Raw genomic sequence first — 135,304 nt, 5'->3', positions numbered from 1 at the left:
CTCATTTTCACATCTTCAGGACCCCATAAAACTTGTGGTATATAATATATATATGTAGTGAGTAACTACTATACAAAAATGGGGAATTCAAAGTGAAAGTACTGCACCTTCCCTCCAGAAAGTAGGGGGGAAATGCCTAAACAAAAAAGGACCCTCATTACCTTCTTTCCTAATTCAGCTAATCTAATAGTCAAGTTGAATTAACTGAAAGGATACCAAACAATCCTTTCTCCACAACTTTTATCATCATAGTGCCTGAAATTCCACTTAGGTAAAAGTTACCTTTTTTTTTTTTTTTAATGTAAATAGCTTCAGTGACTACCTCTCCACCCTTTCCCACCTTTATCAGTAAGTCACACCTTAGACTGCATTAGACTAACCAGATGGTTATCCTCCTAATACCTGTTCCCACGCAGGCTAGGCAGTTTCAGAAAGGAAGGAGAAATAAGGGAAATGGAAACCCTCAGGGGAGGACAAACTAATCTTGGATGTGGCTGGAGGGTACTAGGGAGCAACTTCAGAGCACAGGATAGCTGGGGGAGGGGAGAAAGCTGCAGAGAGGAAGAGGGCAGCACAACCAAGATCCAAATTCTATAATGGAAACTTTGGTAGGTACTGGTTCTTCTCCTCCTCCACAGAGCTGGGGAAACACTCAGCAAAACAGCCCCACCTCTGCACACAGGCTTGGCTCTTTGGGGGAAGAGCTCACCTTCCATTGTTACTTAACACCTGCTAACTCTTTGTAAACTACCTATTGTTCCCACCCACTGCCCCATTATCCTGCCTTTCATCTAGTGAGGAGGTGAGGAAGAGGGGGGTGAGCAGGCCTGCAGTCCCAAGACACAGGCTGCCACAGAGAATTAGATCCCACCTGAGATGTTCTGTTTCTCTCTACCTTACCTGTATTGTGGAACGAACGCGAGTGAACGACCACTGGAGTCCAGACCAAATTAAAATTTAGGGAGCCTTTAATAGCCGGCTGGCAACTGCTCTCTCTCCACGCAGGGAGTCCAGAGAGCAGCCCCAACCCTTTGTGAAGGACAGTTTTTAAACACATTCACTACATCCTGTTTTTGCAGAGCAAACAATTTAAAACAAAGTAGTTTTTCTTAAGTAATGTCAGCATGTTATTTACAGGGTCCTGGCACCTGGTGGAGTAAGTAACTGCATCCTGTTCTCAGGAAAGTTGACAGTGATCTATCCTGTAAGGCTTACTGGCATCCTGTTCTCATGATCTATCTTCTAAGGCTTACTGCATCCTGTTCTCAAGAAAGCTGACAGTGATCTATGAAAGAAGGCCTACGTGCTGGGAAGGGGCCATGAGACCGTATCTCAAGGCCTGGCCTGGTGTCAGCACTGACAACTCTATCTGGGGCATAGTCCACGGTCTCTCTGGAATGGGCAAAAATTCCCTCTCCAACACCTCAGGGGTCAGCAGGATTTCTGATGGGAAAACTAGAAGGAAGAAGCCCAGAAAGTTTCTATACAGTGATTATTGCATGTATCCCGAGATGCTTGCTGTCCTGTGAAACTTGTATCAAACCTTGAAGAAACTGAAGCCAAAGGCTGTCCATAAGGATGCCTCACTAGTACTGAATGCATGCCTTTAGCTATGGTTTCTGCAAACTAGCCCTCCAGGTCCTGCCTATCTTCCAAGCCCTGTTCTCCTGCCTTTCTTTGATTCTAGAAGCCATTGCTATTCTCCCAGTAAATTCCTTTATTTAATGGCATAAACCAGTCTGTTTCTGACTGTTTACTTAGCTACTCTGCGAAGGCTACCTGGATCTTCCTGGAACAGTTGCTCAACTCCATCCTTCATTTCCCTTCCCTTTACCATTCCACTGATAGGCACCTGCTCATACCTAGCATTAAGTGTCAAGAAAGAAACATGAATAATGCTAGTCTCAACCCTTGAAGATCTTACACTTTAATAAGCATTTATTAACTGTTATTTCATGGCATTGCAATCATTCATTTTCCTATTAACCTCCTGGAGGGTAAGGACTTTACACAAGCCTACTGCACAATATAATATGAGCTGGAAATGACAGGCACATTCAAATTAGGAAAAATTAGTTTAATAAAAGGATTATTTACAAAGGTGGGGCATGGTGTAGGGAAACAACCAGGGATGGCCATTATTACCCCATGCCCAAAGAGATAAAGGAATGTGACTAAGAAAGCGAAAGTCATAGAGAGAGCCATTGTAATGGGAACTGTGGAATAAGCACCCCAAACTCACTCCCTTCCCTCTAATTTCCTGATTGGGTCCCCACTGGCAAACACAATGAAAGCCAGAGGTCAAGGTTATCATCCGGAGCAGAAAACAGGATGGAGAAAGATAGAAAGTGGATCTGGAAGGGCAAATGGCTTTGTAGGGGCAGCACTCAATGCAGGTGTGTTAAATTAGAGTACTAATACATGCATATAGATAACGGATTTCTAGTTTCCCTTTTCTCATGTGGTTAGTTTTCAAGTAGCTATATTAGTGTTTTCATTGACAGCTTTCCTGATCCATGCAAGTTTTATTCTCTTCTTCCTCTCTGAATTTTACATTTATATATATATTTTAAAGACAATTGTCCTAAATCTAATTATAATCAGTGTGGACATTAATAATCAGTGTCTACTCTTGAAACCCTGATGAAAAATTACTTTCCTATCTTCCCATGCATTTTCATCCCCTCCATCCTGTGCACCTAAGTGTAACAAAATCATGGGCCCTTGGAGTCATGGGAAGCTGACATAGAAAAGGCAGAACTACCCCAGGCTATGGAGATGGTGTGCAGTATACTGAAGTGGTGATCATGGCACAAGGGAATTTTGGAAAAGGAAACATTGATGGTCAAGTTCAAGACTATAGCAAATATTGCACCACTATCGACGACCTTAAGACTCAGGTAAGTTGTCTTACATGAAAAAAACAAAACAAAATACTTTTTCCCTGGGTAACATATATTATATCATATAAATTAATGCATTTAATTAAAAAGAAAAATATCTGATGTGCATAAAAAGTAACATAAAATGGCTTGGCACTCATTTGAAAGAGGAGCATTTGACTTATTTCTCTATATTTCAGAAGTTCTAAAAGAAAATATATTGAGCTAAAAGGTACCATAACAATTGCAGAAATATTTGAATTTATGGTTTATCTAGTTTATACAAATTAAATTATGGTTGTCAAACACTTATAATTATTGAATCTATAAAGGATATAATCTGGACCTAATAAAACCTAATATATTTTGTTGAATGATATGGTTCCTTTTCCTCTCTCAAAGTTCAACACAAATGTTACTTTAAAAAACATTAGAGAGAAACCAAGATGGCGGCATAGGTGAAACACCTAACCTGCAGCCGGGCACAACAATTTCAAAGGCACAACTAGAGATCAGAACGGACATCGTCCAGAACCACAGGAGAGCTGGCGGACTGAAATGCCCACAGCTGGGGGGAAGGAGAGGGCCACGGGGACAATCGGGGGAGCCGTAAAAGCCTGAGGTATGGAGAAACTGGCGGAGACACGAGCGCGCGCGCCTGCGGGGAAGATGGAGCCGGAGAGGAGGGGGCGGCTGACGGCCTGGCCGGCGTTCACTAGCAGGAAGGAGATAAAGGCTCCGGAGTGCGCTAAGCGCCGGCTCCGACTGCACTGAGCGCCAGTTCCGGGCGAAACCCTGGGAAGCCAGGCGCAGGCTGGGGGAATGAATCTGGGCTGTGGGGCGCAGGCACAGAGGAGCGGGGGAAGGCAGAGCTCCAGAGGCGCGCACGGGAAGGGGCGCAAAGGACTGACTGTTGCCTGCGCCACTGAACTGCCCTAGCGGGAAGGAGACATAAGCTCAGGACCGTGCTGAACCCCAGTTCCGACTGCACTGAACCCCAGTTCCGACTGCACTGAACCCCAGTTCCGGGCGAAACCCTGGGAAGCCAGGCGCACGCTGGGGGAATGAATCTGGGCTGTGGTGGCGGAGGCACAGAGGAGCGGGGGAAGGCAGAGCTCCAGAGGCGCGCACAGGAAGGGGCGCAAAGGACTGACTGTTGCCTGCGCCACTGAACTGCCCTAGCGGGAAGGAGACATAAGCTCAGGACTGTGCTGAACCCCAGTTCCGACTGCACTGAACCCCAGTTCCGGGCGAAACCCTGGGAAGCCAGGCGCACGCTGGGGGAATGAATTTGGGCTGTGGTGGCGGAGGCACAGAGAAGCGGCGGCTCCAGACGCGCGCACTGGAAGGTGCGCAGAGGACGGACTTTTGCCTGCGCCACTGGGTGGCCCTGCTGGGAAGGAGACAGGGACGCCAGACTGCGCTGAGACCCAGTTCCAACTGCACTGAAACCCAGTTCCAGGCGAGAATCTGGGAGTCCAGATTCATTAGGGGAGGGACTGGACTGTTTGGCAGTGGGCGAAATTCCAGGGCGCGTTTCTCTCAGAGGTGTTTGCAAGGAATACAGAGGGACACAGACACAGGAGCCTCATAGGGCGGGGCTGACAGGAAGCCAAGGTTGTAGGCTCCACCCTGTAGCTCCGCCCCAGCCAAGCTGAGCAGAAGCTTTTTCCTGCTGAGTGCCTCAGGTAGTGGCTGACCCACACTGCATTGGAGACCCAGAAACGAGGGCATCTAGTGGTTGGTGGGAGATGACACCAGATTTCAATCACTTGCATAAGGGAGGCATTCTAGAGGCAGACTCAGTGAGCGCCAAGGCATTGCTGCATCAAGACCCGGCCCACAAACATGTCTCCTGCACAGCAACTCTTCCTATAAGGACAAAGAGGGTCCTCACGGCCAATTGGCCTGGACGACAATTCCTCCCAGTGACACCAACAACAATCAAGACTTAACTGTACAAAGGAGGACCAAGATGGAGACATAGGGCGGCAGCCTGATCGTTGCCTACCACAACAATATTGAGACTACGACGGGAGAGCAGAGCAGACACCAGCCAGAAAGACCGGGGGGCTGGCTGAGCAGATGCTCTACAACTAGAATAAAAGAGAGGGGTACGCAGGATGATGCTGATGCCGGTGACCCAAAGTCCACACTTTAAGAACTATGGCTCAGGCGACACAATGGTGGCCTGGAACGTGCTCGGCGCAGTTCCCCCGGCGGTCTCCGGCTGAGGGGACGGCTCCACTCGCTGCCGAGCACGGACAGACGAGCCCCTGGGAGACATGGGGTGGGAGACTCCGTGCTTGCTGACCTCCGAGTCCTTCAAGAATCTCAATGCCCCGAAGTGGCCAGGTGCGCACGCTCAGCGACAGGCCACCGTTGCAGACCCAAGGGCCGACGCAGCGACACCGGACCAGCCCACCGCCGGGCACCGGGCACACCGGAGCCTTGCCGAGCCCGCCGCCCAACGAGTTCTGCGGCAGCCGCCATGGAGCTCTGAGAAAATGACCGAAGGAATTGCTGAGAGGGAATTGACCAACAGGAATTGGGATCAAGAAGACGAAACCCCGCTGAGACCCGAGTCCAGGCGAGCCTGCGAGCCTCTGGGCTCAGATGTGGTCACACGCCTCTGGGTCTAGGTGAGGCCTCACGCCCCTGGGTTTGGGTGAGGCCACACGCCCCTGGGTCCAGGTGAAGCTGGATTCCAGGTTCGGGTGAGGCCATGTGCCCCTGGGTCCGGGCGAATCTGAACCCTGGGTCCGGGTGAGGCCGTGGGCCCCTGGATCCGGGTAAGGCTGGGTCCCGAGTACGGGTGAGGCCGTGAGCCCCTGGATAGGGGGAGACCACGCGACCAGGGGTCTGAGAGAGGTAACGCGCCCCTGGGTCCGGGTGGCTTCGTGCACCTAGGTCCAGGTGAGGCCACGTGCCCCTGGGTCTGAGAGAGGCCACGCACCCCTAGGTCCGGGCGAGACCATGTGTCCCTGGATCCGGGTGGGGCCTCGTGCACCTAGGCCCGGGTGAGGCCACATGCCCCTGGGTCTGGGAGAGGCCAAGCGTCCCTGGGTCCGGGTGAGACCATGTGTCCCTGGATCCGGGTGAGGCCTCGTGCACCTAGGCCTGGGTGAGCCCAAGTGGCCCTGGGTCTGGGAGAGGCCAAGCGTCCCTGGGTCCGGGTGCGACCATGTGTCCCTGGATCCGGATGAGGCCTCGTGCACCTAGGCCCGGGTGAGCCCAAGTGGCCCTGGGTCTGGGAGAGGCCAAGCGTCCCTGGGTCCGGGTGAGACCATGTGTCCCTGGATCCGGGTGAGGCCTCGTGCACCTAGGCCCGGGTGAGCCCAGGTGGCCCTGGGTCTGGGAGAGGCCAAGCGTCCCTGGGTCCGGGTGAGACCATGTGTCCCTGGATCCGGGTGAGGCCTCATGCACCTAGGCCCGGGTGAGCCCAAGTGGCCCTGGGTCTGGGAGAGGCCAAGCATCCCTGGGTCCGGGTGAGACCATGTGTCCCTGGATCCGGGTGAGGCCGCGTGCACCTAGGCCCGGGTGAGCCCAAGTGGCCCTGGGTCTGGGAGAGGCCAAGCGTCCCTGGGTCCGGGTGCGACCATGTGTCCCTGGATCCGGATGAGGCCTCGTGCACCTAGGCCCGGGTGAGCCCAAGTGGCCCTGGGTCTGGGAGAGGTCAAGCGTCCCTCGGTCCGGGTGAGACCATGTGTCCCTGGATCCGGGTGAGGCCTCGTGCACCTAGGCCCGGGTGAGCCCAAGTGGCCCTGGGTCTGGGAGAGGCCAAGCGTTCCTGGGTCCGGTTGAGACCATGTGTCCCTGGATCCGGGTGAGGCCTCGTGCACCTAGGCCCGGGTGAGCCCAAGTGGCCCTGGGTCTGGGAGAGGCCAAGCGTCCCTGGGTCCGGGTGAGACCATGTGTCCCTGGATCCAGGTGAGGCCGCGTGCACCTAGGCCCGGGTGAGCCCAAGTGGCCCTGGGTCTGGGAGAGGCCAAGCGTCCCTGGGTCCGGGTGCGACCATGTGTCCCTGGATCCGGATGAGGCCTCGTGCACCTAGGCCCGGGTGAGCCCAAGTGGCCCTGGGTCTGGGAGAGGCCAAGCGTCCCTGGGTCCGGGTGAGACCATGTGTCCCTGGATCCGGGTGAGGCCTCGTGCACCTAGGCCCGGGTGAGCCCAAGTGGCCCTGGGTCTGGGAGAGGCCAAGCGTCCCTGGGTCCGGGTGCGACCATGTGTCCCTGGATCCGGGTGAGGCCTCGTGCACCTAGGCCCGGGTGAGCCCAAGTGGCCCTGGGTCTGGGAGAGGCCAAGCGTCCCTGGGTCCGGGTGAGACCATGTGTCCCTGGATCCGGGTGAGGCCTCGTGAACCTAGGCCCGGGTGAGCCCAAGTGGCCCTGGGTCTGGGAGAGGCCAAGCGTCCCTGGGTCCGGGTGAGACCATGTGTCCCTGGATCCGGGTGAGGCCTCGTGCACCTAGGCCCGGGTGAGCCCAAGTGGCCCTGGGTCTGGGAGAGGCCAAGCGTCCCTGGGTCCGGGTGAGACCATGTGTCCCTGGATCCGGGTGAGGCCTCGTGCACCTAGGCCCGGGTGAGCCCAAGTGGCCCTGGGTCTGGGAGAGGCCAAGCGTCCCTGGGTCCGGGTGAGACCATGTGTCCCTGGATCCGGGTGAGGCCGCGTGCACCTAGGCCCGGGTGAGCCCAAGTGGCCCTGGGTCTGGGAGAGGCCAAGCGTCCCTGGGTCCGGGTGCGACCATGTGTCCCTGGATCCGGATGAGGCCTCGTGCACCTAGGCCCGGGTGAGCCCAAGTGGCCCTGGGTCTGGGAGAGGCCAAGCGTCCCTGGGTCCGGGTTAGACCATGTGTCCCTGGATCCGGGTGAGGCCTCGTGCACCTAGGCCCGGGTGAGCCCAAGTGGCCCTGGGTCTGGGAGAGGCCAAGCGTCCCTGGGTCCGGGTGCGACCATGTGTCCCTGTATCCGGGTGAGGCCTCGTGCACCTAGGCCCGGGTGAGCCCAAGTGGCCCTGGGTCTGGAAGAGGCCAAGCGTCCCTGGGTCCGGGTGAGACCATGTGTCCCTGGATCCGGGTGAGGCCTCGTGCACCTAGGCCCGGGTGAGCCCAAGTGGCCCTGGATCTGGGAGAGGCCAAGCGTCCCTGGGTCCGGGTGAGACCATGTGTCCCTGGATCCGGGTGAGGCCGCGTGCACCTAGGCCCGGGTGAGCCCAAGTGGCCCTGGGTCTGGGAGAGGCCAAGCGTCCCTGGGTCCGGGTGCGACCATGTGTCCCTGGATCCGGATGAGGCCTCGTGCACCTAGGCCCGGGTGAGCCCAAGTGGCCCTGGTCTGGGAGAGGCCAAGCGTCCCTGGGTCCGGGTGAGACCATGTGTCCCTGGATCCGGGTGAGGCCGCGTGCACCTAGGCCCGGGTGAGCCCAAGTGGCCCTGGGTCTGGGAGAGGCCAAGCGTCCCTGGGTCCGGGTGCGACCATGTGTCCCTGGATCCGGGTGAGGCCTCGTGCACCTAGGCCCGGGTGAGCCCAAGTGGCCCTGGGTCTGGGAGAGGCCAAGCGTCCCTGGGTCCGGGTGAGACCATGTGTCCCTGGATCCGGGTGAGGCCTCGTGAACCTAGGCCCGGGTGAGCCCAAGTGGCCCTGGGTCTGGGAGAGGCCAAGCGTCCCTGGGTCCGGGTGCGACCATGTGTCCCTGGATCCGGGTGAGGCCTCGTGCACCTAGGCCCGGGTGAGCCCAAGTGGCCCTGGGTCTGGGAGAGGCCAAGCGTCCCTGGGTCCGGGTGAGACCATGTGTCCCTGGATCCGGGTGAGGCCTCGTGCACCTAGGCCCGGGTGAGCCCAAGTGGCCCTGGGTCTGGGAGAGGCCAAGCGTCCCTGGGTCCGGGTGAGACCATGTGTCCCTGGATCCGGGTGAGGCCGCGTGCACCTAGGCCCGGGTGAGCCCAAGTGGCCCTGGGTCTGGGAGAGGCCAAGCGTCCCTGGGTCCGGGTGCGACCATGTGTCCCTGGATCCGGATGAGGCCTCGTGCACCTAGGCCCGGGTGAGCCCAAGTGGCCCTGGGTCTGGGAGAGGCCAAGCGTCCCTGGGTCTGGGTGAGACCATGTGTCCCTGGATCCGGGTGAGGCCTCGTACACCTAGGCCCGGGTGAGCCCAAGTGGTCCTGGGTCTGGGAGAGGCCAAACGTCCCTGGGTCCGGGTGCGACCATGTGTCCCTGGATCCGGATGAGGCCTCGTGCACCTAGGCCCGGGTGAGGCCACGTGCCCCTGGGTCTGGGAGAGGCCAAGCGTCCCTGGGTACGGCTGAAGCCAGATCCTGGGTCCGGGTGAGGCCGTGCGCCCCTGGATCCATCCGGGTGAGGCTGGGTCCCATGCCCGGGTGAGACCACGCGCCTCTTGGGTATGGGTGAGGCCACGTGCCCCTTAGTCCGGGTGACGCCGTGCCCCTGGGTTCGGCCGAGACCAAACCAGAGGGAGTCGGACCTCCATTACCACCATTTGTCCACCATCCAGAGCTGAGGGGTCAGTGCTGACATGTACACATAGGGAACTACTGGACAGTGAAATTGGGTCTCAAGAGAACTGTTGGTCCAGGGGGAAGCTCGCTACAGATTGATTCATTTGCCTGTCAGCATAACTATTATTGCTCGTCTCACATTCAGTTCTTATTAGTATATATCTAGTGACATATGATCTCGCTCATCTAGGGGAAATGATGAACAACATAGACTGAGGAACAAGAACAGAACCAGAAGCAAGGAGGCATCGATCGGACTATCGGGCCTCAGAGGGAGGATAGGGGAGGGTAGGGGGAGGGTGGGGGGGAGGGGGAGAGTTCAACCAAAGGACCTGTATGCATGCATATAAGCCTATCCAACGGTTAAGTTCAACAGGGGATTGGGGCATGCGTGGGGAGAGGGGTGGGATGGGAATGGGGGGATGAGGACAAATATGTGACACCTTAATCAATAAAGAAATTAAAAAAAAAAAAAAAAAAAAAAAAAAAACATTAATACTCTGCTTGAGTTCAACATTTCCAGGCTCATTGTGGATGACTTCAAGCTCACAAAATACATAAAGGTTTAACTGTCAAGATAATACAGGGTGGGGTAAAATTAGGTTTACAGTTGTGAGTATAAGAAACAGATAATTTATTTTTGTATTCTTATTTATTAATTACTAGAGGCCCAATGCATGAAGATTCGTGCAAAAATGGGCCTTCCTTCCCCTGGCTGCCAGCACCACCTTCGCTCCAGCCGGAGCCATCTTTCTGCCTTCACTCCACCCAGAGCCGCCTTTCTGCCTTCCCACGTTGCCCAGAGGGCCAGAGCGGCTGGGGCGGTGCAGAATACCTGCATCCCACCCCTGGCCACTCAGCCCCTGTGTATGCAAATTAACCCACCAGCTTTGTTGGGTTAATTTGCATACTCACTCCTGATTGGCTGGTGGTCAATTTGCATCTTTCTCTTTTATTAGTGTAGACTGTATTATTTTCCATACGAACAACTGTAAACCTAATTTTCCAGTGCTGAACTAACCCAAAAAGCCTTGGATGAATTCATGCTTTGATGAGTTGCTACTTTCTGAGTCTAAATATTTTGCTAATTAAAAAATAACAACTCCCCTTTCTCCACCTCCCAGCAAAACTTACTTCTCAGGGTGACAGTAAAGATCAAATGAATCACTTATATTAAAACACTTTGTAAAATGTAAAAATAAACATATTATCTTATATTGGTCCTAAATATTTTTTGCAATAGGTTTGCCAAGTAAAATACATGACACCCAGTTAAATTGGAATGTCAGATAAACAATGAATAATATTTTAGTAGAAATATACCCCCAAATATTGCATGGGATATACTGTTCATCTAAAATTCAAATTTACTTGGGGGTTCTGTATTTTTATTTTATTTTAGAGAGAGAGAGAGGAAGGGAGAGGGATAGAGAGCTAGAAACACCAATGATAGAAAAACATCATTGACTGGCTGCCTCCTGCACAGCCCCCACTGAGGATCAAGCCCACAACCCCAGCATGTGCCTGGGACTGGGAATAGAACCGGTGACCTCTTGGTTCCTGGGTTGATGCTCAACTGCTGAGACACACCGGCTGGGCAAGTTCTGTATTTTTATTTGCTAAATCTAATAAAACTATTTTGTATCTCCTAGAAATGTTTTAAAATCTTTAAAATGATTTCTAAAATCTATATTTCTAGTTTTAGCTTTTTAAATTCTTTTTTAATATATATGTATATTAATTTCAGAGAGGAATGAAGAAGGATAGATAAAAACATCAATGATGAGAGAGAATCATTGATTAGCTGCCTCTTGCACACCCCACCCTGGGGAGCAGCCCGAAACCCAGGCATGTGCCCTGAGCGGAATCGAACTGTGACTTCCTGGTTCATAGGTGGATGCTCAACTGCTAAGCCATGCCGGCTGGGCTACACTGCCATTTTTAATGAATTATCTTTTCACTTTTCCTTTCCCTTCCTTCAGAAGCAATCCTTTAAATCTAATTTAACAGAAACTGAAAGTAACTACTGTGCTCAACTTTCACAAATGCAACAGATGATCAGCAATCTGGTTCTCCCTCAGCAATGGAAGTTCAAGTTTAACAAATCAGACCTCAAGCAGAGAGCCAGAACACTGAGTAGGAACAACTCCTGAGATTGAAAAGTACCACAAACTAATGAATAAAAGATCTGGGTAAGTGATAAAATAAATAATCCACCAAAACCCTACCCCTTATTACTCGGTTTTTAAATAGATTGTGTATATTTCTCAAACCTAGAATATCAGGCCAAGTAGCACTTGCCATAAAATAATTTACCATTGTGATTGATTCAACCCTAACCCAGTCAAATCTATTATCCTCAAAACATATCCACATCACAGTGTTTGTAAAACATCTTTGAAAATAATGTTTTAAAATCAGCTAAACAAAAAAGTGACATTCTTCAAATCTACTTACCTTAAAAATTCTTTTTAATTCATTTATAAGTAGGAAATGCAAGCTTATCCTAAATAGATTTGCTGTAATAAAAAGGTTCCATCCTCACCACTGTAATTTCTGGAACAGTCTTGGAAACCACAAAGCACAGTTTACACATCTGTCAGTGAAAGGTAGTGGTTAAGAGTGTGGGATCTAGAGAAGACAGACCTGGTTTCAATTCTGGCTCATCTACTAATTTATTAGCTGTATTACCCTGTGCAAGTACAAGATATATAGGGTATCCTCTAAAATGCATACAAGTTTGAATAATTATTAATTCCAATGGATTAAATTTATTCATAAAGAAAGAAATACCAATTGAGCTTTCAGCCATAAAGTGTATATACATTTTTTGGGATACCCTATATAACGACTCTAAGTTTCAGTTTCCTCCTTTGTAAAACTGGTCTAATAATAGTACCTGCCTTAAAGGGTTGCTAAGTGAGTTACAGGAGAAAATGTACATATAGCCCTTAACACAGTATATGGCACAAAGTTAATTACTCTTAATGTTCTTACACTTAGAGCAACTTGATAGCTGTGTGATGGATTGTTACAACAGTTATCCCGGTATAGATTGTGGAGGCCTCATCCTTGGATAGTTGGTTTAAAAAAAAACCAATTCCGCTAGATTATATTTAGATCATAGCATTTATATTCTAGATGTCAAGAAAAATAAAATTGACATCTCACAGTTCTGTAAATATCCACTCATTTCTAGCTTTAGGACTAGAAATTTCTAACCATAGCATCCCATTTTAACCAAAATGGCCAATATGGAAAATATTTTTAAGAGACACCTGTAGTAGTGTCAATTAAAAAAATAAAGTTAAAAAAAAAGACACCAGAAAGTTTGATGGCTTTTGAGTTACGGAAAATGGAAAATCCCAAGTACCCAGATCCCATTAATGTCATAGTTTATTATGAAATTAATTCAGACATATATCATGTGTTCAAGACTTAAAAACCTGATGAGAAGCAGTTAATCTCCATAATGGGTGTTAGCTCCATCTGGGAAAGGCAGCATTATAAAAGGATTAGCACTGCAATTATGCTTGTGGCTAACTGATCTGATTAGTTATTTTAATGACTGATCTGAAGCTGGCCAATCCTGCCAAAGAGAAAATTCCAGAAATCCAAGCAGGAGGGACCCTCAAAAAGTTAGGACAGAGTCTAGCCTGGGTACAGACAAGATCTACAAGTCTGACCTCTTCAAGAGCAGGAACTCTTTTCTCATTCTTTTTCTTTTCAAATTAGTCTGTTTGTTTTTTCATTGCAAATGCAATGATAACAAGGAAGGCTTGTCCAGTCTGAGAAAAAAAATAAAATCCCTTATGTTCCTGTTAACTTTCTAAGTCACTAGGTTAGAACATACAATGCCGGGTCAGAGTTTCTTATTATGTTAAAGCAAAAGCTCTGAAGATAAATAGATCTGTGTTCAAATCCCAGCTGAGCCCCTTTATTGGATAATTTTGGGCAAACTACTTAATTTTTTTTTAGTTAAAATAAAAGCTGATGTGACAAAAACTCAGGTCAAGTGCTTAGCACAGGCCTTGGAATATAGAAAAGTCTCAACAAGTTCTATAAGCTCTAATTATCTGAGAACTGACATTGCATGTTGATTTAATGAGTTTAATTGCTTTCATTATATTCTTTAACCTCTATGTCAGTGGTTCTCAACCTTCCTAATGCCGCGACCCTTTAATACAGTACCTCATGTTGTGGTGACCCCCAGCCATAAAATTATTTTCGTTGCTACTTCATAACTGTAATTTTGCTACTGTTATGAATCGTAATGTAAATATCTGATATGCAGGATGTCTTAGGCAACCCCTGTGAAAGGGTCGTTCGACCCCCAAAGGGGTCGCGACCCACAGGTTGAGAACCGCTGCTCTATGTGAACCATTTGTAATCCAAAATTTTCCCTATTTTTTTTTTATCCTCACCCAAGGATATGTTTTTAATTGATTTTAGAGAGATGGAGGGAGGGACAGAGAGAGAGAGAGATTGTTGTGAGAGAGAAACATCGATCAGTTGCCTCCCGTACGTGCCCTGACCGGCCGGGGATCTAACCCAAAACCTGGGTATGGGTCCTGACCAGGAATTCAATCTGCCACCTTTCAGTGTAAGGGACGACACTCCAACCAACTGAGCCACACTGGCCACCACTTCTATTCTTTTCCAGACTCCCTAAGTAAAAATTAACAAGACCTGGTAACGAAGTCATTTTCTCATTACCAGCCATCTTTGAGTTGATCTATTTTGATAGACCATCACAACTGGACCTCAAGGAATTTTCTTGGATTTATGAATGGCGAGGGGGCGGGCCAGTTAGCCACTGAATTTTTTATTGGATTCTGTAGAGGTTGGTTGGTTAGTTGGTTTGGTACTTTCAACTTTACTAATTTTTATAAAAATCAAAAGAGATATTATGTTTCTATTTTCAGTTCCATATCAGAAAGTGAGCAATTGTCTTTCGAAAAATGAAGTTAACTCAATCAATAGGAAAAAATATATAACATACTAATGAAACTTGCTAAGTCGCTGTTACATTTAATCCTTAAATTACACCATGCTAATGGGCTAGCTAACCAGAAGACCAACCAAAATAGTCAATTTTCCTAATTAAAAGACTGAAATTTTGGAAGTACAGGTATATTTTAGCAACTTATAATTATCAAGATAATTCTCAACACATCCAAGACCAAAAAAGGGACCTTTAATGAAGAGGAAAAGGTGAGAGCCAAAATGTTAAAAATATATATATATTCTAAGGTATAAATCTTTACCTATTTTAAGATATCTTAAGTATCCTATGCAGAATCTTAGATTGCTTATCATTTTTATACAACATCCTCATATCTATAAAGCACATGTTATAATTTACTTAAAGAAAAATTAAATTAGTTGTTTTCAACTAGGCTTTATTTAAATTTTGAACTAGTATCATTACCAAAACATATGGAAGAAGAGTTTAGAAAACAAAATAAAGACAAAGAAAATAAAGTGAAAAAAGTCACTGAGGTATATGAAAATGTTCAGAGAACAGTAAGTACCTATCGGGTACAGCAAGAGTATAAGGCATCTCCCTTTTCTAAAGGAACTTAAATGTCTTATCTCATTGGGAACAATAATAATACAGCATATTATAAAATACTACGTTATACACAGGAAATGAAAAGAATATGACAAGATTAACCATGAGAAACCTCATGAAGGAGATGGCATTTAAGCCAGAGCTTGGAGTTGAGGTAGAATGATTTGAATAAACAACAAAATTGAAAAAGAATGTTCCAAACCAGTAGCAACAAAGGCCTTAAAATAGGATAAAGCATAGTATCTCGGCCAAGATTTAAAAGAAAGCCTTGCTTATAATTAAGGGATTTTTTAAGGAAATGCTAACATTTTTTCATTGGATTGGAGATTATTATTATTACAGATCTTTTAACATTTACTATTATTATTCTCCATATTTTACAGGGTAGTAAAATGAAGCACAGAAAGGCTGAGTGTCTTGCCCAAGGCCACATAATTACTTTATGAAGAGACTCCAGCACTCCTTCCACTCCACCACAGGGAGCGTGAGGTTGGACAGATGGAGTAGTGCAAGGTCATTGAAAAGGTTTAATGCATCCACAAGAGAAATCCATTGCAGGTGCTTGAGTAAGCGGATAAAGTGATGACAGTACTTTTTCAAGAACATTAATCTTGCATCAGTGAACACAATAGATCTTAAGTGGCACAGCAGGGAGTCAAGAAAATCACTTCAGGAGCTGGTGATGTAACCCCTGAGAGAAGTGGTGAGAACCTGGATGAGGACAGTTGCAGAGTCAAGACAAACAGTGACAAAATTAGTGACTTGGTGGATGCAGGAGATAAAGAAAAGAATGAAGTTAAAAATGAAAGCGAGAGCACCATTCCCCAAAGCTAAGATTTGGAAACAGCCTAAGTGCCCATCAGCAAATGAGTGGATTAAAAAACTGTGTTACATCTACACAATGGAATACTACACTTGGGTAAAAAAGGAGTTCTTACCATTTGCAACAACATGGATGGAGCTGGAGAGCATTATGCTAAGTGAAATAAGCCAGGCAGAGAAAGATAAATATCACATAATCTCACTCATTTATGGAATATAGTGAACAAAATCAACTGATGAACAAAAACAGATCCAGAGACAGAGAAACATCGATCAGAACATCAAACCTCAGGGAAGGTAGGGGACGGTGCGGGTAAGAGGGAGAGATCAACCAAAGGACTTATATGCATGCATATAAGCCTAATCAATGGACACAGACAACAGGAGGGTAAGGGCATGAATGGAGGGGGGGGGGCGGGTAATCGGGGAATAAGGACACATATGTAATACCTTAATCAATAAAGAATTTTTTTTTTTAAATGAAAGCAAGTATTAGCCAGAGATGGCATGGTTTGTCACATAGTTATCAATAAAACACCATTCCCTGCCCTACCTCCTCCCCAGTCATTCTCTTCCTCACTAGCCATATTCCAACAACCAATCTTATCCTTTCATTCATTCATATTTTGCTGGCCTACTGCAGGTTAGTCAGTGGTTTAGGCTTTGAGAAACTGAGATCACAGTGACAGTAATAGTAATAACAAAAAAACACATTTATTAAACATATATTCTACATGTACCAGGCACTGTCCTAAAGGCTGGGTATTTACTAACTCATTTAACGATAGGATAGGCAAAATTATTATTCCTATTTTAGAGATGAAGCAAAGCAATACAGTAAGTGGTGGAGCCTGCATTGTAGCCCAAGCTGTCTGACTCTAGAGCCCACCCACTTAGATACTCTGCTATACTACACTGAAAGCCTTCATGCAATTTCCATATATTTGTGGCTTCCATTACAGTGTATCCCATAAGTTTTTTAAAAATTGTATAATATGGGCGTGTCTTCATATTTTAGAGCCTTGAATTTTATAAGGTTGCCAATGAGAAGATATGGGCTTTACCTTAGTTGTTCTCATTACTCAGCGATCTGGGAGAAAGATACTAAACCCATCAAACAGTTCTACAACTTTCCTCCTGGCTTTGCCTCCATAGGTAGTAATCACAAAGGCACATCCAGAAATTCATATCTAGTCACACAACATTAAAGTAATGCATGTCTAATTCTCAAACTTTATGCGATAAGCAATAGAAAATGCTAAACATTTAGCTTATCCGCCTTGCCATCTTGAGGCATAACCTGCATTACCAGATTCACCTTTCTGCACCTAACCAAATTACTCATTAAATCTCAGTTACTCAATCAGAGAAAGAACCATGCAAATAGAATTCTCAACTAGAAACTTCAAGAGAGAATTTTACTTGAAGCAAAATAAGGAAGAAATTGGAATGATCCAAATCCCAACAGTAAGGCAAGCAAAACTGCTAACAAAGATGAGACAATGACGTGCTTCAAGAGCCCCAGCCTAATTAACCACACAGGAATAGCACCTATACTTTTCCTAACCATGACCCAAAATCGAGAAGCAATTAAAGAATAAATTGATAAACTGGAGTACATGAAAATAAAATACCATAAGTAAGGTCATCAATTCTAAGATTGAACACATTGTAGACTGCCCCACCACAACTCTTCTAAACCTGCCCTCTGAAAGGATGGCAATGTTCCCACTTGCCAAACCAGCAGTCTCCTTTGACCTTGACCAATATCTCTGGGTTCTCTCCTCTCCTGGTTTCCGTGATCCTTGTTTTCCCTTCCCCCAGTCCTAGGTGCCCTATTATTCCCTAGCTCTTCTTCCCAGCTCCTAACATGGCTGTCCCCAAAAGTTCAGGCGTGGATCTTCTGTTCATTTCTTTCTGAACTCCTTCCCTTAGGGATGTTAACTATCCTGAAGTCTGCTGCTCCAATCTCTCTCCTGAACTATAATCCTATGGCTCTTAACTACTGAAAGATATTTTCATATGAATATCCTGATATTAGTACTTCATATGCACATCTTAAACCAAATTCATCTTTTCCTCGAAACTTGACTTCACTAATCTTTCAGTTGTGGCCTCACACATCACACACACACACACACACACACACACACACCTGTTGGAGCTCCTCTCTGCACTCCCTCAACACCATGTCTATACCTCAAAAAGCCCGGATTACCCTACACACACACACACACACACACACACACACACACACACACACCTGTTGGAGCTCCTCTCTGCACTCCCTCAACACCATGTCTATACCTCAAAAAGCCCGGATTACCCTATTATAATCTCTGGTTCATGGGTATGTTTGTTTGCCTCTCCAAGTAGATTATAAACTCCCTGAGGGGCAGGAATTGTATCTTAATTGCCTATGTATCCCCAGAGACTTTTACAGGTGCTCAATATAATCTGCTAAGAGAAATTCATCAACATGGACCATCTGTTCCAGCCAAACTGGTCCATCTAGAGTGTCCACATGATTGGCATTTTCACAGATCCCACTTCCGAGAGCAGTCCTCTCGCAGCTGCTGCACATATGGAAAAGCACTACCCATCCTTCACAAGACTTAGCTAAAATTTCACCTGCACCATCAAACTTGATCAGATGATCCTTTCCCAAGACTCCTCACTCATCAGTCTTACAGTGGCAGGTCAGTGTCATAAAACAGTATCACCTTTGAAGCTACATAGGCCTGATTTAAAAACAAGCTCTAACATAAACTAGCTGAGTTACTCTGGGCAAAATCCTAAAGCTTTTTAACCCTTTGTACACCATAAGCGTCTATAGATGCTTTAAAAAAATCATTTTTCATGAGAATTTTCTACTCAAAATATTCAAGAACACCCAAATTGTAATGTATTTATTTTATTTTATATTTATAATATTCAGTGAAAATTTATTTTTTAATTAAATTCAAAATATCCTGGCATGTGGGGATGGTTTCCATTTTGGACGAGTGGCAGTTAACTGGTTAAAGCTATAAAATTAGGTAAATAATACCTATCATATAGGATTTGGGGGAGGGGTAAAGAAGAGTAAACATAGTGGATGTTCGGGAAATGTTAACTCCTCCCACCCAACCATCCTCCACTTCATTTACCATTGCTGTAGCCCTTAAGTTAATAATGTATGTCATGTCTCCTCAATTAGATCCCAACGACTTGTAAGATCCTTAAGGGCAGGAGCGGAATCTCATTCATCTTTCTATCTTCCAAGCACCTATCAATGTATCTTACATAGAAACACAATAAAAAGTGAGGAAAATGAAATGACATTTACAGTGGATTATGGCAATCAAGTGTAAACTGTGCCAAGATTAGAACTGACAATTGTACATATTCATCCAATTTAGCTGCAAATTTATTACATGGCACCTCGGTAATTTCACTTATGCCTAAGGCTGATTTCAACAAATGACAGTACAAATAAAGACAAACCTATTTGTAGAGTGTATATATTAATAAGTAACCTTTGATAATGACATGAAAGGTGGTTTAAAATAAATGTTACAGTATTAGAAGACTATACATGTTTTTTCCCATGTGCTTTTATGCAATGGTTTCTTTTCACATATTCTTTGATTTATTATAATTGTAGCAGATCTCTTCATACCACTTGTTAATGAATTGAAACTAGATTGAGATGTTTCTATCTTTCCACCAGGGTACAAAATTAAAGACTAATATTAAAACAAAACTGGTAAGATCAAGATTCAAAACTTGCAATAAATACAGGTAAAAATCTTCCAAATGTTTTAACTAAAATGTCTTCTTTCCAAATTGCTTTCATTAATATCAAGCCTTTAAGATCTTCTCTAAACTTATTGGAATATTTTTTCTCTATCCTGATTTATCATGGCTTTCCTTCATCACATATTATCTTCATCAGGAATCAATTCCCATGGTTGGGTTTCATTTTTTCTTTTAACTATTGCCCCACTTGCATGTGCTAACAGGTTGGAGGAACTGCAACTTTTGCTGCTTAGTAACCTCCACTCCAACAATCAACTCTTCGTTATTCGGCCAACCATATTCCCTTTCCCTACAGAAACTATTTCTAGAGTTTTCATAGACTAGAATGTGCAGCTAAAAATTTAATTTGAAAAAGCAATTAAGAATAGAAGAGTGTATGCCAAATACCCTCCTTTCAAAATGTTCATGCCTCCAAGTTTGTTTTGTTTTGTTTTCCCATGTGGAGAAGTTCATGGCAAGAAATAGTAACCTTCTATTCTATCAGGCCAATCCACCTGAGCACAGAAAACACACACACACACACACACACACACACACACACACACACACACACACACTCGGGTATAATAGGAAAGAGCTAAAAGCCAGGCATCAAAGGACCAAGTTTCTAATGTCAGTTCAACCACCTATTATATCTCTTTAGGCAAAATCATAACCTCTCTCAGCTTCAACTTCCCCTTCTAAAAACTAGAGATAATAACCACCATCCTATTTCAGCAACTTATTTCAGAGATTATAAAAGCACTGTATAATTGCAAAATGTGTGAAAAACAATATATATATGCACATGTACAAACACACACAGCAATGTCATTGTCTACGGCTAAATATAAAATAATTTTATATAATGTATAAAGTTCCAATTAAATACTTCCCTAGACAAACTAATAAACCAAATTCTATATACAATATACCCATGGAAATTTTTTCTTTTTGATAAACAGAATCTAGCTTGGAAACATATGTTTAGTCTAGTTCATAATTTTTGGAGCAAGTATCACTCTCTAATCTAGATTTATATTCTTACAAGCAAATTTTTACTCATAATCATAACATATCTAAATTTTCCCTCTCAACCAATCAAACTTAATGTAAGTAAGTACTGGAGGTTAATTTTTCCTATCCTGTGCTAAGAATGTCTATATAATGGTCTTCACATAAGCTTTAATTAAAATTTATTTAATTATTGTTTTTAATGTTAAAAAACAGTAGCACCATTAAATTAGAAGATTCCTAAATCATTACTCACTTCCAATTTCCTAGGCAAAATAGCAATATACCTTCATTCTCCAAACACACACACACACACACACACACACACACACACTTCCTAAATTGTGCTTTTATAGCTTTAACTTTTTATATGTGGCAACTTTTGAACACTAATTAAATTGTTTGGCATATGTGTTGTTTTTTTTTAGTTGCTTACAGTTTTCTATTACAGCATGCTGTTTGTTGTTCCAATTAACTAATACTGCTTAAAACATGAAATTGAAAAATCTTATTTTAACCATAACTTTGCAGCTTTTCCCAAACTTTGCAAACATTCTGTACAACCTAAATTAGTGCTGAGATCAAACTGGATCTCAACAGTTGCTCAATGTTCTTCTAAAGGTGAAAAAGCATTTGTTTATCTGAACTACACCCATTTTCAATTTCAACACAGCAAACCTCTCATTTGTTCTTAAGGCAAAATTTAAGCCATACATATTGGGATTGGTTATTACTGAAGATAATTTATGCAATCATGAGCCAAAGATGCTAAGTTGGCTACAAGAAAACCATGCAAGTAAGCAAACTCTACCACATGCGGGACACACCTCCTGGGCATATATAAAGGCTTGCCACTGTCCTTAGTTGCAGCAGGAACTCCCTGGGCTAAAGAGCATCACCATGTCTGTTCGATACAGCTCCAGCAAGCAATACTCTTCCTCCCGAAGTGGAGGAGGAGGAGGAGGAGGAGGAGGAGGGTCCCTCAAAGTTTCGAGCAGCAAAAGCTCCCATGGTGGAGGATATAGCTCAGGGGGGGGTTTCAGTGGTGGCTCTTTCAGCCGTGGGAGCTCTGGTGGAGGCTGTGGCTATGGAGGTGGACTAGGAGGTGGGTATGGTGGAGGCAGCTATGGTGGAGGTAGCTTTGGTGGAGGCTACGGAAGCAGCGGCTTTGGTGGGGGCTATGGAGGAGGCGGTTTTGGAGGAGGCAGCTTTGGAGGGGGCAACTTTGGTGGGGGCTTCGGTGGAGGCAGCTATGGAGGAGGCTTTGGTGGTGGATTGGGCGATGGCGGCCTTCTCTCTGGAAATGAAAAAATAACCATGCAAAATCTGAACGACCGCCTGGCTTCCTACTTGGACAAAGTCCGGGCTCTGGAAGAATCAAACTATGAGCTAGAAGGCAAAATCAAAGAGTGGTATGAAAAGTATGGCAACGCAGGCCAGCGAGAGCCTCGTGACTACAGCAAATACTACAAAACCATTGAAGATCTTAAAAATCAGGTAAGGGGCATTTAAAAATCCAACTTTAAGCCTATTTTTCATCCATGTGATTCAGATAGATCAATTTTACATTAACCATGATGTGGCTGTTCATTGTGTTTGCCTATGTTACTTTCTTGCTTCCAAAATCAGGCCTGTCTCATCAAAGGTAAGTATTTGTGAGGATATGGTCATTTCCATCTTCATCCAAAAATGTGTGTTGTATGTCTTATACGATGGTGGATTAATGAAAATGTTTTTGTTTTAATGAGTGTATAATGAGTCCACAGTTAAAATGCCCTAGATCATTTACAAATAGGAAAACAGAAAGAACTGTTACATGAGTCCGAACAAAATATCATTCAGATTGATAACAAACAAAAAAAATACTCATTACTTACATTGCAAGAAACATGAACTCTTCAGTAAGGAAGTGATATATTGTTTGCCTCTACGGATTTGTGAACTGTACCTACCGTGTACCAGCTTGGAGTGTATTCATTTAGAATATATTTTTATAACAAATTAAACCAAATACAGGTATGAGCCAGCATTGGCTGAAATACACAGAAATCACACAGTATAAGAGGAGGACACATATGTTGGAACTCAGCTATATAATTCCAGTTAGTTTTCAGAAAGAGATGATAAATAGAGAAATAGAAGAGTATAGAACCTTTAAGAGAACAAATGACTCAAGTTTAAGTGTCAGGGTAAGCCTGCAATATTTCATATTTAAAATAGAAAATTCCCCCCAAATTTTGTAAGAGAACAACATAAAAAATGTAGTTCATCTCTGCCACTATGAAAGCCATACCTATGTCTTATTTCTTTCCCTCTTCCCACAGATCCTCAATCTAACAACTGATAACGCCAATGTCCTGCTGCAGATCGACAATGCCAGGCTGGCAGCGGATGACTTCAGACTGAAGTAAGCTAAGTGAATGGAGTACAGGACTGTCACGACAAATATATGAGTTGTTTTTAACAATGACTTTGGAAATCCACAATAGCATTTACATTTTCCTGAATTCATCTAAAGTTAAACAGCATTGGAGCCGTCAGAGATATTTTCCGTTTCAATATTACCTTTTTGAGCAATATGAAAAGAAGAAAACGCATTTTAAAGTAACTGCTAAGCTTCTTTGCACTAAACCACTAATATCCCTATGTGAATTAGTACATGATAAATGTCGCCATGATAGGAAGTCAACTCTACATTTGCCTTTTAAATAGTCTCTGCCCAAGCACACCCCCCTTGTTTATGTTATAACCAGCTACTGTACCATGCTCGTTTCAGGTACGAGAACGAGGTGGCCCTCCGCCAGAGCGTGGACGCTGACATCAACGGCCTGCGCCGGGTGCTGGACGAGCTGACCCTGACCAAGGCCGACCTGGAGATGCAGATCGAGAGCCTGACTGAAGAGCTGGCCTACCTGAGGAAGAACCATGAAGAGGTGATGCAAAAAACTATCTGTACTTCTCCCAGCCAAAAGACAGCTCATTTTGGTCACAGTGCAGACGTTCAATTTTTCTGTTCCTCAAACAGGAAATGAAAGACCTTCAAAATGTGTCCACTGGTGATGTGAACGTGGAAATGAATGCTGCCCCAGGTGTTGATCTGACTCAACTTCTGAATAACATGAGAAGCCAGTATGAACAACTTGCTGAACAAAACCGCAAAGACGCTGAGGCCTGGTTCAATGAGAAGGTAACCTGCCTTCCCCTTCATGGTGAAGTCAATGGAGGTTGGTTACCATTTCAGATTTTGCTCATCTTTTCATTTTTCTCATACTCTAGAGCAAAGAGCTGACTACAGAAATCGATAGTAACATTGAACAAATGTCCAGCCAAAAAACTGAGATTACTGAACTGAGACGCACTGTTCAAGGTCTGGAGATCGAACTACAGTCCCAACTAGCCCTGGTATGTTAATAACTCTCTCACACACAGTTTCACGCTCATGCAAGAATATGTCACACACAAAAAAAATGCGGAGTTAGGGTACAAAAGTAGAAATAAAAATTGGAGCTCTTGTTAATGGGAGAAAAGCATCATGGGCATCAAATGTAAAACACAAATTCTATTCATTTTATTTATGCTTCTATATGATGTCTTAAGTTGTTAAATAAATTTCACTGTACTCAACTGAACGAGAGGGTCGCTAAGCCACAATATATTCTCTCCCCTTTTCAGAAACAATCTCTGGAATCCTCCCTGGCAGAAACAGAAGGCCGCTACTGTGTGCAGCTCTCCCAGATTCAGGCCCAGATCTCCACTCTGGAGGAGCAACTGCAACAGATTCGAGCTGAAACCGAGTGCCAGAATTCTGAGTACCAGCAACTCCTGGATATTAAGATTCGACTGGAGAATGAGATTCAAACCTACCGCAGCCTGCTAGAAGGAGAGGGAGGGTAAATTATATCTTTTTTTTTTTTTTAATTAGCCCAGTAGCTTTGATTCACTATTCCAAATCGCCAGGCTTTCCTAAAACCCAAGCAAGTGCCAGAGAATGGGAAATGGGAAAGCAGCGAGGAGGCAGAATTCCAAAAAAAAAAAAAAGGCGCATGGAACCAGCCTCCGTTTCTCACGGATTTGGTTCTGGAATTTGATTCTGAGGGTTGTGTGTATATAAAATTGTGTGTAAGGAATGTGTTTTAAAATTTAAAGTGCATACTTGGCAGGGTGGGTTTTTCCCCCCTTAAAACATGTTTTATTTTCTAAAGTAGCAAAAAGCCGGAAAGCGACCCACCGTCTTCCAATGTTTGAGTTAACTGAATGTGACGTTTACTCCCTGTAGTTCCGGAGGCGGCTACGGCGGCGGGCGCGGCGGCGGGCGCGGCGGCGGCTACGGCGGCGGAAGTTCCGGCGGCGGCTACGGCGGCGGAAGTTCCGGCGGCGGTGGCGGCGGTAGCTACGGCGGCGGAAGTTCCGGCGGCGGCTACGGCGGCGGCAGTTCCGGCGGCGGCTACGGCGGCGGCAGTTCCGGCGGCGGCGGTGGTGGCGGTAGCTACGGCGGCGGAAGTTCCGGCGGTGGCGGTAGCTACGGCGGCGGAAGCTCTGGCGGAGGCCACAAGACCTCTTCCGGGTCCACTGGGGAGTCCTCATCTAAGGGATCAAGGTCAGGAGAACCTGGCTGGGGTAATAAGAATTCATCTTAACTTTCTAAAAAATTAAAATCTTGGGGTTACCACTTGCATTATTTTTTAATAAATTATACTCTTGACACCAACCTTGAAGGAAAACTTGCGTAGCCTAAAATGCTATCGCTCAAACATTGCTCGGATTGTTTAAGCAACTTCAGAAAGTTAAATTTTCTTTTTTAAAGTTGGTGTCTTTTTCTTTTAGAAATGTTGCTTGTTAATTAGTGGGACCCTCCCCCCCAAAAAAATTGCTTTGTCTAAATTCTATTTTCTTTTTCTTGATTCACATACAGACAACAATAAAACCAGAGTGATCAAGACAATTATTGAAGAATTGACACCTGATGGTAGAGTCCTTTCATCTAAGGTTGAATCAGAAACCAAGAAACACTACAAGTAAACTACATCAGGAGGAAAGAGTCGCCCTTCACACAGGCCATTTTGCACAGATGCATGAAAAACAGAACCTCCGAGAAGAACAGAACCGTCAATCTTAATAGTCTATGGAAATAGGTTCCCTCTTTGAAAATAGGGTGTCTAAAAGGTGTTTTGTGGTTTCTGTATTTCTTCTTTTCACTTTACCAGAAAGTGTTCTTTAAAGGAAAAAAAAAATTTCTATCCTCATCTACTAATGAACTCAATAAACTTTCTTACTGATGCAAACAATTTTACTTGGTCAGAATTGTCTTTATTTAAATTAGGTTATATTTTTAACCTTAAACATCTGTCAATGATAGCATTTGAAGGTTGATTTATCCATAAATTTTGAAGAGAAGATTATTGTCATTAGGATTTCTCTGAGTACATTTTTTTAACCTTGTGGGCATGTTGGACCAATGTCAGTAACCTCACTGAGTAAAAAGTTCATGAGTCTCCAATCTTATTTTTTTCTTAACAATACACAATCAGTTCTCTGTCTTTGAATTATAAGCCTGGAAATTCTGAAATCTCTCAACTAAGACCCAAAAATAAAGTTATTAGGAAATTTCACATTTCATGATTACTTGCCTTCTCACATATACCTTCCCATATTTTCTTCCCTTTACTATATTACTTCTCCCCAACTGCCATGCAGCTTAAAAGATGTTTTCCAGTGCTTTCTAGCACAGTGGAAATCATATTACACAAAACTATGTGGTGTCCATCAGATGAACAGGAGAAGCACTGTCAAGCCAGGTGATACCAATTTGGCCAAAAGGACATCTCTATGTTTTTGCCTTGGCCAACCCTGCCCAGTGAGCAATACTAAAAATCTGGTACTTGTAGGGTCAACCCCATCACCACGTCTTTCAGCCAATAAGAACCCAAATTACATTTCTTCATACTCTGCTAGTATAAGGGGTGGGTAAGGGCTGGAGTTATTCTGTGCCCCTAAGACTACCTTATGTTCTCTGATGGGTTTCTGTATTACCCATGTCTACCAAATAGCATTCCTCAATATCCTTCCTGATTTGAGCTCCAATTTTCCCCAGGACATGAGCCCTGGTCCCCAAGCCATTTGCTTGGAACTCCTGTTTGGTAAACCCTACCCTCTGTACCCCAAGTTGGTGACTGAAACCCTATTTCAATGTGAATAAATTTCCCTATAGTAAAGTTTCCATGACCTGCTTGGCACCAAATAATAGCATAGTTCAAAGATTTTCCACTTAATTCCTATGTCCTATTATATATGTACCAGGCACTCTTTTGGGGGACCAGTCTTCTGAGGTTCACTGTTGAAGTCCCAACATGCCACATTGTAAAGCCCTGAAATACATGTTGCTGGGTAAGGACTCTTAGAGCACATACTGTGTAAATATTGACTCCTGTTCAAAAACACTATCTTTTTAAAATATTATCTAACAAAGTTAACCAAGCCCCTGGAGTATCCTATATAATAAAAGGGTAATATGCAAATGGACCTAACAGTGGACCGAATGGTGGAATGACCTGTCACTATGACGTGCAGGGGGCAGATGCTCAACACAGGAGCTGCCCCCTGGTGGTCAGTGCGCTCCCACAGGGGGAGCACCACTCAGCCACAAGGCGGGCTAACGGCTGGAGAGCATAGTAGCCCACCTCTGTGGCAGTGCTAAGGATGTCCGACTGACAGCTTAGTCCTGCTTGGGCCTAAGCCATCAGTCAGACAGCCCCCAAGGGCTCCTGGACTGCAAAAGGGCGCAGGCCAGGCTGAGGGCACCCCCCCCCAGTGCACTAATGTCATGCACCAGGCCTCCCGTTTTTCATAATCTGAGATGACCATTCTCTTCATACTGAAAAGATAAGTGTTTTCATATTCAATAATACCAACTTGAGACAAATACAAATATGTTATTATAAGACTAGAGGCCCGGTGCAAAAATTTGTGCACTGGTAGGGTCCAGCCAGCCTGCCCCGATGAGGGCCATCAGGGGTAGGCTGACTGGGGTGAGGGGCCGTGGGTGGGACCAGCCGGGGGGCAGAGCCGGCCAGGGCGAGGGGCCACAGGCATTCCTGTCGTTCCGCTGTTCAGTCAATTTGCACATTACTCTTTTATCATATAGGATAGTTGTTTGTTATTAAGCTTTGTTTCTTCTTCTACCCATTCATAAGCAAGGATCTCAATGTATCAGAGTTCTTTATCTGATTGTGTGGTGAGCAAAATCTTCATTTCTGAAAGGTCTGAATCATAGTGGTCCTGTTGTCTGACATTTTCAATCTTCCAATATCTCCTTAAACAATTACTTATATTAAATTCTCTCTGATAAGCCCTGGGCAGGTAGCTCAGCTGGTTAGAGCATTATCCTGATATGCCAAGGTTGTGGGTTCGATCTCTGGTCAGGGCACATACAAGAATCAACAGATGAATGAGTGGAACAATGAATTGATGTCTCTTCATCTCTCTATCTTTCTAGCTCTCTTTCTCTCCCTTCTTCTCTCTCTAAAATCAATAAAAAATGTATTTATAAAATATTCACAATCTTTAGAGAAATGCAAGTCAAACATTAGGGTAACTACTATTTAAAAAATAAGACTTGGCTTGGGATGGTGAACACAATATGATATACAGATGTATTATAGATTTGTACCCCTGAAACCTATACAATTTTATTAACCAGTTCAATTTAAAAATAACAAAAAATAGTAAATAGCAAGTGTTGGCAAGGAAGTGGAAAAATCAAAACTTATGCCCTGTTGGTGGGAATGTAAAATGGTACAGCTGCTATGGAAAACAGTATTATGGTTCCTCAAAAATATTAAAACTAGCCCGGCCGGTGTGACTCGATGGTTGAGCGTCGACTTATGAACCAAGAGGTCATGGTTCGATTCCCAGTCAGGGCACATGCCTTTGTTGTGAGCTTGATCCCCAGTAGGGGATGTGCAGGAGGCAGCTGATCAGTGATTCTCTTATCATTGATGTTTCTAACTCTCTCTCCCTTCTCCCTTCCTCTCTGAAATCAATAAAAATATATTTCAATATATGCATATCAAAATTAGAATTACCATATGATTCAACAATAACATCCAAAAGAATTGAAATCAGGGTCATGTTTCCAGCAGCATTATTCACAATAAGAGCTTGAGGCAACTATTTTCTTCCCCTTTGTGTTCCCTGCTGCTAGTGCAGTCCTGGTGCATAGTAGGTGCTCATTGAAATTTCCTTTATGTTGTTATGAGTCTTATTTTTAAAAACATAAGTTGTTATACGAATCATGTGTTTTCTCATCTTAAAATCAGAGGAAAGAAACCTCTCTTCCTGATTCCTTGTAAGGTTCAAACGAGATAATACACAAGAAATCACTTTGGAAGCTGTAAAGCACCATATAAATGTAAGAAAATCTTGTCTTTATATTCATTGTGCTCTGGCATTTTGAAAACATCAATATTAAGGTTGCTTCTGATCAGGGGTTTAGTAATTTCTAGTTGATGCCAAAGCAGAGGTCCAGAAGCTAAGCAATATCCATTTGAAGGTGAACACTGCCCCCTGGTGGAAATAGAAGGGCAGGGGCAAGTGTGGTTAACAATGTGGCATTGCCAAGGATGATACTGACTGCAAAGGAGAAACCACTTACTTAATTTATACTTCTTGCCTTTTTTGTCACAAATGCTCTTTTAGAAGTAGTTTCTTTAGATATGCAGGATGTAGACACATTACATCCATAAGTTGTCTAATTATTATTATTTACAGTTAATAATCAGGCACTGAAGAGATTTATAATTCCTTATATACCTTAATATTCTAATTCTTTAATATTTTGATTCAATAATCCAATAACAATTAAAAGAATAATTTTCACAATTTATACTGCATGTTAACACTATTGATGACAATATGTACAGCAGGTATCTATATTAGCATGGTTCATTTAGAGTATATATAAAATATGCTCATGATGCCATCTCAAGGCCATCTTGAACATATGCCAAGTCTTCCCCTGGCATGTGCCTGGTGATTGAGCAAATTGTTTAACATTTCTGGGTCTCAGTTGACTCATCTCCCATAAAAAGGGACTGAATTAGGTGAAATCTGAGGTTCTCCACAGTAATAAAAAGATCTTACAACTTCGCCAAATTTCATTTAAAGGCCATGCTGATGCTGGTGACAAGTACTGGCTGAGCAGGCTTTGGACTGCTTGTGCCAACACAGTTCCCGAAGACACCCTGACTGTCCTGGTGACAAACTTTATACCTGAACCTGAAACCAGTCAAGTCCAACCAAGTCCCTCCTTACCCCTCCACCTGCTTCACCCCATCCTCCTCACTACTGCTTCAAGAGGAGGCTTCTCAGGTCACTTCTCCTTGCTCACCTCACCTTTCTTCCCAGCTTGACCTCCCCAGACCCTACCACACACACACACACACACACACACACACACACACACACAGTTTGTAACACAATAATAATATTAACAACGTCTGCTCTTCATTGACAGTTTTTCATTTGCCAGACACTGTGCTAAGTGTAATCTCCTTTAGTGTCTCAACAAACTGAGGTGGAAACTCTTTTATCCACATTTTAACAATTATCTGAACGCTTTCTGCAAGCCTCTCTGGGCTCAATTGAAAAGATATGTTTAGGCTGGGGAGGGTGTTAAATAAAGGAATCCGTCAATATTTATGTTATTGTTCAAGGTAATTAGTAGATGTTATGATCCTGGTAAGACCAGAGAAGTTACCAGGATTGTATTTTTTAAAATAACACTTTTTTTTTTGTTCTGGTGGGATAAAATATGTGCTTCTGTTGTTAATGGTTCCTTATATACCTCTCTGGTAATTAAGACTCTGCTGTAGCTGATGGTACCCTATTACAGTCTTACTTAACTTTAAAAATTTTATAATATCCTGTGCCAGATAATGATGGTATATTCTTAGGGTCAAGATGAAAGTAAAGGATTACTCATCCAAAATTAGAAGTTAAAATAATGAACTTAATATAGAATGAACCCTATTATATATAAGATAACAAACACCCTGGAGCAACAGCCAGAGATGGTAGACATTAATTTCTTTAAATCATCCAATTACACATAATTTTATGTTAATCTGAATGATGCCGTTTTTCTCTTGGCATGCATAACTCAAATAGAAACATCCCAAATGTTGTGTATAAAAGCCCAAAGAAACCATGCGTGCACAATATTCTGTTCTCCTTTGAAGCTACAGCTATCCACAGACAAGGAACATTTCTCATACTGCCATGTCTCTCCGATTTTCCAGCGGGTCCAGGCGTACTTGCTTGCGGTCTGGAACTGGATCCGTCAGACCCTCCAGTGGAGGTGTGGGCTTTGCAGGCGGCAATGCCTGTGGCAGCTCTGTTGCTGGAAGTGGACTTTCCTGTGCCTTGGGAGGGAGCCTGGGCAGTGTTTCTGGTGGGAACCAGGCCGGTGGTGCCTTTGGAAATGCAGCGTGTGCCGGCTTTGCTGGAAATGAAGGGGGCCTCCTCTCCGGGAACGAGAAGGTGACCATGCAGAATCTTAACGACCGTTTGGCGTCCTACCTGGATAATGTGCGTGCTCTGGAAGAGGCCAATGCTGAACTGGAGAGAAAAATCAAGAGTTGGTATGAAAAATATGGTCCTGGATCTTGCCGTGGACTTGATCATGACTACAGTAGATATCACCTAACAATCGACGATCTTAAGAATAAGGTGAGAAATCGCAAATTTGGAACTATTCAAACTATTTAAAATGAAGAATTACCTTGCAAAAGACAGAACTACAACAAGAAATGCTTTATAACTGTTATCGTAATTTACATTGCATTTATTTATTTATTTATTTATTTATTTATTTAAATAATTCTTCCTATTAGTCAGAAATAGGCACTTGGATTCAAGAATTTCCATGTAGCTTAAATGTTAATTATTCCACTATTGTTTATTTTGAAGTATGTTCATTGATAAGAAAGTATTGTGTTCTAAAGTTATATGAGTATATGAGAAAAAACATATATATGAGCATAACCATACCTGTAATTTTTAAAAATTAAATTTTCAACATTTTGGTTGTTACCTAAGGAAGTCAGAGTTTTATGCAAAAGCTTCATTGTGTAACATTTCTTATCTCCTGAAATAATAAATTATAAAAGCGACTTATTTGTTGTGTTCTCCCTCTTGATTTCTTCTAGATTATCTCTTCCACCACTGCTAATGCCAATGTCATTCTGCAGATTGACAATGCCAGGCTGGCTGCTGATGATTTCCGGCTAAAGTAGGTGACAGAAAATAATCACACTCTAGAAAAAGTTCCCTATCTATTTACTGTGTTAAATAAGCATTTCCATGTCATCCCACGTAGAACAAAGTACAACCTAAGAGATTAAAGGAAATAATGCATGTTATAATATGATACAAAGCATGTTATAATCTTTTAATCAGCTATACTTAGAATTTATACATACTCATTACATTGCTGTGACAAAATATCACTATATTTCTATGCCTGTCTAGAATAGTGCCAAGAGCAAAGATGTTTGTAAATATTTCTTGACTAAGTAAAAAATATTAACCAAGGTAAAATTACAAAGCGGTATGTTTTATTTAATTGGGATATACCATTGGCATTTGTGTGATTAAATATCTGTAGATTATCCTGCACAGAATTGGGTGAGAGGAGTGAAGAGGGCTTTCTATGTGTACTTGTATAATATTCGGAGTCCTAACTCAATGTCTAACTTTCAATGAAAAGCAATTGAGGCATTCTTGTTCCGTCTCTGGAGGTAGTCTCACTTGTGCTGATGTTCACTTAATGCCTCTCAAGGTATGAAAATGAGCTCGCCCTTCACCAGAACACCGAGGCCGACATCAATGGGCTAAGGCGAGTTCTGGATGAGCTGACGCTCTGCAGGACCGACCAGGAGCTGCAGTACGAATCCCTGAGTGAAGAGATGACGTATCTCAAGAAGAACCATGAAGAGGTAGGAGCAGCTTCACTTCTGGTCAGATCACAATTGCACCCATTTTAAATACTTTCGGGGAACAATTAAATTATAATAGTAATTCACGCTCATCATAACAACTCAAACAATGCCCAGGCGTATACAGAAAGAATTTCATTTCTCTCACTCTGCCCTTCTAATCTCATCCCTCAAGGTAATAAATGTTAGTAATTTGATCTGTATCCTTCCATTTTCTAGACTGATATAATATTCTATTTTTCTGAAACTACGACATTACTTTTGCATTAATGCAACCATCTTTTTTTCAACAACATTATTTCTTTTATTTGCATAGGCTTCTCTTGCAGTCAATCTTCTCACAAAAGACCTCTCAGACTAGGAATAGATGTCAATGTTCTCCCTACTTAATGAGCCTGTGTTTACTATAATATTGAACCCTGCACAATGATAACCCCATTATTTGACGCATAACACCAGGAAACTTCAACAGCCACCCCAAAAAAATTACTACCCCAAAAGTAATTGCAAAAGACTCTAAAATCATAGATGCCAAATTTTCTGAAAACAAACTATGACAAACATACCCCATCATTGGGTAGAAATGGCTAAAACACCAAATCTACTGTCCCCAAAGGGTAAAATTATGGGAGAGGGAGAAAGAGAAGTAGTACTTCAAAAGAAAAAAATTAAAAAAGAGAAACAGGGAGAGGAGAGAGTGTCCCAGAGCAGGGGGTTGGAAGAGTCAGGTCACCGGAGTAAGTATCAGGAGAGTGAAAAGCAGATCCATGCATTGCAGAGAGAGTGACATCAGGAAAAGAAACAATCCCAGAAAAGAAGAAATGGCTACCACAGCAGCCCAGCCAGCTGTGGGCCTTTAGGGTAGGAGCAGGATTCATTGTCCTCCTTAAAGACACTAAACCAAGAGGAGGTACCTCTGAATGCACTGAAGGTGGGAACAAAGCCACTCACATCTCAACATCACCCTGAGAGTGTCAAATTTACCACACTCCCCTCTGATTGGTCACTATTCCCTTGGCCTGGTTACTATAGTAACTCCTGGGCTCAAAGGTTGAACCTCACATGGGACATGTGAGGTTCTTCCCCCCCCCTTCCACCCCCCCCACCCCCCACCCCCCCCCCACCCCCGCCCTCCAGCCTCCACCTCCTTCCTTTTTGTTTTCCTATTCCCTTTGGGCTTTCTTCTCCTTCTGAATGAAGGGCTTCCTTCTCTTTATTCTGTACATATAGACCTTTTGCTGTTCCCAGCTCCCTCATTCTATGGAAATGTAACTGTTGCAGCTTTTCAGCTTCCCTGTTCTATGGAAATGTACCTTCTGCTGCTCTGCAGCCCTTCACTTCCTCCATAGTCCCCTTAATTTCTAAAATTTCCAAAAACCTGTCTTTTTCACCAGTTTGGCACAGTGGATAGAGCATCACCTGCAGACTGAAGGGTCCCAGGTTCGATTCCGGTCAAGGGCATGTACCTTGGTTGTGGGCACATGCCCAGTAGGGGGTGTGCGGGAGGCAGTTGATGGATGTTTCCTCTCATCAATGTTTCTAACTCTCTCTTCTTCTCCCTTCCTCTCTGTAAAAAATCAATAAAATATTTTTTTTATTTTTTTTTTAATCCTGTTTCACTTAGAACAATGCCTGGGAAGCACTCAGTAAATGAAAGCTCGTGTCCCTCCTGTGAGAGTTCCACGTGGGCAGGGATTTTTCTTTCTTTTTTTTCCCTACTGCTTGATTCTGGGCCAGGAGAATGCTCTCTGACATTTAGTCAATAGTCATGTGCCTCATCACTCTCTGGTCTTTGTATCCCCTTCTCATTTAAGAAAACAAAACCCTTCTCTGGGGATGCTGCCTTTTCGCTGCGGTGTTGTTTGTGATTGTTTTCACTAGCGGACAACTAATTCAATAGACGGTGGGCATGACTCTGGGTCGAATGAGTCCATTTGAAAAAATCTTACGCCTTGCATTGAAGCATCCATCTTATATAAAAACTGCTATTTGAAATTTTAACCCTGATATTTGGCTTCTCTAAATGCTTGCTTGCTTAAATAATAAGGAAAATAAGACTACTCCCACTTCAGAGAGGCCATTAAACCTTCCCCGGATGAAATTATCAGTGCTGGCACCAGGCCAAGCCTTTGGTTGAGGTCTCAAGGCCCCAGCACATAGGGGCTCTTTTAAGAACTTGCAAAGGAGGCCGGAAACACCCCATATTTGGGAGACAAAGAAGGTAAAAACATATAAATAGGGAAAATTCCTCCATGTCGGGGCCCAGAATTTGAGAGACATTTTCCTCTGGACCCGCGCGTAATAAAGTGTGACTCCAAACTCTCCGGCATTGTTTGATTATTCCGGTTCTCTGTAACAGCATTATACACTGGAATTTAAACCACAGCCTTTGAGGCATGAAGCAACCCTTTAGGAAGCTCTTCTCGAATTGTTGACTGCGGGGTGAACGTAAATGGCCCCTAAAGTCAGGCTGGCCTTTTCCTCCAGGAAATGAAGGCTCTGCAGTGCGCGGCCGGGGGCAACGTGAGCGTGGAGATGAACGCGGCGCCCGGGGTGGACCTCACGGTTCTGCTGAACAACATGCGGGCCGAGTACGAAGACCTCGCCGAGCAGAACCGCAGGGATGCGGAGGCCTGGTTCAATGAGAAGGTGAGGGCCCCCCAAGCCAGCCCTGCCCTCACCACCCGGAGGGTGCAGGCCCAGTGAACCCCTGTGCACCCTGCCTTCCAGAGTGCCACCCTGCAGCAACAGATCTCCGACGACGCGGGCGCAGCCACCTCGGCCAGGACCGAGCTGACCGAAATGAAGCGCAGCCTGCAGACCGTGGAGATCGAGCTGCAGTCCCTCCTGGCCATGGTAGGTGACAGCGCAGGTCAGCTGGATTTCGTGATCCTAACAAGCCTAACTGAAGCCCTCCCGCTTCCCCTGTTAGAGCTTTTACCTACAAATACCTCCTGGAGACAGCAGGAAAGACAGACGCTGAGACACACTCAGAAAGAGGGACAAGACAGAGCTCCCTTCCTCCCTGAGGTCACTGAGGGTTTCTTTCCTGGCAGGTGATCAGGGCCCATTTCATGAAATAGCTCCTTCCTGGGGTGGCTCGTCTCAGCCCTGCATGGCAAGCAGCAGGCAGTGTGCTCCACCACAAAATTAAGCGCAGGCTGACATCAGGCGCGCACACAGGGCAGAGCGGGTATGGGTGCCCTCAGCATCGCCTAGCATCGATGAAAGCCTATTAAAAGCCACATGGCGCTTTTCCTCGGGCAGAGGAAAAGAGGCTGCATCTCTGATTCTGTGTGAGCCCTGCCAGCCTCCTCATCACCAGGGGGTCCAGGACAACAGTCCCTGGAGACAACCCAGCACTGAAACCAGCTTCCCTCTGGAGTGTGGGCTGGCAGCACCCAGAAGACTGGATTTTGAGAAGGATGGCACACATGGGCCCAGGGGTTCCCTGTTACCGTCAGAGGTTTCAGGCGCCCTGAGGACACCAGGTCAGGACACAAAGAAAGAGCCATTATTATACAAATGAGTGCAGTAAGCCAAGGGGGGAAGAAAAAAAAAAGATACTCAAAACAATAGGATGGTTATTTTTATTTAGCCATCCTAAAAAGGGGTAGTGCTTCCTTATCATATAGCATTTAGATTGGAGACTTATTTTACCACTGATTTTTAATCCCAACTTAACCACCGTGCCCCTCTCTTCACCTTCATCACCACTGTGGCTGGTACCCGAAACCCTCCTGGCCACTTTGAGCTCCTGGAACCCTCCTCTCTTCCCCACCCCCTTCTTTCCTACGACTGGAACCTGAGGACCTGTTCCTGCTGCTGTCCCCTGAATAGGAATCCCTCCTCTCACTTTGGAGCTATGGTGAAGGAAATTAATTACTCAGTTCCCAGATCCGAATTTAAGCATTTTCACACAGAAGCAATGATGTTAGGAAGTAGTTAGATTCTATGCAGCCAGTATAGTACTATAGTTTGGGCTCATGAAATAATCCACAACAACAAAACAAACAAACAAACAAAAACCCTTTTTAACATACAACATAAATGAATTCTAGAATATGGTGGCATAGAACTAACTTCCATACCTCAGGTTATTTTGTCGTAGATGAATTCTAAGCACAATCTCCTGTAATTTCACACACAAATCCTGTGTAAATTGGGAGTTGTCTAAATGGATAAAGGTTTCATATGCTTCCAACTTCCAAGTAGTTCACCAACTTCCAAGTTCATCCTGCCCTCCTTCCACCTCTACGAGCCAACCTTTACAGCAGAAGGCGATGGGATAGAGATGCTGTCCCCTCTGATTTAAGACAGCATTAATAACCTTAAAAAGGAATACCATCATCAAGGAAGTTAAAGTTCTGAACAGCCGATCACACACTTCATTGACCCCTTGAACTTCTTGCCTCCCCCTCCCCATTACCATCCTGGTCACCTTCCACTCCTCTGCCCCTGGAGAGCCCAGTATCACCCATGTAATGCACCCATCAGCCTCTTGTCTGTCTGTCATGACAAATATTTTATAATTTCCTCTTTATAATCTTAAAATGAAGTCAATAGATAATATATTTAACAATTTACACACACAAAAATTTTAAACCAGTGCAATGTCATAACTGCAATAAAAAAGGAGAATTAAATGTATTTTAACATAAAATGCATTTAATATGTAAATACGTGGGCCCAACTACCCTAGAGTATGGAATGAAAGAGACAGAGGCTTACACATTTCTTCGGTAAATAAGTTTTGTTTTAAATAATCAGGAATTGCTCCACACAAGAAGAAAAGGGAAATGAAAGAGTAGATGGGGGTGGACACTTGGATAATAACTAATATCAGGAGAAATAATAAGCACCCAGATATATTTATATATGATAAGGGAAAGAGGAAAATTACTTTAATTAAAGTAGGGATCACATGACAAGACAAATTACAGACTATGGAAGTAGAAATGAGTAGGTATAGTATTCATAAAATAGTGTTGAAATAATGGCCTGGACTGTGTTATTAAATATGCCTCTTGTCTTGAAATTCCACTTCTGTCAAGCTGAAATCTCCACTTCAGCTTAAGAAAAGCCTTTGATTGACATTAGAAAATCGAGGACAGATTAGAAAACAAAAACAGAGCACAGAGGCCTGGGAACAGTGGTGGGGTAGATCTCTGGAAACAGTAGCAGAATAAGCTCGAAAACAATAGGCAACCCAAAAATACATATGTAATTTCAAAATATACGATTTCCAATGTTGATTTTCATTGTGCTACCCCCAGAAAGCGTTTTAATACCTAGGTAGGTCATAATAGGAAATATTACCTAAACATCATGAATGTCCATTGGAAAAGTCTTAGGGCAAAAAGGCCATTTAGCCCATGTTAGGCCATCTAGCATGCCCACCCCTCCCCCATCTCCAGTAAAACCAGTCGCTTCCCCTTCTCCACCTCCCATTTTATTGTGACAAGCCCCACCAATTTCCAAAGCTTGCCTAAGGAGCAGTACTGCCTTTTGCTGGAAAACACTGGCCTACATAGCCCTCCAAATGGCTTCACCCTTTGCCCTGACATCTTTCATGTCCTCAGAAACAGTCCCTGGAGTGCTCCCTGTCTGAGACAGAAAGCAACTACTGTGCGCAGCTGGCCCAGATCCAGGCTCAGATCCGGGCCCTGGAGGAGCAGCTGCACCAGGTCAGAACCGAGACCGAGGGCCAGAAACTCGAGTACGAGCAGCTCCTGGACATCAAGGTCCACCTGGAAAAAGAGATTGAGACCTACTGCCGCCTGCTAGATGGAGATGGAAAGTAAGTGACACCACGCATTGTCTGTTCACCTTCCATGCCTCCATCCTTTTCTTTATTCCCACAGCAGAAAAAGCCTGTTCGTCTCTTGCCTCTGCAGTCATCTCTTCCATATTTTGTGTGCCACAGCCTCTAAACCTGTGGGTTTAAACAAATCAAATCGAGAGAAGGTTGTTTTAGATCCTCTCTTTAGATAACATTTAATTACCTTCATCTCCTGCCCCCCCAAAATCTACTTTTCTTTATAAAAAACTAGGATCTGGTTTTGGCATACAAAGTTCACTTAGTTTATGTTCATCTATCAATTCAAAAGTGATAAAACAGAAATATTAAAAAATAAACTGTTGTTGTTTTTTACAGCTCGTGCTCCAAATCAAAGGGCTTTGGATCAGGAGGCTCAGGGAATTCATCTAAAGGTAATAAAATCTAATTGTATTTCTATTGCAGCAAATATTTTCGCATTAATGGCAACCGTACACCACGGCAACAGTCTGTATTTAAACAATTTAAACCAAAGTGCTTAGCTTGGAACTTAAAATATTATTTTAAATGGATAAAACTGTTCTATAATATGAGGTATCCCCCCAAAAATGTATACACACTTTAACAGCTGATAGCTCAGTTTTGAAAATGAAATGTATTTTAATAAACACTGCCTTTATAATTATTCAACACGTGTGCATACATTTTTGGGACACTCTATATTACTATAAATCTGCTAGAGGCCCAGTGCATGGATTCGTGCAACAGTGGGATCCCTCAGCCTGGCTTGCAGGGATCGGGCTAAAACCGGCTGACATCCCCTGCGGGGTCCCGGATTGTGAGAGGGTGGTTCTTGGGTGATGCACCCCGGAATCGGGCTCCCTCCTCTCTGGTTCCGGGTTCATCACCCGAGAACCGCAGCTGCCAAGCAGCTCAGCAGCTTCTACGTTGAGCATCTGCCCCCTGGTGGTCAGTGCATATCATAGCTACTGGCCGGTCAGCCAGTCAGCTGGTCGGCCATCAGCCAGTCACTTAAGCTTTTATATATATAGATATTTATTCCCTCACCAAAAATGTACATAATATATTATAGCCATCAGTTGAATTCTTTGTCATGCAATCTTTTAGGTTGAATATGTGTATTCATATATGTTTTACTTCTAGATTTATCCAAAACCACGCTGGTAAAGACGGTGGTTGAAGAGATAGATCAACGTGGTAAAGTCCTTTCATCGAGGATTCAGTCCATTGAAGAAAAGACATCTAAAATTACCAATGGCAAGACAGAACAAAGGGTTTCTTTCTAGCTGTCATTTTTGAGAAAAGAATAATTTGCAGAAGGATCCTGCACAACTGCATTATTCTAAATATCAAGGAGATAATAGAAATACTTTCTACCTTAAAGATAAGTTTCTTATGGGGGGGCCTGTTTTCTTAGTTACCTTTTACTGGAAAAGGGGTGTTTATTTTCAAATAAATAAAAACGTTAATGTGCACTCATTTCCATTCACTCATGACTAATAAATAATGATTTGCGATTTATTTTGTCTTGGATTCTAAGCCTTCCCTTTTCTTGTTCATTTTGCCCTCTGGTGGTTTCCTGACAAAGTTTGCAAAAGAGGTAAATTTGTGAGATCTGTCTTGTCTGAAAATATTTTTATTTCACCCTCACTCGTGATGAATTGTCAAAGTAGAGAACTTTAGGTTGGACAGTGTTTTCCGTTAGAATTTTTCGAAGGCACTCTTCACGGGAATGATGGCTTCCAGGGCTGTTGAGACATTCAGAGCCATTCTGATTTCCCCACCAATGGCTCACAACTAGAAAGTGGCGGAACTAGGATACGAATGCTGATATATCTGATTCAAGAGTCCAAGTTTGCTCACCAGTGTGGCTCAGCAGTTGAGCGTCAAACCAGGAAACAAGAGATCGCTGGTTTGATCTCCAGTAAAGCACATACCCAGGGTTTTGGGCTCAGTCCTCAATGTTTCTACCTCTCTATCCCTCTCCCTTCCTCTCTCTCTAAAAAAAAAAATCAATAAAAAAAATTTTTTTAAAACAGTCCAAGTTCTTCCATGAATGGTGGTGTACTTCAGGAATAATAACCTTGGCACCCAGCTGCTTAATGACCTTGATAGAAAGAAAAGATTTGAAACCAGAAATCCAATTAGGGTTCTACTAACTGATTTGAAAGAAAATGATAGTGACAAGGAAAATAGAAAAGAGAAAAATGATCAAGAGACACTGCAAAAGTAGATTCAAGAGGACTTACTGACCTATTGTCTGTGGGCTGGTAGAAAATAGCACTTAGAGATTTCTTAGTAATCTTGAGCATGGCACAGTAATTCCACCAGCAACTAATGAAGAAAGATGCAAAAGATCAAATTTTGATGCCAAGATAATTATATGTTGAGTTGGAAGTCAAGACAGAATATCCAAGTAGAAATGTCTGGAGGGTGTCGTAAGGTGTGGGTCTAGAAGGGGGGAAAGGACGGTGCTAAAGATGTATATTTAGAACACGCACCTGGAGCCAAGAAGGGATGAGATCACCAAGAGAGTGTGTGTGCAAATCAGGAACACCAAGCACAGAATGTCAGGAATGGCGAATTTTAGAGCAAGAAACTATGAACTACGAAGAAAGAAGAGGAGCAGAGATACAGAAGTATTCTCAGAAAGCAATTATTGAAAATTCAGTAAAACTGAATTTAGTATCAAATGTGTCTAAGAGAGTGTAGGAGAAGAAATATGAGAAATGATGACTGGATTAGTGACGTGGGGGTAATCAGCAATCTTTGAGAGATTAATTTCATAAAGTGGCAGGACCAAATTTAGGAGTGAGTAGGAAATGAAAAGTGGAGACAGTGAATGCAGAAAAGTTTTCTAGAAATAATGAAAGAAATGTAAAAATACAAGAAATATAGAAATAGCTCTGGCCAGCCTGGCTCAGTTGATCAAGCATTCTCTAGTATACCGAAAGGTTGCGATTCAATTCCCAGTCAGGGCACATGCCTAGCTTGTGGGCTCCATCCCCAGTAGAGGGCATGCAAGGAGGCAATCAATCAATATTTTGATCTACATCGATGTTCCTTTTCTCTCTCTCTAAAAATCAACAACAACAACAACAACATTTGTTAAATAATAAAATCCACCTATAATGCCACCACACAGAGGCAACCTTATTTACATTTTTAAAAGAAATCTAGAAATAGAAGCGAACATACAGGCCATAGACTAGTCCCTTCCTTTTACAGATGAGGAGACTGAGGTCCAGACAGGTTAACCAATACCTTCACTTAACCTGGTTAGCAAGAGAACTTAGACAGCAAACCAGTAAAGATGAAATGGTAATTCTTCAATTTTCATTTTAAGACCTGGTCACGTTCCTCTGGTACCATAAGCCCAAGGTCTTGAGATTCTTTTCAACTTATCAAAAAGAAAGATCATATTATCCATAGAAAACCATAAATATGATACCTCACTTGCTGGGGGAGAAAAAAAAAAGGAGTGCAGTTGGTTAATCAAGAGAAAGAGAAATTTGTCTATGACACTTTTTTATTCTTATAGGGAGTTTATACTCCTGAAGCCTGGGAGACAGGAAGACTTACTCATCCTAAATTTGAAATGCGTCACTATAATAATCTTGATAATACTCCTTCCTGTCCTATTTCGGAGATAACATATAACCCCAAGGTAACTATCCACCTACAGAAATGGACACAGTAGGGTAAAGACATTCATTAAAAAAAAAAAAAAAAGTCACCCAATTACAAGTAATTCATGATGAGCTGGCAAGCACCATTTTCCTATGGGTTGCAAGGTTCACCCAGAAACACCCTGATCACGTGTATATAAAGACAAACTGAACCGTTTGGGCAGGACACTCGCCAACAGAGCTTCGTTCCAGGCACAAGCTTCGCTCCAGTCTGGACACCATGTCTGTGCGCTTTTCTTCCGCATCCAGACGCCTGGGTTCGTGCGCGGGCGTGGGCTCCGTGCGGCTGTCGAGTGGGGGCGCTGGCTTTGGGGCTGGGAACGCGTGCGGTGGGCCGGGCATCGGAAGTGGCTTCTCTTGCACCTTCGGGAGCAGCTCACCTGCAGGCGGCTACGGCGCAGGGCTGGGCGGCGGGAGTGCCTCCTGTGCTGCCTTCCTTGGGAATGAACACGGCCTCCTCTCCGGCAACGAGAAGGTGACCATGCAGAACCTCAACGACCGCCTGGCCTCCTACCTGGACAACGTGCGCGCCCTGGAGGAGGCCAATGCGGACCTGGAGCAGAAGATCAAAGGGTGGTATGAGAAGTTTGGGCCTGGCTCTTGCCGCGGTCTGGATCATGATTACAGCAGGTACTTCCCAATAATTGACGACCTTAGGAACCAGGTAAGAAACACAATGTCAGGAGGGTTAAGACCCGTAAGAGTATTTAGCTACAGGCACACACTCACAATATATAAGCAACCACACACTGGGAGCAGGGCTTTGCTTTCAGATTCTAATTCTCGGTACTCCGTTATTAATGTTAAAAATAATGTATATTAAAAATAATGTATATTAAAAGTCTAATCTTTGAACATGTCTCACTTAGCACCTGGTATAAAGTGTGCATATTGATGCATTTAATAATATCAAAATATCAAAAACTGCCCAATGTCTCCAGCTATACATTTACAGGCTTTTCTATCGAAAGAATATTTTGTTGTTGTTTTGTTTTATTTTTTTATGGGGGGGAGAGTAAAAGAGGTCAGACTTAAATTTCCCATTTTCAAAAGAATCATCTTATTGTTGGAGACAGGGTGCCAGAAATATTACTATTACTTCACTGGTGACTTTCTTCAAGGAAATTTGAAAATTTTAAAAGGATTTCCTCACTGTTCACTCATTCTCCATTCATCAGATCATTTCGGCAACTACAAGCAATGCCAGTGTTGTCCTGCAAAACGATAATGCAAGACTAACAGCTGATGACTTCAGGCTAAAGTAAGTAGAGCTGAAGAGAATTTTTTTAAAAAGTTATTTAAGCATGTCACTCCTTTATTTAGGCGATTTGAGGTTGGCTCAATTCTTTGTTTCTATTTGTTTGTCAAATGTGTATTATAATAACTAGCCTGAATGATATATTTTGCTTGGGAAATTTGAGGGCTGTCATGATGAATGTGAAGATCACATGAAAGAAAATGTTGGACTATTCTCATTCTCTTGCTTCAGAGAAATGCATGTATTGCGTTATGGCCGATCCAAGGGAAGTTCTGAGTACATTTTAACAGTTTGACCTCAAAGCTTCGAGTTTTACAGTGGCCTAAAAAGTGGTGTGACTGACGTGATCAAACTCCCAAATATTTTCTGAGGTTTGAGAATGAGCAGGCCCTTCACCAGAGCGTGGACGCAGACGTCAGCAGTTTGCGCAGGGTCCTGGACGAGCTGACTCTGTGCCGGACCGACCTGGAGATCCAGCTGGAGGCTCTGAGCGAGGAGCTGGCTTACCTCAAGAAGAATCACGAGGAGGTAGATGCCTCTCTCCCCCGATTCCACAACCCGCCTTCCTCCCAAACTTAAAAAAGTGCATTTCAGATGACAAATGTAATGTCTTAAATCAATTTCAAGAAGGACCTTGTCCATTTCTCCATATGGTTTGATTGTTTAAAATGTTTCTATTCAGCCTTGACCGGTTTGGCTCAGTGGATAGAGCGTTGGCCTGCGGACTCAAGGGTCCCAGGTTCCATTCCGGTCAAGGGCATGTACCTTGGTTGCGGGCACACACCCAGTGGGGAGTGTGTAGGAAGCAGCTGATCGATGTTTCTAGCTCTCTGTCCCTCTCCCTTCCTCCCTGTAAAAAATCAATAAAATATATATATATTTTTAAAGTTGTTAAAAAAATAAAAAATGTTTCTATTCATCCTCCTCTAAAGAAACGAACCCTAAAAAAAAAAAAAAAGTGTCTAACTGTATGGGTCATGCCTGTGTGGCTCCTTTAAAAACATTCAGATCCTAACTAACATGGTTTAACCAATTTGTTCCAGGAAATGAAGGCTCTGCAGTGCGCGGCCGGGGGCAACGTGAACGTGGAGATGAACGCGGCGCCCGGGGTGGACCTCACGGTCCTGCTGAACAACATGCGGGCCGAGTACGAAGACCTCGCGGAGCAGAACCGCCGGGATGCGGAGGCCTGGTTCAACGAGAAGGTGAGCCCTCGCTAGGGCGCGCTTACCTGGCCCTGGGGGGTCAAGCATCACCCTCACATAACTCCCCGCGTTTCAGAGCGCCTCGCTGCAGCAGCAGATCTCCGACGATGCTGGGGCCACCACCTCAGCTCGAAATGAGCTTACTGAGATGAAACGAACTCTTCAAACCCTGGAGATTGAACTTCAGTCCCTCTTAGCAATGGTAAGTACAAAATTACTAAAAATAATAATAATAATAACAAATGTTTGCTTTAGAAGTTAATAAATATTTCAAAGAGAGTTTTCTTCTACATGATACGTATGCATTAATTATTATGCTTGAAATAAGGCACATTTGCACTTTGCACAGTAGAATCCTCTTTGCCTGAAAATTATACCTAGATGCTAATTATTATGAAACATTAGAAATTAGCAACTACAATTATTTTGGGGCACTCGTAAAAAAAAATAGTTTTACCATGAATCTTCTCTCCCAAGTCCAAAGATCAGAAACCAAAAATAGTTTGCAACCCACCTAGCTTCTTCATCTAGCATTCCTTTTGCCCACTTAATTAAGAGCACTTACAAGTTCCTTTTTAAGTGGCACAAACAGGAAGCAAAGGAGAGGCATGAAGGTTGCCTACAAAGCTGAACATGCATGATGATAATAATAACACTATTTATTAAGGGTTTGCCCAGCACTTTCACCCACACGAGTCCCCAATAGCTCTGGGGCTTAGGCAGGAAAGACTTTCTAATTCCTGTCACTATTTCCAAAAGGAGAATCTGAGATCCAAAGAAGTGAAGCCGTTTTCCCAGAGTCCCACAGTTGGATCCAAAGGAACCATAACTTCTCTGCAAATTTTCTAATTCCCAAGTCTATACTTTTTTTCCACAATGGCTAGTAAACCTCCAGATTTACCCACAAAAGAGGCTATAATTGTAAATGAAATTAGGACTTTATAGAAAAATCATTGCAGATGAATGGGTAAGACATTCTCATCTTTATTTCATGTAAAATTACAGCAAGCATCCCTCTATGGGATAAACCCTGTATAAACCCATGTGGACCCACTAGCCAATGAATCAAAGGATTTAAAGATGAAAAGGTCCTTCTTTTCTTTGAGTCATTCTACTTCTGGAAAAGATATGCAGGTCACTACAGGATTATTTTTCCAAAGAAGAGCTACAGTCCTCATGAGACAAGGCTGTCACATGATTAGAAATGAGGTAGCAAAGTTTAGGGGAACTTTTATTCTGGGGGGAAAGTGGCAAATTGTGTCAGACTCCACAAGCACAGACTCTATTGGGAGGGGGGTGGGGTGGGGGCGGGGAATCTATACACTGTGCCCTATGAGGGAACAACTTCATCTTCGCTAACACTCCTGGGTCTATGAGTAACATTCATCAGCAGCTGTGTTATTCTCACAGATAAAAATGGTATGACACATAATAAAGGCAACAATTAATATGCAACAAGTGGAATCTTTTGAGGAAATATTATTTGCATTACATAAAGATAACGCTCCTAAATATCTATGTGCTTTGCCTTACTCTAAAACAACGCCGTGACTTTTTCTACTAAATTGTCTTACTGACCCATAGAAACAGTCCCTGGAGTGCTCCCTGACAGAGACGGAAGGCAACTACTGTGCGCAGCTGGCCCAGATCCAGGCTCAGATCGGGGCCCTGGAGGAGCAGCTGCACCAGGTCAGAACCGAGACCGAGGGCCAGAAACTCGAGTACGAGCAGCTCCTGGACATCAAGGTCCACCTGGAAAAAGAGATTGAGACCTACTGCCGCCTGATAGATGGAGAGGATGGGTAAGGACTGCTTTCACTGAGAAAATAATTTATTTTAAGGTTAACTATTTTTTAAAATCAAGTATAAAGTACCTATGACCTACATCCTGTGTACCTAAACTTCTTCTACTGTCATTTAAGAATCCAATGCTCTCCCATGCTAAATCAATATTTTTCCGTTTCCTTGGCAAAACACAGAGCGAATTGTTAATACCAGCTCCCTATATTTTTACAGCTCTTGCGTTAAATCAAAAGGCTACAAAGGACCAGGAAATCAGATAAAAGGTAAACAAAAGCAGTGTTGAGCATTCAGTGTTTATTCGTGTATGTTCCAAATGACACGTTATTCCCTCTTTATGAATTTGAGAAATCTTAACAATTCATATGTGTCATTTTAGATGCTTCTAAAGGCACCGTGATTAAAACAATCGTTGAAGAAATAGATCCACGTGGCAAAGTTCTCTCGTCCAGAGTTCAAACCCTGGAAGAGAAATCCACCAAAGTCAACAACATGAAGAGTGAACAGAGGGTGCCTTCCTGAGCCCCAAAAGAATGGCCTTAAATTAAAATGTCAAATTGAAGCTAGATTCCTAACTAAGGGCCCTCTTACTTTTCTGCTTTTCTCCCAGTGAATGAAGACAAATCATTTTTAGAGTAGTAACATTTCTTTGGCTTTCTCTGTGGTGGTGTTTCAATAAAAGGTTTTCCTGTTGCAAGTCATCTTCACTGGTTCTGGTCAGTCTTTGCATTGTAAACTTAACCCCCAGTTGGAGATGAATTTTGCTTTAAATTTCTTCTGTTTAATTCAATGACCTTCAGAAATTAGGAGTAATTTTTAACAGTCAAACTAGGTGGAGTCTTTTTCACATTTCTATAAAGTTTCATATTGTCCTTCTTTGTATAAATACTTATTAAGCACACACTAAGTGCTGATAATAAGAATAAAACAACTAACAAAATCTAATCCCTAAGTGCAACATGACAGAGAAGTGGAAGTAAGGAACTGGAGAATCAGAAATATCTTAAAAATGAAAGGAAAAAACACACTAAAAATGGTGATATTTGAAGGTAGAAAGGAAAAGAGAGAAATGTGAGGACTAGATATGGCAAGTGGTCAGTTTCACAATGTTAGGCCACAAAACAAATTTAAGAAGACTGATATCATAACAAGTACCTTTTTTGACCACACTAGTATGAAACTAGAAATCAATAATAACAGGAAAATTGGAACTTTCAGAAATACATATAAATTTAACAAAATACTCCTGAGCAAATAATGGGCCAAAGAAATCAAAGGAGAAATAGAAAAATACAATGAGACAAACGAAAATAAAAATTCAATTTACCAAAACTAATGGGATGCGGCAAAGCAGTACTAAGTAGGAACTTTATAGTGATAACTGCCTACCTTAAGAAAGATGAAAGATTGGGAGATCCATAACCGGTGGCAGCATAGGTGGAAGCTACACTCACCTCCTCCCAGGAATCAAACTGGAATGACAACTAAAATATAGAACAACCAACCTGAATAACCAACTGAAGACTAGCTGAACAGAAGTCTTATAACCAAGAATTTACAAAGGAAGCCACATGAGACGGTAGGAAGGGTGGAAACGCAGAAAGGGCTGGCTTTGTTCCCACAGGTGGCGGCTGAGATCCCAGAGGGATAGCTCAGCTACAAAGGTTCTCCTTGAGGACAGGGGTCTCAACCCCGCACCAGGCTCCCCAGCCCCGAGCACCAGAGCCAGGAAGAGGCGCCCACATAACATCTCACTGTGAAAATCATCAGGGGTTCCATCTGCCAGGGACATAATAAAGTCCACATATGACAATCCCACAGCCAACATCATACTCAGTGGGCTTTTCCCTTAAGATCAGAGCAAGACAGAGATGTATGCTTTCACCCTTCTTATTCAATACTAGAGGCCCAGTGCACAAAATTCGTGCACAGGTGTGGTCCGTAGTCCTGGCCGCCCAATCAAAGCACTAGTGTCTGGTATGGAAGGGCAGGTCACAGCTGATCTCTGGGCCCTGGGAAGCACCTGGGCCCCTGGGCCCCCGTGCACTCCCCTCCGCCTGAGTCACAGTGCCCAAGTCCCCACGAGGAGATGCGGTGAGCACGGCCAGACACCGTGGGCTGGGACACAGCGTGGGCCTCTGGGCTGCCCAGCAGCACTGCACAGAAGCCAGGAGGGCAGCGTGCTCTCTCCCAGCCAGCCTTGCAGACCTGCTCCTGTGCAAACCCACGGGGAGCCCAACCAGCCCCTGTGGTCCCAGTGGCTGCGGCCCAGCTCACCTGGAAGAGGCCGCGCAGGTGCGGGGCAGGGTTCTCGCAGGTGCCTGGCACTAGCTTGCAAGCCCTGGCGTCCTGGGGGAAGGTAGCAGGGGGAGTGAGAGCAAGCTCAGCAGATACCCCACATTCTCACCACACCTCTGTCCCTGTCACCCCCGCCACCAGGTAGCTGGCAAGAGGTCACAGCGTGTCACCAATGTCCACCATGTTCCGTGTCACCCCCGAGTGGTCAGTGCACGTCATAGTAAGTAGTCAAATTCTCGGTCTCCTGGTCAAACGACCACCCAAGGAGACAATTTGCATATTATAGTACTGTAAGTCCAAGCCACAGCTATCAGCAAGAAGAAGAAATAAAAGGCACCCAAATTGGAAAGGAAGAAGTAAAACTGTCACTATTTGCAAATGACATGATACTGTATATATAGAACCCTAAAGATGTCACCAAAAAACTACTAGAACTGATAAATGAATTCAATAAAGTAGCAGGATACAAAATAAATATCTAGAAATCGGTTGCATTTTTATACATCAATAATGAACTATCAGAAAGAGAAATTAAGAAAATAATCCCATTTACAATTGCATCAAAAAATATATATACCTGCCCTAGTCAGTTTGGCTCAGTGGATAGAGCTTTGGCCTGCGGACAGAAGGGTCCCAGGTTCGATTCTGGTCAAGGGTATGTACCTCGGTTGCAGGCTTGATTCCCAGTAGGGGCCATGCAGGAGGCAGCCGATTGATGATTCCTCTCTCCTCAATGTTTCTATCTCTCTATCCCTCTCCCTTCCTCTCTCTCTAAAAATCAATAAAAACATATTTTTAAAAAGCCAACTGTATGAGTTTCCTCAAAAAATTAAAAATGAAACTGCCTGCCGAAACCGGTTTGGCTCAGTGGATAGAGCGTCAGCCTGCGGACTGAAAGGTCCCAGGTTCGATTCCAGTCAAGGGCATGTACCTTGGTTGAGGGCACATCCCTAGTAGGGGGTATGCAGGAGGCAGCTGATGGATGTTTCTCTCTCATCCATGTTTCTAAGTCTCTATCTCTCTCCCTTCCTCTCTGTAAAAAAATCAATAAAATATATATATTTTTTAAAAGAAATGAAACTTCCTTATGACCCAGTGATTCCACTTCTGGGAATATATATATTTAAAAAAAAACACTAATTCAAAAGAGTATATGCACCCTTATGTTCACTACAGCGTCATTTACAATAGCCAACATGTGCAAGCAGCCCAAGGACCCATCAGTAGGTGAGGATAAAAAAGCTGTGGCTCAGAATCGGTGTGCTTAACCACAACATAACACCATGCTAGGGAGAACCTCATGAGCCTACCTTCCTTCTAGAAAGGGATGGGATAAAAACAACTAAGTGCATTCTAACTGCAATTAGTCCGAGATTAAGCAAAGTCATCAGCATCTCCTTCCCCCAACAAACCAGGGAAGCCATTTTGTGGGAGGAGTTAACATACTAGAATCTGATTGGGGGGGGAGGGGGGGGGACTAGAAATCTAGTGACAAAACAAACGTCATTCATGTCCAAGAGAAATACATTTCTAAACCCCGCTAACAAATGTAGAATGTGAATTTCAAACAATGGCTAAAGATAGTGTAGCATGTTTGAAGCTAAACACTAAATTTATCAGGGGCAAAATTAGTGTATGGTCATTAGAATAAGGTGATATAATGAAAAACTTCATCCTGAGATAAGCAGGCATTAACACTGAATAACTTAAAGTTTAATTCAAGTATGGTATGCACATTATATAATGAATGTTCTAATATCTAATAGATTCTGAAAAAAATGATAATGAAACGTGGCTGAATACATGTATCATGAATAAAATATCCACTCTCAGGGAAGAAATACTAGTACTTGGATAGAAATGGCCTAGAGAATTTGTTTAATCTATCTCCCTCTTCCAGAAAGGACTAAAGCTAAATTATTATTTTAGAAGAAATTTATGATTAAGAAAATTCAGGAGCGTTGCTCATATGAATAATAGATGACAATATTTTGAGGAGTTAAGCATCAGACATTCCAGTCTTGCTTTGACATAAAAATGTTTTGTGATCTGTGTGGCCACTTAGCTTCAGAGTCAACTCATCTTCAAAATGGTCCTAATAATATATACTTAACTTATTTCACAAAAGACTGCAAGTTAATTATTGCTTATAAAATACCTAGAGACCAGTAGTTTATGTTAATAATACTTTGCAGTCTCATAATACCTCTTATAATTCAAGAATTATAAACGATTACACTGACAACTACTCTGTTTTTCTTGTTTTATTCCTGGGTGATATGAGCAAAAGATTAAAATTTTGATCAGGTCACAACAACATCAGTAATGAGTCCATGAATATGAGCTGCATCTCTTAACTCATCACACATTCTTCTAAACATGGGCAAGTGGTCTGAATTTCAGTTTTCTATTAATTATCTTAAAATATTTTGATCAGCCCTAACCGGTTTGGCTCAGTGGATAGAGCGTCGGCCTGTGGACTGAAAGGTCCCAGGTTCGATTCTGGTCAAAGGCATGTACCTTGATTGCGGGCATAGGAGGCAGCTGATCGATGTTTCTCTCTCACTGATGTTTCTAACTCTATATACTTCTCCCTTCCTCTCTGTAAAAAATCAATAAAATATTTTTTTTTAAAGAAAGAAATTGTTAAAAAATATATATTTTGGTCAAAAAAAATCCATGCATTCTGGGCCACCCAATATTCCATATCTTTTATGGACAGTAACATTGGAGGTTTTTTCAAACTAGTCAATATCCACAACCTTGAAAAAAATCTCATTCAGAACAAATTACAGTTTTAAAGCTATCCAAACCCATAATTAGTCAACCAATCAATTTGTACCATTATAAATGATAGAGACCTGACCCTTCTGACATGGCCACTTTATTATAATAATTTAAGTAATTAACATTTACAAAATGTTTGTGCCCTGCAGACTGTTTTATAGTCATTAATTATTGGAATAGCTCAACATTCATTTGAGACTGTTCAAAATTATTATTTTCACTTGCCCAATAGGAAAATGAAGCCCAACCAGACAGGTTAACTTCCCATGGAATCAAGGCAAGAGAATGAAAAGTCTTCTTAACTATGACAATTAATCTTCTATTCAGAGTACCAAATCACTGGCTTTCTAGGTAATAATGAAAATGCTCCTCTTCACCTATTTAACTCCCCACTCATTAATATGAACATTGATAATCACTTCCCAAAATAATCCATGATGCCTTAAATACATAAATTTAAACTAAAAGGCAGTAAACAATATTTTTGAGGTAGAGAAATGAACAATGTGGAGACAGAAGTTAGATGAATGGACATTCTGCTCCTGGACTCAACCAAGGAATCTCAATACAATTAACTTTCCGTCAAGGCCACACATTCATTCTTTTTAGTAAAAATGATAAGCAAAGTTCTGCAGGACTTCTGTTATTTCAGTTTTTAAAAAATCAATTAAAGAACTCCCATCACCAAAGGATCACTCTATATTGAGAGTATCTGATTTTAATAAGAAAACACCCAATAAAGCAGGAATAATCATAAAGATACTCCATAAGCATTTACAGAAGAAAAGCAGTAGACATTTCCCACTTGAATTGTTAAATTTTTGTTATATGGAGGGGGAAATGAATCTATCCCAGAGGTCAAAAAGCTGTCTATTTAAGTTTGACCTTTGAAGCTATGACTCAATATTACTCCACCTGGCACCTCTTCATATGGAAAGATGTCCTTGGGCACTTTTCCACCTACAGACTGGACAGTATTGACAATCATCCAGTTAGGAAAAACAACAATTAGAGTATGAGCAACATTTTATTATAAATCGGCATAGTAAAGGCTGAAATGACGTACCGAATCCTATAAAAGGCCCATGGGAGTTAAGTACTAGGGGTGGTGCGCTTTGGCTTTGCTCCGCTCTGAGAAAGGCCTGCTCAGCTGGGCTGTCGCCATGTCCTTTCGACTTCCTAGTGGATCCAGGCGGGTCTGCTCTCAAGCGGGCCCTGGCCGGCTGTCTGGTGGAGGGACAGGCTTCGGGGCTGGGGATGTGTGCAGTGGGTCTGGAGCAGGAAGCAGCTTTGCTTGTACTCTTGGGAGCGTTTCTTCTGGAGGAGGTTTCTACAGCGGTGGTGGAGGGCTGGGAAGTGGTGTCTGTGCTGGTTTTCTTGGAAATGAGCATGGCCTCCTCTCTGGGAATGAAAAGATGACCATGCAGAACCTCAACGACCGCCTGGCGTCCTACCTGGACCACGTGCGAGCTCTGGAGGAAGCAAACGCAGACCTAGAGCAGAAGATCAAGTGCTGGTATGAGAGCTATGGGCCTGGTTCTTGCCGGGGACTGGATCAGGACTACAGTAGATATTCCTCAGTCATTGAAGATCTGAAAAGGCAGGTAAGAAATATGGATTTGCAGACTTTTATTATAGATTTGAGGTGTCCATAACCTAAAAGCAACACAAAATAGCAAATGTGCTTAGCAACTATAAATGATGTATTCCTAGTGGTTGGAGGCTGATAATAAAAATTTATAGAATTAATCAATGAAAAAAAAATAGTTTTAAGACAATAGAAGCATTCTGGTGATCTTATATTTAGCTCATAGTTTTTAATCAAGAGTAATAAAAGTATTCATGGTTATAAAACTTACACTTTGGCTCTGAAGTTCTAGGCATTTATTATCCAAGGAAAATCCAGATTCCTTTTTTTTTTTTTAAATATATTTTATTGATATTTTTGCAGAGAGGAAGGGAGAGGGATAGAGAGTTAGAAACATCGATGAGAGAGAAACATCGATCAGCTGCCTCCTGCACGCCCCCTACTGGGGACGTGCCCGCAACCAAGGTAGATGCCCTTGACCGGAATCGAACCTGGGACCCTTGAGTCTGCAGGCGACGCTCTATCCACTGAGCCACACCGGCCAGGGCCAGATTCCTTTTAATGTAGAAAAAATATTGTACTAAAATAGGTACTTGATGGGTTAAGAAGATAAGAATCACATTAAATCTGAAGTTTTCCTTGACTTTTGGAACTTAACATTTTGCACAATCTACCCTATTTAGATAATTTCTGCGACCACCTGTAATGCCAGCATTGTTCTACAAAATGACAATGCCAGACTGACCGCTGATGACTTCAGGCTGAAGTAGGTAAAAATAAAGTCATTCGTTATAACAAAGGGAAAAAGACTATATTTGGAGTAAAGAACATACCTTTTGCTTTAAAAACCAACAAGTTTCCTTTTATTTAAATTCTTTATTGTTTAAAGTATTACATATGTCTCCTTTTTCCCCCATTGACCTCTCCCGGGCCGCTCCCACCCCCAGCACATGCCCTCACCCCCCTACTTAAACCAACATGTTTTTATAAAGTCAGACTAGATCACTGAAGAAATTAAATGCATTCTTATTAAACAAAAAAAGCCATAGTAAACTTGAAACCATATTTTTATTCAGCTCTTAAGCATATTTGGATGACAAAAATCAACTCTGAAAAACAACTCCTCCAAAATAATATCCATAGATCAGTGGGGATTCCAAAGTGATCCATCACTTTGCCATCACAATCAGCTTCAGCAGTGGGTACAGACATCATGTTTCAGTACAGGAAATGTCTGAAGAAGGTAGGTTCCCTTTGCACCTGCCTGCGATTATGATTCTCATGCTCTTCAATGGCCTTCCAGGTATGAAAATGAGCTTGCGCTGCACCAGAGCGTGGAGGCCGACATCAATGGACTGCACAGGGTGATGGATGAGCTGACCCTGTGCACAGCCGACCTGGAGATACAGAGTGAAGCCCTGACTGAGGAACTGGCTTACCTGAAGAAAAACCATGAGGAGGTCAGGACACTGCGGGCTGGCTCTGTGTCGTATCAGATTTCCTTCCTGGGGTTCACTGTTTATGTCACAGCACTTTTGATTCTCAAAATTCCACCTTGACTATCCACACTGACCCCTTCTCCAGGAAATGGAGGTCCTGCAGTGCGCGGCCGGGGGCAACGTGAATGTGGAGATGAACGCAGCCCCGGGCGTGGACCTAACTGTTCTGCTGAACAACATGAGGGCCGAGTACGAGGACTTGGCCGAGCAGAATCGCAAAGAGGCCGAAGCCTGGTTTAACGAGAAGGTACGTCTGTGGCAAATCACACGCCCAGGTCAAGGGCCTGCTTGTTCAATAGGCCACCAGGCCCGCCACTAACCCTTCTGACAACTATGCTTCAGAGCGCTTCGCTGCAACAGCAGATTTCTGACGATGTGGGAGCAGCCACAGTGGCCAGGAATGAGCTGATGGAACTGAAACGCAACCTGCAAACCCTGGAAATAGAACTTCAGTCCCTCGTGGCCACGGTTTGTAGGAATCACCACTGATTTGAGTATCTGTGTGTGTGTGTGTGTGTGTGTGTGTGTGTGTGTATGTGTGTGTGTAATAAGTAAATACATATATCATATAACAAAATAGGTAACAAAGTATATGTAACCGAAAAGATAAAATATATCAAATATATATTAACATATTAAATGCCTATAAAAATATTAAATATCAAGAATTTTGTCCCTCAGCATTACTTCTGACTCATCAACCCCAAAAAAAATTCTTAAAAGAAACTTTTTTCAATGAAAAACATTTTTTTAACTTTGCTAATGCTGATTTTGATTGAAAGAATTTAGACGCCACACCAATATTTCGTTCCACCTTGAGCGTGTTTAAAAGAGGAACGTGTTGTTGATGGGTGCTACAGGCAAGCCTTGCTTTGTGCTTCTTTCAGAAACATTCCTACGAATGCTCCCTGGCAGAGACCGAAGGCTATTACTGCCTTCAGCTCCAGCAAATCCAGGATCAGGTCGGGGCGCTGGAGGAACAGCTCCAACAGATCCGCACGGAAACCGAAGGCCAGAAGCTGGACTATGAACAGCTTCTAGATATCAAAATATTTTTAGAAAAAGAAATCGAAACGTACTGCATATTAATAGATGGAGACGGAAGGTAAATATTAACTCGTGGAAAACATAATCCAGTTATTAAAAAATTCAACTCACACCAAGCAGGTTTTCTCAGTATACGTGTATACTAATATTGTATCCTAGAATGTCCTACTCTAAAGAGCATACCTGTCTATGGCCTCAGAAAGTTATTATTGCATCCAGTTGAAATGAAAACAGGCAGCAAAATCAAATTTTTTAAGTCTGTAAAATATTTGCAGTCTGTTAATATATAGAACATTTAACTATAGCACGTTGAACAATTCCTCTAATCCAAGTGGCTTTCCGTGATTTAGTGTTGAAGTACATTTCTCATCATAACACATCCTCTTTTATTTTTTTTTTCTTGCCTAGTTACCAGAATGACACCCTTGGGAGAATCTGAGCACATTGCTTAAGCTCTTTCAACCCGTTTCTTTATTGGTAGAACTATGATAACACCAAATTCATACGGTGAAATACAATAGAGCCTCACCATGTAGGGAAAGTGCTGATGACAGTGGCTTGCACACAAAAGGGACTCGGTAATCAGCGGCTGTGACTAACTCCTGCCCAGGGTCTCACCAGGGTCTCTTCCAAGACTAGTGTCAGTCTCCACAGCGCATTCTCTTAAGAACCCCAGCAGTGATGGCTCCCTCCTGCGAACAACGTGCTCATCACACTGTTCATTTTTCACTTCTCTTGCCTTGCATGCCATGTGCTTCCTTTTCTTTTCAACAATGTAAACTGCTTGTATCTTGGCTCCACATTTTCTACAGCACAAAATCTAGTGCCTTCTGTGCAGTAGGCACGCCAGCCGTGTTCATTGGTCAGGTGATGGACTGAAACGTCAGAGTGAGAATTTGGAGTCCCCGTATTGCTAGATGAAAGAGATAATGTCTGATCACTAGGGAATTTTTTATCCATTAATCTAAACATCCACTTAGATTAAACATCCATTTAATCGCTTCTTTTACTGTATTGAAGTCATGAAAAACTTACTAATGTCTGTTAAACATAGGAATTTTAATCTTATTGAACTCCAAAACTTTTATTCCCAATTCATCGTTATTTATGAGCTCCCGAATGAAATAAATGCAATAACTTACTCTTCTCTTCGCAGAAAAAGCAAGTCCACATGTTACAAATCAAAAGGGTGTGAGCCTGTAAATTCTGAAAATCAAGTCAAAGGTATGGGAGGATTTTTACTTGTAAATCTTCTAAACTCCAGCAATTGTATTAAATAAGTCGCTTATATTTGTAAGCTTATGACAGTTCTTAATATTTGTATTTCATATTCTTATAGAATAGATGTGGTCAAATTATGAAATTACTGAAATGGGGAACCCATCCCTCAATATCTTTTTTACTTAGAAACTATTATTTTCACAGTTTCAATGCTTTGATAGCAGAACTACTTTATTTTAAACCACAAAACTAGGGCAAGTTGATGTTTAAAAGAAGACATTAGTTGCTCCGGGCCTGTACTTGCCTAACATTGACATGTTTTAATCCATGTTTCATTTATGCTTTCAAACACCCATTTCTCTAAAAACAGTGGTACATACAAGAAAGAAAGAGATCCCAGGCCTTGCTAAGCATAGACTTCAAACACAGTATTAACATTTCATTTGCCACAAACTTGCAAACACCATTTTTAAAAAGCTTACCCCTCATAACTAAATACCTTTCAACCTGTTAAGAATGAACACTGGCCCTAACCGGTTTGGCTCAGTGGATAGAACACCGGCCTGCGGACTGAAAGGTCCCAGGTTCGATTCCGGTCAAGGCCATGTACCTTGGTTGCGGGCACATCCCAGTAGGAGGTGTGCAGGAGGCAGCTGATCGATGTTTCTCTCCCATCAATGTTTCTGACTCTCTATCCCTCTCCCTTCCTCTGTGTAAAAAAAAAAAAAAAAAATCAATAAAATATTTTTAAAAAGAATGAACACTAAACTTTCATTTGTTTTATTTTAGACTCAAAAGAAGAAACTGTTATTAAAACAATGGTCGAGGAGCTAGATCAACTCAGCAATGTCCTTTCACTGAGGGTCCACTCAGTTGAAGAAAAATCCTCTAAAATAAGCAATATTACAATGGAGCAACGAGTACCTTCTAAGACCCCATAATGAGGGGGAAGGGGGTGTTGTTTTCAAAAGCCTGCCTTTGCAAAATCCCACTGGCTAAGTAACCCAAGGAAATCATTCAGTTCTGTTCTTAACAAATAAAAAGGCTAGACTTTGTTTTTCTTCTCTTCCTTTCTCAAGTTCTTTGCATGTAATCCTTCTTGGGAGTGCATACTATATAATTCCATCTATATGATATTCTGGAATAGACAAGATTATAGGCATCGTAAACTGATCAACATTTTCATGGTGCCAGGGCTGTGGGAGAGGTTGACTGCAAAGGGATATGAGATGATTTGGGGGCAGGGTTAATGAATTGTTCTGTATCTTGATTGTGGTGGGGGTTACATGACTATGTGTTATTAAAACTCATAGAACTGTATGTTTAAGATGAATTTTACTCTACATATATGAATCTTCAATAAATCCAATGAAAAAGAACTGCCAAAAAAATTGAAGGAATCTATCCTAAAGAAAAACATGAATATATTCAGCATTGTTAATAATAGCAACAAAAAAAAATGGAAACAATCTGAAAGTCTCCTAGTAATGGTTAAACAAATTATTTAATATTAGGTTCGGCCCAGAGTAACATAACAAAATGACAGGACTTTACACAGATAGAAATTTATTTCTTTCCCACACACAAATCCAGAGGTAAGGTATTAAGGGCTGGGCTGGTACCTTTGCACCAGAGAATCCCCAGGAACCCAGGCATCACAGCCATTTCAGCAGGATGGAGGAAAGGGGGACGATGGGACAAAGACTTGTGTCAGTTGCGTCTTAGATGAAGTATCTAGAACACACTAGTACATATACTTCTGCTTACATCTCATTGGCTAGCTTAATCACGTGACCACAATTAGTTACAAAGAATGTGGAGAAAGTAATCTTTACTGTGGGTAGCTATTGCCCAGTTAAAATTTTGGGGGACCAACCAACAGTTTCTATCTCATTAGACACCTACCAATTCATGCTCTAAGGCATGTAAGGTAAACAAAGTAAGTTGCAGGGCAATACATATAACACAGATGACTCGCCTAGGCATGTGTGTCTACATGCTATGTATGTATGCATATGCATGGAAAACCATCTGGAAGGGTACAAACATCTGGAATGGTGAACTGTGGTTGCCTGAGAGAGTAAGGAGGAGAGAGAAAGAGGAAGGTGAGAAAGGATTGTAACATTTTACTCTATACTCTTTGATCCTGCTTGATTTGTTTACATCAAAAGAATGTTTTCATGCAGAGAGTAAAATCATGGTTGCCATGTTCATATCAGCATTATTCACAACTAGAGGCCCGATGCACGAAGATTCGTGCAAGAATGGGCCTTCCTTCCCCTGGCTGCCTGCACCGCCTTTGCTCCGGCTGGAGCCACCTTTCCAACTTCCCATGCTGCCCAGAGGCCCGCCCCGGCTGCTCGGTGCCTGCGTATTCAAATTAACCCACCATCTTTGTTGTGTTAATTTGCATACTCATTCCTGATTGGCTGGTGGGTGTTGCGAAGATACGGTCAATTTGCATCTTACTCTTTTATTAGTGTAGATAGCCAAAAGGTGGATGCAACCCAAGTGCCTGCCCACTGTGGAATGGATAAAAAAAATATGGTATATAAATGCAACGGAACATTACTAAACCTTTAAAAAACAAAGAAATTCTGACACATGATACAACTTTGAAGCCAGTCACAAAAGGCGAAATAATGCATTATTCTACTTATCTTGAGTCCCCAGAACATAGTAGGTGTTTTATAAGTACTTGTTAAATGAATGAATGAATGAATGAATCCATATGTTCATAACAGTGTCACATAAATGTTCATGGAAATTTTGTCCATAAGGCAATTTCCAGATTTTTCAAAAAATTCCATAATATTTAGGGTTTTCAATAAGTATATGGGGATCCCCACCCAGTAAATAGTTAATTTGCTGATGACTTTCACCTAAGCTAAACCACAATGAGATAAAAACAGATGAAATATTTGCTTCCAGGTTTGCTTCAAATTTTGCTGGGTCAGGAAATAAGTTAATATCCTTCCAAACTCCCACAACTCATAACAGCAATTAGGGGTGTGTTCCTAATTGCCAAAATGGATAAGAGAAGGCAGCTATGCCTAACTATAAGTAAGTGTCAACAAAACATGATGCTTGTCAGCCAAAATGGAAGTTACTTCCCATCGGAAACAGTGGTGAGTGGGTATGGGGGCGGGACTGGTATTGGAAGGACCAGGATGGGCATATCAGGACCCCAGTTCTGTTCCCTACTTAAGTGGAAAGAATTGTAACAGTAAAATTTGTTTCAAGTCTCAAAAACATCAAAATCTGCCTCGGCATAAAGAGCCCAAAACTATGACGCCAGATGGCTATGGTGTGGTGGACTGATGAGTTTTATCTTCTAAGGAGGGAAATGAAGAATGACTCACTCACAATTTTAAAATGTAATAAGGAACCTGAAATTGCTCCACCCAGACCCATTTCTCAGATAACCACCGACCTGAGGGCAGCTGCCCTCCTCCAGAAATGAGCCCAGCAAAGTCAGTTACTAATTAGGAAAAATCACCCAATTATGCCAACTTGCTGAGGCTGGCAAGCTCCCTTTTCCTCTGTGTAGGCAAAATATCATTCAGAACACACTTGAGAATTGTCTATAAAAAGGCACACAAAACAGGTGATAGGAGAAGGCACTCCATTCTGGGATTCACGAGAACAGCTCTGCAACGCGCTTGCCTGGACACCATGTCTCTCCGACTTCCCAGTGGCTCCAGGCGGGCCTGTCCCCGTCCCACCACGGGATCGCTCCGGCTCTCGGGTGGGGGAGCCAGCTTTGGGGCTGGAAATGCTTGCAGCTTGCCTGGAATTGGAAGTGGCTTCTCCTGTGCCTTCGGGGGCAGCGCACTGGGAGGAAATGCAGGCGGAAGCAATTCCTGTGCTGGCTTTATTGTGAATGAGGGCGGCCTCCTCTCCGGGAATGAGAAGGTGACCATGCAGAACCTCAATGACCGCCTGGCCTCCTACCTGGACAACGTGCGAGCTCTGGAGGAGGCCAACGCAGACCTGGAGCAGAAGATCAAGGGTTGGTATGAGAAATTTGGGCCTGGATCTTGCCGTGGTCTGGATCATGATTACAGCAGATACCTCCCTATAATTGATGATCTCAAAAGTCAGGTAAGAAACTACAACTCCGCAATCATTTTTATGAACTTTCATTTCTAAAGGCTCTTTGCCTTTCCTCACTGAATTCTAAACGCATTTATCATCCCTACTTGCAATTTCCTAAAAGGAATTTCAATTTAGCATTAGAAATAAGCACAAAGTAGATTCATCTGGTTAACCGCATGATTTAAAATGTCACTATCTGGTCACTATATTAATTTTGATTATTTCCATTTTCTAATCTTAAAAAAATAACCACTTTTTTATTGATTGTAATAAATTGCCTTTAAAAAAATTAAACTCCCCATTTCTAGATCATCGCTTCCACCACCAGCAATGCTAATGCTGTTCTACAGATCGATAATGCCAGGCTGACAGCGGATGACTTCAGACTCAAGTAAGTAGACTCTCAGAGTGAAAGAATCCATGGAGGTTAATGGGAAGATTTAACTGAATTTATTTTTTGATTCCTCCATTAAATATTAAAATACTGGGATTTAAAGCAGACAGAATGCTATTACTTTTTTATACTTTTGCCACAAGATATAAAGTATGAACTGCCATAAAAGAAGTGTTCAACGCCCTAGTTCTTTTTCTGTCAAAAGAAATGGATCAAAATAAAGAAAAGAAAATTACCATACAATAGACTTTGAAAATGTCTCTTGTGGCCAAATGTGGCACCTCAAAATTCTATTTGCTCATTGACTGTTGGCTATTTCTCCAACCATGTGACAAATTGGAAAATGTTTAACACCCTTTAAGGTATGAAAATGAGCTGGCTCTTCACCAGAGCGTAGAGAGTGATGTCAATGGGTTGCGCAGAGTCCTGGATGAAATAACCCTGTGCAGAACCGACCTGGAGATCCAGTATGAAACCCTGAGTGAGGAGATGACGTACCTCAAAAAGAACCATAAAGAGGTGAGAGCTGACTGTCTACGCTTTGCCACCCCTCTGCAGACACCACCCACCTGATAGGAGATCACGTAATTGGCTTCTTAAATGAGAAATTGGTCCTGACAAACCAGTATCAGACAGACATGAGGCCTGAGTTGTCTTTAGAAGTGGCGAGGTCTTTGTACAGATTCACCCTTGCTCTCTCATTGTTTCCCACGGGGAAAAAAATAATTATGTTTTCCAGACCAATCAGGGTTAAAGAGCAGTGTTTGGCTAGATAATTACAGCTATAGATAATTAAAATGGTGCGCTTAAAAGATTACATCTAATGAGACAGAAAATGTATACTGTAAGGACTGCCTAAGGAAACTAGATCTAAATTTCTATATCACAGTGGCAGATTTAAAACATTTACTCCATACACACATTAAGTATATATACTTAATATTAATACATATTCTTAATAAGTGTGGCTATAAAAATAATGAGACTGGGGTTAAAGTGTTCCATTAAAATTTACACTTCCAAATAAATAGTGTATGTCCAAAGTGGTCATCGTGGGAAGCTAGATCCTAAATTAGACCATACAGCCACTACTCCAGACATACCTCTGGGATTGCTTTCAGAACCACTGTTTCCTGGTAATATCTTTATTCTTTGAAAAGGAACTTGATATTTTTAAACAGCCAAAAAACTTCTCAAAGTCAAGCCAAGTGCTTAAAGGAGAAAAGCTAAAAATGCAGCTTGCTTAGTCATGCGGCTGTCTTGTAAATTTAAGTATTTGAAGAACAACATTTGCATAAATATATGGGTTCAAGTATGGCTATAGCCCCCTGGTAGCTACTCAACAAATGTTTGATGAATTGAATGCAATTGATTTCATTTTTTTAATGACTCACAGACAAACCCCTGTGCATCTTTTAATCTTTTTCTGTTTGAACTGGGGAAGATTTCCCTAAATCCTCAGAAGTAAAAACCCCACCTGGAGATAGACAAGGCATGGGGACCACCAGGGAGGAACGAATGCTAGAATCACCAGAGGGACTTGGTACATGGAGGAAAGAAAGCCTCATTAGTGTCATTAGGACCGATGCAGGGCCTGGGACATGGGTGGGGAGGAGGGTTCCCGCAGCAGAGGCGTAAGCCGCTCCGTGTTGTTTCGGTGGTACACAGACTTAGTGGTGTCTGCCATCCACAATCTTAGAATGACTCACTGCATCCCAACAGCACACACCTCGGATGAAATAATATGCAAAACTGATTCCAACCTCTCTGATGATGATAATGATCATAATGACTAGCATTTATTTAGTATTTACATGCCAGGCAGTATTGTTGGTCTTATTACTATTTCACATCTTCCAACAACACAGAGAAGGATATTATTTGTTGCCTCAATTTCCAGATAAGAAAATTGGGATCTGAAGTGAAGCCTTGTTCCCAGGTAGCTACTACAGGGCAGAACCAAAATTCACATGGAGATAGGTTTGACACCAAAGTCCATCAAGACACTATAATGGCCTGTGTAAGCTTAATAGCTTAATAGACAACTAAGGATTCTTTAGAAGATGATGTTCTTCCTTTACTAATCATAAATAAGTTTATAATTATAAGCAAGTATAAACATAGAAACATAAATATGTATTTATTCATAGTTATTTCAACTCTTCAAAATTATCCAGACTCAGCCCCTCCACCATGTTCATGCTGAGTTCAGGATATTGCTGAGTGGAGTCTCAAAGTGGAATAATGACCAAGTCCACAGAGGTGGAGACATTTAAGCTATAAATGAACAGAAAACGAAATGACAGATCACTCATTCTATATATTTATTTTTTTTTTAATTTTTTATTGGCTTCAGAGAGGGAGAGAGAGATGGAAACATCAATGCTGAGAGAGCATCACTGATCAGCTGCCTCTTGCATGTCCCCTACCGGGGATCAAGCTGTAAACCCAGCCATGTGCCCTGACCAGGAATCCAGCAGTGACCTCCAGGTTCATAGGTCCACACTCAACCACTGAGCCATACCAGCTGGGTTCATTCTAGATATTTTAAGGTCTTTCATTTGGTAAAGGAATTAAGACTTTTTCTGTGCAGCAGAACTATACCTGACCGATGAATTGGAGTTTATGAGCTGGAATTGGGTTCATCATAGAAAAGACCTCTGCAGCAACTAAAACTCCAAGAAGGAAACAGGCTCTTTCATGAGGCAGTGGGTTCACTGTCGTTGAAAGTTATGTCTGCTGGACAGGATATGTAAAATGTATATAAAATGTAGAGGGAGCTCGTTGCACAGACTGGGAGATGGAAGCAGGGGAACGCTAAGAGCCCTTCCAAAGCTAAGCTCAGCTTCTAGACTTTCTGTGAGATCCCTGCTTCGCTGAGCTGCACACTTTTCTGCCTCCAGGAAATGCAAGTTCTGCAGTGCGCCGCCGGGGGCAACGTGAACGTGGAGATGAACGCGGCGCCTGGCGTGGACCTCACGGTCCTGCTGAACAACATGCGGGCCGAGTACGAAGCACTTGCGGAGCAGAACCGCCGGGATGCGGAGGCCTGGTTCAACGAGAAGGTGAGTCTCTGTCGGAAAACAGGCCTGCTGCATGTTGGTGATGCTCACACCTAAGATTTGCTCCCTCACTTACACCTTCCAGAGCGCTTCGCTGCAACAGCAGATCTCTGAGGATGTGGGCGCCACAACCTCCGCCCGGAACGAGCTGACTGAGATGAAGCGCAATCTGCAAACGCTGGAAATCGAGCTTCAGTCTCTCTTAGCCACGGTAGGAAAGGACAATGTCTTACCATCTCCTAGGTTATCATTTTAATTATGTGCCGGTTGGTTTTAAAGCTCTTAACCATATTGCCTGACCGGCGTGGATCAGTGGTTGAGCATTGATCGATGAACCAGGAGGTCACAGTTCAATTCCTGGTCAGGCCATATGCCTGGGTTGTGCGCTCCACACCCAGTGTGGGGCATGCAGGAGGCAACCGATCAATGATTTTCTCTCATCATTGATGTTTCTATCTCTCTCTCCCTCTCCCTTCCTCTCTGAGATCAATAAAAATATATGTTCCTCTCTGAGATCAATAAAAATATATGTACATAAGAGATTTAAAAATATCTCTTAACCATGTTGAGAATATCTATATATATAAAAGCCTAATATGCAAATTGTCCCCTTGGGAGTTTGACCAGGAGACCCATCACTCACTATGATGTGCGCTGACCACCAGGGGGCAGCGTGGAAAGAAGGGAGGCCCTGGCCGGCAGCCAGAAGACCCCGATGAGCCCTGATCGCTGGCCAGTCCTAGGGACCCTACCTGTGCACAAATTTCATGCACCAAGCCTCTAGTATGCATATATTTTTTTGTGTAATTAACTTAAAACATTAAGAGAGAATAGGATTGTATCTAGAACAGCTAAAGCAGCAACATCAATGTCTTTAGACTTGTTCTACCAAAAAGAAAGACTTGCTCATTTTAAGAATGTCACAGTCTTAACCATGTGTCCACAGGAAATCAACAATTACAGGCAGAGCTAATAAGAGGAGAAAGTCATAGGTCAAAGCTAGTTTGTATATGTGTGTATCCATCTCAGTCTCTTCATTGTTTCCTTACAGAAACAGTCCCTGGAATGCTCCTTGACGGAGACCGAAAGCAACTACTGTGCGCAGCTGGCCCAGATCCAGGCTCAGATCGGGGCCCTGGAGGAGCAGCTGCACCAGGTCAGAACCGAGACCGAGGGCCAGAAACTCGAGTACGAGCAGCTGCTGGACATCAAGGTCCTCCTGGAAAAAGAGATTGAGACCTACTGCCTCCTCATAGGCGGAGATGACGGGTAGGTAAAATAATCTACAGAGAAGTAATATACTGAAATCTGCATGAAACTTAGATCTCTGGAAACTGATATGACCACATTTATTATCATAGTCACTAAATATTAAACATGATACTCTATGCCAAGGTACAAATTAGCCACATCTTACAAAACCAAAATGCAACAAGCCCTGTATTTACGGTATGAAAATGTAAGACTCACCTCTTGATGCTAAAGCAGATGTAACCCACTGAAATGTGCTCACCAGACAGCTAAATAAAACAAATAGTGAATTTAGAATTGAAGGGGTTCTCTCCAACTCATTCTTTTGTGATGTTTTCAATAATATGTGGTTACAGGGCTTGCAAGTCTGGAGGTTACAAGTCTAAAGATTATGGGTCTGGAAACATGGGAAGTCAAGTCAAAGGTAATTAAGTAAATTCATTTTTATGCTATACTACTTCATTTTCAATGCACAGCTTGATTGCCTTTATATTCCCAGAATATATATTACATATTATATGTAAGAGTAGATAAAGATTTGTAGTAGACATCAGTGAGTGCTAGATGTCTGTCTTTAGAGATGTATGCTAATTTTATTTTATTTATTTTATTTTTTAATATTTAAATTTTTTTTCTTTTTTATGCTAATTTTAAACAAAGTAACATGTCGCCATATTTTTAGCTAATCAAAATTCACCAAAAAATGAGTCCAAGTACTTGTGCTTATTGCATAGTTTACCGTATATAAAAATCCTATTATTCCTTTAATTGATATACTTTCTTACTCATTTTTTAAGTTTATTGTGTTAAATTATACTAAACATAAAATTTAGTATCTTAACCATTTTTGTGTGTACAGTTCAGTGGCATGATGTACATTCATATTCTTGTGCAACCATCACCACCATCTATCTCTAGAACTCTTTTCATCTTCCAACACTGAAACTCTATACCCATTAAACAACTCTTCATTCCCCCTCCCCAGCCCCTGGAAACCACCATTCTACTTTCTGTATGAATTTCACTAGTCTAGGTACCTCATATAAGCAGAATCATATAGCACTTGCCTTTTTGTGACTGAGTTATTTCACTTAGCATAATATCCTCAGGATTTGTCCATGTTGTGGCATTTCAGAATTTCCTTCCTTTTTATTTTTTCTATTTTTTACTTTTTATTGATTTCAGAGAGGAAGGGTTAGGGAGGGAGAGAAATAACAATGATGAGAGAGAATCATGGACTGGCTGCCTCCTGCACACCCCCAATTGGGGATCAAGCCTGCAACCCAGGCATGTGCCCTGACTTGGGAATCAAACTGTGACCTCCTGGTTCATAGGTAAACGCTCAGCCACTGAGCCACGATGGCCAGGCGAATTTCCTTCCTTTAGTGCTGAGTCATATTCCCTTGTATGCTTTTACCATATTTTTTTAATCCATTCACCCATTGATGAATTCTTGGGTTGCTTCCACACTTCAGCTATTGGTATCTTATTCATCTTTTCTCAACTCTCTAAAATCTCCTTTTAAATTTTAATTTTTAGATCCTGCCAAAGCCATAGTGGTTAAGAAAGTTCTGGAGGAGGTAGACCAACGCAGCAAAATACTGAGCACCAGGCTCCACTCCCTGGAAGAGAAGTCTCAAAGCAATTAATTTGAGACACAAGAGCTAGCTTATGCCAAGTGCTTTCCGAGAAGAAAACGCATTATATATCTGCCCAGAAAAATGAGCAAGTCTAAAAAAAATATCTGTCCCTTTGTCTTTCTGTTACTGAAATATAACCTCTAGCCATCAATAGTGGTATCTCCCATTCATCTGGAAGAATGTCACATACAAATGTGATGACTCATTTGAATACCTTATAGAAAATGTTGTCAATTCTTTGTGTTCAATAAACCTTCCTTCAGCAAGTTATCACTGATGGTATTGTCTTATATTTAAAATGTCCATGTCTGTAGCCGAGATATATGAACACTTAACAGCTTCTCATTTATATAAAAACTTTTTAAAAATTAACAGATTTTCATGATGCTTTCTCAACAATTCAAAATGAGACAAATTCAGAATGAATAAAAATACTTTCACTTACATTCCCAATTTGCATACTCTGACATAATCACAAGCCTATTCCCTTTCATAATAGCTAAAATGTACACATTTCAGGTTCATATGTAAAATGGGGAAATAATACTTCTCTCAAGTGATTATTATAAAGATTAAATGAATTATTCTAAAGTGTATTTATTGAATAAGCACTCAGTAAATGCTAATTTACTTTTAAATACTTGATATTTATAAGGGTTAATTCTCAAATATCATTTCACTTTGAATATATATTTAAATAATATTCCAAATATAAAGAAGGTTAAAGCACAGTTCTGGTTTAGAATTCAAGTTCTATTAATGGAGTCACATAATTTCCTCAAATCAAATATGACCCCTGGAGACTTAGTTGACCTCTCAATCCTCTATGGATGGATTATCCATATTATAATCCATCCATGAAAATTTGATTTCAAGCTCCATCTGAAAATATTAAGCAGAAAAGACAACTGGGGGTTTTTAAGGGTACTATAATTATTCTTGAATTATTTTTATTGTCTATTTCTAATGCAATCTTAGCCAGGGGCCACTAGAGTCAAAATATCTAATTATGACCCCCATCAGATTATGTGAAACAAAAACAATACAATCTGAGAGAAAATTCTTGAGTTCTCAGAAATGCAGCTTTCTCAATAAATGTGAGCGTAATAGACATTCCTTGCCCAAAAGAAAATACTTTTTTCTTTCATGCCATTTGGGCTATGTGCCACTGTTCTCATTCACTTGATAACAACAACCAAGAATTTTCTCAGGCCCAACCAGTGTGGCTCAGTGGTTGAGCATTGACCTATGAACCAGGAGATCAGGGTTCGATTCTGGGTCAAGGCATTTGCCCAGGTTGTGGGCTCCATCCCCAATGTGGGGTGTGCAGGAGGCAGCCAATCAATGATTCTCTCTCATCATTGATTTTTCTCTCTCTCTTTCCCTCTCCCTTCCTCTCTGAAATCAATAAAGATTTTAAAAAAAAAAAAAGAATTTTCTAGTAATAAGATTCTATTTACTTATTTTTATTTACTACTTAATTTTGAAAGCATTTTTGAAATGTAATGATAATTGTGTCATAGAAGAAGACAACTTTGGGGGGACATTTTCAGAGGTTCAGTTCATACACTGTAGCCAGTGTGTCAACACTGCTCCCTAATGAAATGCTTATCTTCCTTCTGTCACTGTTGCTGCCATCACCACCTCATTCTTGGTTCACTGAAGAGTTTACTCACAGCAACTATGAGAATTTTCAGGTATTTACGTGGCTGTCTTACCAGATACAGTCTTACTTTATGGGGAAACCAAATTGTATCGAATGTAGCTGTCCTTTCTTAGGCTTAAAGTTATATTCACACAGACCTGCAGAGGCAATATGATTGCCCAAATGGTGGATCTATATTCAGTTACAGGAATAATCAAAAGGAAGGAGGGAGACAGTGTTGAAATTAATGTGTAATAGTCTTCACCTAATTTCAATAATTTCCTTGGGCTTTGGGCTGGAAGAACAGTCTCTAGTTGTCTGGTACCTGGCCCTGGGATGATTTAGGGCAGGGGAAGTATGCACTTGATATGTGAGAGTTTAATTTTTATCTGTTCCTTTAAATTAGGCAAAGAGGTAGAACAAGATTCTAGTATTAGCATAATTACTGGAAGGAATGCTGCCCTACCTCCTGACCTATCTCAGCATTGGAATGCTGATAAATATAACATGAAATTGTTGTCAAGTAAATCTATAAGGACGCAAAAGAACAGTTCAATTATTAACATGGCTAGTGAAATATACATTAGGAAGTAAAATGGGAGTATATTTCAGAGCTCTGTCTCACCATGATGCTACAGGCCAGAGTGAGTCATGGCCAGCTCAGTTCTCCACGGAAGCAGCTGACCAAGCCAGAGATGAGATCACAAAACTGAAATGTAGTCTTCACAGCCATGACATGTAACTACAATCCTTAATTGCTAAGGTTTGTGAGAGCAGCTAATTACAGTCTTAAACTTAAATCCAAAAGATATAAATAGGGCCCTGCAAGGTGGCTCAGTTTGTTGGAGCCTTGTTCTATACACCAAAAAGGTTGGGGGTTCAGGGCACATACGTAGGTTGCAGGTTCAATCCCCAGCAGGGCAAGTACCGAAGGCAACAGATCTCTCTCTCTCTCTTTTTCTCATCAATGAAATATATACCCCCAGATGAGGATTGTAAAAATAGATATAGATAGGGTCTACATGTTTTTATAAATAATTATATATAAATTTTTCAAAAATAAAATCCCTTAGTAAAGGTACCAAGGACATCAGACATACATTTTAAAAATGGTGAAGACGATACAGCACTTGAATCGGAGGAAATCAGGCTGATCTTCCAAGTCAGCAGCAGGTGGTCTTATGGAATAAACAATACTGTACAAATGCAAAAAAAAAAAACAACCTAAAAATTATCAAACTATGGTTTGAATATAGAATCACAATTTACAAAGCACTTATAATCCTGTGCCCTAGGTAGGACAGGAATTATTAACCTTAATTTTAGAGGTTAGAAAACTATGGCTCTAAAATTCTCCCTTGAAATAAAGGCAGAGGAACCAGGACAGTGACAGATAATGGCCAAGTGATTTCATCTCAAGTCAACAATGTTTCTGATGTAAAATTCAAACAAAAGCAAGAAAGCAAGATGTAGGCACCTGTGCTCTCGCCCCAAGAAGTAAAGGATAAGTCTGAATAAGTGTGAACAATTTAACAAGCCCGAGGAGATGAAGCTTCAACCATTGCTATACTTTTTTCTGATATTCCACAGAGATTACAGAAATATAAGAAAGCAAACCTTTGTAGACTTCAGATTTTTAAAAAATAAAATATTTATATACTTAGGGAATGATGAAGCCTTTTTAAATCAAACAAAAGCTGAAGGCATGAATGTAAAGATGTATCTGTAGGAAGAAAATAATACACAGTAAAATGCAAAACAAAATTAAAAGAAAACCTTTTAAACCTTAATACAATATGCTAAAAATCTATTCCAACACCGAGGGGAAATCTGTGCAGCTAGCCAGCCAAGCCACTCCAGTTTTCTGATGCACAATTTCAACCTGTCCTAGCTGCAGTTTGGCGCCACCTGCTGGCCGCTGTCTTCCCTGTCTAAAATCAAGAGAGGATTCTGGGAAGAGCTGACTTCCAAGAAAGCCGCAGTTGCAGGAATCTGCAGTCTGTTTAGTTGGCCTGGCTCACCTTCAGCCTCCCATTTCCCAAACTTCCCTTCCCTAACCACCCCGCCCAACACGGCCTGTCCACCTGCCATATCTCCCCTACTCACCGCAGAAGATACGAACTTTAGCCCATCTTCTTTGGGGCTGGACGCAGGCTGTGAGCTAACAGCTCACATTTTATATGTCTGGGTTATTTATGTCTGTGGGTTCTGTGAATAGGAAGCTATTGTCTATTTGGTATGAGGCAAGGTCCCAAGGACCGTTCAAGTCAACATAATCTGTAAACTCTGTGCTTACTTCAATCTACACTGACTCTGGACTCTGAAGGACAGAAGTACCTCTACCCTACAAAGTCACACGCCCATTCTCTTAACTCACCGTAAACCGACTAAACAGTCTTCAGGAAAAGTAAAAAAAAGTAAAAAGAGCTGTTTAAAGAGATTGTAGAGCATTCAAACTCAACAAATACAAAGCTAAGTCATTTTCTCCCAGAACAAAATTTGGCAAAATGGCGTGATCGAGCAGATGCTGGTGGAGAAAAGGAAGCCTTCAAACAGATATGCTTAACTGAAACTAAAAAGAGAAAGACTGGGAAAGAATGACAGGGAAAGAAGATAGGAAAGCGTGAAGGAAGAGAAACAGTCACAGAATTTGGTGCATTTCAGCTCTATTTTTGTAGGTACTTTGTAACTCCTTTGGTGTCTGGCAATAGCACAGGACTGAAATCGATTTATGGATGGTGCCAGATCCACTGGGGGTGGCTTCTCAGGACACATATTACTGCAAAATCTCTTTTCTCTTCCAGGTAGTTGAGCCTGGCAAGGCTCACATGGCCACTACCATGACACTGACCTAAATAATAATTCTCTGCAGGGGAGTCCCCACATGATTCTGGTGTGACCTTCCCTGCCCCCTCTGCAAACAACACCTCCTTTTACTAACAACCCCTCCAACACAGACACACACACACACACACACACACACACACACACACACACACACACCACAAACCCAGAGGTGGAGAATAAAGATTTAAAAGACAGAACACATAATAAAGGACAGAAGCAATCCGTGACCCAGGCTGTTCATGAAGCAAGTCAAGCTGTGTTGTTTTTTGTTAATTCAAGGGCTCTTTATTATCTCTCTACAACACGTTAGGTATTATAAAGAGGCTGTGCACACATTAAACTGGGGCTTTTCCTTTTGCCATACCATCTGCCAACACTCAACAAATACTCTGTGCCCAGTTACTTCCCTTAACTATTCTGGTCTTATGCTTTTATTTGAAAAACATAACAGAATATTCTCTAGAGTGAATAAGAGATAGAATTTCCCGAGTTCATTCTATTTTCAATGCCAAAGGTTCATCAGGGACAAAATGCCATGCTTTTCAGGATTGATTTTCCTGCTAACCTAAAAGCATGCAATATATTAATCTGAAATTTTAAAAATACTAGTAATCTATCTCACAAAAAATGGTAATGGTTACTATTTGAAAATAATTCTGCAATTATTACAGTGGTCATATTCTACAGAGGTCATATTTGATTCTTTACAGGTAAAAATAAACTGCTAATAACAAACTATTCAAAACAATGTATAACTGATGGCAGCATTGAACTGGGAGCCCAGAGATATGAGGTTCAGTCCATTTCTTTTAAACTGTCATATAACTAACGGATGCCAGGCACCAAAGCTGGCATTTCTGGACATTTACCCCCACTGGAACCTAACCAGATTCTTGACGTTTTCATTTTACAGAGGAAAGAAATCCCAATAACTTACTTGTGAACTCTGGCAACTCCTTCTTTCAAATAAAAGAGAGTGGATATTAAATTTGGGGATGTCTCAAAACAATGGAGACCAAAGCTGACTAAAGAATTCTAACACTTCAGACAAGAACAGAATTGTATTTATATATGTGATTAAAATCCCTTAATCCACTAGGCATCAAAGTTGTAGACAGTTTTCAAGTCACAAAATCGAGATTAGTCTGATAGATTCACCACTGAAAAGAAGAGGCACGCAGATACACAGAAAGAAAGCATGAAACTGCACTTCGGGAAATAGTGACAAACAAGAAAATCCTGTGGGTTTACCTGTACATTTGTTTATACACTGCCTCATTAGACACACAGTTTGAGGTGATAATGGCTGTTTTATTTATTAAGTACATGCCCTGCCCAGAAGTCATCTCTGAAGTACAGAGAATCAGAGAAGCATCTCAAATGAACTTGATTTTGAAGCTGAATTTTAAAGAACAGACATATGCCAGCATGAAGGTTATATCAATTTTGCCCTGGCTGGGTAGCTCAGTTGGTTGGAGCATTGTCCCATACACCAAAAAGGTGCAGGTTCAATTCCCAGTCAGGGTACATACCCAGGTTTCGGGTTCATTCTCATGGTGGGGATGTGTACGGGAGGCAACCGATGGATGTTTCTTTCTCATGTTGTTGCTTCTCTCTCAATTTGATATTTCTCTCTCTCAAAAAAAAAAAAAAGATATTTCTCTCTCTCCCCTCCCCCTTCCTCTCTCTCTAAAATCAATAAACATCTCCTCGAGTGAGGATAAAAAAAGTATATACGTTTTTACTATGTACATAATAAAATTATATCAACAAGAAAGCTAAAAAATGAGACACAAGACAGAACACCTGCCATCACAAGCTTCCTCAGTGGAGACCCAGGTGTCCAGATATCCCAAATCAGCAGGTAAACAAAGCTGCCGAGATGAGAAAGCTACACCTTAGATGACCACTGACTGAAAACTCCACAAACCCCAGGCCAAATTCAGAGGCCAACGACACTCCTAAATGTCTTTCCTCAATCTTTCCACAGGAAACTCTTGCTCCCTTGTGCTCGGAAATTTCTGTTTCAGCAGGTTTCTTTCACTTAGCGGCTGTTCCTTCCTTTAAACCTTCTTTTAACCAAATGCCAGCCTGATGCAGGCAGAAAGATTCCATTTCATAGTTTTAAGAGGAAGGAATAGCCCAGCGATGGTCCCTCCCGTCTCCAGCATTCACATTCCATTAAATCATTAGCGTGGAGACTTCTTTGGTTTCATGGCTTTGGGGAGGGGTGAGGCAAGATGACCAGCAGACGGTGATAGTTGGTGCATTTTTCACCTACCTGGGAAGGGTGTCATGCGAATTACGCCCAGCTTAACGATTTAAAGTTTATAAAACACCTTGTACTCCTTGCGGCAGCACCCTGAGTATAAGACTGGAAAACAATACAGGTAGAACATAAAAGCTACTCCCCTAAAGAGCTCCACGCAGAGGGAATTACCACTGACTTCATAGTTTGTCCCGATCAAAGGCAGTCTAAGGAAAAATTAAAAGAAGGCAGAACGCTGAATAAAAAAACGATCAAATGTAAGGATGAAAGCATGCGTGTGGTTTAACAGACTCTGCCAAGAGAAAGTTTTAAATAAACGAACGTCAGCGAGCTACAAGAGCATAAAGCCAAGAAGGTCGAGAAATATATTTAAAGCACCTATACTTTTATTAAAAGGTACTTTTTAAATTTGTGGTAAAATACACATAACATAAAAGTGACCATCGTAACCATTTTTAAGGGCACAGTGCAGTGGTGTTAAATATATTCATGTTGCTGTGCAACCAATCTCCAGAATTCTTTTTCTCTTGCAAAACTAAAACTCTGTATCCATTAAACAACTCCCCGCTGCCTCTTCCCCAGCCCCTGGCGCCACCACTCTGTTTCCTGTCTCTGAATCTGACTACACCAGCTACATCATATAAGTAGAATCATACAGTATTTGCCTTAAACACACACACACACACACACACACACACACACACACACACACACACAACCTTTAATCGACTAGCAGAGGCGAATGGAAAAATCTCAAGTACAGAGAGACAGAAAAACAGGAAGCAAAAAGTGATCTGGGGAGGATTCTAGATTTCAGTGTCTCTATAATGACCCCAGTCATAACATTAGTTATCAGAAGTGGGTACAGGTTCTCTTTTCTAAATGTCTTTAAACAAAACAGAAGAGAAAAAAACCATGAGCAGAGGGAGACTGGGGAAACTCCAGATTTCAGTATCTGCAAATGACTCTATAACATTGGTTAGCAGAAGTGGATTCGGATCCCCTTCTCCAGATGTCTTTAAAACCAAGATGAAATCAGTATCATCTTCTAGTTTCATAAGATTTGATTCTAAAGAGGAAAGTTGGTATCATTCTATCAGACTCAGAGTCAATCAGAAAGTCACACTCTTTGTAGCAACGCACCAGTCCCTGATCTGATACTAAAACAATCTGTCTACCAGCTTTCTTAGACATTCTCTGATTGAGTAAGTGGGTTGCTGAGACATAATAATGTATACATGGAAGACTGTTATTTACTTATGTTTTTCTTATTAACAGTAAAAATATCTCATTTGATCTCAAAATAAAAAGAAGACAATAACCTGAAAATCACCAACTTCAACAACCTCAGAAATACGCTGACAGAAATAATCATAGAGAAAGGCGAGTCCATCTAAAACCAATGCTGATGCTGGAGCTAATTTCAACTTTAAGAGAACAATACAAACAAAAAGTTTCAAGTCTGATGGGAAATTCCCCTCATCATATTACGTATTTTAATGACATTTGTGAATCTGTGCCCTGCAATTGGGACATCATGAAGCAAATTTAATAGAATTGCTCCTTCAGAAAAGAATTATCAGTCAAAACTTCTGAAAGAGTCAAACTGTCATTCTGGGAATAACTTATTTTTTTTTTCCTTTGCCCCACCTTGTTGGTGTTTCCTGGTTGTAGTAAATGCCCCCGGGCTCTGACCCAGCTTCAGAAAGAGAGCCAGCAGAGTGGCTCCAGGAAAAAGACATTATCCAATTGCGGATTAGCAAAACTGCAATCGGGATTAAGAAGTGACACAGAGAAGGAACACCCTAACAGGGTGCATATAAGGGCCACAAAGGCAGCCTGCAAATACGCTCCTCGCCTCTCCCATTCGCCCGGACACGCTCACCCTTTGCAGGAGCATCATGTCTTGCTCATCTCGGATCTCCTCCTCCCGGGCTGGAGGCAGCAGCTCGGCCAGGGTGTCTGCTGGTGGCAGCAGCAGAAGCAGATGTGGTCTGGGGGGCAGCTCTGCCCGGGGCTTCCGAGGAGGAGCCGGCAGCTGTGGCCTGAGCGGGGGATCGAGCGGTGGCTTTGGAGGGGGTTTTGGTAGCTGCTCAGTTGGGAGTGGTTTTGGAGGAGCTTCAGGCTCTGGACTTGGCTTTGGTGGGGGTTCTGGATTCGGCGGGGGGTCTGGATTCGGTGGGGGGTCTGGATTCGGCGGGGGGTCTGGATTCGGTGGGGGGTCTGGATTCGGCGGGGGGTCTGGATTCGGTGGCGGTGCTAGCGGAGGCTTCTACAGCTATGGTGGTGGTTTGGGTGGTGGTACTGGCGATGGCGGGCTCTTCTCTGGAGGTGAAAAGCAAACCATGCAGAACCTCAATGACCGCCTGGCCAATTACCTAGACAAGGTCAGGGCCCTGGAGGAGGCCAACACTGATCTGGAGAACAAAATCAAGGAGTGGTATGACAAGCATGGGCCCAGGTCTGGAGATGGTGGGTCCGGAAGAGATTACAGCAAGTACTACCCAATCATTGAAGATCTCAGGAATCAGGTAAGACCCTATCCACCGCTGAGCTTCTATTGGTCTCTCTTGCTTTTACTCTGAACATGTACAGTAATGAAGACGGTAAGCCAAGGAATTACTTGAAAACATAGTTGTTTGTTGGATATTTAAAATGGGAGTTGGTGTGTTTCAACTACGACAGTACTGCAGACTGCATCCAACCACATTAATTTTCTGTTTGCAACTCAAATCTGAGTATTTCTACATAAGAGTAAAATTTATACAATGACAGGCAGCTGGTTAACATGTATATAGGAGTGATGACCATGAGTCAAAGCTAGCTTAATCTATTTCAGGATTGATTCTGGCAGGTTGACATACTTTAGAGTCTTGCTAGATTTAAATGGTCTTTACAACCATTTTTTCTTTCTAGAAAATCTGGCGCAAATATTATATAAGAATGTGGTGGACTCTAAAGTATCTTGCCACCGTTGCATGGAAAATATACTTTTCAAGACTTTTTCAGAAGTGGAGCTCACTTTTCACACTATTTTCTGAAAGAGCTCATGGAATAACTGATTTTCCAAAGCAGTGGAAGTATGCAGAGGGCTGTGTTCCGTGACTGTTCCAATAACTGCAAACTGCTACCTTTCTGTGGAAAGATGTAGCCTAAATACACCCCGATCCTCAGTACAAGGTCCATCGCTAAGCAGGTTCTCAAACCAATTCACCTTTGAAAGCTACCTCAGTGGCTTCGACCCTCACAGGCGGGCATGCGGACACAGGTAAAAAGCACCCACGATTCATTCACTGTTTGTGCTTTTTCTAGCTCATTACTGCCACCGTTGAAAACGCCGGCATGGTGCTGCAGGTTGACAACGCCAGATTGGCTGCGGATGACTTCAGACTAAAGTAAGAAAACTGAAGACTTGAAAACAGGTGCTGTGGGAAAAGCGAAATTCAATCTGTTTGCTTAAGTCATTCTAATTTTTAAAAAAAAAAAAAAAACCTTTCCGGGGATCAAGACCTAAATTCACAAACGTCCCAAATGTAAATTTTAAAAACCATCATCCCACCAACAAGGAAAAGAGAGAAGTGAAGAATGACCTTTTTGGCATAAAAACTATTAGAAGTAATATTACAGCTATAGAAGTAGCATCAGGCTCTCCTTTTTCTTTACAAGGGAAAAAATCCTAAGATTAGTAGCCTTCGTTGGTCAAATAGCTCCGAGGAGAACACGCCTCGTTGAGGATATAAGATCGGGTGTCCTCTTTGACGGGTACTGCTCTGTCTCACGGCCGCCCCCTCCAGGTATGAGAACGAGCTGCACCTCCGGCAGACCGTGGAGGCCGACACCAACGGCCTTCGGAAGGTCCTGGACGAGCTGACCATGACTCGCTCCGACCTGGAGATGCAGATTGAGAGCCTCACCGAGGAGCTGGCCTACCTGAGGAAGAACCACGAGGAGGTAGGAACACCGTCCACATGATTAACCCTTTGCACTCGCTTGCTTTTTTCTCGATTCCTTTATTCTAATGCTAACCGTGTCGAGTCACACTCGACATCCGAGTCCAAAAGGTTAAACCACTCTGGCCTCCCTGTTTCCCCCACAGCCAGTCTATAAAATAAAATAGCATCATCGGAATGGATTTCCAACTCCTATGACCAAGAAAAAAAGTAATAATGAGCAAATTATAGCTGAATTTCGTGGGGGGTATCTTTCCCCTTCAGTGTCTTAGTTTCAACTATGCATTTTAGGAAGTCCATTGCTTCTCTGTTTTTATCACTCTGGTCTTTTTTTTTTCCCCCCTTTATGCTAGGAAATGAAGAATATGCAGGGGAGCTCCGGAGGGGAGGTGACGGTAGAAATGAATGCCGCCCCAGGCACCGACCTGACCAAGTTACTGAATGACATGAGGGCACAGTATGAGGAGCTGGCTGAGCAAAACCGCCGGGAGGCCGAGGAGCAGTTCAACAAGCAGGTAGGTTATCACGCTGAGCGGCTAAGCCCGTGGCCACACGGAAGCCACCTCCGCTCATTCCATCAGCCCACTGTGACTGCATTTTATGTTTATTCAGAGTGCATCCCTGCAAGCACAGATCTCCACCGATGCCGGGGCAGCCAGTTCCGCCAAGAATGAGATCACAGAACTGAAACGGACCCTGCAGGCCCTGGAAATTGAGCTTCAGTCCCAACTGGCCATGGTGTGTGCAAAGTGCTCTCCAAAATCTCCACTTGGCGCATAGTAAAAGCAGCGTTAAGGAGAACAGTATTGTGGTCATAGAAAGCATAAAACATTCCAAGTAAAGATATTATATGCTATTTCCATAGATTTAATTTTTTTGAAGTAATGTCAACAAAAAGTAAGAAATACAGCTTGCGATTTGGTGAAGGTGAACGTCTCCCAGTACCTTACAAAATTTTGTGATTTTCTTTTCATCATGAATTTCTTACTTATTTATTTTTCTCTTAGAAAAACTCCCTGGAAGGGACCCTGGCCGACACGGAGGCTAACTACATGGCTCAGCTGTCGGAAATTCAGATGCGGATCAGCAGCCTGGAGGAGCAGATCTGTCAGATCCGGGGCGAGACCGAATGCCAGAACGCGGAGTATGAGCAACTGCTGGACATCAAGACCCGCCTGGAGATGGAGATCGAGACCTACCGCCGCCTGCTCGATGGAGAGGGCGGGTAAATGAAAGTCATGAACGCGCTAAAAGGCATACACCTCAGTGCATTTATGTCATGAAACCAAAAAGGGGCTAGGGGGGCTAGACTTCTATTTATAAAGTCACAGTGACAGCCCAATCAAATGGCATCTACCTTCATCACAGAGCGCCCTCTTCTGGAGGAGTTTTTCCTGCCTTTGCAACATGCAAAGGAAAACAATTCTTTTTTCTCCAGTGGTTCCAGTTTTGGAGGATCTGACTTCAGAAACTCGGGATCCAGAAACACAGGATCCAGGGATTCCACATCTGGTGACTCAAGGTCTGGAAGCCATTCTAGCCAGGGAAGAGGTAGGTATTTTTTTTTAATGTTCATAATTTTATAATTTAAAAGCAAAGACAGCCCTAACCGGTTTGGCTCAGTGGATAGAGCGTCGGCCTGCGGACTCAAGGGTCCCAGGTTCGATTCTGGTCAAGGGCATGTACCTTGGTTGCGGGCACATACTCAGTAGGGAGTGTGCAGGAGGCAGCTGATCGAAGCTTCTCTCTCATCGATGTTTCTAACTCTCTATCCCTCTCCCTTCCTCTCTGTAAAAAATCAATAAAATGTATATTTTTTTAAAGCAAAGACATGTTTTGCTTGTGATATTAAAAGTATACACTGAGTGGCCAGATTATTATGATCTCTGAATGCATAATAATCTGGCCACTCAGCATATACCCTATATAATAAAAGGCTAATATGCAAATTGTCCCCTCGGCCAGGAGTTCGACCAGCAGGCAGGCTGGCCAGCTGCGCATGTCCCCTCCCCCTGGTCAGGCTGGCCGGACCCCACCCATGCACGAATTCATGCACCAGGCCTCTAATACACACACACACACACACACACACACACACACACACACACACACTGAGTGGCCAGATTATTATGCATTCAGAGATCATAATAATCTGGCCACTCAGTGTATATACTGTTGCCTGGCTGGTAAGGCTCAGTGGTTGAGCATTGACCCATGAACCAGGAGGTCAAGGTTGGATTTCCAGCTGGGACACATGCCCGGGTTTCAGGCTCGATCCCCAGTAGGGGGCATGCAGGAGGCAGCCAGTTGATGATTCTCTTTCATCATTGATGTTTCTATCTCTCTCTCCCTCTCCCTTCCTCTCTCTGAAATCAATAAAAACATATCTTTAAAAAAATTAAAAAGGATAAAGTGTGTACTGTTGTTTACATAACCTTTCCCAGAGAGACCGTAATCCATGAATGTACTTGTATTTCTCCAGATCATGTCCAGACTGACATTGTGATTCTATGATTTTCAGATCCAAGCAAGACTAGAGTGACTAAGACCATCATAGAGGAGGTGGTGGATGGCAAGGTCGTCTCATCTCATGTCAGCAATATTTCTGAGGTGAAAGTCAAATGAGAAATTTCCGGATCCTTAAGAGTGTCTTTCAGAGAATAAAATCTAAAGGACACAAAGGAAGACATCGCATCAATCTACCCACCTTTCTGGATAACTTCAGGGAAACGTTCCTGAGATAGATGACTAATTTTCCGGCAGCCTCTTCTTTTCTAATTAGAATGCTCTTGAAAAAGTTGAAATGACAACTTTGCTCTAATTGCTTCTGTGCTTCAATAAACTTACTTCTGCAAGTTAAATTATTGCTGATTTTTTTTAAGAAATTTAATATTTTACCTAGAAATGAAGCTGCCAGTTATGATGTGGCTACAGTATTATGTTACTGATATTAATTCATTATTTTTTTATATTTTTTTTATTGATTTCAGAGAGGAAGGGAGAGGGAGAGGAAGATAGAAACATCAATGATAAGAGAGAATCATTGATTGGCTGCCTCCTACAAGCCCCCCACTGGGGACCAAGCCCACAACCCCGGCATATGCGCTTGACCAGAATCGAACCCGGACCCTACAGTCCGCAGGCTGATGCTCTATCCACTGAGCCAAACCAGCTAAGGTTTAATTCATTATTTACCAGCATTTTCTACATAAAAACCAAGATTATAGCTGTTTCCTATGTGGGCATTTTCAATACCATCACTTTAGAACTCAGTGAAAACTGAAATTAAACCTCAGTGTCCCTAAATCTATAGCCAATAGCTGAGCCCACAAAGAAGGATGCCATTACTAGAATTATCAATCTACAATTAGTTAATGCCTAGTTTCCTAAGCTCTATCACTGATAAAAAGAAATATGACATCTACCTTCATCAAGAAGGCTACACTTCAGATGGAGATGAAAGCTAAAACACAAAGAAGATAGCAAACACTAAAGGGTGTTCACAGTGAAGGGCTTGATTCCCCAATATTCACCATAAGTGCCACAGGACTCTGACATTGTGTGGTTGCGGGACATTTAGGAGGCTAGTCAAACAGAAGTCTTAGAAAGTAAAGATATGTGATAAGGTGCCAGATTTCTGAAAGCCTTGAAAGCCCCAAAGAGAAGAGATGCTCAGATACTTGTTCCTGTGCCAAATCTAGCCACACCTCTAGCCAAAAACTGTCTCTTAGCCAGGGTGGTGTTTCCCTTCCCCACTCTCCATTGCTGAGATCTTTTACGCCATGGGTGGTCCACGTGGCTCTCTTGTCTTGCTTGGGACAATGAAGCGTGTAAAAGTAGGGTAGGTGGCGGTATAAGGTCAGTCCCAGGAAGAAACAGACATAGGACAAAGCCAGGCTGGGTAAGAACATCCCCACTTGAGGAACTTCATATGAGCAGATCACAAATTAGAAAATCAACCCCACAAACCAATCCTCAAGAAAAGAACATGGGATTTGGCAGGAAAAAAAATCAAATTTAAGATTACAAAAAGATAAGCCTGAATAGAGTTCATGTAAATTGTACCTTCAAATATAAAACCAACAATTGTATGGAGTATCAAGCCTTAATAATCAAGACAACCTAAAAATGTAGTTTTTCATATTCTAGGCACATTGAATAAAATATCAAAATGAATCCATAGTCACAACAAGACTTCTACTTAAATCGCTAACCACAGGATAAATAGCCAAGCATGAAACCACTACTCAGAGAAAAAGAGCAATGTTAAGTTGTCTTAAATCCAGCAAGTTTCCCATCAAACCATTACAGTAAATTAACTCTTGCAGGTGAACACTTGAATTATCGGAGGGAACACGTTGTAACGTATATGAATGTCTATCTGCTGTGCTGTACATCTGAAACTAATACAAAATAGTGTGGAATGCAAACTGTAATCAAAAAATAAAATAATCATTTAAAAATTAAATCTTGGATTTTCTAGTACTAAAAAAAATTAAGAAATAGGAACCAGCGGATCCAGCCTGAATTAATGGCAGAAGGACAGACATGGAAACCAGTTGAGTGCAGTCTCCAGAGTCTTGGGCCATCTCAGCCACATCAAGAAGCCTCTCTTGCCCTAACCAGTTTGGCTCAGTGGATAGAGCCTCGGCCTGTGGACTGAAGGGTCCCAGGTTCGATTCCAGTCAAGGGCATGTACCTTGGGAGGCAGCTGATCCATGTTTCTCTCTCATCGATGTTTCTAACTCTCTATCCCTCTCCCTTCCTCTCTGTAAATTTCAATAAAATATGTTTTTTTAAAAAAAGAAGAAGAAGAAGCCTCTCTCTATGAATCTTCCCAGATCTAGTCTTCTGGGCCTGGACCACCCGGGACTTACGTTTATGGCCTGGCCAGTATTATCCTCATGTCAAGGCAAAAATACGCAGCTACTCTGAAAACCATGTTGAGGTGAAAATCCTCATTCGGTGTTTCCTTGGCATGAGTTAAGATGCTGCATTGGTACTAAATGACTGTTTCCAGTTTTAGAAAAGGCTAGAACATACTGAGATGCACTGTAGTATGTTAAAAGCACGTTCAATTTTTAAAATGGATACTGTTGAACCATTTTGGATCATGAAATATATTTAGAGTGCTGAAGAAAATATTAAGAACAGGATGATTATTAACCGGCCCTAAAATTATTTTAAAACCACACAACAGGCATATGTCCTATTTTGAAACTGAAGTTCAGCTCTCCAGTCAACTTTTAAATTAGAGGAATGTGTTTCTTTCTTCTAAAAGTTAGACTTCTCCCTAAGAAGGGAGAGCCAGTGCCTACTTGCATATGAATTTTAACTGCTGACTTTTGATCCAGATTCATATGGTTGTGCTTGTCTTTCTGACCTCAAGGGACAACGGACAAGAATGGTGAGAATGCTGGAAGTGGCATCCATTCTCACAGAGATTAGAAACATGAAACAAAGTTTATAGAAGGCAGAGGAGAGGAGACAGCCAAAGGATTTGAGACTCTATAGAAAGTAGCCCAAACTTGCTTAATGATGTCATGGAATTAGAGAGTGTTCAACAAGTGGAGACAAAGTGATGAATATAAATCACCCAGGATGAAGCTCAAGTAATGTTTTCGGAACAATCTCCTTAAATAATAAAATGCTGCAAGTAATAAATCACTTAAAATTTTATCAGCGGTTTAAATAGGACACTTGACAAACAGGAAATATTGATCAAGTTCTGCTAAAAAACAATTCATTCATTTGTAATATCAATGTCAATATGAAATGACAAGGTGGAAAGAAGCAAACACTATTTTGCTACTACTTAAATGGCACCTAAAGCATAAGCCCAGAGTGTATCAAGGATCTATCGTATGTAAAATACATAACCTGCTAGAGAGAGAGGGAGAGAGAGATGCAGTGTTTATTTTGTTGACAAACCACAACAAATATGAAAGCATATGAGAGCTCATTAAAAAATTGCAGTAAGACATGCATTGCTTGGCCCCAACTTGCTTTTTAAGGACACCATAGACTTGGGTAGTGTTTAAAAGATCTGCAGAGTAGCAGGGTAAATTGCAGGTGTGAAAGCTGCATTTCCATAGCTACATTTTTTTAAAATATATTTTTATTGATTTCAGAGAAGAAGGGAGGAGAGAGAGATAGAAACATCAATGATCAGAGAGAATCATTGATTGGCTGCCTCCTGCACACCCCTACTAGGAATCGAGCCTGCAACCTGGGCATGTGCCCTTGACCAGAATTGAACCCGGAACCCTTCAGTCCGCAGGCTGACGCTCTGTCCACTAAGCCAAACCAGCTAGGATCATAACTACATTTTAAAAGGACAAAGGGAAGATCACCCAAAAAATGTATCGTTATAATGCTGTACAAATGTGCATCTATAAATTACATTGACTTCTGCATAAACTTGCCAGGAAATGATTTAAAATTTTGAGGAAAATCTCACCGTCTTTCTCAGAATGGATTGAGGAGCTACCCAGAGGTGGGAGAGCAGGGAAGACCTCAATCAAGTTCAGTCTGGAAATCCTGGTTGGCTGTCAGCTGGGACGGACAACTGACTTTCCAGACAGGTACTATCTTTCAACCTACCCATCACAAGACTTGTTCTAAGTTCTTTGCAACAGGCAAAGATAATGTTATAATATGCTATGATATAGAGTTATAATGTGGAATATTCTAACAAATTAAGAGAACAAGGACACTTTGGGAAGCCAATAAATATCTATCGCCATCCTGGGGAGAGGAATTATCTCAGTGACTGAGTGGTTTGAAATGGTATTTCAGAGCGGAGTGCTACACCAGCTGACTGCCACCGCCACTGATGCATCCAATTCTGCTACAACTGACATGAATGCACTGGAGTGGGCTTTTCGGGTCCTAGAGCGAGAACTACAGTCTTCAGGAGCCCTGGAATATAAAAAGCTCCTCCTGGGTGAATCCACCAAAAACCAATTTGTGCACAGAGATAATTTCATGATTTCGCCTCAGCAATATGTTCCCAAAATATTATATTCCCTAATGAGGTTTATTTTTAAAAGCTCTTCACGGGGAAAACAAATCCAACATCTTGGGCTTCTTCAATTAATAACTCAGATAGGAAAGTTTCCATTTCATGTGTGAAAAACATCTGGAAGCCCTAGCTGGTTTGGCTCAGTGGATAGAGCGTCAGCCTGCAAACTGAAAGGACCCAGGTTCAATTCCGGTCAAGGGCACATGCCCAGGTTGTGGGCTCGATCCCCAGTGGGGGGACTTGCAGGAGGCAGTCAATCATGATTCTCTCTCATCTCTCATCATGGATGGTTCTATCTCTCTCTCCCTCTTCTTTCCTCTCTGAAATCAATAAAAATAAATTTAAAAAAGGAAAACATCTAAAAGCAAAATTATTAACTGCAGATATCAGCCCCTATTCTGCAAATACTACAGCCCCCGAATTAGCTGAGACACTGCAAATGTCAACACAGTACAAAATGCTCAGTGTGGCCCATAAGGTGAGGGGTGAGGTACCCTCCTCCTTCCATGAAATCTCAAAACCTTACCCCCTTTTGAAAGTGGAGTAGATTATCTGTTTTACTTGAAAGAGAAGTTAGAAGAGAGAAAATGCCTGTATGTTGATCTTCTTTCTTGCAAAGTGAATAGGAACACTATCTGATACTAACAACAGAGAAAGGAATCCTTTCCAGAGTGAGTCGTAGACAAAAACGCACAGGCCATATTCAGAAAGGGATCAAGCAAAGTCTCTCTTATAGGTTTTAACTCAACTCAAAAAAAACCAAAAAAACCACAGTTATTGGTTGCTTATAATATGTAAGTACAGTGGTAAGGTAATAGGGCTAAACTATCAAAGGAGGAATATAGAATCAAACAGTTGAAAAAAAAGATCAAAGTTAATCCTAAAAGATTAACACTTAAGATTTCCCAAAGAAAACTGAAAATGTTTCCCTACTTCTCAAACAGTGCTGACTTCAATGACCATTTCTTTCAAGGTATGAATCACTGTTTTGTGGCTACTTAGAGGTTTCAAAGATAATGATTTTTGAGAGTAACTGAACGTGTGGTACCTGTATATCAACATATCACCAAATTTTATTTCTGGAGTGAGCAATGATCAATGGACTGAGCCATTGATGAGATGAGACATTTGAAAAAAGTGGTTAAGAGGGAGTTGAAGCTCAAAGGATTAGTAGAATGAATTTTTCTGAAGGCAATAGTGTGAAAATACCTTGTAAAAGGTATGACAGACTATGGAATCAGGGAAGGGCTACTATGCTTGCCCTACAACAGTTTTGTTTTTTATAGAGACTGAACTAAATTTCAGAAAATGTATTAATTTCCAAATGTAATTGTTTATCATTTAAGCCAAAAGACAACTTTAAATGTATTAAACTTTTAAAAAATGTTTACTGAATGGACCAGTGGTGTAAGAAGCCAAAGAGAAGTAATAGTCAAATTGAGGAGGCCAAAAAAAATTAAAAGGAAATAAAAAATGTTCACAAATTTCAGAACACTTTGTACCACAGAATGAGCATAGCATTGCAGACTACAGTCTTCAAGAAATCAGCAACTGTGTTCAGCACTAAGTCAGAAAATGAATCATGCATGCTTTTATCTTCTTTAAAAATATATATTTTATTGATTTTTTACAGAGAGGAAGAGAGAGGGCTAGAGAGTTAGAAACATCGATCAGCTGCCTCCTGCACACCTCCTATTGGGGATGTGCCCGCAACCAAGGTACATGCCCTTGACCGGAATCGAACCTGGGACCTTTCAGTCCGCAGGCCAACGCTCTATCCACTGAGCCAAACCAGTTAGGGCAGCGGTCGGCAAACCACGGCTCACAAGCCACATGCAGCTCTTTGGCCCCTTGAGTGTGGCTCTTCCACAAAATACCACGGCCTGGGCGCGTCTATTTTGAAAAAGTGGCGTTAGAAGAAGTTTAAGTTTAAAAAATTCGGCTCTCAAAAGAAATTTCAATCGTTGTACTGTTGATATTTGGCTCTCTTGACTAATGAGTTTGCCGACCACTGGGTTAGGGCAACATGCTTTTATCTTAATACCAGATTATTTTTCATACAGTGCTCAAAACGTATTGATTGCTAACTATTTGAAGTTTTAGTGAAAAGGAAAAAAGTGATGTAGCTCAACTATCCAAGTTATCACACAGGATGTGAGGGCGCGCTGGCTGCGACATCGGTCACCCCATGGATCACCAGGGTTGAACCAGCTGATCTGGCTGGCTAGGCCAGTGTCCCTGCCTCCCTCACCACTCCGTGAGCATCCCTCCCGAAGCTGCATGCTGGCGACCTTCCCCGACAGAGGAGAGGACCAGTCTTCAGTCCAGGGTGTAAGAGTAGCTGCACTTCTCCTGCTAGGACCGCCAAACAAGTCCTCACAGCTATCCTATAGTTGAAAAGGGGATGGGCTCTGTTTTACTCAATCTTTAAGACTAACAGTGAGGATTTATCCAAGAGAATAGAAAATGTTTTCTTAGTTCTCAAACAGTGCTGACTTCAATGCACCTCTCTTTTAAGGCATGAGTAGCTAGTCTTGTGCCTGCTTAGGGGGGCGTTCAGAGGTGATGATTTTCTTTTTTTGTTTTTTATGGAATGCTTCACGAATTTGCATGTTATTGTGCAAGGGCCCTGCTAACCTTCTCAGCACCATTCAATTTTAGTATATGTGCTGCCAAAGCAAGCACAGTATTGGTTTGGGGTTTTTTAAATATGTTTTTATTGATTTCAGTGAGGAAGGGAGAGGGAGAGATAGAAACATGGACGAGAGAGACACATCGATTGGCTGCCTCCTGCATGCCCAACACGGGATCAAGCTTGCAACTTGGGCATGTGCCCTGACCGGGAATCAAACCTGGGACCTCTTGGTCCATGGGACGATGCTCAATCCACCGAGCCACTCCAGCCGGGCACGATATTGGTTTTTGAGGGTAAGAACTACACACTCCAGCTTTCTCCAAATGCTCAAAACTATTCACTTTAATGGAAGTATTATATTCATGTACAATGTTATGATCTATGTCAATGACTTTTAACCTGTGTGCTGCAAGAATTTTTAAAGTATGCAATACCTGACCATTCAGTCAAGGGAACTGAGTTCTTTTCCTTATATTGTCAAATAAAAAAATGACAACAGCCAACACAATCGCTGTCCAGTGTGAATGAATCAAAATTATACCTATTTTCCTGTCAGATCAGCAAAAAAATATATTTTTTTGGCGTGCCACAGAATTTTAGTAATTACTTTATGTGTGCCATGAGATGAAAAGGGTTGAAAATCGCTGATCTATGTAATTAAGTTGTATCACACTGAATAATTGCCAGTATGCTGTATTAGTGTCTCTAATCTGAACACAGCTCCACGCCCGAGAGGACAGATTACCATGCTGACCTAATACACACCAGTAATCCCTAAGAGAGCAACTCCCCTCCTGGTTATATAATGAGAAAGTCAAAACAAACCCAGGCCTTGCAACGAACATTTCCAGAATTCAAAGCATATTTTTAAGAGAAGTTTAATAGTAATCATTCCATTTTCAAGATAAGATATAAAGTTGGTAAAAGATAACCTACTCTGATATTCGTTTATTTGTTCAAAGGCATTAAATAAGCGTTAAGTCTAAGGGATTAGTGGGAAAACCCAAGTAAATTAGTGGGAGTTGGAGCAGGTTTCAAAGAAACATAAGACATGCGCTCTTTGCCCTTGAGACGTTCACAGTCCAGTTAAGGAGAAAACAATTACCCAGCATTTTGAACCTCACTTAAAGATTGTGGGGAAATCAAACTTTTGTTAATCTATGTATTTTAAGTGCCATCCATTTAACTGCCAAAGTTGGATTACCGCCTCTTCCAAGCCCGAGAGGAAATATAATGAAAAACAAAACAAAAAATTTGTACAGCTAAAAGTTCTTCTGTAAAATGTGTGTTTGCGAAAAGCCTAAGTGTGGATTCTGGGACTCCATTTTTATACATCGGGCTTCCTTAGAAAGGGATCCATGTGGATATGCAAGTGTAAGTGTGCTATGAGCTATGCGCATAGTGTCTCAAAGCTATACAGCTGGCCCTAACTGGTTTGGCTCAGTGGATAGAGTGTCCACCTGCGGACTCAAGGGTCCCAGGTTCGATTCTGGTCAAGGGCATGTACCTTGGTTGCGGGCACATCCCAAGTAGGGGCTGTGCAGGAGGCAACTGATCGATGTTTCTCTCTCATCTCATCAATGTTTCTCTCTCATCTCATCGATGTTTCTAACTCTCTATCCCTCTCCCTTCCTTCTACTCTCTGTAAAAATCAGTAAAATATTTTTTTAAAAGGTATTTTTTTAAAAAAAGTTATACAGCGGGGAGGTGCTCAGACACTTGGAGACTGGCAGAGAAGTTGAAAGCAGGAAAGGGAGAGGAGGATGGGGAGACAGACCCAGATGCACCTGTAGCAGCTGCCAGGGAGCTGAGTCCCGCCCAGAGAAAGCCGGGGGCTCTTCCCTGGCGGCAGAAACTCAGGAGGCAATGAGCATCGAGGAGACGTCAGAAGGCAGAAAGGGGCATGGCAAATGGAGAGTTCACTTCTGGAAGAGGCTCGTTCATTTCGCCAGTGTGGGCAATCGGATGGCTTTTTGTTGTTGTTGTTATTGTTAATCTTCACCTGAGGATATCCACTGATTTTTAGAGAGAGTAGAAGGAAGGGGGAGAGACAGAGAGAGAGAAACATCGATGTGAGAGAGACAAATGGATTGGTTATCTTTCACACACATCCTGATCAGGGCCAGGGATTGAGCCTGCAACCTAGGTACATGCCCTTGACCAGAATCAAACCCGGGACTCTTCAGTCGCAGGCCGACGCTCTATCCACTGAACCAAACTGGCTAGGACAGTCGGATGGCTGAATGAATATACAAGTCAATAACTCAAGCCATTATGTGAAGACCAAGAAGCAAAAATAATATCCGAAGCTATATGAACGTTTGTTACAGATGAGAACTATGTCCTATGTGATCCACACAGGTCTCCTCATGCTTCCCACACAATCTGTCCCCGAGGAAGTGACTGGAGAGGACAAAAGAGGAACACCTAAGCTGGGTCCTGCATTCAAGGCATTGGAAACACATAAATGCTCCATCCTGAGGGCTGCCTCGGCTATCGCTGCCACAACAGTTGTGCGGGGCGTGCATCCAGGACCAGGAAGCGACCAGCCCTATTGTCAGAGGAGGTCCATTCCGAGACACACGCTGGCTTAGGTCGGGTGGATGCTGAAAGCCACGCAGAGAAATTTCTGAACTTTGCTTCCTCCATCGCCGGTCAGCCTCTGGTTTTTCTACTCACTGCCTCTTCCACTTTACTGCTTCTCTTTACCAGAAAACGCTCCACATGATGACCACGCCATCTCTGATGAGGATTCAAAATCTAACACATAATGTCTTCCCATATGAGCTACAATGTTCCCTCCGATGCACTCAGTTAGAAGACAGTCGGGCCAATGTCATCAGGTAGAAAAAGGAGGTTTAGAAAAAAATCAGGATTTTAAAGATAGAGTAAGCTAAGGGAATACCAGTGAGAGTTGGTGAGGGAGATGTACTTAGCACCCCACAAAGGCTTCTCTTCCAGGGATCTGAATAGAAAAGCAAAATATGTAGCTTAAGGGACCAGTGATGGATGCCCAGTTTTAGGCTAAGAGCTGTGACCTCAAAGGCTGGCACTTCATTAAGCCACCTCGAGAGGAAAAGGGGCCTGGAGAAAAGGAAGCTGAATTCCTGAATAGTTTTGTTTAGTGCTTATCGTCTGCAGAGCTAACAATGTAACCTGAATTGTATTTGTTGTTGTTGTTGAAATGTTTTTATTGATTTGAGAGAGAGAGGAAGGGAGAGGAATAGAGAGATAGAAACATTAATGAGATAGAAACATCAATCAGCTGCATCCCACAACTGGGGCATGTGCCCTAACTGTGAATCGAACCAGAGACCTCTTAGCTCATGGGTCAATGCTTAACCACTGAGCAACACCGGCCAGGCTGTATTTGTGTGGTTTTTTTTGTTTGGTTGTTTAGTTGGTTGTTGTTAATCCTCACCCAACGATATTTTTTCCATTGATTTTTAGACAGAGTAGAAGGGAGGAGAGAGTGAAAGAATGAGAGAGAGAGAGAGAAACATCAATGTGAGAGAGACACTGAAAATCAAACCCGAAACTCTCGGGTACTTGGGCTGACGTTCTAACCACTTAGAAACATTGGCCGGGGCATAATCTGATTTGTAATACACCGAAACTGTACACATTTGATGCTAAACTGGCCTCACCCTCTAGTAACATTCATTTTTAAGCATGAAACATTCTTTGTGTATGTTGGGCTGCAGAGAACAAGGTAGGAAGGGGAAGCAATAGGGAAGATGCCAGAGAAAATAGAACCCAAGGCAGAGTCCTTGATCAGGGAAATAGCCATACTTTTTACTTGAGTTACAGCCACAAAGAATGAATTTGGTATCTGTCAAGAACATGCCTGCATATGTACTACCGTAAACTCTGCTTAATCACTCTGTATGAAATGTTATGTGTGGGACAAGCATGTAAGCATTGCTCATGCACCTCGAACATGCTGAGAAATGCTGACGACATGTTCCAACACAAATCTCTGTGTCTAATTATATGCCTAACTGATACATGAAACTATACCATGTAGAGGCATGCTCCTATGAGTAGAAAAATCAACAATAGAACAAAAAGGGGACAAACCAGTAAAGTAGAGGCCTATCACTTAAAACAATACTTTAAAGTACAATTATGCAACTATAAGCCTATTAACCTTTTGCACTCGGATGTCGAGTGTGACTCGACACGGTTAGCATCGGTAGCAGCTCTTTTCATACCCTTTGAATGTATCAATAATTTGAAATATAAAAAAATCCAAATAAATAAGTTTGCATGAAAAGTAACTCCAGTTTTTTATTCTACTGCCGCGCTTTGTAAAATCTGGGGTATTTAAAAAATTAAATCCCGAGTAGAATAAAGGAATTGAGAAAAAAGCGAGTGCAAAGGGTTAAAATGCATGATTGACTTAAAAAGAAACTCACAGTATCTTAAGCTGATAAAGAAATTACTTAATAAATAAAAGAATACCCAAGCTCTACAGGATTATCCCCAAAATTAAAAGATCAGCTGGACTGGTCTTTTAATTTTGTGCAAAGACAAAAGATTCAGAGTTGCAACTGCCTGGAAGAGAAATCCATTTCATATAAACTTGTGTTGCCATCAGTTCTATCTGATATGCTTTTTAGGATAAAAATTGATCACAACTTTATATATAGGACAGATAAAGCATTAGAGCTACACCGTTCAATACAGTAGCCACTAGCCAAGTGGCTATTGGACACTTTAAATGTGGCTGGTCCAAACTGGGATGGGCTCTAAAAATGCACATTGGATTTCAATGACAGTATCCAAAGGGGAGAATATAAAATATCTCATGAATATTTTATATTGACTATACGTTTAGTAATTATATCTTGGATATATCAGGTTAAGTAAAATCCATTAAAATTGATGTCACTTATTTCTGTTTTTATCTCTTGATACAGCTACTAGAAAGTTTAAAGTCACATGTGTGGTTTGCATTATATTCCTATCGGAAAATACTGCTTTAGGGTGCATAAGAAATACCGGGATTGCCAGCCCTCTGTGGAATCTAGTTCCACTCTGTATTTTAGGCAGAGATTAGCAGGAACTACATAAAGTAACAAGAGTATAATTCTTTACTTTCTTCCTTCTCCTCCCATCACCAAGTGCCTGATTCTCTATATTCTCCTTTGCAGTTACCAAGAAAGAGAATCAGTTTGGCCTAGATAATCATAAGTGGCCCTCCCAAGTCAGCTTTTGTATCGGGTACATCACAGGTCTCTGACCTATGGACTGGCTGTCCATGAGTCAGGTGTTCATCCCTAGACCAATCCTTGTGATTGGTTGCGGGGAGAGGGGGTGAAGGAGGCATGGGTCAGGTTAAACAGAGTACAAGAATGATCTGGAACCTCCTCTGAGCAGGGGCTATAAATGACCAGCTTTGTTTGAAGGGGACTGTGGGAATGCCCGGCACAGATCGGGCTGGCCAGCAGTGAGTTAATTCAAAAATTGAGAGAGCATGATGCACGCACATTCAAAGGTCCTGTGAGTGCGAGAGCCGAGGACTGTTTCCTGAACGATGCTCCAGACACAATTTCAGCCAAGCCTTTCTACAAATAACAATAACAACAGATCCAGTCTCAAAAACATTTCAGTCACATCTAGCAACTAGCTGGCCAGCTTGAACAAGAAATTTAGGCAGGGAGAGGGAGAATGCAGAGACATGGAACACAACCAACCAATCCAAGTCCCAGTCCCAACCATGCCATTACATCACCATGTGACCTTGGGCAAGACACTTTAACCCCTCCTGCCTCAGTCTTTACTGGTACAAAAATGACAGGGAGATGAAGATTGGATGCAATGATAGATGGGAAGGTGCTTTTTAAAGTTCGAAGAGCTGCACAAATGTTATATTTATGAGCCTGAGCTTGTCATTAACTCCATGTTGACTATTGAAGGAGCAACAGCACAATGAATCCGACCTCAGTGAATACACCCTGTCCGGGGACATCTGGTGGTACTTTCCTCAACCTTGTTAAAACGGGGCAAGTGTTAGCTCTCAGCTCTGGTACTCTGTTAGCACTTACCTCTCGCTGTGGTTTCATCTGTAATGGGCCTTCAGGAATTCACGTCAGTACATCCAACCCGCTGTCAGGCCAGCAGCCCAACATGGGCCACACCGTATGCATCTGAGAGAAATACAATCCATCAGACCTGTGGCGAATGACAACTGTCAACTGAATCTGATGGTGGCTTTCTCCAATAACTGTCAGAATCTCCAAGACTTACACCCTATCCTAATGCCCTACCACAGCATTTGTTTAGGGAATTCAAATGGTGAGCAAAACTGTAAAAGGAAATTCAGCTATCATGTTTTGGGCCCAGATTTATTTCCATGCAATATCTTGGGAAAACAAAATATAATTGTCCTTATACTATGCCTGATTTCATTCCCATGAGATAAATTACCTTTCCTTTTTTTCTTCCCGGAAAAAAAAAAAGTACTCAGTTTTATAGAGAACCAATTCAGACATACTGAGGATGTTTTCATTTTTGTTGTTGTTGTTCCTTTATGGAGGGTCTGACATTTCTACTATACCAACAACAGGAGAAAAGGGTTTACCAAATATTTGCATAATTAAATAGGAACACGGGAATTTCCATGGCTTGTGAAAAAGGAGCTCTGTGTCTTTAAGGCTCCACGGGGGCTCTGGGCTGGGAGGCAGACAGAGCAGCGCTGCTGCTGCAGCAGCGACTCATCCTATCGATAAGGTTCAGTTAGCCAAGGTGGAGGATGGGAAAAGAATGGAGCTGTCCCAGCTACTCAATGAGATCAGGGCAAACTATGAACAGCTCCTCACCAGAAATCAGATAGAGACCGTGCTCTCAACAAGGATCCAGGTAATGATTTCATACAGACAGACACCCTCCAGGATAAGGAGACAATCCATGTCTATCCAATTCCTGTCCCGGCCTCTCTGAGGTACAGTATTTCCTTTTCAATGCAGCATATACTGGGGAAGGAATTTAGGTTTTACTGCAATGTGACGGGGACAACAGGGGGAAATGCTGTGATTATACTGTTAAGTGACCACGAAATAAGTGTTGATTGATGCATTTCATTTTTATGTAAATTATGAGGTAACGATCATTAATTAACCATGGGGTCAACATACAATAAAATGGTGCACTCGTACCTCTCTCGACATCCTCCAAGGAGGAAGCATTTCAAATATCCTTCAAAGATAATACAGAGTTATTTATAGAGATAATTTAAATGACATCTTTAAAATGGCAAGCTTTATAGTACGATTTATTAGCTTGCACACTTTGTTGAGGAAAACGAAGTAAAATATTTCTAGATATTTGTAATGAGTTCAGTTTTGTTCCAGATCGTTATAAATAGAAATCATCTGGGCACAAGAACAGGGCATTCAGAACAATTCTGATATAAATCGGGACAATCAAACCCCCCCACCACCACCAATTGATAGATTCTCCACTTAGATTATAGCTTTTTGCTTTTGTGCTATAAGATGACACAATGTTTATAAATGTTTATTTCCAATATTTAGGCATGCTATATTTAAGTTTTAAAGACAAGAGAGAGCCAAGTTAAATAAGGGTTAAATCCTAGTTTTATAGACTTACTTTGTTTTAAAGTGACAAACACCTTCAGCAATTAATTAGGATCTCAAATCTTTAAACAAAGGTACAAACAAATATTTTAGAAACAAAGATTCAGAAATTCAAGGATTTTTTTTTATTTTTTTTTTCTAGTTTACCTACCATATCTGACTTCAAGTCCTATTTTGAGCACCCAAATACTGCAAGGAGTTTACTTAAGAACATCACAAAAAGGGGGGAAAGTATTGCTGGGAAATCATGGGACTTGACTCCATTCGCAATTCATTTTTAGTAATATTGTAAGTTTTACCTCTGGACAACATTGTCAGTCTTCATAAAGAATGATCAGTATCCTGGATTAAGCCGAGTCACTGGGATATTTAACTGTTGGAATAGTTCATTCACCTTTTACAAAGAAAGGGGGAGTGACAATTAATTTTAATGACAATTTCTGAAAATTATAAACCTAATAAACACTTTTTTTTGCATTAGTAAAAATACAAGTTATTTAGTTTACAAGTCACAATGCTGGAATGCATCAGCTAAAGCCAAAAAGCAAGACTACATACAGTACATTTTGTTTAGTCTTTTTAAACATATCTACCTTAGGGGATTGTTTTCAAAGAATTCAGAATCAGCTGAAATATATTCAAGAAAGCCTGTTTAGTTATTACACAATAGGGAGCTATTTCAGTTACTTATTACTATATAACAACTACCCCCAAAACTTGGAGTAAAGAAATCATTGTGTTCCCTCTCACGATTCGATGACTTGACTAGGTTCACTGGGGGTGACTTCAGCTGTACGTGACATTGGCTGGGACTGCAATCATCTTGGGGCACAACTGGGCTGGGTCATCCAAGGTGGCTCATTCATGGACCTGGCACGTTGGGATTTTTGAAAGGCTGGCTCAGCAGAGACAAATGTTTCTCTCTCTCCATGCAGCCTCGGGATCTCTCTCCGTCTGGCCTCTCTATAGGATCCCTCCAACAGAGTATGCAGATTTCTTACATGCTGGTCCAAAAGCATAGAACTGCAAGTTGTCAGGACTTCTTAAGGCTTAGGCCTAAAACTGACACTTCTGCCACATTCTACGGGCTAAAGCAAGACATAGGTCAGCCCACATTCAATGTGGAAGGCCACCACACGAAGACATCCATTTGGGGACGGGTGGTCCATTGCAGGCCATCTTCAGAATCTAGCTACTATCCAAGCTTCGCTGCCCATCCAAAAATCCAAAAGACCAACGAATACCATCGTTTTCATGCACTCCTAGCTCCTAAATTCTCAACACTTTCTTTGGTAGCTGCTCTGATGCTGCTTGCCTTTGCCAACAACGCTGAGAACAACAAATCAAAAGAAACATATAAATATTATCCAATACTTTGCCCTAAACTTCATTACAGACTTTCATGTACTGCAGTGTTTCCTTTTTTAAAAAATCTGTTGCACCACCATATTACATTTTTTTTAATTTTAAAATGCATTTTTATAAAAACATAAAAAGGTAGTAACTTTTGCTTCAAAATATTACAACCAATTTCATACACTGCTCCTACTGCTCGTGGGGCCAAATGTTCAGAATCCTGTCAAAAGATACTTTCATTGACTTTCAACATCAGTATTAGAACATTTAAAGCTAACTGTACAATAATCCATTTGTTATTTAATATGAGGACATTTAGAAAACAATTTTTAAGGAAGTAATTTTTTTGCTACTACTGTAGATAAACAAAATTAGCATGCCTTCTAAAAAGACCATATTGAAAAAGATAAATCAATAGTGGGTTAGCTTAATACTGAAATCTATTTTAGAGTTTCTAATGCCTGTGATAACTTCTCTAAATTATTCATAATATACTTTCCAGCAATGTTTATTCCCTATCTATGTACCCAGTCCAATAATTGATTAATTTAGGTTATATAACAGTTTATCTGCTTTTATAAAGCAACCAACAAGAAAATATGGGGGGAAATAGTAGCTAATTTCAATCATTATTCCTTATTAATGCCATAAATACTGGAAAGTTAAGAATCAGAGGTCTCAAACTTAGGTCCTGTAAACTGTTACTTTGTATTAAAATGGGTGTATTTTTTTTTCTGCATTTCATAGACTGCCATAGCAGAAAGAGATTTTTGAGGTTCGTTTTACATCTGAGAAAACTGAGGCTGAGAGGACAATGGACTTGCTCAAACATTTAAATGATTAGTAACGAAGCACTAAAACATACATTTATAATCTAACAACTTAAGGAAAATAATGATTCGATTCCCATGCTATTTTTCTATCATTGCTCTGAAATGCCTCACTTTCAAGAGTGCTCTTTCTTTTCTTGCTATTGTTGTTGTTGGCTCTCTTCTAGCTGGAAGAAGATCTGAGCAAAAAGATGGACAAAGATGAAGAGGCTTTAAGGGCAGCTCAAGCAGAACTCAAGGAAGCCCGGCGCCAATGGCACCACCTGCAAGTGGAAATTGAATCTCTCCATGCTGTGGTAAGCCTGGTCTCCAAAGCAACTGGCCCATGCAGTCCCCAGATGCTACTTGATTAAGGAGGCGGGGGGCAGGGGGAACCCCATTACCTTACAGTGAGAAACTCGCTGTGAACAAGAAATCAAGGCCATTGAATTCTACCCCAGGTCCTAGTTTAACTACCCCTTTCCCTCCTTCACTCCAGGTTTAGTTTGCTCCGATACAAATTAAGTGACCCTTGCTTATTGCCCTGTGGTTCTCTCATTGCTGGAGTGGGGAAATAGAGCTCTTGTCATTATCCAAAGTCACCACAGTGGAGAGCCCATACTTTTGAGATGTCTAATAAGAAAATATTTAAACACTTTCCTAAAATGCTTTTCATATGCATTCTGCTTTGGCTTTGTTATTTAATAGTCTATATTTTTAATACTTAAAAAAATGATAAGTTAATCACACTGCAGAATTCTTATTCTTATTCTTTCTTTAAATTTTTTTTATTGATTTCAGAGAGGAAGGGAGAGGGAGAAAGAGACAGAAACATCAATGATGAGAGAATCATTGATCAGCTGCCTCCTGCACGCCCCATCCTGGGGATCAAGCTCACAACCTAGTATGTGCCCCTGACCGGGAATCGAACGGATGACCTCCTGGTTCATAGTTATTATTATTATTATTACTAGAGGCCCGGTGCATGAAAATTCATGCACTGGAGGCGGGGGGTCCCTCAGCCCGACCTGCCCCCTCTCACAGTCCAGGAGCCCTCAGGGGCGGGAGGCGATCCCGTGATCAGGGGAAGGCGACGCCCCCATCACACCTCTGCTGCTGCCACTACCGGCAACGCAAGCCTCGGCCAGCCCTGCAGCCCTGGTTACCTGAGCCTCGGGCGGCCCTGGGCGGCTGGGCAGCTGCCATCCGAGGCTTGCCTGCCCCTCAGGCTGACCCTGGGTGGCTGGGGGGGTGAGGGGACTGGGGGACTCTGGAGACAGGCACGCGGAGTGGTCGGGCCCACCTGGGAGCGGGCCCAGACTTGCCGCGTGCCTGCTGCCCTGGTGGGGCTGAGGGGACTGGGCACCACCATCTTTGTGCCAGCGTGAGGGTCAATTAGCATATTCCCTCTTTATTAGATAGGATTATTTGACCACATAAATTATCAGAGGACTTATTTGAAATAGTAGGCTCTCTAAATATATATATAAAACATATTTTTTAAAATATTTGGGCCATACATAAAGCTGTAAGGAAACACCTCTCAATATCTTTTTATTGATTTCAGAGAGGAAGGGAGAGGGAGAGACAGAAACAGAAACATCAATGACGAGAGAGAATCATTGATCGGCTTCCTCCTGCACACCCTCTACTGAGGATCGTGCCCGCAACTTAGGCATGTGCCCTTGACCAGAATTGAACCCAGGACCCTTCAGTCTGCAGGCCGATGCTTTATCTACTAAGCCAAACCATCACCTCTCATCTAAGTGCTGTAGAATTATTACAACCTTTTTTAAAAAAGAAAAAACACAATAGAATGAAGACATTGCAAATCAGAATTCAGAAACTCATTGTGTTTCACTGATTCATTGATGAAGATCTATCTAAAACAGGAACGGGGCCTCGAAAACTCCCTGCAGGCCAGTGAGCAGCATTACCAGATGCAGCTGCAAGACCTGGAGGCCGTGATCGAAGGACTGGAAAAAGAGCTGCAGGAAGTAAGGCACGGCATCGAGAAGCAGCTTCAAGAGCATGAGATGCTTCTCAACACGAAGATGAGGCTAGAACAAGAAATAGCAACGTACCGCCGCCTCCTAGAAAAGGAAGAAATCAGGTACCTGATCCCATATGGTTCATGACAAGTGGCCAGGAATGCAAAGCCACTTATGTCATTGTTGACGTAACCAGATAAATTAAATCTAAAGAAATCAGCACCATGGCAGGACCACTGAGTTCCTACAATTAAACAGGAGCAGTACGCACTGCAAAGAATATGAGAAGTATTTCCAGCCTCCACAAATCATGGACAAAATAACCAAAGTCAGGGGCATAAGCTACAACAGGAGCACAGCAAGACTAGAACAAAATGTAAAGAATTACCAATCAATACAAAAATGAGCTTTCTAAACTTTCCCACTTTCCTTGCCACACAAACCTTTTAGAATTAGTCATTGCCTTATACGGACCGCCCACAAAGAAAGTTTGGAAAACTCTTACTACCACATCCCCCCCGAACACACACAAAAGGCCCACTCCCACCACACATCAAACACCAAAATATTACAACCATGGAAAGCAATGGTGTTTGGAGTATATGATTTAGAAGACTTCCAGATGTCCTGATAACAAAGGTAGCAAAGAGGAATTCTTATTGATTCACACAATTTCATAATCTGCAACCACTTATAAGGTCATATGGCTTTGAACATGGCACAACCTCCAATTTTGCATGTTCCCATCAAAACAAAACTATTCTTTTTTTTTAACCCTTTGTACGCCATAAGCATCAGTGTCGTGTGGGGATGGTTTCCGTTTTGGATGCGTGGCAGTTAACTGGTTAAATATATTTTTTTAAATTTTCAAGTACAGTCAACATACAATATATTAGTTTCAGACATACGACCCAGTGATTAGACATGTATATAACTTTTAAAAATCACCTAATAAATCTGACATCATGCATAGTAATTACAATATTATTGACTATATTTCCTATACTGTCCTTTACATTCCCATGACTATGCTGTAACTACCAATTTGTACTTGCCTCCAGCCCCCTCCCATGGGCATCTATCAAGATGTTCTCTGAATCTAGGATCTGTTTCTAGTCTGCTTGTTCATTTGTTTTGCTTTTTAGATTCCACATATAAGAAATCATATGGCATTTGTCTTTCTCTGTCTGACCTACTTCACTTAGCACAATACCCTCTAGATCCATCCATGTTGTTGCAGGTGGCAAGATTTCATTCTTTTTTTTTTTTATGGATGAGTAATATTTCACTGTATATAAATACCACTTCTTCTTTAAAAAGAAACCTTTATTCTTGCTTGCTTCAGAATTCTGAGACTTCTATAAAACTAGATGAAACTGCTTTAACCTATAATGTCTTGACACTCATTAAATCTTTGAAAAACGTAAATTAAATTCAAAATATACCACTTACTAGCAGAGTGAAGCCAGGCAGGTTACTAAAGCTCTCTGTGCATCAGTTTTCTCATCTCTAAAATGGGAACAATATTACCTACCTCATAGCATTGCTGTGAAGATTAAACAAATTAACATTTGTAAAGGGCTTAAAATAGTATTATGTAAATACTAGAGGCCCGGTGCACGAAATTCATGCACTGGGGGGGGAGGGGGTTGTCCCTCAGCCCAGCCTGAACCCTCTCCAATCTGTGACCCCTCGGGGGATGTCTGACTATGGGATCCGGCCTAAACCGGCAGTTGGACATCCCTCTCACAATCTGGGACTGCTGGCTCCCAACCGCTCACCTGCCTGCCTGCCTGATTGCCCCTAACTGCTTCTGCCTGCCAGCCCGATCACCCCCAACTGCCCTCTCCTGCTGGCCATCTTGTGGTGGCCATCTTGTGACCACATGGGGGCAGCCATCTTATGCGAGGGCATGACAGTCAATTTGCATATTGCCTCTTTATTATATAGGATACATATAATTTATTATTAAATAAAATAAAAGGTTGTGAATTTTATTTAATTCCTAATTCTTCAAAATATTGGTAACCTGGTCTTTAATATTTCTGTAATATAATTTTTATTATGCCATATTTAATATATATAAGAAAGTATCAAGAAAGATGTAATGAACTCCTGTGTATGCACTTCCCCCAGCTCAGTGAGACATACACAATGTTGTTGAAGTCTGTTCCACTCCTCATCCCCCACACCTAAACCACATCCCCCCAATCTCATCCTCCTCCCTCAATCTAACCTGGCTCCCAAATTTGATGCTTATTATATGAATATGTATGTATCCCTAAACAAAATATGAAGTTGTTTTGCATATTATTTTAACCTTTATAAACTTACTCTTTTTTTCACTCAATGTTGTACTTGGGAGATTCATCCATAAGGATCCAGTGTACCCTGAGTTCATTTATTTTCACTGCTAAATAGTATTTCAGTTGGATGAACATACTACAATTTATCCATTCTCTTATCAGTGAGCATTTGTTTCCATTCTCTGCTAATACTTTGTTGCTCCTATAATATAATTCTTTCCAATTTCAGATATTATGGTTGTATCCAAGGAGGAAAAAAAGAAAAAAAAACTACAAGTAGAGTTGGTTTTGTTTTACCTTCAGGTGAGTTTCTGATATAAATAAATTAACTTGAAAAGCAAAGTGCCATTTGTTGGGATTATAAATAAATTGAACACTCTAATGTAGCAAACATAAGCAATACTTAATAAATTTTAACATGTGAATTGACTGTGATAAATACTTCAATATTGTAATTTAATATTTCATAAATAAAAATTTTCACAGCCATTATAAATGAAATCTCTTTTTCAACAAAAGTCCCACAAAAGTGTGAGAATGAAAAGGTGGAAACAGTGACCAAACAGGCAATATTAAATGGAAATGTCGTGAAGGAGAGCACTGAAGCCCATGGTACTATTCAGTAAGTAAAGTAACGCTGACTGAGAAATAAAATAAACGTGTAAAGAAATTAACTTCAATCGAATAATCTCAGTAATCTTTGTTTGAATGTTTCCAAGCATAATTTTAATTTGCTGTGATTTTTAATCTGACATGAGTAAGCATATGTAAACAAAAATTCAGATAAAGGAATGCTCAATCCTTAATTCACCATTTTTAAAAATATATATAGCAACCCATGAGCGTTCCATAGAATTCCTTGAGATTATAGTTATGTGATTTCTAAAAGTATATCAATTATAAATATCATGATGTTCATTGTAAAACTTAAAATGTCAATTATAAATCATTCAAGCTTCTTGATTTCTTTTTCATATGGAATATATATTACATATTTTTTTCATACATCCGTACGTCTTCATGTAGAAAGGTTTATTTTATCATTTCAGGACAGAGAAAGTGGATGAAGTTATTAAAGAATGGGAAGGTTCCTTCTTTAAAGATAACCCTCGGTTAAGGAAAAAATCTGTTTCTCTTCGCTTTGATCTTCATTTAGCAGCCACTGATGAAGGCTGTTTACAGACTAAACAGGATAACCTACCAGATATAGAAGTCAGGCTTATCATGAGGAGATCATGCAGTATTCCCTCTATCAAACCTCCATCAGCAGCTCATTAACCCAAAGACAGGATTTGACTTGATTTGAAAATGACATTAGGATGGACCAAGGTGGGCCGTGCTGACCGCCTTCTGTCCCAAGTGGAAGTTTAAGTATGAATGTTACGATTGATGTGTGATTCTCTTGGGGGGGGGGGGTAAGGGGCAAAATTTCTCTGAATTTAACTATGGATATATTTTTTGGAAAGGGGAAGTACAAATAAAATCAGAAATTCAGTATGATTTCTATTTTATTTATCCTCCAAATAATCGTTTTTGTTCCCTTGAAATTTTATCAGAGATGGTAAGCATTAGCAGCTTAGTAAAATCTTTGACTTAATGCCTGAATACTCTAAGGAAAAGGGAGTGGTTTATCTAAATATGGTTGTACTGTGATAAGAAACACACTGAGTAATTCATCACGCTTCTATGGCTGGTTATATCTACAAAGATTTTTCTCATTGAAAAAGAAAACAATTATACAACTTTTAAAGAGGACTCTCTATTCCCTTAACCAAAAATGTTCCTTTTGAGTCAATCATTTGCACACTTAGAAAAATAACAGTTACTTTCCATGAGCAGTTCTGAGCAAAGCATAGAACATAGCCCAGTTCTAATTTGATTAAATAAAATTAACCTTCATCTGAAAGTGTTTTGTAGTCATTCTGTGATTTCCAGAAGAGTTACTTTATTCAAAGAACTTTAAAAATTGTCCTGTATCAACAACAACAAAAAAGAGGCCAGTTGCACATGAAAAGCTGATTACTACAATTTCTAGAACAATTATCCAACCTCTCCCCATCCCAGTTTTTCCATCTATAAAGTTAAATGTGATTAATTGGAGTATTTGGTGTGAGCATTAGGTAAAATATTACATAAAGTCTTATAAGTATTTCCTGCAATCATTTGTGTGAATTAAGATAACAGTATTGTTATCTAAGCTATGAGTATTTGCAGGATTTATGTTTTTAAATTGTTCTAAGTGTAATAAATATGGATAGAAAATATATTTATGAGTAAGTAGTGTTGCAAAGTTTTTTAAACAACCTAATTTGTTTAATACAGGTATATTTCTTTTAAGACCTTAAATAAAAAATACCTGTTTTAAACATTAGAAATTTATAGGCTATTAATTTTTTTCTAAATAGAAAATATGTTGAGTATCACTCACCATACTTTTTTCCCAACTAAAGAATTATCCAAGGGCTATAGCTATGTTAGCATTTTAGTACAGCCTTTTCAACCGAAACCTCTCTGTCTCTTTCTCTGTCTCTCCCTCTCTCTCTGTGTATGTCTCTCTTTCTCTCCTTTATTTCAACAACAACAAAAAGGTATATTTTAACCAGAAGAAAATTAATCTTTAACATAATACAGGGATATAGTTAAAATTTTCTTTCAATTACTTCAGATTTCTTTAAGGTTGCTTATTCTATTTAGGGAAAGGAATAATTTTGTTGTCAAGGATATAATAGCATGTTAAGTGCTTATTCTTGCATAAGCATCTAACCTAAAATACATCCTATATGTAAAAGTGTTTAATTTAATATCAGTTAAAAGCTACTTTCATTAAAGCTTTGAAAATGCAGTCATATAAGCTATTGTACTAAAGTTACTGTACTAGGCAACAGTAATCATAATGCAATGTATCTAGTGTAATTGATATGCAGTGTAAAAACTTACTAGTGGGCATCATAAATGTAACTGCTTATAATAGTAATTCCACTATGCAGCTATTGTTTGTAACGTATATTTTAAAATACAGTATTTGAATTTATAACAAAGTTTTGTTTGCTTTGGGGCATTTTAAATTGGGATATGAATTTACCAAAGTAAATGATACCACTACAATAAAAATTATAAAACTGGAACATGAACTCTAAATCTGCATTGTGTTTGAGTTTGAGACATTGTGTTGAGTTTAATTGTTCTAATATGGTTAGTTCACTTGGGGAATGACAAAACAGTAATCATGGCGGAGAGAGAATTTCTTTTATAGTTTTTATATATATATGTATATATGTTTTATTGATTTCAGAGAGGAAGGGGGAGAGAGAGATAGCAACATCAATGATGAGAGAGAATCATTGATCGACTGCCCCCTGCACACCCCACACTGGGGATCGAGCCTGCAACCCAGGCATATACCCTGACCTCCTGGTTCATAGGTTGACGCTCAACCACCACTGAGCCATACCGACCAGGTTGTAGTTTTTTAACAAAAGAAAAAATACGAATGGTATATTCTAATTAAAAAATCAAAATAATCCCATAATCCCATAAGTATAACAGCCAGAATTTACAAAATGCTTACTCTGCTCCTCACACGGCACTCAGCGTGCTTGTACATAATCACTAACGCTTACAACGATCCTACAAGATGTATAATGCTACCCACATTTTGTAGATAAAATAAATTAATATTCTTCCATTATTTGGGAATAATTAAAATGTATGCTTCTATAACAAAATACCAAAATAAAGAGTAATTCCAATTACTAACAATTGTAGCGTCCCTGCCCTGGCACTGTCACTAATTATCCATGTAACCAGGAAGGAATTACTTACATTTCCTAGCCTCAATTTTCACACTTGAAAACAAAGGGAAAGATGGTACTTGGGAGCAAGCCTGCCTCGCGGTTGCTTGAAGTTATATACGTGTGAAAATATTTGACAAAGCACTACTCAAATACACAGTACTATTTGGATGAACTTGTCACTGGGAGAGAAGAATTTCTGAGAACAATTATAGGTGACGATGATTAAGTAATAATTTAAAACACAACAGGTAATGAGAATTTTTTAAATTATTTGTTTGCTTCCAGAAGAGTTACTGTTTCCCAAAGAGGTACCCAATTTGGACTGCCCACCCGAGGACATTTTCCCATTGATTTTTAGAGAGTAGAAAGGAGGGGGAGAGACAGACACTCTATCCACTAAGCCAAACTAACCAGAGCTCTACCATAATAGTTTTTAAAGCACAAAAATGTTCCCCAGAGTCAAAAATGCATAAATTATTTAAAAGTGTCAAATGGAAACATTATGGTACATGAGCTAAAATTATACTGTAATTAAATAATACGCATAGCCCTTGCTGGTGTGGCTCAGTTGGTTGGGTGTCATCTAGTACACAGAAAGGTTTCCTGTTCAATTCCGGTCAGGGCACATCCTGGGGTTGTGGGCTCGATCCCCGTTGGTGGAGGTGAGGGAGACTACCTCTCGATGTTACCTTCTCACATTGATGTTTCTCTCTCCCTCTCCCTTCCTCTCTAAAAATCAATAAAAAATATTTAAAAAAAACAAATATCAATAAATAATATGCAGACACATTACTCAAATTATCAACATATGAAACAAAAAAAAGTTTGTGCAAAAGGCAGAATTGAGTTCTGTGTTTACAAGTTATGCTCAGTATGTACACAGATTGCCAATACTCATGGACATCCTATATAATAAAATCCTAATAATGCTAAGTGTCCAGTCATCCAGTTGGCCGTTCAACCAAAGCATAACATGCTAATGCTATGCTGTTTCAACTGCTCGCTATAACGTGCACTGACCACCAGGGGGCAGACGCTCTGACCTGTAGTTTAGCTTGCTGCTGGGGTCCAGCCGATTGAGACTGAGTGAGATGGCCAGACATGCCCTGGAGCCCTTCCGCAGTCCCTCCCAATCTAGGACCCCCCTCAGGGGATGATGGAGAGCTGGTTTCAGCCCTACCGCAAACAACCAGTTGCTGTGACGCCCACTGACCATCAGGGGGCAGATGCTCAATGCAGGAGCTGCCCCCTGGTGGTCAGTGCTCCCCCACAGGAATGCCACTCAGCCAGAAGCCAGCTCACAGCTGGCGGTGATGGCAGGAGCCTCTCTGGCTTCCACAGCAGCCTCTCCGGCAGCACTAAGGATGTCCGACTGACGGCTTAGGCCCGCTCCCTGCCCTAAGCCATCCGTCGGACATCCCCGGACGGCTCCCGGACTGCGAGAGGGCTCAGGCTGAGCTGAGGGATCCCCCCCTCCAGTGCAGGAATTTCATGCACCAGGCCTCTAGTATTACAAATAAACATTTTGAAAGAAGGTATATGTGCAAATCACCACAAGCCTTTTCCAGTTTCCCTCACACACTTAGACCCTAGACCACCCTAAGCTAACTTTGGGCCGCACCTCAATACACATTTATTGAGCATCTAACAATGGGTCAGGCCTTAGCAGACACTGGCAATGTGAAGATGACCAATGCAGATGACTGGACCTTTGTTTGCAAGACCCTCACCGTGCATTAAAGAGGACAAACACGCTCGGGTACCTTGGATCAGGTACAGACTTCAACAAAGATGTCAAAGAACCATGGAGTTGAGAGGAAGGATTATTGCGGGGGTTTTGGGGGGGTGGGGGTGGGGGGGACAGGAGGGCATCAGAAAGAGACCTGTGAGCTGGATCCAAAAGGACAGATGAGTTTAACCTGAAAGCGTGGGGCAGGCATTCCCATCGATGGGCACCCAATGAGCCAAGACCACGTTGGGCAGAGACCAGTGGCACCTCGGCTCTGCAAGGGCACCCAACCCAGGGGATTCACACATCGCTGGGCCTCGGCTCGGAAACTAGCGGCAATTGCACCAGATTCGACCTTGGGGAAACGGAAAAAAAGCCCGAGAGGCGCCCGTGGGGACGGACACCGCGCTTCCAGCCTCGGCGAAAGGACACAGCTCGGCTCGCTTAGAAAAAGACCTGGCGGGGTCGAGGGGTGGGGATGGCGGAGCTGGCGCGACCCGAGCCTGGCCCGCGCGGCCACAGTGGTTCCGGGGCCTCCTGCCCCGGCGACCCCCGCCGTCTTCCGGCCCCGCGCGTGGGGTCGAGGCCGCGGCTCCCACCGCCCTCAGCGCAGCCTCGCACGTCCCCCCGCCGCCGCCGCCGCCGCCCCCGCCCCCTTCCCGGCCGCCGAACGCAGGCCTCTCGGGCGGGCGGCCCCCTCCGCCTCCCCGCCGTGACGAATCGGCGCCCGCCTGGAAAGGCACCCAAACTCGGGGGGTTCGGCGGAACAAAGAGGACCTGAAAAAAAAATCCTTGACGGCAGGAAGCCTCAGGCGTCCTCCCGAGGAGGTTTCCTTCCCTGAAGACGGTCGGCGGCGCCCGGGGAGGAATTAAGGCGCGTGTGGAAAGTGCGAGTGCGGACGCTCCGCGCGCGAGGGGCGGGGCGTGCGCGGGACAAAGGGAAGCGAGGCCGGAGCGGCGGGCGCCTTTTCTGCCCGCGGGTGAGTGTTTCCGCCTGGGCTCTGGCGGGTCGGGAGGGAGGCCGGCGGCGGGGTCCCGGCGCGGCGGGACTGCGGGTCCCCGGGGGTTGCTTGGGGTTCAGGCCTGGCCGCGGGGCAGGGCCTGGGGCTGGGAGCGCCCTCCCTGAGGCCTAGCGGAGCGAGGGTGGGCAGGGAGTCCCATTCGGGTTCCCTCCTGGGCGGCCAGACTCGCCCCTGCCGCTGACCCCGCGACCTGGGTCCAGGCAGCCGTGCGTACCCCCGCGTTCGTGGGGTTGCTGGTAGCGTGCATCCTCCACAGCAAGCCTACAGGGAACAGCCGCTGAGCAAGCCCGTGGGGCGAGCCGGGCCCGTGGGCATCGCTCCCTCTCCCCCCCCCCCCCCCCCCCCCCCCCCCAGGAAGGTGGTTTCCCTGGAGTTCAGGCATCGACCTGAGGACTCTCGGTGTGGCTCCGAGGGAAGAGCGAAAGCTCTGGAGCAGATCGGCCTGGGTCGGGAGCCCATCCCTGGCACTTCCTGGCTGTGTGTTTTTTAGGCATGTTCCTTAAACCCACTGTGTCATCTGTAACATGGCTTGTTGGTCGTTGGTGACTATAAGACGAAAGGATGTGGGTCATTAGCCTGTCCCCCCAGACGGTGTTCAGCAAATACCTGTCGGGTATTTTAGGTCCGGCGGTGGGGGTGGATCCAGTGGGACGTGTGGTATAGCCAAGGAGGTCAGTCGTTTTAAAAGAATGAACCATGAACGCTGTGTACCCGGGGAGCTCGTGGCAGTGCTTGTCAGGGCTCCCCACAGAATGTGGACAGCCCCCTGAACGTGAGCAGGAAGGAAATAGACACATAGAGACAGTGGTTTCCGCCTGTTCCTTAAGGAAAGAGGGAGAGACCCAGTTTAGGTCCTTGAGAAAATAAGCTACAGTGTTTCCTTCCACACCAGGTCTCGTATTCCTCGGGCTCCAGGGAATTCCCCTAAAATGCAAAATAGGAGCAATATATATATATATATATAATGTTTGTTGCACAGAGCGTTGGATGGAAGTACTCCAGTAGTCATAGACGTTATCTGCCTTTTTTTCTGACAATGGACATCGCTTTGTTTGCACTGTGTGATGTATCTTGATGTCAGGAACAAGCTCGTGTGCATGGTCATGGCATGAGCTGGTAAGACTAGGGCAGAATTTATTAAGAGTTGAGCTGGGTACTGGGACTATAATAATGAATTAGATGGTCCCTGTTCCGAGGCAGCACACAATCTAGCCCCATTAACAGATACATGATAGAATACACAGTATCCTAGATCTATGTCAAGTGGGTAGGGATACAGATGAGGAAGCAATTCTGCCCAGGTAATTTATCAAGAAAGCTCCACTAAGGAGATCATTTTGCAACAGGCTGTGAAGGGTTAGTAAGAGTTTTTGGTGTGTGTTTTTTCCTGATGGATTCTTTCAGAATGTATTCCCAACAGTTATAAAGCTGTTGACCACTAAGAGGGAATATAAAGTTCATGAGCATGCCAGTTACCTTTTGTCCTGCCTCCAGGAATAAAATGCTGCTCCATTTTAATGGAAGTTGTTGGGCTAACAGGAAGGGGAAGCTGCTGCTGATTCTGGAGCTCTCGGTATCTGTAGGCCTCCTTAGTGTGGGCCCTGATAATGTATCACATTCTATTGTCATTATATTTTTATCGGTCTGATTAAATGTGTGCATGGCATCAGCAAAATGTTTTCCATACGAGAGGTGGCTCAGTAGCATAAGAAAGATTTTTGTTTTAGTCGTCTTAATTCTGATCGACACAGTGACCTAAAGAACTAGTTAAGTATGCAAAAGGCTTGGTTACTAGGAGATAATGTAATTTTACTAAGAAATACCAATTAAACTACCCTATTCTTTAGGAAAACATTCTCTCATGCTTGCTGAGTTTTGATTCTCTTTTTTTTTTCTTTTTTTTCCTTTTTTTATTTTAGTGTCTCAGATTCATTCTTAAGGAACTGAGAACTTAATCTTCCAAAATGTCAAGTAAGTTTCATTTTTTTTATATTTATCAATCTATATAAATAAGAGACTAATGCCCTTGCAAATGGGAATTCCAAAATACTCTCATTTTTTTTTCTTCAAACAGGACCATTGGTAGTTTTGTTGCATAGTATTATATCTCAGTTGTTTACAAGAAGTTATTTATTTTCTTTCAAACAGAAAGACCATCTTATGCCCCACCTCCCACCCCAGCTCCTGCAACAGTAAGTTTTAATTTTCTTGTTAATGTAATAGCCAAGTCTGGCCTTGATACAAAAACCCAGATGTCTTCCAGGAAGGGTCACTCAATCATCACAACAACAGGATGAAAAATTCAGCTAAAAAAAACCAGCACTTCCTACTAAATAAAATACCTCTTTGCATCTTACTTTGAACCAACCCCAACATGTAAAGAAACATACTGCTGAAAAGCCAACCTCCTATGCTTGGTTCTTTTTTCCTTTTTTATTTTTAATGGGAAATAACTGACAAGTTTAACACTTCTTTCTTGTTAATCTCTTATTAAAAGTCTTTAAAGTTGATATTGAGTGAATGCTCATTCTGGCATTTCCTACTTTCAAACCTAACCTTAAATTGGTTACATTGTTTTCTCTCCTTGTCTATATATAATTTTCATATTAAATCAAACAATAAAGTTTCCAGTTCTGTAATAACACTCATTGTAAATCTTTATTTTCAAGCTGTTCAAGTAAGGATTTTATTATCTGTGGGTCAGATCATGCTATTGAATTTTACTCCACTCCATATATCATTGGTTTGGAATTGGATGTGTTTCAAAGTGTCCAATAATAGTTGTGAACTGGTTTTTTCACCCAGCAAGTTCTGATCCAGCTTGGTCAGCATGTCAAATAATTGTCCAATCCATACAACAAATGTAACAGTAACTCTTCAGACCTTGCTGAAATAGATTCCTTGTTGTTTGTTATTTAAAAAAAGCAAAACAAAACACTATTAACCCTGACCATACCCTACAAAAGCAATTCTTTAACAGCTGTTAGCCCTCCTTCCAAACCCCCTACCCCCTAAATTTCAAGCTAGCTTACTAATTAGGTCCTCTTTGTATAATTTTGTTTTCTCCACTAGATAACTACTCTTAATTACTAATCCCTTAGATAAATGTTTTAGTTACGTTTATCAGCAATTTGGTTTTCTTCAGTAAGATGTTTTTAAAAAGAGATGCTATATCACATGTAATCAGTTCAATTTATATAACATATAGTCTCAAGTTACTTCCAGCAAATCTTAAAGTCCTGTGTTTGCTTTGTTTTCTTTCTTAAATCAAAGAACATATCTTACGACCATCTCCTTGGCACTCTGCTAGTGGCTAAACAGGTGGAGTTGAACAATTGAGATTCCTGACCTCAAAGAACTAACCATGTACTTCATTTTTGGAAATGGTATAATTGTCATGTTTTAGGTTCAATTTTTTTTTTTTTAGCTCCCCTGCTTAATTTTCTTATATTATTGCCTCAATTTTGAAGTGTCTCATTTTTTATGCAACTTTTGAAGGTGTCATTTTTATATAAATACTGCCTCAGACAGTGTATAGTATCTGGAACACATACTTGATTTTTTGAGATAATAAAAATAGTCCAAAACCAAGTGTTCGCTTATGACTTCTCAAATATAGAAAGGGATCTTTTTTTAATTTTTGCCTTTCTTTAGCCATATTTCTGTACCATTATAGCTTCACATTGACACATAAATACAGAAGACTAGGGATTAGGACATCCAACAGAGTGGAAATTAAATGAGTTATCCTCCTTCCTTTTTTTTTCCATTATTTTAACCACCACCATCACAATCATCATCACCACTACTATCACCTCCACCACCCAGATGTACCACTCTAAGTAATATGCACTTCTTTTGTGCCTTTGATATTTCATCTGTTTTGCCTACTTTAATAAGCTTAATTTGCGTCTTCTATAACTACATAGATTACAAATTGATCAATTCTCTTCTAAAGAGTATCAAATGTTTGAATATCTTTCAGAGACTAAGGATATGTGCAGCGGCATGTTTTAGAAAATTGTGTTTATTTTATAACAGTTACAGTTTAGTTGGAATGTGTTAAGTGTATTTTACATCATACAATTCAAGACTGTTAATTGCATGTTAAAATGAAATTACTGTCACTTGTTTTTATTGAATTTCATTAGGGAAAATACTCTACTTTTGGTCTCTTTGCTATATTCTTTTTATGTATTATATCTTGATTATTAACATTGGATGTCATTATATTAACCACAAGGGGACTGCTATATAAGAGCCCATTTGTAATCACATCAACACATAATTCACAAAAGCCAATAATTCTGTTGCTGCAGCGAGTAACTGTGTTTTTGAAAGGACTAGAGCTATCAGGAAACTAGATTTGTCTTTAAAAAGAGAGAGTTCAAGTCTGTCAACTAGAAAAATAGTTCACATTAACTAAATGCAGAAATTATTCATGACTGACTTACGGAAGATGGATCAAAGAAGAGATGGAAAAGAAAGCCTATAAAAGAATGGCTGGGTTAAAAAGATCAGACAGTACCCCAGAATGAAATCCATGCATTTCTTACAAGTCTTTGTTTTGAAATCATGTATGTGACATCCATTGAATCTCACATATGTTCTTTTCTATTGACAACTTCTGACTTCCTGATTTGAGTCTCTTCTCATTTCTCACATATATAAAATGATTTAAAACTGTCTTTGAAAGCAGTCCATTTCTTGTTTTTGTTTTTAGTAGACAAATACATTGGCGGCATCCACATAACTGTCAAATAAATCATGTTTTGTTTTGCATGTAAAGTGTTCTCACACTTGTAGTTTACCACGTTTCAAGCTTTCCTCTCAGACATATATTGCTAAGTTGTTATGTCATACTATTGACCATAAAGTAATCCTGAATGTTTGAGACACTTCACTGTATTGCTTATCCCAGAAATGCAAGCACACATTCAAATTCACACACACACCGCTGGCCCCTGCAAAGAGGGAGAAAGAGAGAAAAACACACACACTTGCAGACTGGTTTCTCAATGAAAGAAAAAACAACTGCAACACATCATTGCTTGTTTAAATTCAGGTTGCTTTTGCATGTCATATGCAGATCATTTTTCATTTCTGTGTTTTCCTCGTTTGATCTCATTTCTCATTCGTGTTTTTGTCTCATTTGTTTCCATCAGCAAATGCCCAGCACACCAGGGTTTGTGGGATACAATCCATACAGTCATCTCGCCTACAACAACTACAGGCTGGGAGGGAACCCGGGCACCAACAGCCGGGTCACGGTAGGAGAATCAACTATTACAGCATCCGGCAAACAACTGGAATTGACCAGAAATGCCTTCAGAGTTAGGTCCTTGTGAATCATCAGCACAGCCATTAAATTTTTTTAACCTGGCTTTTCGACTATTTTGAACATTTGTTGTACAATCTTACACTGAAAAAATATATATATATAGTGAGATCTGGATATGTATAAGAAAAACTTCATTCTTTTTGGTGGTTGATAGAGATAAAACCTTGGGCACTTAATGTTTGTACTATGTGTAGACAAACCTAGAAGTTCTTATGGTTAAAATACTCTAGTTGAGCTGAAGCGTTATCTTTCATTTAAGGTAACTAGCATTAGGTTCAAGAACTCAAGTTTCTAAGTAAATGCTGGGCCTTCAGACCTGGCTTTTTTTGGCTGGCCTACTAGTTTGAATTGCTACACATCATTATTTGTCTTTTGGATTTAATAGTTGACCTTCTGAGATTCATTTGTCTTCAGTTAAAAAGAGAAAAAGACTTCTGTGTTACATCAAAGAATTGCAGAATAGAAGTTGAATGAAATGAATTTGAAGTACCAGACTAGTTAACTACAACTAGAAGTACTAGAAGTGTGCTTATAATCCTTAGAATAAGGGATATGATTTCTGAAACTGAAGATATGTCATTTAACTGATCAATCTAAGAAAAAATAAATAGTAAAGTAAAGTAAATTATAAATTTAAAATAATCAAAATTGGGTGATGTACTTTTTATTTTAGAATCATCTTAAACTCCATTCAAGGAAGTTTAGGTACCAAAGGAAAAAAAAATAGCTGTAAAAAGGATTTATCAAAAATAAATAAATAAATTGAATCCAAAAGCCAAATATCTGCATACATTGGATTATGGTATTTGGTGAGAATTTATACCACCCAGAATGACTGTAAACTTCTCTACCTGGTTTTTGTTTGCTGTATTCATAAATAATTCAATTATGTGAATTCAAAAAGCCCTCTCACCCTGTAGTCAAGCTAGAGCAAAAAGCTTGTTACTATCAGACTATCTTGGTAAGCATATTGCTTAGCTTGATAGGTTTTGTTTGTCTAAAATTTTCATTGTTTCTGCATAATTTGTACTTCATAAGCATATCAAGTTTTATGTGCCATGCATATTTCATGGTATCTGAAAAGAATTCTGACAGAGTGTGTGTGTGTGTGTATGCATTTCACAATGCATACAATTTTTATGTGCATCGATACATGTTTTTTCCTGGCCTAAATGTGTTGTTTCATGAATGTAATTGGTGGCAAGGTTATCAAATGATAAAGAACATTTTAATTTAAACAAGGAACAGAATCAATTTTGGACCATTCATGTTAATGCAGAAAATTACTCATGAGCAAGTAAACAAGAATGGTTGCATTTTAATTGCTCTATACAGTCAGCTCTTGATTATCTATGTTAATGGAATAGAAATAGTGGTAACTGTAATATTAGAATCATTTGTATTTTGGTCTTTGTAAGCATTTTGTTGTTAACTTGGACCTATCTGTGAGCATTCTCTTAATAAAATGAGATCATGTAATGGAGAGTTACTAGGAAAAGGCAAGTGCGCTCTCTGTCTTGGAACCTGGCTGAATTATCTATTTCTCCCCATTCCTCCATAGGTGTGTTGGGACCACAACATTTGGAGTGGGCATTAGCTTCAGGGTAGATTTGGATAAAAGGGTTGTTGGGGGTGGAAAATATGGTGTTTGGATTCTTTGTAGTTGTTTCCTTTGTATTGTTCTCTCAATATCAAATTAAATTATAATTAAACTGCTGTTTAGACTTAACCTGAACGGCCTAGAAAATATGAAGGCTTTTAGTCTGTGTTCATTCCAACCCCTTCAACTTTTAGTGATCTCTGTCTTAGGTCATTGAATCATCCTCAAGAAAATTAGTTATGCCTAAAGTTTTACACCACCTTTTTTATATATCTAATTTAAGCCATGTTAGGACTCAGTAAATCTGATTTTGACCATTATTAAAGTGTTTTATTTAAGTTGACCCAACTATGTATTACTTTGGCTGGATTTGGGGGTGTCCTGTTTGTGATTTGAAGGAATGATTCTGTGCATCCCTATTAAGTAGCTCCCTGTAGGCTCCTGTATACTTGAATAGTTTTCAGACAATAACTATATAGCTTGTTGAAACCTTTCGGAGTGCTTGTGATAGCTATGAGATGGAAATCACTCCTAGTCAGGTCTTCATTCGGATGATGATTAACTTCTCTTAAGTACAGTGTGAAAAATAGGTTGAGATAAAATGTTAGAAGTAACTTATTTCTGTACTTCAGTGGAAATTCTATCCCAGGAGAAAACCCTTAAATAAGATCCTTCCAGAGAGAAACAGCTGAGAATTGGGAAGAGACAACAACAAACTCTTGAGTAGCCAAAATAAATTTCACAAAATCATGGACTTTTTTTGTAGGAGATCCCAGGACCATACTCTTACGTAAGCATGTTTTAACAAGCATAGTTACTTGTTTTCCCCCAAAGCATTGCCAGTTAGAAGCAGAAAATTGGAAAGAGGGAGAGTTGCTGCTAGAGATGGATTTCATGGTAACAGCAAGGAAAGAAAAGCTTAAAAAAAGCATAACTACTGGGCATTGAGACATTATAGTACGATGTCTGAGATGGTAAATGACAGGAGTTTAATGATACAAATCTTTAGTATCCTCAAAATTAGCTAGAATTTAACTTTGTTAATGTTTTTGATTTTGTTTTGTTTTGTTTGCGTTTGTAAGTTGGTCAATGTAATAAAAATGGGGACTTAGTATGTGAGCTATTTGGGTACCTTTCTTTGGGAGAAAGGAAGATAAATAGGGAAACCCATTAATGTTATAAATGCAGTCCTTTGAAAAACATCCAAGAGCACATATTACTATAACTTATCTTTTAAGTGTTTTAATTCAACATATTTAAGCATAGACATTTTTAATTTTTTACCTCTTTTAAAAAAAAAAAATTGTTAACAATGACCTACCAAATTCAATTATTGGCACAATTTCAACTTTATTTGTAACTTCATGAAATAACTTCATGATGAATACTCAGACTTTTCTAATAACTTCATGTATGAATACTCAGACTTTTATATGTCTTGCTCTGATTTTATGACATACTAGTAGGGTTAGCTTTGTAGGAATCCCTCCCTATGCCCTTCCCTCCTTGAAAGAACTCCTACAGACCCTGAGACAGATCTTCCCTTACTCTTCATACCACCGCTGTTGACAGTTTCCATCCCCAATGGCTCACCTCCTTCCATTGCCCCCTGCTGCTAAAAGCAAGGTCTGTCTGCATGGGCACCGGCATGAGATGTGGTAAGGGTGTATATGAAGAGTGAGAAGAGAAGAAATACTGCTTCAAAGATGAAATGCTTTCTAATAATTTTGTGTATGAAGAAACAGTTACTGAAAAGCATAGAGGGGAGAAGGAGACCCTCACAGCGAAAGGAAGCATTGTCTGAAAGCAGTGGAGTAGGGTGCAAACATGCTAATCTCTGAGCCCATGGATGAAAAATAAGGTTGTGATTGAGGTCCTAGCCCAGAATGGAGTTTTCCCTAGGGTTTTGTCACAGCAACAGCAGAAAAGCAAGGGAACCAACTGTCACTAGTTTTCTTACAAGGATGTGCCAATCTCTGTCTTGGTAATTAAGTCAGCACTTCTTACCCCCTGCCTGGCAAGAATCAATATTGGGGGTCCTCTAGAAATTGGGGAGGGAATAAAAGTAATTCAGCCATGGTTTTATTCTGAGTCCTTGAGCAAATAGAGTCATATACGTATATTAAGATGAGACTAAGTTCAGAAATGGGCATTCTTGGATTGGAGTTATGTGGGGTGCCCACTAGAAGTTATCTGGTATCTCTTGCATAGATATTAGCCCATAGAAAGAACCAATCTTTTTTCTTTCTCTTTCTTTTTTAATCAAATGGAGATTCTTGATATACTTTAATAGCCTGTGTCTGCCATTTCTCTGTTCCCAGTAAACTTGGTTGCCCCTACACTAAGGATAAAAAAGGCATGACTTTATTTCACACTTCTTGATCCCCTTTATAGAAAACCACTAAATATAGAACCTTAAAATGTCTAGTCGTGATAAAGGAGATGAGGTTTTTGTTGCCTGTTTTTGGATTTAGAAAATAGTTTTTGTTGTTTATGTAGAGGTGCATTCTGAAATAATACAGGTAGATACAAAGTGCCCTGTAGACAGTGTGAGTGTGGCTAAGTGCTGAAGGCATTCAGATTCTGGTGCAGATAATCAAGTGTTGACTGTATGTGTAATGGTAAATTAAGCAAAATAAAAGGGTGCCAGGTAATGTCCTGAATGTGGGACATTTGCTATGTGACCATATATTTTTGATGTATGGATTGTTCTGTAATAATTTATTTGTTCTTACAGCCAGGTTGTCAAAGCAGTAGCAATAAACTGCTATGTAAAATACTTTTAAATTATGTGCGTAAAGTCATTTTCTTCATTTTCTTTTGATGTGAAAATTTCTGAATTTGCAGTGATAGCTATTTTCAGTGGAAGAAAATATAAGAATCTTGTATCCATGGACGAGTAGAAGAAAGGCGCATTAGAATTTTTAAGGCGCTCTCTTTTCATTTTACTGGTGAGCTTCTTGCAATTGAATAATGAATGTTTTTAACTCTTTTGTAGGCATCCTCTGGTATTACGATTCCAAAACCCCCAAAGCCTCCAGATAAGCCGCTGATGCCCTACATGAGGTACAGCAGAAAGGTAGGTGCTGAGGAGCGAGGAGTGGGCACTGCTGTCTGCTTCTCATCAGATTTCAGATGGGCTTAGCCAGCTTTTCTGTGCATAGTCAGAGGATAGGCTTGCAGTTGTTAAAGAAATTAGTTCTGATTTTAAAGTTCCAGGGCTAAAATCCAACAAGAAGAACATGATTAAATACACTGTTAAAATCCTTAAGACAGTGTTATATAGCCAGTGTTATGTAGTCTTTTGGAGAATATTTAATGACATTAGAAAAATCTTGGATGAAAAAAGGGATATAAGACTACTGTATGTATTAGTATCGTATTTTTATAAAAATAATAGCAACTACATGCTAGTTTGAAGGAAGAAAAAAGCCAAAAGACATAGTTATCTCTAAATAGTAAGCTATGATCATTTTTATTTTCTTTACACTATCTTGAATTTTCCCTCTTTTTTTTGTTTGTGATGAACCTACATTACTCTTAATAGATACAGCCAATAATATCTTTATTAAAGACAAGAGCATTTAGCTATTTCCATCACTATTTAGAATTTTTTTTTATTTTTGGTCATAATTATATGTGTATTTGATGATACATTGTATTGTGCAGATTAACCACTTCTGAATTTTTGTGAACTTAGACACAGACTCTGTTACTGAGTTAGCTTCTCTTAAGCACCTGTAGTGATTGCTAATGTCTGAGATCTGCTTTAACGCAATCCGTCAGGCTGTAGAGGAAATGAGATTGGCCAACTGTTAATTGTACAGCAGGCTAATGAGAATATGTAGACTTGATTCTGTTCCCTCTGTTTTTAAATGTTCATATTAAAAAGTATTTTTAAAGTTCTATTTCTAGGCATCAATACTGACATTTCAACTGTTTCCTTTTTAAGGTCTGGGACCAAGTAAAGGCTTCCAACCCTGACCTAAAGTTGTGGGAGATTGGCAAGATTATTGGTGGCATGTGGCGAGATCTCACTGATGAAGAAAAACAAGAATATTTAAACGAATACGAAGCAGAAAAGGTAGCGTGGGGGCTGCAGTGGGATGGACACAGTGGGAAAGGCATGAACATTTGCTTATGATTTAGAAAAGAAGCCTAAGATCTAGCCGGACAGCTGAGGCTGCACCGCGGCTTTGTCTGCCTTCATCAAGTCACCTAATTTCTCTAGGCTTCAGATTTCGTATCTGTAAAAAGGAGATAATTATGGTGTCTTTGGATATTCCTGTGAGATAATATAGGTACTCATTATAACCTGATCAATGTTCATTATAAAACTGAAAAACATTTGACTTTCAGATAGAGTACAATGAATCTATGAAGGCCTACCATAATTCCCCCGCATACCTTGCTTACATAAATGCAAAAAGTCGTGCCGAAGCCGCTTTAGAGGAAGAAAGTCGACAGAGGCAGTCTCGCATGGAGAAAGGAGAACCTTACATGAGCATCCAGCCAGCTGAAGATCCGGATGGTAAATAATAAAAATAAAGGGGGGTTTTGTTATGCTTTCTCTGAGAATTAAAATAAGACAAATCTTTTAAGTTTTTACTTCCTATCCTAAATGGAAAACAAAGCATAATTTAAGTACCATTTCATTATTTTGATTAACTATTTTTTGTAAGATTTGTATGTGAATTTCCCACAAGAAAAGGAAATATCCTTTTTAGTGCAGAAAATAGCAAAAACTACCATTTATCCAAATCTTTGTACTCAAAATGCCTGAAAGGCTTTTGAGCCATAATCAGAATTTTGCCTCAACTGCTTTAAAAAAGGTAAATGCCTTCTAGTTACATCCTGTTTTCTTATTGGTTCCCTAAGCCCTGAATTAAGGACTCCTAAGAGAGAAAGTTAATGAGTGGAAAAAAGCACTATGAAATTTCTTTCCCAGTTAAGTGAGAAATCCAACTCGAATTTATAAAGGTAGCTCATGATAACACACATAAGGGTACACAAATTTTATACACACACACACACACACACACACACACACACACACACCAGCTTCCTCATTGCCATTTCATGAATAGTTTGCAGGTCTACAGATTGCGCCCCTGACCGTGTGCAGCCAGACAGAGTCTGTAGCTGCAAGGAGCCCCAGTGTACAAATAATATTTTCTCTGTGTGCTGCTGTGATATGGAAAAGGTTGGAAGTTCTAACTACAAGCAACAGAAAACAGAATAATTTAAGACCCCATTTTAAAGTAGTGGTAACAATGCTTGTAAGAACTTTAAAAAAGATACACCATTGAGAGAGGAAGCAGTAATACCACCTAAAGACAAATAAACTGATATATTTAAAAGAAAAACAAAAATGCTATTTTAAAAGAATAGATTGGGATATTGGCAGATATTCTCATAAATACAGAATAGGATATAAGTATAACGAATAGCATATGGAATAGAAACTATCAAGTATTAAACAGAATCAGGAGTGCTAAAGACACACTAGCATACACGGACCTTAACTGCTCAGAGTGAGTGGTTAATGCAGAACTAAAAAAGGTAGGAGAACATCCAGTCTACGCATAATCGGAAGGGGGGGGGGCCTCAGTGTAAGAGGAAATAAAGGCTAGCAATGTAGAAGCCATAGATAGAAAATAGCTTTCACTAGGTGAAAGGTAACAGCATGAATATTGAGACAGGCTGAAGGAATCACTCAGGAACAATCTTTAAAAAGGGTTCCTTTTCTCTGCTTCTCAAACTTCTGCCCATTATGTTTTTTAAGTTTAAGATAGGATCTTAAAGCTGCTCAGAAGAAAGGACAGGTACTATCAAGAGTGAAGCATTGGCAGAATTCTAGTTTTGCTATCACACGCAGCCTTCACATTGATTTCCAGGCTAAAGACACGTGCTTATATCTCACTTGTGTTTCAGCCAAATCTTCCTCTGACACATATCTCTTAAAGATTCTGTGAGAAAAAACAGTACCTTCGCCCATGAACACAGCGCGTCCTGTATGGTTTTTATCAAGTGACTGCCCCGGTGTTCCCATGGTGTCCTTTAGACCCACTTGTGAGAGCCATGCTCCTTGGTAGTTAAGTGTGTACATTGTTACACTCCTGTTTATGGTTACAGGTGACCTAATTTTCAGAACATCTCATTTATTCCAGATTATGATGATGGCTTTTCAATGAAGCATACAGCCACCGCCCGTTTCCAGAGAAACCACCGCCTCATCAGTGAAATCCTTAGTGAAAGTGTGGTGCCAGACGTTCGGTCGGTTGTCACAACAGCTAGAATGCAGGTCCTCAAACGACAGGTCCAGTCCTTAATGGTTCATCAGGTAGAGTCACAAAACATTTGTTAAAATAAAATGGGCTTATGCCACAGATCCCAGGTGACCTGGTTCTGTATAATGCATCAGTGCGCCTGGGAAGTATGTCTGTTCAATCCAACCTGTTCCTGACTCAGGAAAGAGGCTTGAGGGAGTGGACCTTTCCCACAGGTTTAATACGTTTATCCTTACAACTGTAACAGAGTCTTGTAATGGAAAATTTACCCATTGAGGATTTTGAGACATCCTACCATCCTTTTACTGCTTTACTCGATATTCTGAAATTGCTCAGGCCTGCAACAATATTTAACAATACATACTTACTAGTCATAGTGATTCCTCTATGCTACATTTTCCTTTTATTTTAAAACCTTAGCTAGACATAGTTGTGTAATAAATGACTTAAATTAAGAATTCAGGCCCTAGCTAGTTTGGCTCAATGGATAGAGCGTCGGCCTGTGGACTGAAGGATCCCGGGTTCGATTCTGGTCAAGGGCACATGCCCAGGTTGCAGGCACAACCCCCAGTGGGGGGTGTGCAGGAGGCAGCCAATCAGTGATTCTCTCATATCATTGATGTTTCTATCTCTCCCTCTCCTTTCCTCTCTGAAATCAATAAAAACATTTGTTATATTGTAAGAAAGTGTGGACTATTAAAAAATGAGATGTTTTCTATTTGACATTTGCTTTAAAGAAAGTAATGCAGTAATTATGAAACAATTATAAAGTGTGGTCATATGTCTTACAGCGAAAACTAGAAGCTGAACTTCTTCAAATAGAGGAGCGACACCAGGAAAAGAAGAGGAAATTCCTGGAAAGCACAGATTCATTCAACAATGAACTTAAGAGGGTATCAATTTAATGTGTTAACTGTACTTTTTCATTGTGTCTGTTACTTTTATTTCTCATTCTTTTTTCCAAAATAGTGCTTTTGTTGAATGTTTTTCACTTTGAAACAGGGGCAATTTCACTATAACCAGTAGATCTTTGCTTTATAAAATTATTCCCATTTTTTGGCAAAATTGTAATAGGTTTGAAATATTTAGTATGAGTACATATAATAGGCCTGTCGAGTCTAGAATCCTCTGATGTTTTAATTTAAACTCTCACGCAAGCATTAATTATTTTTCATTTTATTGAAATTTATCAAATGTCGTTATTAGATGTAGTTCACAGTTTGCACTTTGTATTAAATAGGTAAATCTAGTGTTTGGTAGCCTAAAATATAAAATGGAAACTTTATATATAATCCAGTACTTTCAGCATTGCCTCGCCAACTGTTTTGTAACATTTGATGTTACATGGCTCTGCAACTTTCTTTTCCTATAGACACAGACTCTCAGAGAAGACCTGGAGCCATGTTTTTTTTCCTCCCATATACATATAGTTTATAACCAATAAATCCCATTTTTGAAGTAATTTTTTCTGTTTGAGAGATTGTAAGAAAAGAACATTACTAAGAGATTTTTTTGTGTGTGTTGGTTTTTTTCTGACTACTAGTTGTGTGGTTTAAAAATAGAAGTGGATATGGAAAAAATTGCAGCTGAAATTGCACAGGCAGAGGAACAGGCTCGCAAAAGGCAGGAGGAAAGGGAGAAGGAGGCAGCAGAGCAAGCTGAACGCAGTCAGAGCAGCATTGTTCCTGAGGAAGAACAAGCAGCTAATAAGACTGAAGAAAAGAAAGAAGCCGAGAACATTCCAATGGAGACAGGTAACCTCCCAGTGGACACCAGTGTAAATGTTGGGTTTTACAGCTCTTTCATTTTTATTTCTCTTTCTCAATACCTTTCAGAGGTCACTCTGTCCCTGCTACCTCTCCAGTTATTCTTTATAGGTCTACCCACTTCTTTCCAAATCTTAATTTCTAAAAGTAGGTTCATGTAACATGTTTGTATCAGTGCAGAACAGCAGCGGTATGTTATCTTTAGTCTTGCTCTTTGAGGTCTTAGTTATTTCCCCAGATTGGGTCAAGTCATTTTCAGTGTGATGGTGTGATGGTTAAGGAGACTGGCCCTGGAGTCAGATCAGGGTCTAACACTGCTTCACCATGTGCTAGCACTGTGCCTTTGGATAGTTACTTAATCTCCGCTCCTTCATTTGTAAGTATTCTAGCACCTGCCTCAGTGAGTTCTAAACGGTAAATTCAAAAATGTACATAAAATCATTCAATATTGGGTTTGACATGGTATTGGCACTCAGCATTTTAACCTTTGTTGCTAAAATTATTTAAATAAGATGTGGTATTGCTGTTAAGACAAATCATTTTTGGTGCCCTTGGACAGGGCCAAATCCTGCCTGCCACCTGCTTTTAAACAGTGTTGTTGGCACACAGTTACACCCATTTGTTTACATACTGTCTGTGACTACTTTGGGCCACAACATATAGTTGAGTGGTTGGGCCACAACATATAGTTGAGTGGTTGCAACAAAGACTACCCCACATAACCTAAAATATTTCCTACGTAGCCTTTACAGAAAAGTTTGTTGACCCCACCCTGGAAAATTCCTACTCCCAGGTGTACTCAGAATTTCTGACTGAAAGCATTCCTCAAGGCAAAAAATAAAATAAAATAAAATACCATGCAAAACTTATATAAACACTGATTAAATTGGTTATTGTTTGAAATTTTGAGATTACCTTACCTTCTGGCACAGTTTTGTCCCTGACCAATGTACTGTGTAAACAGGACTAAGCAAAAGTATTATGGGAAACACAGGCAGAAGTCTCCAGGACCATCACAAGAAGGGGGAAGGGTAGTAATCATGCTTAGTACTCAACTGATGACTTCCTGTTTGACATCTGGAAAACATTTAATGGGATGTAAATGTTACCAGATATTTCTACAAAATATAATTCAGCAGATTAACATTTCAGATAGATTTTAAGTTTCATTATTTGAGCCTTTTTCTGTTTTGTGTGAACATGTTTTTTATCTTAACAAAATTTGAACATGGGCATATTTTTGTGGTTAATGCAAGAGTTTGAGAGCTAGAGTATGGTATGGTTCTTTGCTCATTTTGCAACTAAATGGAACACTCTGTCCTTTGCCTCTGTTTTGTCATCTATGAATAGAACATGCCTGTAGGTCTTCACTCAGATTTTTATCCTTCTAGCCTACAGGAAAAAAAACTGAAGAAAAGCGAACCTATTAGAGCAAAAACCTCATGCTCTTAATTTCTTACAGAAAACAGCCCAACATGACTATTAATGAGATACCGAAAATACTGACCTTATATCATTTCCACACGCACTTTCTTACTCATTAAATACAAAGCACTCCACGACAGCATTGTAAGTCACTTGTGTGACTACATTTTCTACTAATGACATTTTTTCAAAGTAAAGCAAAACAAGTGAAATTAATTTTAAACATATATTAACCCAGTTTATCCTAAACAATATCACTTCAACATGTAATTAACTTCTTTTTCCAATTACAGTTGACATTCACTATTATTTTATACTAGAGGCCCGATGCACAAAGATTCGTGCAAGAATGGGCCTTCCTTCCCCTGGCTGCCGGCACCATCATCCCTCCAGCTCGGAGCTGCCTAAAAGTATTAATTTCTTACATTCTTTTTTCATGAAGTTTTTGGAATCTGATGTGTATTTTGTACTTACAGCACATCTAAATTTGAAGCTGAATTTTAAAATACGGGTCAAGAAGTACTTGACCTGTATTTAGATTTCATAAATTTACAGTTAAAAAGTAGATTCTTAAACCCCAAATTAATCTCAAACATGCTGAAAGTTTCTCGGTCACACTAGCTCAGTTTAGGTGCTTAACAGCCACGTGTTGGGACAGTGGAGCTCTCGGCTGTCGGCCTAATTAGAAGAGTAAATGTCTGTCTCAGAACTAACAGTGACAAATGTGTGCTTACAGAGGAGACACACCTTGAAGAAACAACAGAAAGCCAGCAGAATGGTGAAGAAGGCACATCTACTCCTGAGGACAAGGAGAGTGGACAGGAGGGGGTGGACAGTATGGCCGAGGAAGGGACCAGTGATAGTAACACTGGCTCCGAGAGCAACAGCGCCACAGTGGAGGAGCCACCAACAGATCCCATACCAGAAGATGAGAAAAAAGAATAAATGTTGCCTTGTTTTATGTATTCTAAATCCTTTTTTAAATGAAAAAAAAATGTTTTTGAGTTTTAATGGTGTTATGTGGTTTGTGTACTAATATTTTCCTTGTCCATATCACGCCACCCAAAGCTTTTGGACCATATAACATCATGAGCCAAATGGCATAGTCACCTTTCTTTTTTTTTAATATATTTTTATTGATTACAGAGAGGAAGGGAAAGGGAGAGAGAGATAGAAACATCAATGATGAGAGAGAATCATTGATCGGCTGCCTCCTGCACACCCCCTACTGGGGATTGAGCCTGCAACATGGGCATGTGCCCTTGACCGGAATCGAACCCAGGACCCTTCAGTCCACAGACTGACGCTCAATCCACTGAGCCAAACCGGCTAGGGCCACAGTCACCTTTCGTAAGTGGTTGTGATGATGGTTCTCTTCCTTAGATCTTGTTTCTACCCTTCACTGCTGAAAGCCTCGGAATTTAAATTAATTGAGAAAATGCCCATTTTTGGAGAATTTTCCTTTGATGCTGCAGAATCTACTCTTACAAATGCCTTCCTACAGCTCACTGGGGTGCTTACCAAAGCCATAGCTTTAAATCTTCTCAGTCCCCATCAACAGCTTCCTGAAAGTTCCCTTTCCTGTGTACTTCCACAAAGGTAGTTCTTGAAAACGTAATCATGTATGAGTATGTGTTTGTTCACTTGCCCTTTTCATTTGTAACCAATGTCAGATAACCAAGAGTTGTGTTAAAGTGTTGAGTGTACCTGCAACTATGCTTGGATCGTATTGATCGAGAAATAGTCTCCATAGAGTAGTCACCAGCTTATGAAATAGTCATTAAAGCAAACATGGCACATGTATACTGTCCTGCTTTTTGTTATAATTAATATTGGGTACGTTCTGGTCAATTCATCCTCATTGTACAGGAAAAAAAAAATTACTTTTTTATCAAGTTTTCCAAAGACAGAGTAGATCACAAAGCTTAAGGAATTGAATATTCTTGCAAGGGAGTATATAACTTCAAAATGATTGGCCCATTCTAGAAGAAAACAGCTCGGAATTAAGTTCAACCACTTGAAATTGTTTTTACAATAATCAAAACATTCAAAACCTCAAGGCTCAGGATCCCATAGATCAGAGCCTACCTTTTTTATAAAGTTAGTTAAGTTTTAGCGAGTAGAAATGAGATGGTTTGTGACACATATGCTTCCTAAAAACTAGACTAGATTTTTACTAAATAGTGGAATATCTGATGGTATATGTTTCTTAAAGGTCCAAATGTAATAAATAAAAGGAAAAAGAAAACAGTCTCGGTGTTTTTAATGCATTAAATGTTTATATGCTAAGCAAGCAAATGATTTTGTTACTGGAACACACTGACCATATGGAGTGGTCGCTCGGCCATTATAAAATTGCATTCTCACAGTCGCTCACCCAACTGCTGCCCTAGCAAGTTCATGTGTACAAGACACTGAAAATTAGTTTCCCTACATTATAGTCATGTCACATAGGGAGGTTGGTCTTTTACTCCAAAAGTAAATGTTTCTACATTTACATATGAGCAATATGAAAAAGTTTATGACAAATTCGTTCCTGTGGAAAATATGGCTCAATCGATGTAAGCCATCCGCTTACATAGAGATAACTTCTCTATAGAGGCAAGACTTCATTTATAGTGAATTCACTGACCATGTAGGATTCCATTTGACGTTCAGCCTCCTGAGGAAGAAGAGGAAAGGAAACTCAACGTTGGGTGGAAACAACCTGTTTTTCTAAATGGTACATGGAATCTTCTGTTTCTTTTAGAATCCAAGAACTAGTATATTGGATAATCTCTTCGATACATTGGGCTTTGTGGGGCTAAGAACTTAAGCCATCTCATTCCCTGAAAATTGGACGTCCTCTGGTTCACTCCCTAATAGTCAAACCAGGCAGAGAAGTTTAATACGGATGGAGCCCAGCTGGCGTGGCTCAGTGGTTGAGCATCGACCTATGAACCAGGAGGTCATTGTTCAATTCCCAGTCAGGGTACATGCCCGGGTTGCTGGCTTGATCCCCAATAGGAAACATGCAGGAGGCAGCTAATCAATCATTGATGTTTCTCTCTCTCCCTCTCCCTCTATGAAATCAATAAAAATATCCTATATAATAAAAGGCTAATATGCAAATTGACAGCTGTGATGTGCACTGACCACCAGGGGACAGATGCTCAATGCAGGAGCTGCCTCCTGGTGGTCAGTGCACTCCCACAGGGGAGCACTGCTCAGCCAGAAGCCGGGCTTCTAGCTGGTGAGTGCAGCGGCGGTGGCAGGAGCCTCTCCTGCCTGCATGGCAGGGAGCAGGCCTAAGTCATCAGTCGGATGTCCCCCCAAGGGCTCCCGGACTGCAAGATGGCGCAAGCTGGGCTGAGAGACACCCCCCCAAGTGCATGAATGTTGTGCACCAGGCCTCTAGTCCATATATATATATATATATATATATATATCCCTAAAATGCAAATAGACCGAATGGCAGAACAACCGAACAACCAGGGGGCAGAGCATGGAACATGGCTGGCGTTGGCCACGGTGGGATGGTGGAGCAGGTGAGCAGGGGTGCCAGATCAAGGCGGGGAGCTGGTCGCTGTCATTGGGACAAACCTCTGGTGGTTACTGAAAATTCTTTGCTCCTACACGCCACAGTCCCGCCTGGCGCTCACACCTGCTGCTGGCGCCGGCCCCACTTGCACCGGCGCCCGGCACCAGTCCCGATCACTTGGTGCTGTCAGCAAGTGCAAGCAGTGGCTGCCGGTCCCAATCACCCCTGAGGGCTTCTCCACCTCCCCCTGCTCCTGAGGGGTGATTGGGACAGCAGCCACCACTCACACCCGCTGCTGGCACCGTCCCCAATGGCTCTGCACCATCAGCGGGTGTGAGCGGGGCCAGCACCATCAGCGTGTGGGAGCGGCTGCAGGCAGACAGGGGACCAGGGCTGCAGAGGGGAGGGGCTTGGCTTGGGCACAGAGGATGGGCTGAGACTAGCCCCTGTGCCTACCGCAGCCTTGCGGCCCACAGTTCCTTTCAAGATGCACGAATTCATGCACTGGGCCCCTAGTATTTAAATAATACAGATGGAAAACAGTGCCAGAGCAAGATGTCAGGTTATCTATGGCACTGAAATCTAAGTGGGTGGAACTGGCTCCTTTGCTAAGCTGGAGTTGGCACTCAAAACAAGCATATCTGCCTTTAACAATGCTGTGGCAGTGGCTGAAGGACAAATTTAAATCAGAAGGGATTTGACAGCTAGTAATAGGCCGTGGAGGGTGGTGATTAAAATTCCCTCTTGTCAGAGCGATGTATGTAGACACTACCTATGTTTTAGTTGTTTCCTAGTTTCTCTGAGCATGTGGGATATAGTCAAGATCTTTACTTTTTCCCTTTCCCCGTAGGCATTGGGCAAGTCACTTAAACTCTGAGCCTGTTTCAACTATAAAATGGATTGAACTACTTTCTGTCTCAGTCCCCTTACTGCTTCAAACAGCCATGATTTTTAGTGCATTTATTTTTAAAAATATATTTTATTGATTTTTTACAGAGAGGAAGGGAGAGGGATAGAGAGTTAGAAACATCGATGGGAGAGAAACATTGATCAGCTGCCTTCTGCACACCCCCTACTGGGGATGTGCCCACAACCAAGGTACATGATCTTGACTGGAATCGAACCTTGGACCTTTCAGTCCGAAGGCCGACACTCTATCCACTGAGCCAAACTGGTGAGTGCTAGTGCATTTATTTTTAATATGAACACATAACGTTTGAGGGTTTAAATTTATATTAATTTTTTAAAGATATGGCTTTTTAAGAAGGTTTTATTGATTTTTTTTTTTTTTTTTTTTAGAGAGAGAGAGAGAGAAACAATGATCAGTTGCCTCTGGCACACACCCTGACGGGGATCAAACCAAAACCTGGGCATGCACCCTGAGCAAAAATCAAACCCACCGCCTATTGGCCCAATCAACTGAGCCTCCCTTGCCAGGGTTATATTAGTTTTTAACAAATTGGAGAGAGGGGAATCCCCCACAGTCCCCCAGTTTTCTTACAGGAGTTTCAATTTCATATTTTTCGCCATCTCAACAAGCACGTCTAAGTGGCTCTCCTGCAACACGTGAAGATCGTGTACCCCGCAAAGCAGAGCTTTGGGGAATGGTTGCTAGGCGCTATCTCATTTTTACAGGATACTGGGAGCGTCCTATGAAAAGAATACAATGCTTGAGTCACTGTATTTGAAAAGAGAATCTGAAGTTTAACTGGTGCCCTCCAGATGGTTAGATTTGGTCCTTCACGTTTAGGTACTAGTTTGGGGTTTTAGACAGTTGGTGCTGACAGCGTGAAACTCCTGTTGCCCGCAGTTAAATAAGCTTTGGTTTCTCATGTGAACAGGCTGTGAAGCTGGGATTAAGCTTTGTGAAGTCCTCATTTCAGAAATAGTTCCCCTCCATCCCCAAGCGCTACCACACACGGCTCCCCACCTGGTTTCAGGAGCGGTTTTCACCGCGGGGCAAGCCGGGCTGGAAACACAATGGGCTCCTCAATGATTTGCACGTTAAAGGGCTTAAGTTCTTTACCAATGAAAAACCCACGGTGTCATAAGCTAAAGTCAACCTGGAGCCTTCTTAGAAGAAACCGTGCTGAATTCTAATTTGGCTGATGGTAATAATGTTTCTTTGATCAGTATGGTAACGAAAACTCAAGAGTTTCGTAGAAAACAATGCTAAATGTATTAGCAATTATAAAACTTAATGTCTTCATATGAGGTTGAACCATATGATGTTGCCAATGTAGGTTTTTGTCTACAAAATGGTAGTTTCGCCTTCAACCTAATTCTGCATTTTTTTTTTAGTCCAAATTATGAACTCTTAGCAGCTTTCTGAGTGTGAAATGGTGGAACTTTTGATTTGTCAGACTGGCCTATATACTTCTCTAATAATTACTGCATATTGTTCAACAAAACCCTGATTAAAATGCAAATCCCAGACTATTAAGTATTAAAATATTATAGGGTGTACCCCAAAATGTATACACACTTGGAATGATTACAGAGTCAGTGTTTATTAACATACAGTTCATTTTCAAAATTTAAACGAATCTGCAGAAATAAATAATATTTTTTTTGTCCATGCCTGGTTTCAAACTGATGACCATTCTAGTCCGGGCACTGCAGATAACACAAAGCAATGAAATCGCAAACATTAAGAATCATTTTGTGCCCTAACCGGTTTGGCTCAGTGGCTAGAGCGTCGGCCTGCGGACTCAAGGGTCCCAGGTTCGATTCTGGTCAAGGGCATGTACCTTGGTTGCGGCCACATACCCAGTAGGGAGTGTGCAGGAGGCAGCTGATCGATGTTTCTAACTCTCTATCCCTCTCCCTTCCTCCCTGTAAAAAAATCAATAAAACATATCTTTAAAAAAAGAATCATTTCGTTAGGTATATGTGTACCCTCCATTCATTGACTGTTGCCAGTTTTGTACCGTAAACTTTATCTACTATGTGTTCCCATAAAAAAGTTTACGATAAATTATCTTTGTTCAAAGCTTAGTCTGGCTTCACCCAATATTTCAAATCAGTTAAACCTGAAAAGGGGTGAAAATTAACTGTTAAAGTATGTAAACAGTTAACTAGCTGGCTTATGTTCATATCTTTTCTCACCAAAAAAGCTTCTTACAATTCTTTTGCATGTATTCAGGAGTAAAATGTGTTATGTGGGGAGGGGAAATTCCCGATTGCTATCATTGCTCTTTACATGAAACTGAGAGCATAACTGCAGATACTGGGCCCCTACAAAGAGCCATTTGAAAGGCAGGGAAAGCCACCTCAGACTCCTTGACATTCAGGACTGAATAACTAAAATGTTTCCTCTCGTTGAGCTAAAAGCTGTCTTCCTTTCAACCCCCTGGCCCTGCTTCTACACCTTGAAGTCAGATCGAACAAGTTGAATCCTCTTCCAAGTGAAAGACGCTGGCATGTTCCAGGCAGGTGCCCCTTGACACCCACCATAGAACAGCTCTTCCAGCATTGCTCTTGATGAACTGGAGGGAAGGGTCTATCCTGTCCCACGGTGGAGGTCTAGGCCGGCAGAACGCCCTGATGTTTTGTCTAACATCAGGGTAAAGTCTAGCGCTTCCGCATGTACTGCACTTAATCAGGGCACATCTCTAGACTTCAGAAACCACCGTCTAAAGCAAGGGGAGTCGTTCTGTGATGATCTCAAGGTCTTGTCGAACACAAACGTTTTGTGACCGTGCGATCGATGCAAACTCCATAAAATACCTGGTCACCCGGAGGGCAACGGGGAGCAAGCAGGTTTAGTTCGGCGCGCAGCGCTTCTCCAGCTGGGTCATTTGCATGCCACCGCCACAATTTTCACCATTTCTAGGTGCCACCTGTACCAGTCTTACGTAACAGCTTTCTTCAAATCCACTTATGTATTCCACCTTAATAATTTATTTTAAAGGGAAACTTTATATCAGCACAAATGTGAAACGATTGTCTTTGTCATGAAGACCCTTAAACAGATATTTTACTGATTATGTTTATACTTAAATACATCCTATTTTAAAGAACCTTCTTTTCAAAGGTCTGCATACCATCAAAATCATCTGAAGGACCCCACACAGCTGCCTGGATAAAGCTGTGGGGCGGCGGGGAGGGGGGGGGGGGGCGCACTAAAGGGAAGGTATGTTTCTGGCTACCTCGAGCTTCTTTTCTTTAAAGATTTTTTTCAATTGATTTTTTTTAGAGCGAGAGAGAGAAAGGAAGAGAAAGGGAGAGAGAGAAACGTCAATGTGAGAGTGACCTGGGATCAAGCCTGCAACCCAGGCACATGCCCTGACAACGCCCAACCAACTGAGCCACACCAGCCAAGGCAGGAACCTTGTCTTCTTAGAAACGATCCCTGAGTCAACGGCATTGAGAAATCAAGGACAAACAGTGAAAGTTAATCCCCTGATCACCTGATAAACATAAAAGCCAACATCTGCTGAGGACTTACTATATGCCCGTGGGCTTTTCATCTTTTTAGGTCATATTTTCTAATGCCTGAAATTAATAATAGAGTTAATACGAATTCTCTTACCAAGGAATTCTATTTAATCTTGGGCCAGAGTTGATCAATCAACTCCTACAAATCGTTTTTCTTGGGGTGTTGGGGTGAGGGGGAGCCTCAGGCTATAGCACAAGGTACTAAGTGACGTGGAGATTGAAGATGTGTCCCTAAGGATTTAATCACTTCGGATCAGGAATTCAAAAGACTGAAGACAAAAGACTCCACGTGGAGACCAGTGTTCTTATAATGGGAGGGTCCCCTTTGAATCCTCACCCCCTTTCCTCCAGGGTTCTCCATACCACCAAAACGAAAACACACACACACACCACAGAGAGAGAGAGATGTAAAATATATGACCTATAAACTTTCCATAATACAAGTTATTGTGCTGCATGGAGAGCTGGCCTCGTGTCTCATAGGGTGTGTTATGTTTGCATTTTACCCCTGTTGTGGTTTCCTGTCAATCTGTGAGTCTTGGGGGACCTTTTCAGAGACCTGGTTGAGTCTCTCGGAAATTTCAGGAAGTGCCACGATCAGCAGGCTGTGGTGCAGAGCTACTTACTCTCTGAACTTGACCCACCTCTTCCTGTGAGTGTGCTTTGGACGGGTCTTCCCCCTCCTCCAAAAGCACTCCACAAGATCGAGGACGTGAGCTTTAAGAGCCAAGGTCAGTCACAGTCTAGGGGGACGGTTCTCACATTCATGGGTGTCAGACTCTCCCCTGGGAGGCTGCCTGGGCCCCACCCAGGCCTACGGAATTAGAGGTCACCCGGGAGGGGCCTAGGAATCTCTCACAGGGAAGTTTTGAGAACCACCAATTGGGCTTGATCCCCCTCATCTTCCAAAAGGGGAAACTGAGGCCCAGAGATGAGAAGTGACTCGTCTAATATCCACCTATCTCCGAGCCTGGACTAGAACTGCTCTTCACAGTAAAGAGAGCAGAACCTCAGGATATTAAAAACATGTCCCAACCTAGCTGGACTGAACTTTGCCAAGACACCCTTCCCCGTGTGGTATTTTTAATGAGTCCCACTCTGCCTGTGTACTTAGACCCGCAGCACTTTCCTTGCGATGAAATCCTTCCACTGCTCTCCCCGAGGCAGCAGGCGATGGCGCCACAAGTTGTCTTCTCTTTGCCAGCACCCCCAGAAATCCAAAAGCAGTGGGAGCCAGTACCCAGGGACCTGGAGTTTAATATGCTTCCCCAACGCAAAACTTGTAAGATCCAACCCAGAAAGGATGAGGTTAGGCATGTGAGGCGAGGCGCTGCGGAGTGCTAATTAAGAACGAAGGCTTAACCTGGCCGGTTCGGCTCAATGGTTAGAGTGGTCCAAAGGCTCTCTGGTTCGATTCCCAGTCAAGGAACCTTGAACCTTGAACCTTGGTTGCAAGTTCTCCAGCCCTGGTAGGGGCGAGTGCGGGAAGCAAACCATCGATGTGTCTCTCACAATTGTTTCTCTCTCTCTCTCTCTCTTTCTCTCTCTCTCTCTCTCTCTCTCCCCTCTCCCCCCCCCCCCCTTCAGAGCTAAGTGCTTTACCCTATTATCTCATTTAGCCCTTATAACAACCTAATGAGAGGCTCCAACAAACATCATCCTTGTTTTAAAGATGGAGAAACCGAGGTTTGGAGAAGAGAAATAACTTGCCAAAGATCACACAATCAATTCCTGGTGGAGACAGGATCCCCACCCAGATCTGTCTCAGTCCGGGCTGTGGGTGACAGACACCTCCACCTGTGAGATACAAACTCGGACTCACTGCCACCTGGCCTTCTCTCTTCCACAGCTCTCTAAAAACACCAACACTGCCCTAGCTGGTTTGGCTCAGTGGACAGAGCATCGGCCTGCGGACTGAAGGATCCTGGGTTCGATTCCAGTCAAGGGCATATGCCCGGGTTGCAGGCTCGATCCCCAGTAGAGAGCATGCAGGAGGCAGCTGGTCAATGATTCTCTCTCATCATTGATGTTTCTGTCTATCCTTCCCTCTCCCTTTCTCTCTGAAATAAATAAAAATATTTTTTTAAAAATAAAAACACCAACACTTTTCTCATAACCCCTCCCATTTTTTAACTGTTTTTTTTTAAGAGGGAGAAGAGCTCAGAAATAAATCACTTCTCTTTACAGAACGCGGAGGCCGGCGTGCTACAGTCAGTTCCCGGACATTTGTGCACATGGAAACACCCGCACTGATGACATCCCACGGTGTAAGTAGCAGCTGTGGGTGTCGGCGTCATTTTCTGGGTGTTTTCGGCCAGGCCCTCCTTACGGAACAGTTCTCACAGCAACGGTCATTATCGCCCAGGTATGTCGCTTAACAACAAAGGGTGAGCAAGCAGGAGGATGGGTCAGGGATCCCGCCAGGATCGTATCTGTTCTAAACACCTTGCAACCCAGTGGAACAGGTAACAGGAACGCCCCTCCTGCACCAGCGCAGGGAGCTGATGCGTGGGAAGCGCCCAGAAACCGGAGCGCATCAGAGCAGCTGCCTTGCTGTGGGCTGCAGCCAAGCTGAAGCCCCAGCTCGGATCTGTGTGCCTCTCCTCTCTCACTAGAATCGCTGTAGCAAGATTGGGTTTCCATCATCACCACCTCCTTTCTGCTTTTCTTTAAGCTTCATGGTTGAAAGTATTACCTATGTCCCACTGATCCTCTCTACCCGCCACCTCCCC

General features: G+C 41.7%; 8 protein-coding genes, 1 long non-coding RNA gene and 1 other non-coding gene across 13 annotated transcripts; 8 read left to right on the top strand and 2 right to left on the bottom strand.

Annotated features, from left to right (window-relative positions):
* Positions 1-21,470: 21,470 nt before the first annotated feature.
* On the top strand, positions 21,471-25,867 carry KRT10 (keratin 10). Of its 2 annotated transcripts, none has more exons than XM_054709042.1 (8): positions 21,471-22,079; positions 22,907-22,989; positions 23,359-23,515; positions 23,608-23,769; positions 23,859-23,984; positions 24,255-24,472; positions 24,859-25,199; positions 25,495-25,867. In XM_054709042.1, exons 1-8 carry the CDS (start codon positions 21,483-21,485, stop codon positions 25,599-25,601), a joined length of 1,791 nt encoding a protein of 596 aa, XP_054565017.1. In that variant the 5' UTR covers positions 21,471-21,482; the 3' UTR covers positions 25,602-25,867. The 2 variants fall into 2 exon arrangements, with proteins under 2 accessions (XP_054565017.1, XP_054565018.1); XM_054709043.1 differs by having other exon boundaries at positions 24,859-25,179; positions 25,495-25,586.
* A 4,916-nt stretch (positions 25,868-30,783) lies between these two features.
* On the top strand, positions 30,784-39,661 carry KRT28 (keratin 28). Its single transcript, XM_008145002.3, has 8 exons — positions 30,784-31,307; positions 31,787-31,869; positions 32,419-32,575; positions 35,063-35,224; positions 35,306-35,431; positions 38,158-38,375; positions 38,733-38,788; positions 39,519-39,661. The coding sequence occupies exons 1-8, from the start codon at positions 30,858-30,860 to the stop codon at positions 39,659-39,661; spliced, it is 1,395 nt and encodes a 464-aa protein (XP_008143224.2). The 5' UTR covers positions 30,784-30,857.
* Positions 39,662-42,284: 2,623 nt separating this feature from the next.
* Positions 42,285-46,849, top strand: KRT27 (keratin 27). 2 transcript variants are annotated; one of them, XM_008144992.3, is made up of 8 exons: positions 42,285-42,728; positions 43,243-43,325; positions 43,694-43,850; positions 44,366-44,527; positions 44,604-44,729; positions 46,112-46,329; positions 46,544-46,593; positions 46,707-46,849. In XM_008144992.3, exons 1-8 carry the CDS (start codon positions 42,285-42,287, stop codon positions 46,847-46,849), a joined length of 1,383 nt encoding a protein of 460 aa, XP_008143214.2. The 2 variants fall into 2 exon arrangements, with proteins under 2 accessions (XP_008143214.2, XP_054565566.1); XM_054709591.1 differs by having other exon boundaries at positions 46,526-46,593.
* A 5,726-nt stretch (positions 46,850-52,575) lies between these two features.
* LOC103289126 (keratin, type I cytoskeletal 26) lies at positions 52,576-57,708 on the top strand. Its single transcript, XM_008144973.3, has 8 exons — positions 52,576-53,016; positions 53,684-53,766; positions 54,304-54,460; positions 54,585-54,746; positions 54,842-54,967; positions 55,387-55,604; positions 56,703-56,770; positions 57,557-57,708. Exons 1-8 carry the CDS (start codon positions 52,576-52,578, stop codon positions 57,706-57,708), a joined length of 1,407 nt encoding a protein of 468 aa, XP_008143195.2.
* Positions 56,261-95,566, bottom strand: LOC114233351 (uncharacterized). Its single transcript, XR_008554802.1, has 3 exons — positions 95,483-95,566; positions 93,633-93,734; positions 56,261-56,459 (listed from the first exon to the last, which is right to left on the bottom strand). It is a non-coding gene; the product is annotated as an uncharacterized LOC114233351 (long non-coding RNA).
* Positions 60,443-67,221, top strand: KRT25 (keratin 25). The gene is made up of 8 exons (XM_008144960.3): positions 60,443-60,871; positions 61,174-61,256; positions 61,622-61,778; positions 64,163-64,324; positions 64,407-64,532; positions 65,373-65,590; positions 65,929-65,996; positions 67,112-67,221. The coding sequence occupies exons 1-8, from the start codon at positions 60,443-60,445 to the stop codon at positions 67,219-67,221; spliced, it is 1,353 nt and encodes a 450-aa protein (XP_008143182.2).
* KRT24 (keratin 24) lies at positions 75,813-80,778 on the top strand. The gene is made up of 8 exons (XM_054709590.1): positions 75,813-76,504; positions 77,286-77,368; positions 77,768-77,924; positions 78,277-78,438; positions 78,536-78,661; positions 78,931-79,148; positions 79,362-79,474; positions 80,445-80,778. Exons 1-8 carry the CDS (start codon positions 75,875-75,877, stop codon positions 80,546-80,548), a joined length of 1,593 nt encoding a protein of 530 aa, XP_054565565.1. The 5' UTR covers positions 75,813-75,874; the 3' UTR covers positions 80,549-80,778.
* Positions 87,530-87,632, bottom strand: LOC129147501 (U6 spliceosomal RNA). The gene has a single exon (XR_008554868.1). It is a non-coding gene; the product is annotated as a U6 spliceosomal RNA (small nuclear RNA).
* KRT222 (keratin 222) lies at positions 94,351-102,923 on the top strand. The gene is made up of 6 exons (XM_008144942.3): positions 94,351-94,446; positions 97,537-97,665; positions 99,241-99,461; positions 101,875-101,948; positions 102,132-102,267; positions 102,695-102,923. Exons 1-6 carry the CDS (start codon positions 94,351-94,353, stop codon positions 102,921-102,923), a joined length of 885 nt encoding a protein of 294 aa, XP_008143164.2.
* A 5,042-nt stretch (positions 102,924-107,965) lies between these two features.
* Positions 107,966-125,623, top strand: SMARCE1 (SWI/SNF related, matrix associated, actin dependent regulator of chromatin, subfamily e, member 1). Of its 2 annotated transcripts, none has more exons than XM_028153111.2 (11): positions 107,966-108,148; positions 110,110-110,161; positions 110,339-110,382; positions 113,356-113,523; positions 118,130-118,210; positions 119,084-119,215; positions 119,491-119,662; positions 121,302-121,474; positions 122,213-122,314; positions 122,965-123,175; positions 125,349-125,623. In XM_028153111.2, the coding sequence occupies exons 2-11, from the start codon at positions 110,155-110,157 to the stop codon at positions 125,555-125,557; spliced, it is 1,299 nt and encodes a 432-aa protein (XP_028008912.1). In that variant the 5' UTR covers positions 107,966-108,148; positions 110,110-110,154; the 3' UTR covers positions 125,558-125,623. The 2 variants fall into 2 exon arrangements, with proteins under 2 accessions (XP_028008912.1, XP_008143142.1); XM_008144920.3 differs by having other exon boundaries at positions 107,973-108,148; positions 113,356-113,460.
* Positions 125,624-135,304: the final 9,681 nt, after the last annotated feature.

Source organism: Eptesicus fuscus, chromosome 20 (assembly GCF_027574615.1).
Source record: "Eptesicus fuscus isolate TK198812 chromosome 20, DD_ASM_mEF_20220401, whole genome shotgun sequence".
NCBI classification, from domain to species: Eukaryota; Metazoa; Chordata; class Mammalia; order Chiroptera; family Vespertilionidae; genus Eptesicus; species Eptesicus fuscus.
Note: the sequence above shows the minus strand (reverse complement) of the source record. Positions and strands in the feature narration are given on the sequence as shown.

What these genes read in the sequence shown, in the direction of transcription:
- KRT10 (XM_054709042.1), top strand. Translation starts at nt 21,483, where the DNA reads ATGTCTGTTCGATACAGCTCCAGCAAGCAATACTCTTCCTCCCGAAGT. An exon ending in TGAGGAAGAACCATGAAGAG is followed by an intron (nt 23,516 to 23,607) that starts GTGATGCAAAAA and finishes TTCCTCAAACAG; the next exon opens with GAAATGAAAGACCTTCAAAA. An exon ending in CTGCTAGAAGGAGAGGGAGG is followed by an intron (nt 24,473 to 24,858) that starts GTAAATTATATC and finishes TACTCCCTGTAG; the next exon opens with TTCCGGAGGCGGCTACGGCG.
- KRT28 (XM_008145002.3), top strand. Translation starts at nt 30,858, where the DNA reads ATGTCTCTCCGATTTTCCAGCGGGTCCAGGCGTACTTGCTTGCGGTCT. An exon ending in GCTGATGATTTCCGGCTAAA is followed by an intron (nt 31,870 to 32,418) that starts GTAGGTGACAGA and finishes ATGCCTCTCAAG; the next exon opens with GTATGAAAATGAGCTCGCCC. An exon ending in TCAAGAAGAACCATGAAGAG is followed by an intron (nt 32,576 to 35,062) that starts GTAGGAGCAGCT and finishes CTTTTCCTCCAG; the next exon opens with GAAATGAAGGCTCTGCAGTG.
- KRT27 (XM_054709591.1), top strand. Translation starts at nt 42,285, where the DNA reads ATGTCTGTGCGCTTTTCTTCCGCATCCAGACGCCTGGGTTCGTGCGCG. An exon ending in AGGCCTGGTTCAACGAGAAG is followed by an intron (nt 44,528 to 44,603) that starts GTGAGCCCTCGC and finishes CCCGCGTTTCAG; the next exon opens with AGCGCCTCGCTGCAGCAGCA. An exon ending in ACCAGGAAATCAGATAAAAG is followed by an intron (nt 46,594 to 46,706) that starts GTAAACAAAAGC and finishes GTGTCATTTTAG; the next exon opens with ATGCTTCTAAAGGCACCGTG.
- LOC103289126 (XM_008144973.3), top strand. Translation starts at nt 52,576, where the DNA reads ATGTCCTTTCGACTTCCTAGTGGATCCAGGCGGGTCTGCTCTCAAGCG. An exon ending in TTGAAGATCTGAAAAGGCAG is followed by an intron (nt 53,017 to 53,683) that starts GTAAGAAATATG and finishes TACCCTATTTAG; the next exon opens with ATAATTTCTGCGACCACCTG. An exon ending in AAGCCTGGTTTAACGAGAAG is followed by an intron (nt 54,747 to 54,841) that starts GTACGTCTGTGG and finishes ACTATGCTTCAG; the next exon opens with AGCGCTTCGCTGCAACAGCA.
- KRT25 (XM_008144960.3), top strand. Translation starts at nt 60,443, where the DNA reads ATGTCTCTCCGACTTCCCAGTGGCTCCAGGCGGGCCTGTCCCCGTCCC. An exon ending in TTGATGATCTCAAAAGTCAG is followed by an intron (nt 60,872 to 61,173) that starts GTAAGAAACTAC and finishes CCCCATTTCTAG; the next exon opens with ATCATCGCTTCCACCACCAG. An exon ending in GCGGATGACTTCAGACTCAA is followed by an intron (nt 61,257 to 61,621) that starts GTAAGTAGACTC and finishes ACACCCTTTAAG; the next exon opens with GTATGAAAATGAGCTGGCTC.
- KRT24 (XM_054709590.1), top strand. Translation starts at nt 75,875, where the DNA reads ATGTCTTGCTCATCTCGGATCTCCTCCTCCCGGGCTGGAGGCAGCAGC. An exon ending in TTCAGTCCCAACTGGCCATG is followed by an intron (nt 78,662 to 78,930) that starts GTGTGTGCAAAG and finishes TTTTTCTCTTAG; the next exon opens with AAAAACTCCCTGGAAGGGAC. An exon ending in CTGCTCGATGGAGAGGGCGG is followed by an intron (nt 79,149 to 79,361) that starts GTAAATGAAAGT and finishes TTTTTTCTCCAG; the next exon opens with TGGTTCCAGTTTTGGAGGAT.
- KRT222 (XM_008144942.3), top strand. Translation starts at nt 94,351, where the DNA reads ATGGAGCTGTCCCAGCTACTCAATGAGATCAGGGCAAACTATGAACAG. An exon ending in TGCTCTCAACAAGGATCCAG is followed by an intron (nt 94,447 to 97,536) that starts GTAATGATTTCA and finishes GCTCTCTTCTAG; the next exon opens with CTGGAAGAAGATCTGAGCAA. An exon ending in TGGTTTTGTTTTACCTTCAG is followed by an intron (nt 101,949 to 102,131) that starts GTGAGTTTCTGA and finishes AAATTTTCACAG; the next exon opens with CCATTATAAATGAAATCTCT.
- SMARCE1 (XM_028153111.2), top strand. An exon ending in GCCAGCTGAAGATCCGGATG is followed by an intron (nt 119,663 to 121,301) that starts GTAAATAATAAA and finishes CATTTATTCCAG; the next exon opens with ATTATGATGATGGCTTTTCA. An exon ending in TCAACAATGAACTTAAGAGG is followed by an intron (nt 122,315 to 122,964) that starts GTATCAATTTAA and finishes TCTGACTACTAG; the next exon opens with TTGTGTGGTTTAAAAATAGA.